The sequence below is a fragment of the Pinus tabuliformis genome, chromosome 6 (genome assembly GCF_031772625.1).
Source record: "Pinus tabuliformis cultivar Carrire ecotype Pingquan chromosome 6, CPIR1, whole genome shotgun sequence".
Lineage (NCBI taxonomy): Eukaryota > Viridiplantae > Streptophyta > Pinopsida > Pinales > Pinaceae > Pinus > Pinus tabuliformis.
The window spans coordinates 950,136,156-950,280,334 of NC_142292.1; the positions used below are offsets into that span (position 1 = coordinate 950,136,156).

The 144,179-nt window shown below is 38.1% G+C and overlaps 1 protein-coding gene and 1 pseudogene across 1 annotated transcript; one reads left to right on the forward strand and one right to left on the reverse strand.

The window, feature by feature from the left end:
* Nucleotides 1–7,180: 7,180 nt before the first annotated feature.
* On the forward strand, nucleotides 7,181–53,087 carry LOC149262099 (eukaryotic initiation factor 4A-6-like; annotated as a pseudogene).
* A 39,862-nt stretch (nucleotides 53,088–92,949) lies between these two features.
* Nucleotides 92,950–94,696, reverse strand: LOC149262100 (uncharacterized). The gene is made up of 2 exons (XM_089423338.1): nucleotides 93,733–94,696; nucleotides 92,950–93,516 (listed from the first exon to the last, which is right to left on the reverse strand). Exons 1-2 carry the CDS (start codon nucleotides 94,688–94,690, stop codon nucleotides 93,029–93,031), a joined length of 1,446 nt encoding a protein of 481 aa, XP_089279464.1. The 5' UTR covers nucleotides 94,691–94,696; the 3' UTR covers nucleotides 92,950–93,028.
* Between the last annotated feature and the right edge of the window lie 49,483 nt (nucleotides 94,697–144,179).

Consider the following 144,179-nt stretch of genomic DNA (forward strand, 5'->3'; position numbering starts at 1 on the left):
CAATAGGCATCTCTTCTTTAGAAAAGGATTTAATCTTTGCCTTTTCTCCCCTTGTTGACTTGCTGATGTAGTGAGGGGAGTTTCTTGCTGTCTGTCCCTCTTCCTAGTTCGTTCTTCATTCAACGGGGTTTGGAGCACCGAGGTATCCACTACGGTTTCCTGCCTTGGAGGCACACTTTCTTGAGCCTGTTTCTCTGTAGATACAGGGGCCTTAGTCATTTCTTCTTGCTGTTCTGTATGTTCCTTCTGCTGTTCTGTTGTTGGGAGTGGCTGCTCCTGCTCCATCTCTTTTCCCTTTTCTGTGCTAGCTACTTGAGGAATAGTTTGAGCTGCTTGGTGGGGAGCTGTAGAAGATGAGGCAGCTGCTCCAAGTTGAATATGAGGAAGAGAAAAAACCTGCCCACAATATTCCAAGTCAGCTTCCTTCTCAAGTTTCTTGGCTTCTTTTAGTGCTATTTCCTCTTTAGTACTTGCCTCTTCTAGAGTGCCCTCTTTCCATCTTAATAGATTTGCATATTTTTCAATATGAGGCAACCTGACATGATCATAGCTAGCCAACTTATATTTGACCCTTCTAAGACTAATGAAATGATTGGGATCATAGGGTATCGAGAGGAAACTGGTTTGCAACTCGAGGCACTTTAGGATTTTATCTGCTTCTTGCCATGCCTCTTCTCTTTTATTATAAATAAATGGGCCTAGCTGATTTTTGACTTTGAGTTGTACCTTCTTATTTTTGCTGTGGAAATGGACCATGTCTGCATTCCCAAATTGTCTGAAATACTCTAAAGCAAAAAGTCTCATAGGGACATATCGTGGTAGCATGTATGGGGCTAACTCACAACCATATATTCTGATTACTGTATGGTGTTGGTAAAAGTACCAATCCCCAATGCTGTAGGCCTTTGAGAGCTGGAGGATTCTTTGCATCTCATCTGTCAATCTTGGAGGAGGGGCGCTCAACAGCAAGGACATGGCTGGATGGATAAAAAGGTCTATGAATTCACAGTAGCTGTATGGTGAATAGGATGTATGATGAAAGATTGAAGACCAAAATACCACAGACCTTGGGTTTCCCTGAGCATCAAGCTTCTTGAGAGTAATAGGGAAGCTGTCAGGCTGGTAAAATAGGAACAAGTGATAGATGTAAGAAGTGTATCTAAATATCCTTTCCCTCTCTAAGTTCATCAATTGCTCATGAATTTTATTGGCAATGTATGCAACATAATCATAGTGAACAGAAGGAGGCTTTCCAGGGGAGAAGATAGACATCATTGCCAGAATGGTTTCATCAGCATCCTCAGTTGACCTGTAACCCAGGACATAACTGATCATATCCACAAGCATCCTGCCCAACTCATTGAAATATACATTTCCTATAGGAGGGGTCCTCACAGTTTGAGAGCCTCGTTCAATGAATAGCTGATTGATCTTTATGATTTGGGCACTGGACAACTTGCCTCCTTGGTCTATTAAGTGCATCATGGACAGAGGAGTCAATGGCTTTGTAGTGTGAAAGTGCAACATTTGATTTATAGCCTCAGGGGTGACATGGAACAAAACTGAACCTGAGGGACTGAGGACAGCTCTTTGACATGGATCATAGTTGGCACTGCATCTATGAATCAAATCTGGGAGGACATTGACCTGAGGAAGATTGAAAATGGGCAAATTGGAGTCCCAAATCCCTAGAATATCAGTTCCACTGAGATGTTTGGCTTTCAGCTCATTGAGTACATGAATATGATACTTGCTGTACATCGGGATTACTTCTGCCATCTGGTAGTCTCTGTCAGCCAGGGCCTGCCATTCTAGCTCTCTTTGTGGGGCATTTAAGGGTGCAATGTTCAATGCTACTGTAGTTTCCATGGTCAATTGATAGTTTGATTTATATTTGAACTAGTTTTCCTGGGCACAGCAACACAGAGTAATGAATTTTGCAGGACCAGGGCAATTTGTAGAGGAAACAGGGTGAATTAGGGTGAAAACAAGTTGAAATGTTCTTGAAAAAGGTTTGATGAGCAAATATCGGGATTTAAGAGTCGTTTTCCCGGTGGACTTGTGTAGCAGAGGTTTTAGTTTGCGAATGCGCAAACAGACTGTAAATTTGTGGGAATTGGACACAATAGGGACTTCTGCAGGTAAAATTGGGCTCACAGTGTGTAAGAGCACTAGTAGTTCATGAAGATTTCTTGAACTTACAGCGTTTTTCTTTTCTTAGTTTCCTTAGAGAATTATGGAAAAAACCAGGCGCGAAGGGGAAACTTTGATAAATACCTGGTAAACTTGGGCAATGGTGGCAATGCAGGTGAATTCAGGGCGCTGGCAGCACGGGAGCAATCTTCAAAGTTGGTGGAGAACGACGTTCTAACTCATGCAAGAGCACAGTGCATGGATATTGCAAATAATGCGAAAAACTGACTTTTTCGGGCAAAATAGAAAATTTTGGCTTTTTGCGCATTTTTTGTATGACGTCAGCATGACGTCATATGTGGGGTCATGGTACGGAGTGATGACGTGGCGGCCAGTGAGTGGTCCGCGTGGATGGGGGACGTGGCGGACAGCTCAGGGCGATGGCGAATGGAGCGGTGATGCGACGCTGAGGTGGCAGTGACGTAGGCGTGACATGGTGGGCGGTAAACAAAGACGGTAAGCGGTAATATCGGACCGCTTGTTGTACGAGAACGGTTTTGGCAGGCGGCCTCCCGATACAACTCAGGAGTGACGCATGTCCGAGCCCAGACATCATCCTCTGACAGTTTTCGGGTGCTAACGTCCGGGCATCGGAGGCGGTCCGAAATCATTGTGAGCCGTCGGATGGGAGGGCCCAGATCCGACGGACGACAGGATGGCAAATTGCCAACACGATACGACAGGACCCGGTGCATTATTTTAATAATTTCCTTTTGTTTTTTGTGAAATGCGCATTGTAACAAGAACTTTGGATAAGCGGAAAAAGTGGGTTTTGTGATGTTTAATAAGCCAAATGGATTAATTAACGTTTGTTTGCAAAGCGGGGTTAGGGCTATTAACCAAGCAGATCTTGGATTAATCCCTAAACTTTGTTTTTGGCGTTATTTTGCCTATTGCGCCTAAATATCTTAGCGCTCCAACCTTTGAAGTTATAAGGCTATATTGCCTAGGGAAGGGGAATATATACTTTGGGGCTTTTTATATACAACGGTGATATAGTAGTAGGGAAAAGGGGAATATAGGGAATTAAGTAATAATGGAGTTAGTAGTTAGTATGGGAGGGGGATATGAATGAGAGGTGATAGACACTAAGTTTTTAGGGAACAAACTTAGTTTTGAGAGTAGATCAAAATGAAAAGGTTTTTACACAAGAAATGTGGCTCTTTATGAAACAAGAATCAACAAAAGAGTTTGACTTCACTTATTAACAAAGGTGGTATTGGGATGTCAGCAAGGAGTTTGATGGGGGATGATTGGGGAGTTAGACATGCTTCACTTTGTTGCCACAAAACTGCCGAATAGGAAGATATGCACTGGACACCATGTGTTTCCTTTGCTTAGGCTAGTGATATGAAAGAAATCATGCTTCTGCAACCCCATCTACCTACCCATTCTATTGCCTAGCATTTTTTGTTACTTCAAGGAGGGTGCACTTAGACTAGCAAACCCTCAATTGCTCTTTTTCTTTTCTTTTTGCATTTTCTTTTGACTTTCTATCTAAGGCTAGCCTTATTACTTCCAAGGCCCCAGATTAAGCAGTTGGGAACCTTCATTCTCTACCTAACTACTGATCTGCCAAGATTGAACAGTTTGGACAGATTTTTTTCTCTAATCTACAACAAAAATTGAAATATGGCATGACCCAGTTTAGATTGTTGGATCACCCATTCAGAAGTAGGACAGCATCAAACAACTGCAAATAGGTGTTTTCCACACAATTATGAGATCTTTGCACCATCAAAGTAGGGCATATTTGGAACTTTCCCTGTCAATCATGAAAAATGAAACCTATTGGTATAGGTAGCTAACACCCCCCATCTAAATTTCGTTATGTACATTTTTTTATGAGAAAATATGTGAAAATGTAAAATAATTACTGGGTTGGAGGAGTGGACACATATTAAGAGACTGAGGAAGAGGAGTTGCTTGTGATGAGTGTAAACACAAGCCACTCCATTTATTCCTCTACCTATCCCCCTGAACAATTTATGGCCCTATTGGTGCAAGAATTGAAGTTGTCACTAGTACAAAATGAGAGATTAGTGACCATGTGACTAAAAATGTTACATGTGTATGGGTCACCTAAGTGAAGGACAAGCTCATATTATCCCAGTCATCATGGGATGTGTTGAGGAAGTCAACATGAAAGGGAGGGGATGTGAAGAAAAGAGTGGGTGGGAAGAGAACATCGGGCGAGACAGAGAAAGGAGGTGCATAGGAGAACATAAGAAAAGTGTATGTGTAGAAGCAAGAGCACTCAGGAATAACAGGGTCGTAGAAATATTTTGTGGTGTGATTAGTAAATCATTATCTGCATTCTAGTGTGATACAATTCATGTATCGGTGTTGGATTTGGTTGAGAAGACTCAGTGGAGATATCAAATCCATTAGTGCTTGCCTTGGATTGAAAAATCATCCCTAAAGTGAGATAATTTTTCTAGAATGAGTATAATTTCACTATTCCTTAGATGAATCTTTGTGATACTTCACAGAGTGGTATTAGTCATTTTGGTGCTTACTGTGTGAGGCAATTGATAAACCACATGGACCATGCACTCCCTCTCTAGTCTAGTTGACTTGTTATCAATGTGAAATTCCTTTGAGAAAATAACTCCTCAAATTCTGAATCTGGATCTAGGGTGGTCAGCTACAAGAAAAATTGCAATGTAGCTAGCCTATGGTTGGGTGGAGAGTTGAAGTACCTCCATTAGTTTCTTGTCATTCAAGTTAATCAGATACGTTTTTTTCTCTTGTATGTACTTGTTCCATGGATGACTAATGATGTATAATATGTAATATGAAAGTGTGTGGTTTTACACTCACAATAAAGCAATGTTATATATTTTTCCACCCGTTTTAATGTTATCTAGTTAAAAAACATGAGTACCACAATTAACCTAGAAAAGATTGATTTTGATATAATTAAATGGGTCCCCAAACCTCTTTGGTGAGTCAATGGTTCATAAAATTTAATGTTATATACTTGGGTGTATGCCAGCTCAGCCCAAAATATAAGTCTCGATGTTTACCCTTTTGTTCATCCACTCATATACATCCTCGTTGGCTTAGACTGAGGTTACATAATGACTGTCTTGTGGGATATTTGTTACATGTTTATATAACCCCATCGAAATAGGACATGATTTTCTAAAGTGCGTGGGACATATCCATTGTTGTTGACCTAGACTAAGGTTATGAGGGCAATGATTGATTATGTCTGTTAACTTTATCATCTGTCGACATAGACACACTAAATTGTTTTCGCCACTAAATCCCTGTCAACCCTGAAAAAGGTCTCGATTGGTTGTGTCATGCTGACTCTTGTCACATTGATAATCATCGGCCCTGGCGCACTAAAACATTAACTCACCGTTGGCTATAGGGAAAGTAGAATTAAGTGAAGTTACTTGGGACCCGTGAAGGGAAGTGAGGTGGTGGATGACACGGTAGCTAGTATATCTATGTGGACGCTCCATAGCCTCCACACTACACCTCATGGAAAGGGAGGATCGAAGATCAAGACGATCTGTGGGTGTGAAAGATATTGCACTATGGAAAAAGTCGTGTGGCCTAGATTTTCCTTCAAAACAGGATATAAAGAGTAGCGACGCAAGCATTGTCAGGTCGAGTATGGTGGGGATGATGGACCTAATTCTACGTGGACTCCATGTGGTAGTGTGATGCTAATGTGGTGCCATGTGATTGGTCGAACATTGAGCGAGTATATCTTTCAATCTAGGAGTTGAATCTAGATCAAGTTTATATCACCACTACCACTTTAATAATTATCACTACCACTTTACACCAACTTTGATAGCATGAATTTTTAAATTCCTTTGCATAGCCTCTGTAATACCCTTAGTACCATGAATATTTATGTAGACCAGGCTCCATTATCATAATGTAGCACTTCTTGGTTACTCCACTAGGTATAATTTTATCATTCAAGTACCGTTGGTACCATAACTCAACTATACATATGCATGACTAATGCATACTATATGACATGCCAAGCGTGAAATGGGCAGAACAACATACTAAATGTGAACCATAAACAACATGTATATTAACATAATTAGAAAAAGCATAGAAATGAAAATAAGAACACTTGTCTTTTATGAATGTCACCATTTGGCTATGAACCTAAAATGTTCCACCCATTCATAAATCACACTGCTCCAATACTCTTAGCAATGAGTCATCCCTAAGCTAGGTTTATGACTCAGCTAAGGAAAAAGACTCCCCAAAGATAGCTTTGGTCCATAGTTAGCACAAAGAAAGTTTAGGAAAAGGTGCCAAACTCTAGTAGCACTCCAACTTGTGTTATGAAGTTGATTGAGTTTGGACACCATGTGAAACACTTTTTTATCATACAGAAGTACCTCCAAAAATAAACCCCTCCTCATGTACTTTAAACCATGTTATCTGTACATTTATTGGCAATTCACATTTGTTTATTTATGCATTATTTTTTTTCCTTTTCTCAATAATAAGTTAAGTTTTATCTAGGTGACATTTTAGGTAAAGTCCAAGCTTAATGTTTAATAAATTTATTGTTTTAATGTTAATAAAATGATTCACATAAACATGAGATATTATCACCAATATTATAGGAGTATAACACTCTTTAAATAATGTAATTCCAAAAATAACTGTCATCTTCAATTTCTTTTTTAAAATTTAAACTTAAAATTTGATTTAATACTATGTCACTTAGTGACATATAGGATCACCTATGAGATATTATTTTGGATCAAACATAAATTATTTTGCAAATTTTTAAGTTTGTCCAAAATTAAGTTTAGGTTTAATTTTTTAGGATAGCTTACATCGGGAGGGCATCCGTTGTGCTGCTGCATTAGGACTCCAGGGCCTAATGCAGGTGGCGCAACACGACTCCAAAGCTTGAAGCTTGTGTTTGAGCCAAAGATTTTCCATATCTCACGGTAAATCTCAAAGCTTCAGGTAAATAATTATGCTCTGGTACATGCTTTCAATAGAAGGAGACAAGCTCTTTGCAAGCTATAACAAATTTCATGAGAGCTTCGATGAAATGGGCCTTAACATACATCTATGACAATGGGTTTAAGTCATCGACGATTCAATAGGGTGGAATAGTTTCATTCTGCAAGGGCCTTGATGTGATACAGCAAGAAACTCAACTATGGCTTGGTGGAATTCCAGGCTTTGGTTCTCACCCCCACCTAAGAGCTTGCACAACAAATCGAAAAGGTCATGTGCGTTCTCGGGGATTACTTGTAGGTTAAAATTCATGCTTGTGTAGGTGAAACTAGTGTCTATGATGATCAATGTATACTAATAAGTGGAATTCATGTTTTTTTTGGAACCCCAAGTTGTGTGTTTGACATTTTACGCATGTAACCTCCTCCTCCCACACTGATGCAAACTTACTAGTCTACCAGGGAAAATATGTGATGAAGAGTTACTATGATATCACTCAACCTCATGGGTATGGTTAAGGAAGTTGAATCGATGAACCAAAACCAAACTGACCTTCCTAAGGAGCTACAACTCCAGGTGCCCAACCCTTGAGTTAACTTGCCTTTTCACTGACCTGGGCTCTCAATTGCTCCCATGACAAGGAAATCCAATGAAAATAAGCCTCTAGTCACTCCCATAAGCCTGCTTCCATTGACTGTAAACTAATTTACTTAGTTGTGTGACGGCGACCCCGAGATATTAGCCACTTTTTCAGGGCTAGGACCCAGGAATCTGCCTAGAACTTAATGAAACATTTACAAATGATAAATAACACAAGTAAAAATAATTTAATCTAAAAATTGAACAAGAACTTAACTTGACCCCTCTAAACCATGACAAACATTTTGTCAAACACATCATGAACAAGCAATGTAAATGTCAGAAATACACATCTAAACATAGGGGTCCATACTTATCTGAGAATCATCAAGATGATCTGATGCCCTCTCACAATATCTGCATTATCATATATTAGGTCATACATTCATTAACATTTCATTCACTAACCAAAACATGATGAGAGCCATAACTTAATTCTGCCATAAAACTATGCTTATAACCAGCGTATAACCAGAGAAATATCAATGATAGAACAACCATCAAAGACACATTATAAAAAGTACATTTACTCATGAAATACAAGAGGAAATGAGCTCTTATTAACATATGCAAAACCAACCAAGTCAGGGACTTCCACATACCACCTGATCATAGATTGGGCTGAACCAAATATCTCTTTCATTCAATCACCCCCATGCCATATTCTAAGTGTGAATGTGGGATCTGATGGAATAAACCAACCAAAACTATAATAGGGCTTCCAGAGGAAAAAACACCTCATCCCTATATTAGTGATTCCACCTCACAGTTGGACATCACTAACCATCACCAGATTGGTCTCTACCTAAGTTTTCCAGGGCTCCAGAGTGTTTGTTCCAACTTGACTCCAAGACTAGTAAAACAACCCACATCTGCCACATGGTGCCAAAGCATTTATCCAACCAAGGGTCTAGGACTAGTAACTCGACCCACCAAGGGTTCCAAAGAATTTGTCCAACCAAGGATTTTATGACTAGTAACTCAAACCACATTGTTTCAGGGCTTCTAGGGTGTTTGTCCAACCAAGGCTCCAGGAACTAATAACTCAACAAATAGCCATAAGGAACATGAACACCAATAAGAAAATAAAATGGAAAATCCACAACACTGGCTATCCAGGAAATGGCAAGGATAGGAAAAACCACTGTCAATCTAGGCAATCCTCCATGTAAATGACAAATCATAACCAAACAAATACATGCATACACCATGCATACTAAAACTAGAAATGAAATAATACATGAAAATAGGTACCTACAAAGAAAACTCATTTTAGCCCAAAATTGTTGTTCCCTTATGCTTTTCTTATTTTCCTTTTCCTTCTTGCTCCAAATCCAAAGTGTGCCCAAAATCCTCCGAGAGTGCTGATGAGCCTCGGTATTGAAAAAAGAATGTTGCAACTCCCAAAACTACCAAATTTAATTATCAACTCAGGGTTCGTAAAAAATTAAGATGTATCAGCATTATATGTGCAGCATACAATGTGTCCTTCCTTTTCTTTCATGATGTAATGGAGTGCATGTAATGAAATCAAATCCTAAACTAATTGTAGAAAATGAAATGCTCGAAATGGAAACCTTAACCTATTGCAAGAAAGAAAATACAAGGAAATAAACCTATTCTAATTGCATAAATTAAACATCATGAACTAAATGTAAACAATTACATTTCAAAGAGTATATCCATTAACAAAGTTCATTGGATGTGGCAAACAAGAAAATCATCATTGTATTATCCAATTCATAAATTTGTCCATTAACCCAAATCGTTGAAATGTTTTGCATGGGTAAAGAGGAAAGTCCTAAGCAGTCTTTAGTCTTCCCTAATAATTTATTTAGAGCCTAGGGGTATTTATTCAACCCTAAGGGACAATAACCAAGCTTCTTGAGCGAATCTGGGCAAGTATATACATGTTGGAAGGTTGCTACAGGGTTTCCTGTAGTTTACTACAGGAAACAATAGATTTTCTATAGGGAGTTATAATTCACTGAATGACCAACCAAATCAAATCCAAATTGGATGGGACAATTTTTTTTATTGATTGTGATGTCTTAGGTCTCCATTCCAAGTTGAATCACTCAAAAAGACCTCTGTTAATCCATGCTAAAAGAACCAGAAAATTACTAATCTAAAATCTAGAAATTCCAAGTAGCTCAATGATTACTATGACCTTCCAAAGTTGTTCCAATGATGAAATGATGCTTGTGATCCTGAAAAATAACTTCAACCATTTAACCCAATCCTACAACAAGAAATTATTAATACTAAATGCAGAAATAGAAAAAAGACAAGAACAAGAAATGCATGTGAATAAGAAGTGAAAGGAAGAAAAGTAAATGATACAAAAGGGCTCTGTGTAGGAATTTATAGGGTAAGTTCTTTAAATAGAACACCAAATGATACCGCTCACAAACAGATCACAGATTAGTACACTTGTATTCTTGACGTGGTTAAAACCCTAAAAGAGGGAAACAGTCCATGGCCTGAACCAACGTGGCCACTTCAAGAAATTTATTAATGTAAAAGAAAGTAAATTTACATAAGCTTCTTTCATAAACGGTCACCTAACAAATGACCCTCACGCTCTTTAAATAGAGATCATGGACCAATCAGGTGTTAAGCCACATATCAAGTGTTGGTAATACTGATGAGAGAATGAACTGTCGGATCACTTCATGTCTAGAACATATCATGACCGTCGTATTGTAAATTACAAAAAGTACATACTAAAGAAACACACTTTACCTAACTATACACTAGACTAAGTTATACTTAATTATTTCCTATGTGTTGGAATATCCTAACATCCTCCCTTCATAACAACTTGGGATAGAATTGAAGGATGTAGAAAGATAACACAATAGGAGAAGGAAGGAGGCATTAGAGCCTATCCCCCCTTAGTGACAACTTCTTGAACTCCAACCATAAATCGAAGTTTAGTAAACTTTGCCTCTGTGAGAGCCTTTGTAAATATGTCTACAACTTGATCATCGGTTGAACAATATTGCACTTCAAGAACATGGTCATGAATGAGCTTTCTGATGAAGTGCATGTGTATTTCAATGTGTTTGTTGTGTGGATGTTGGACTGGATCTTTGCATAGTTGAATGGAACTTTGATTATCACACCAAAGTGTATTCGGATGCTGCTTCTAAAAACCAAACTATGACAAGATCTGATGAAGCCACGGGGATTCCTTACTAGCTTCAATGGTGCCACGATACTTTGCTTCTATTGAAGAAAGATAAATGGCACTTTGTTTCTTTCAAGACCATGTAATAGGTCCAGAACGAAGAGTGAAGACATAACCTACAGTAGATTTCCGATCATCAGGGTCACCAGTCCAATTAGAATCAGTGAAACCAACCAATAGTGGAGATGCTTATGCACTATAATGAATCCCACACTGAACTGTACCTCGAACATAACAAAGTATTCTTTTAGCTATTTTCCAATGAATTTCATGTGGGTTTTGCATAAACCGAGCAACAAGGCTAACACCAAAGGAAAGGTCAGGACAAGTATGGGTCAGATACAAAAGTTCTCCAACAAGCTAACGGTATAAGGTAGCATCAACTTCACGAGAAGTACAAGTGATTGAAAGTTTGACACCAGACTGAAAGGGAGAAGGGGTTGACTTACAGTCTTCCATGTGAAAGTGGCGTAGAAGATCACATGCATACTTGGATTGGGAAAGGGAAATACCTTCTTTGGATTGCAAGACTTGAATACCAAGAAAATAATGCAAGTGTCCTAAGTCTATCATTTCAAACTGTTTTTTAAGGCTAGACTTCACATGGTTTATAAGGTTGGGATCACTACGAGTTTTAAAGGATAATATCATCAACATAAATAACAAGAATGATAAGATATGTACCCACTTTCTTGGTGTAGACAATATTGTTAGAATGACACCTATAAAAGCCAATATATAAAAGAAAGCTATCCATTTTGGCATAGCAAGCCCGAGGGGCTTGCTTGAGACCATAAAGGGATTTCTTAAGACGACATACAAGGCTAGATTCTGTTTGTATAAAGATAGGAGGTTGTTCCATATAGATTTATTCATGCAAGTCCCCATGCAAGAAGAAGGATTTAACATCTATCTGATGGACTTCCCATTTGAAAGAGGCAACAAGGGAGATAATAAGGCAAATAGAGTTCATTTTGGCAATAGGGGTGAAGGTTTCAATATAGTCAATGCCTTCAACTTGTGAAAAACCCTTAGCAACAAGACGAGCTTTATGTTTATCAACTTTTCCATCTAGTCCAATCTTGGTTCTGTAAACCCATTTTCATCTGACAAGTTTTCATCTCTTTGGAAGAGGAACAAGGTCTCATGTATCATTTGCCAATAGTGAACGATATTCTTCATTCATAGTTGCATCCCAATTTGGATGGCCTAAAGCTTTTGTAAAGGTGTCAAGATCATAATTCAATGAAGCATGAGCCAGTAAAGAAGAGGCTATATCGAACTGAAAACGTGTACAATGTTGATCTATAGGATCACCTGCTACATCCCGAGTAGTGCAGACCCATTTTGGAAGTTGAGGAGTTGAAGAAGGATCCCGAGAAGGTGGGGGACGATTTTCATCCTCGCTATAATCATCTAAAGAAGGAATATTTTCAGAAGTAGAAGGGATAGTGAGAGGTGGCACATCCGTTAAACTAGGCTCATACGCTGATATATTTTCAGCAAACTATACATCTCTTCTAATGATAACATTTTTGGATTTAGGTTGAAGAAGTCTATATCCTTTGACATCTTCAGAATATCTAATAAAAATACATTTTTCACTCTTAGGTTCTAAGGATTTATGTTTCTCATCTAGAATATGGGTTCATGCTTCACTTCCAAAAACACGAAAGTGACTTACATCTAGTTTAATTGAGCTCCATGCTTCTTCTGAAGTGATATTCTTTAAAATCTTAGCAGGAGTGTGATTTAATATGTAATTTGCACAATTAATTGCTTGTGCCAAAAAATTAAGACTAAGTCCTTTAGATTTAAACATATAATTAGCCATATCCTTTAAGGTGCAATTTTTTCTTTCAGCCACACCATTTTGTTGTGGAGTATATGGAAAAGTATGTTGCAATTGAATTCCATTCTCAATGCAAAAGTTGATGAACTTGTTGTTAACAATGTTCACTGCCATTATCAAATCTTAGCTTAATAATTTGATGTCCAAATTGTTTCTCAACAAAGGCCTTAAAGGCCAAGAACATGTTAAAGACTTCACTCTTGAGTCTTAAGAAGTATACCCAAGTGCGTCTGGAGTAATCATTAATGAAAGTTAAGAAATAGCTGTAGCCAGAGAATGAAACAACTAGAAGTGAACCACATAAATCACTATGCACAAGCTGTAAAGGGGTTGAGGCGTGCCAAGAGGCACGTTTTTCAAAACTATCCCGATGATGTTTTCTAAGTACACATCCGAAACAAACACCATCTCTGCAAGATACCATAGGAAGATATGTCACCATATTTTCTTTACATAGATTTTGAAGAGAGCGATAGTTTAAGTGACCAAATCGCTCATGCCAAAGTTTGTTCACTTCATCATTATGAGCAAAAAATATCGAAGGAAGGGTTGATGACCCAAAGTTGTTAAAATTATACAACCTTATAGAATCATCAGTAATGTCAGTAGCTAAAATCTGTCTAGGATCTCTTAGGTCCTTAATTACAACATCATGAGGTGAAAATTCAACAGTTTTACCTTCACCTGAATGAGTTATTTGATATACAGATAAAAGGTTGCAAGATAAGGTAGGACACGTAATACATCATTAAATTGACCATTGTATAGATGAATAGTTCGAGTCCCTACAACACTAAGACATCTATCATCACTAACATATATATTTTTGGTGTTACAATCATTTAAAGAAGAAAACGTGCCTTTGTTTTTGGAAATGTGATAAGAAGCTCCAGAATCAATGAGCCACTCATGAGAATGAGAAGAAAAAGATACATTTAGTGCATAACCAGACCGAGATGCTTGACAACCACATGCAGAATGTGTTATTCCTGAAGATGAAGTTGAAGTTGAAGAGTGCTCCAAATGGATGTTATGCTTCTTTAGTGTTGCTTCCAAGGCTTCCATCTTCTTAAAGAATTTGGATTCTAAGTGGCCATCATGATTATAAAAGTTGCAATGTCTATCAGTCTTTCCTCCCTTTTTTTTAATTTCCTTATCATTTTTTTAAGTTGATTTTTCATTGTGAAACTGAAATTGCTTAGGACCCTTGTTTGGTTTAGGACCATTCTTTTTAGGATGCTGCTTCTAAGGATTCTTTGAACTTGGTTGTTGTTGGGATGCTAAGGCTTTCTTAGAAGAGTTTCCAGTATTAATAAGACCAAGATGTAAGAGTTTTTATTTCTATCTTATTAAAGAATCACAAAAGGCATCAAAAGAGGGGGACTTGTAGTCTTGTCCTTGAGAAATAAAGGTTTCTCTAGTAGAATGGAAGGTGGAAACAAACACATAGTAAGTCGGTCCTAACTTAGTAAGAATAGAATAGATAAGGCTACCATCTTCTTTCTTAACCTTAACACCTTCCAAGAGAAGTATAAGGGTCTTGAACTTGGACAAAAAATATTCAATGGAAGAAAAATTATTGGGGTCCAACGTAAGAAACTCATTTTTTATTTAATGGACTATAATTTCATTTTTAATTCCAAAAACTTTATTGAGTTGTTTCATTGCTTCATCAGGGGTATCAATTTATGCGATATGGAATCTAAGGTATGGAGAAATAGACATCCCTATCAACCCACATGCTTGATCTTGTTTATTTTTCCATTTGAATTTCGTATCTTCATATTGAGGTTTAGACTCTTGGCCTGAGGCTATTCTATAAATACATTTACTTTTAAGTAAATCCACAATGTAGGATAGTCATTGGAAGTAGTTGGTGTTGTCAAGAATAACTAGGCATGGACTTTCCATTTTAAAAGAAATTGAAGTTTTAAATGATGAAACTAAGTGTTTCAATAGAAAGGTCTTGAAAAAATAGGCAGATTAAAAAAAACGACTCTGAAAACGGCATCCGGATGAAGAAGTTATGGATTTTTGAAGAAATGTTGTTGAAGATGCCGAAGAACCACTTGAATGTTGGGAAGTGAATGATAATGTTATATTTAAAAAAAAAATCCCCCCCTTTCCAAACTTAATCTAATTAGCTCATTTTTTAAAAAAGATTACTTTATGTGACTCACTTTTATAAATAAGTGAAAGTCACTTTTACAATGGTATTTTATGAACTATCCACTAAATTGTAAAATAAAAGATAAAGTGACTTTAGAATTATAGGTGACTCACTTTTTATAATGGGTGAGAACACTTTTACCTAAAGTAACTTTAAAACATAAATTACATGTGCTTTTTGAAAAAGTAACTCAACAAAAAGAAAGACATGAACATGTTGGGTTGTGTTATATTCTTTCCATGACTAGCCCACATAGTTAACCGGGAGGTTAGAAGGGGGGCAGAGCCCCCCCTTTGTTGCACCGATTGTGTAGTGGGGGGAGTCATGGGGGGTTTGAGGGGTGTAGGTAACCCCACTCTATGGGGTCTGGGGTAGCGCCCTAGAAAATTTTGGCTTTGGACCCTATATTAGGTTGGGCGGACCTACTTACAGTTTTGTGCATGTTTTTTGCACATGGTTTTGGACGTGATGGTTTTTCGGTCCATGGTTTGGACGCGATGGTTTTCGGTCCATGGTATTGGATGCTTCGGCATGTATAAATATGTATTGTAACATTGAAAGGAACATAATGAAAAATCAAGCTGGTAGTCTCGGTTTTGGGATCCAGGGGAAAATCTCATTTTTTATGTGTTATGCTCTCGCATTTTTTATTTTCTGTGTTTTAGAATTCGTATGCAGGTAATTTCTGTACAGGGTTAAAACTTACATTTGGTATCAGAGTTGTTTTGGCTTCAAGGGGATGCCTTTGCTACTAAGGGGTTTCGTTCGGGCTTGTGGTAGACCCTGTTCAGTGGGAGATTTGCGGGATCGATTCTGGTGGTGAAAGAAGATGGGGAGTAGTGGAAAGATAAAGATCGAGAAAATTAATGGTCAGAGTTTTGAGTTATGGAAACTCAAGATGGAGGATCTGTTGGTGGATAAAGATTAGTGGATTGCGGTAGATCCAAGTACTAAACCAACGGGAGTGTCCGATGAAGAATGGAAGAAGTTGGATCGGAAGGTAAAAAGCACAATACGATTGTGTTTCTAAGATTCAGTATTGTTGAATGTATCAGGGGAAGCTACGACGAAGACTTTGTGGGACAAGTTAGGGACTTTATACGAATATAAGTCTCTGGTGAATAAACTATTCCTACAGAAAAAACTGTATAACCTGAGGATGAAAGATGGAGACTCCATGACAGAGCATCTGAACGCATTTAATACTGTGGTAAGTCAGTTATCATCTGTTGATATTAAAATTTCAGATGAAGATAAGTGAATTAGTTTTTTGTGTTCTCTACCAGATTCATGGGATGGTCTGGTTATTGCAATAGGTAGCAATGCAACTGCCTTGCAGTTTGATGAAATAATCTCATCCTTACTGACGGAAGAAATGAGACGGAAAAATATGGAGAGCCAGAATGGTGATGCCTTGTTTGTACGAGGATGGTCCCAGAATAGAAACAAAATTTAGTCATCGAGTGGGAGGTCTAAATCTAGAGGGAGATCTAAATCTCCAGGAAAACCTGTAAAGGTGGTGTGCTGGAAATGCGGAAAGGAAGGGCACTACAAAAGGGACTGTAAATCTAAAGCTCCTGACAAAGGAAAGGGATCTGATGATTCTCCTTTTGCAAAGGCGAAAACCACCTTAGATGAAGGTGGGGATGTGTACTTGGCTTCTTCAAGTACACATGTAGATCACGAGGCATGGTTGATTGACTCAGGTGCATCTTTTCACTTCACTCCCCATAGAGAGTGATGTTGCGAGTATGAGAAATATGATGGTGGTGATGTATTCTTTGGGGATGACAGGAAGGCTAGAATCGTTGATCGTGGAAAAGTAAAGTTGAAGTTGCAAGGTGGAAGGGTTAGAACACTTCTGGGTGTTCTGCATATTCCTGCATTAGCCAGAAATATGATTTCTCTAAGCAAGCTAGATGATGTAGGTGTAAAAACAGAGTTCGAGAAGGATACCTGCAAGATGGTTAGGGGGGCACTGGTATTCATGTGGGGAGTTCGAATTGGAACTCTGTACAAGCTGCAATGTAGCACTGTTGTTGATGGGTGCAATAGTTTTGTTGTTCCTGAAAGTGGAGCAGAAAATCTAGTGGTCTCTGGAGAGAAGACCATGCTGTGGCATCAAAGGCTTGGACATATTCAAGAGAAGGGCCTTCCAATATTTCATGGTAAAGGTATGGTAGAAGGTATGAGTAATAGCTCTCTGGATTTTGATTTATGTGAAAATTGTGTATATGGGAAGCAGAATCGGGTGAGTTTCCCCTCTGGTGGTAAGAGGGTGAAACAGATATTAGAGCTTGTGCATAGTGATGTGTTTGGACCTGTGAAGGTTCCATCACTGGGTAAGTCTGTGTACTGTGTATCCTTTATAGATGACTTCTTAAGGAATACATGGATATATTTCCTTAAGTAGAAATCTGAAGTCTTTGATAGGTTTAAAGAATTTAAGGCGCTGGTGGAAAACCAGACAGAGAAGAAGATAAAGGTGCTGAGGACAGATAACGGTGGAGAGTTTTTCAATAAGGAAGTTGAAGAATTCTATAAGAAGTGTGGTATAGCACAACAAAAGACTACTCCATACACACTTGAGCAAAATGGAGTTGCAGAAAGAATGAACAAGACGTTGATGGAAAGGGCAAGAAGCATGCTCAGTGGTGCCAGGTTAGGACAATAATTTTGGGCAGAGGCGGTGGAGACAACATGTTACCTGGTCAACATTTCACCTTCATCAACGTTGGAGGATAAGACTCCACAAGAGGTATGGACTGGTAAGAAACCCTCTCTTTCACATATGAGGATATTTGGATGTGATGCATATGTACATGTTCCAAAGGAGAAACGAACCAACTTGGATAGTAAATTTGAAAAGTGCATCTTTATTGCGTATAATGATGGTTTAAAGGGTTATAAGCTTTGGAACCCAGTAATAAGCAAGGTTGTGTACAACTGAGATGTGGTGTTCAGAGAGGTAAAATATGTTATTAAACATGAAGTCCGATCAAAGGAACATGAGAAGATAGAGTTTGAGCTAAAGGAGAAAGAATCAGAGTCTACAGCAGAGGAGGAATCAGAAGATGAAGAGCCACAAACTCTGGGTGTGAGAAGATTAGTTCGAGAAAGAAAGCAGCCATAAAGATATAGTCCATTTGCTTTCTGTTCAAATTTTGCTTTATCTATTACTGATGATGATCCCAGAACTGTGAAGGAAGAAGTAGATTCAAAGGATGGAAAACTCTGGAAAGAGGCCATGGTTGATGAAATGGCATCTTTGCACAAAAAGGAGGCTTGGGATCTGGTGGAGTTGTCGGCTGGAAGGAAACCCATTGGTAGCAAATGGGTGTTCAAGAAGAAGACAAATGTAGAAGGAAAGTTGGAGAAATACAAAGCTCGGTTGGTAGCAAAAGGTTATTCCCAGGTGCCGGGAATTGATTTTGGTGATATTTTTTCTCCTGTTACCAAGGTAACATCTATTAGATTACTTTTATCTGTTGCTACTGCTTTTGATTTTGAGGTAGAACAGATGGATGTGAAGACAACATTTCTTCACAGCGGTTTGGAAGAGGATATCTACATGAAGCAACCTAAAGGCTTTGCGGTGAAGGGTAAGAAAGAACGAGTATGCAAGTTAAAGAAGTCTTTGTATGGGTTAAAACATTCACCAAGGATGTGGTATCATAAATTTGATACATTTATACGGGGACTTGGCTTCACCAGAAGAAAAGCAGATCACTGTGTGTATTTTAAATTAATTGGTGACCATGTTAATTATCTGGTCTTGTATGTGGATGATATGTTGCTGGTTGGAAATGACAAAGAAATTATCCAGGATTTGAAGACCCATTTGTCCTCCAAATTCGACATGAAAGATCTTGGTGCTGCAAACTATATTTTTGGCATGGAATTTAAAAGAGATCGGACAAAGAGGAAGCTCTGGTTAAACCAAAGGAAGTATGTCGAGACAATATTGCAAAGGTTTAATATGCAGGATAGTAAACCGGTGAAGGTTCCTATTCCTGTAGGTGTAAAGTTATTTTCTGAACAGTGTCCCAAGACACAAGAAGGGGAAGAGGACATGTCCCATGTTCCATATGCAAGTGCAGTCGGTAGCCTGATGTATGCAATGGTTTGTACTAGACCAGACATTGCGCATGTAGTGGGAGTATTCAGCAGGTTTATGTCAAAACCAGGGAAGGAGCATTGGACAGTAGTGAAGCGGGTTTTCAAGTATTTGCGTGGCACTAGTGATTATGGTTTGTGCTACCAAGGAAGACCAAGATTGGACAGAGTATTGGATATTCGTGGCTTTGTTGATGCAGACTGGGCTGGAGATCTGGATCAGAGAATATCTACAAGTGGGTATGTGTTTAACCTATTTGGAGGTGCAGTCAGTTGGATGAGTAAGAAACAATTTGTAGTGGCACTATCAACTACAGAGGCAAAATACATGGTAGCCACTCATGCAAGCAAGGAAGCAATTTGGTTGCAGAGATTGTGTTCAAGTATGGGGTTAGTACAGGGAGCTATAAAGATAGACTGTGACAGCCAAAGTGCAGTTTTCTTGGCAAAGAACCCTGCATATCATTCAAAGACAAAGCACATTGATGTTTAGTATCACTTTGTGAGGGATATGATAGAAGACAAAAAGGTGTTGCTGGTAAAGGTGGACACTTTGAAGAATACTGCAGATGCATTGACAAAATCTGTGAGCTCTGAGAAATTCTCTTGGTGTAGAGAAACAATGGGCGTTGTAGGGCTGGATAAATGACTAAGCTCTCTTGCGGCCCCCTGTGGAAAGAAAACAAGTGGGAGAATGTTGGGTTGTGTTACATTCTTTCCACGACTAGCCCACGCAGTTAACCGGGGGGTTAGAAGGTGGGCGGAGACCCCCCTCCGTTGCGCCAATTGCATAGTGGGGGTAGTCACAGGGGGCTGGACGCGATGGTTTTTCGGTCCATGGTTTTGGATGCGATGGTTTTCGATCCATGGTATTGGATGCTTCGGCATGTATAAAGATGTATTGTAACATTGAAAGGAACATAATGAAAAATCAAGCTGGTAGTCCTGGTTTTGGGGTCCAGGGGAAAATCTCTGTGTATATGTGTTTTATGTGTTATGCTCTCGCATTGTTTATTTTCTGTGTTTTAGAATTCGTATGTAGGTAATTTTTGTATGGAGTTAAAACCTACAAAACCCAAGACCTTTATTCTCATAAAGTAACTTTACACAAAGTGAGTTAGTTTAAAAAGTTAGTAATTTTTGTAAATGAGAAAGAGTTTTTTTTTTCACTGAAACTTTTGGGTGCGTGCTTACTTCAAAAACCCGTTTTTGCCTAAAAAATTAAAAAAAAACAACCACACAAACCAAAAAAACAAGCAAAAGTATTTAGGCCTTATGGCTTAAAGTTAGATTTGGCTGAAAAATATACATTTTTCCCAATGACTGATTTTCCGAGATCACACGAAGGCACATCGAAAAAGAGCATATGCATGAGAAAAATCATTTCTTTTTGTTTCGGGTTTGTCCAAATCACACAAAGTCGCAGGGAAAAGAGCATACATAGAAATGAAAGTTATAGATCCAATAATAAAAAAAAAATTGATGGCTGTAAACCGAAATAAACAGAGAGATAAATAACTATAACTGAAAATAAAGATTGTATACCTCCAAATCTTAAAAATGACGTAGCTAGGGCTACCAGAAACCTTTTCGTGTAAAACGAAAGGGGTTCCTCACTGAAACAGATGCTCCTAACACAATAGAGTAGTCCCGTCGACCCGAAAGTAGTCAGAAATAGTAGATCTAGGAAACGACAGTCGAATGTAGTTGTACTAGCGTCAGATTTGGATTGCCAATGGATGCAGACCTCGAATAGCTCTGATACCATGTATGAATTTATAGGGTAAGTTACTCAGATAGAAAACCAAATGATACTGCTCACAAACAGATCACAGATCACTACACCAGTATTCTTGATGTGGTTAAAACCCTCAAAGTAGGAAATAGTCCATGGCGTGAGCCAACACGGCCACTTCACTCAATTTATTAATGTAAAAGAAAGAAAATTTACATAAGCTTCTCTGATAAATGGTCACCTAAAAAATGACCCTCCATGCTCTTTAAATAGAGATCATGGACCAATCAAGTGTTAAGCCATGGGTCATTTTGGTAATACCGAGGAGAGAATGAACCGTTCGATCACTTCATGTCTAGAACATATCGTGACTGTGAGATTATAAGTTACAAAAAGTAGATACTAAAGAAACACACTTTACCTAACTATACACTAGACCAAGTTATACTTAATTATTTCTTATGTGTCAGAATATCGTAACACTCTAAGGCTCCTGGGATGGCCAAGCCTAAGGAAAATCATAGTCCTATGAAGGAGACCAATATTTAGAAGTTGAACATGTCACCAATCTTCATTATTTCCATCAATACAATTACATCCTTGCAAGAAATGAAAGTGGAGCTGCAAAAATACAAGTTTTCTCCACAAGAAGACTAAGAAAAATCAACCCCTAGAGGAAAATTCGACTTGGTACTTATACAAAATGATTAGGAATCATTCCCCATGAAAGGAGGAAACTTTCCCCACCAAAATCCCTTGATTAGTGGATCTGGTTCCAATTACTAGAAATCTACATTAAATGGCAGGGAAAACATTCCTAGATTTTCCCAATCATTAGAGATCCACAATCTGTGCCATAATTCCATAATATCTTGTTGATTTATTATTTAATATTGATCCTCCTATAAAAGGGAGCAGGTCCCTAGATTATCTCCTCCTCCAAATCTCCATAATATGCCCAATATTCTCACAATATTCTACAAAAATAGATAATATTAGGCACAAATATGCCATTATCCATAAACCTTCCTAATGAACATATTCAAGTTAAAAATATATTATTTAATGCAAAAAGAGAGGTTTAATGTGTTGAAGGATGGTCAGATGGGCCTTAATTTATGTCTAATTTAGAGTCGCGGCCTTAATTTATGTCTAATTTAGAGGCCTATCATACCCTCCTGCTGAAAGTGTTGCTCATTTCTGAGCAGCTTAGTGACCTCATTGTGCCTCATTCATGGCCCTGGCATTCTCTCTCTTGTGCATTCCTCAATCCTTTCTCTTAAGAATCTTGGTTCTAAGTTTTGCAAGGACAAGCACAGAAATGTAGTTGTCTTTTTCATGATTGTTTAATAGTACTTTAATAAATAAAAAAACATAATTTTCATCTTTGTAAGTGAACTTTGTTGGTTTGTAGATCCATTTCATTCATATCCTCTCCCTTGAAATCTTCATTCCATTTTCACTCATTTTTCCAAAACTGTTTGTGTATAGAAAAAAAATCACAGTGTTTCTTGAGACCATTAGCCTGCCTTATTCCCCTTATTCAAGATGGGTTCTTGAATATTTTTCAGTTTGGAAAGGTATTCCACATCCTTTTCCAACCTCCTGCTACCTTTTCCACCATTTGGACGTCTTTGAAACCTTCAAAACACTTTTAGATGAGAACCAGGACATCTTGTAGTCATTCTTGTACTAACTACATGAAACCCTGTAGTAGTTCTTGTAGTACTACAGGAAACCTTGTTTAAACCTATTTTGAGCAGAAATGATATTCTGAGCTTAAGGTAGGCCCTCAAATTGATTTCCATGACTTTATCTCCTTTATGTAACATCTTTTAGGCCTTCGAAAAAAGCTAGAAAGAGATTAGAGACCTCTTGAAAAGCCTCTTTTCATCACTACAATTTGAGTTCTGTTTTGATGGTGAATGTCTTCTTGACTTTTGTTGCCTTCTTATTTTTTTGTGGCCTAGATGATTTCCTAATGTCCTTGGAGTTCTCTATTGTGATTAGGTCTCTCTTAGGCACTGCCATTTTGGGTTTTAGCACAATTTGTTCCTTTCTTCCTTCTTGTAGCAACATTCTGTCTTCATGTAGCAGTCATTCCTTCTCTTTCGGGGTCTTCTAATTGTATGGGAGTGATGATAAATGATGTAGAGGGTTTGGAGGATGATGCTAGGGCTCAAAGAGAGTAGTGTAGGTTTGTGAAAATGGAGAAGATGTTCTCTATGTATTATTTTCAAGAAATTTTCAGGGTGAGACAAAGTGTAGGGTTTGTTCTTGAAAAATATTATTTTTTTCCTATGAAATGTGATGGATGAATATGGATAGATAGTGGATATGAAGCGGATGGAGAACTTGGAGTGCTTTGGTGACTTGGCCTTTGCACAAATTTCATCTTTTAACTATTTTCCACATTTTTTGAAATCATCATCCTTCTTAATTTGGCTTTTCCACATTACATGAGTGAAGGAGTGAGTTGCAATTAACTGGTTGAAGGTGACCGAGACTGCTGACCCATCCTTAGATTAAAAAAACTCATCTCTCATGCATTGACAACAAATTTATAACTATAATATGCTCAAGAGAAGAGGTCAAGAATATTTCATACTTGTACCTACCTGATGGTTGTTGGAGAGGCATGCATGCTGATGTTGAGTTGATGATCAATCCATGGTCCTCTGGAGGTGATAATTTCCTTTGTTTTCTTTTGCACAGGTTTTCATAGCTTGGTGATTCTAAACCTCTATCTTCCAGTTACCATGAGCAAGCTAATATTCAAATATGGCCTTCTTAGTGAGTTGGGCTTGGCCATGGGTGATGTTCGCCTTCCCTTTACATTATTCCACCATTACACACCTTTGCCACACTTTATTTCACCTTTTGTACCTTCTTATAGCTTTCAACATGTTTCTTGTAGTAAATTAGGACATAGTATTACAAGAAACCCTATAGCAGCTTGTTTAAACCCATATCTCCCAAATGACATACTAGATTGACTTGAAATTTTCTGAGCATGTTGTCATCATCCTTATGCACCTCCCCATAAAAAAAATTTGGCCAATGGATGCACGAATCACGAGAAAATTTAAAAATGGCTGAAGTTGATGGAGGTCAATTTCTTGGAAACTGTGCACTAGAATTTTCTGAAATTGCTTGGGCATGTTACCATCATCCATATTCATCTCTCCATTAAACAACTTTTTAAATGGATGCACGAATATCAAGAAAATTCAAAATTGGTTATAGCTGATGGAGGTTGATTTCTCGAAAACTGTGCACTAGAATTTGTTGAAATCGCTTGAGCATGTTACCATCATTCATATGCATCTCCACCTAAAACAACTTGGCAAATGGATGCATGGTTTTCAAGATATGAAAAAAATAAATTTATGCTCTATGTATTTATGTTTCCTATAGTAAAATGGAGTCTTCCTGTAGTATTTTAGGACAACAAGGAAAATGAATGGGAAAAGTTTGGGAATAATGGGTGGATGATGGAAATAGATGAGGATGATGGATTGACATGGCCTTGGTCCTATTGGAGCATTTGAGAAAATGAGGAGAAAGTCAAAATTTAACTTCTTTTGACAAGGCTTGTGATCAACTTTTCTTTTGGTGGCTAACTTGTTTTTGTTGCTTCCAGAGGTTGGAGAGCATCTGCATTCATGACAGAGAGATACATGGAGAAAATATTTTTAATTTTTCTTCTTTTTTTCTTCTAGGCCTACTAGCCGCCTCAATGAGGTTTTCAACTAGTAGGTCTACCTAGGCGCCTCAAAGGAGGTTTTCACCTAGAATCTTTTATTTTTCTCATTTTTTTTCTTTTTTCTTTCCAACCCATTGACTGTCTCATGGAGGATTTCAATCAATGAACCAATCGCAAGCGCCTCAAAGGAGGTTTTCGTCCAATATTTTATTTTTTCTCTTATTTTTCATTTTTTATTTATTTTCCTATCCTACTTTACTTGAAAAAACAAAATCATTTTCAAGTGTAGGAATACCTCCAATGGAGCCACTTGCATAACTGGATGACAAATAAAATCATATGTAGGCTCGAAACACATTCTTTGACATGTACCTGAATGTAAGAGACCAAATTCTTTGACTTTGATGATATCAAACATAGTTGAAGAAGAGAGTATTGTTGCAACTTAGTGACTGTTTGGAACCAAACCTTAATATAACTTTGATGCTCTTAGTTTGATTTCTTATCTTGATCATTCTTCATGTCTTCTTCTACCATGACCTTCAAATCTTCCTCTTTTTGTTGATTGTTCTCTTGAATACATGGAGGATTTAACGGTAACCATGAGGGAGCTTTCTCAATATCTGATTTTGATGTCTTCTCTTCATCAAGTGAAACCCATGATTCTTTGATCTTCTCTTTTGAATCTTCTTTTTCTGCATGTTGTCCTTCAATGGCATCAAAAGAATCTCTTTTTTGTAATATTCTTCATGAGCTGAGATGAATACCATTGAGATCAGGAGGAGATATTTGGAAGTGTTGTACCTTAGCATTGTATGTGGGCTAAGCTACTTCATTGGGTGGGTTTGGAAATGGTGGTATAGGTAGTTGAGTGGGAGTGGATATTTGAGATGGATGTGGTTGGGGTTGTGGTTGTGGTGGAAGTGGATGGTAGGGATAACATGGAGTTGTGTATGGAGGATACTGAGGAAACTATTGAGGATATTGTGGATGGCTCCCATAAGTTCCTTGCCAACCTTGTTGCCAAGATTGGTTTTGGGGTTGATATGGCCAAGGTTGCCAAGGAAATTGTGTGTTACAATTACTATGAGGTGGATGTGCATTAGCTTGAAATTGTGAATTAGGCTCTTGCATCATATCAGGTTGAATAGGTTTTCATGGTCCACTTGAAGCTACATAACATAACTGCATTTGAAATTGACTTTCTCCATTGTCCTTTTGGTAAACTTCCTTCAACCTTGGTAATGAGGGGCAATATTTAACATCATGTGATTCTGCATAGACAACACAAATATCAACATCTTCTTTTTCTCATTTTGTATTCTTAACATTTCTACTTGTTCACTTAGATTGCTAAGAATTTTTTTTTTTAAGTTATCAAGCAAATTTCCAAGTTTAGCTTGAGTTAGCAATCTTGATGTTGATGGACTTACTCTTGCCCTTCCTCTTGATATGTGTTTTCATGTTTAACAAATTTCTTCAAATGATAATTGGTATACATCACCTCTACTCATGAGGTCAAGGAGATTAATCCATTCATCCCTAATTGTTCTAAATAAGAGGGTTTTTAGTGTGTTAGGTCCTAAATGATGTAATTTTTCCCTCTTAACATTATACATGAACCTGTTTATTAGATCCCCAAGGCTCTCATCTTCTTTTTTATTCAATCTAAAGATTTCTTTTTTAAGATCATGATCTTTATATTTTTCTAGAAATATCTTTTGCCTCTCACTCCATGATCTTATTGAATTAGTCCCTAAACTCATGAACCATTTAAGATCTCTGTACTCCAATGTTGCCAAAAAACATCTCAATTTTTGAGTGTTTAGTAAGTAACCATAAGATCTAGAAAATATTTCAAATTCAAAGAGGAAGGTTTCTGGATCTTCTGACCTTAGACCATGAAATTTTGGAAGAAAAAATGGAGGGATGTTCTTCATGTGCACACTTGTTATGTGGAATTTTTCATCTATGGATAAACACAAGTTCCCTAGGTGGGTAGCTACACCTAGAACAATAGATTTAAAGAGTTTAACCTTTTCCTATAGAAGATAAATAAGACAAGGGACCTACTTGTTATCCTTCGCTTCCACTTGTCTCCTTTGAATAGCTCCCATTGCTCATTCTCGAATTGAATCCGCTCGATAAGTACCTGCAATCATAAACAAAGGAAAAAAACTAATCAAAGCAAGAGATCTATCTACTATAAGAAAATGGAATCGAAAGCATTTACACATATAATCATCATACATAAAGACAAGAATATGGGAAAAGGTGTAAACAACTTTATTAAATAGAAGGAAGAGTTACAACCAAATAAGTCTGATACCATGTCACTCATCCAGCTTGAGTTCCATCCTTCATCACACCAAAAGCACAACACTCTGGCAGCGTAACAATACTTGCTATAATCTCAAACCTAAAACAAATAGTATCTCCTTACAAATTCTCAAAGTCCAGCCCCTGATCGCTATGATGAGTGCTTAATTTATAGGGAAATGGAGGTGGTTTTGTCATAAATTGGGCATTGAATGGCTTTCCAATTTGGGAGTTAGTTTCCATGGAGGAAGGGATGAGAGGATAGGAGGTTATTTGATTCATTACTTATCCAATTTCGAGTTCATAGGAAAATATAAGATGTGGGAATCTTCTAGAATGGTCTAGAATGTAGGAATATTCCTAGAACCCTATGAATATTTTGCTCAATCTCGCCTAGCGTAGGTCAAAGTAGGCCTAGGTTCTCTGCAGAGCAAGCTTGAATGGGCCTAAGTGCTCTGCATCACAATTACCCCTAACTAAGGCTGCACTGGTCCCTCAAGGAGTCATTTCAGGATGTCTTTAGGCCAGGAAACTCCCAGGAATGATGGCATTCAATGTTATGACTTGTCTAGGGAATGTAGCAACTGAATTAGGGTTTGATGAGACCTAAAAGTATTGATCTGAATGATGGGAGTGATATGCCCAAATAGACCTATAATAGTTGGCCCCTAAAGCATGAAGTTGAAAATGATAATGTTGATTGATATGCTTTACGATGTGATAAGGAGGTTCTAAAGCAGATGGTGACATGCATCAATTACAATACATAATATCATGATATTTTGGATTTTTCATGAATCGTTGAGGGAAGGCATACCCATGCTCAGCATATAAAATTTCATTACATGTACATATATAGTCGTTTATAGATATAGACCCATAATGGGATAACCATTAGTGTAAAGCCATCGTACAAATGATTTAGTACTCTCCTAAAATCGCAGCCCGGATGGATGAAACTAGATTTGAGGTCTTCTACCTCATTCAATCATTCTCTCAAGTATAAGTCTAACCATGTGAATATGTGATATGAAGTCGAAAATGGGAAGATACTGTCTACTTACCAGCCAATGATGTAAGTCGTTAACAAACACGAGAGAAATCACTGATAATGATAATGTTTCTCAAGGAACTGCAGTACATTCTGCACGGTGTGAATGAATGTTTTGATGTCGAACACCATACAAAGTATTTTGGTCGAAGGCCAGTGATGTAAACCCATCGCCGGAAGTGAGAAACTTGCCATTGATGTATGCAAGCCCTAAGGTACTGAAGGGGTGTTTCTAGGCCAACTTCTTGGATAATGTACCGATGTCGACAAGATGCAACTCATCGCAGGAGGGCCTTGATGTATCCCACATCAATGACATGAAACGAGTGTAATGATTTTGGAGATGGAATGTGACTGACAACACAAGGTTCAGGAATGGTGGTCATGAAAATGAAGGTTTATGAGTATTGCAAAGGATGAATTTCACTGAGTGACTTCTCTTGAACATGTCAGTAACACTGAATGAATTGGCAGCATTGACCCAAAACCAAAGTAATGGATTGTATGATAGACCATAGGTATGATAAAAATCAAGCAGATAACCCAACCCAAGTAATCATAGAGATGAAGTGAAAGTGTCATGTTCAAGAGCGACCTGCTACCATAAAGTGGTTTACCCCTTTTCCCATTTTCCCTAATCATTACTGACTAGTACCTCTTTATTTTTTATCAAGCTTGAGGAGGATAACATATGCTTGTGGTATAATTCTACCCTTCGAGGAATCCATCGCTATGTGATGTTTTAACGAGTCTAGCGAAGGTGAAACTTGGTCTTGTCATGATGGACAAGTTTGTCGCTATTTGATGTTTTAACGAGTTTAACGACAATGATAACTCAGTCCTTTTCATGTTTAGAGAGTTTGAAAAGGGACAAAAAGAAAACTCCACAAGTTATTTTTCGTAGATTTGTCTCTCAAGTCCGAAAAAGCATAAAATAATACAAGAGAGAACCTATTGACCATGTTCGATCAACATATTCCTTTTTCATAAATAATCTATCTCAGTCTGGAAAAGGGTTAAACTTATAATGAGTAGATTTCGTTTCCAATCCATTAACGAGATGAAAAGGACAAGCGCTCAGCAATCTTTTCATATTTCGAGTCTGAAAAGATATTAAAGAGGACTCCAATTAGAGGAACGAGTGGTGTCTAGGATAGCAACTGGTTCCGGTGATGTTGGAACTTCTCAAAACTTGTTGATTTATGTGAAGAGGCTGGCTAATAAGACCACTCATTGCAACTGTTCCTCAAAAAGGGTAAAAAAACCAAGTGAAAGCATATGATCGGCCAAGCAGATAGTGACGATGGAAGGAGAAAAACCAAGGCTCATCTAAAGGAAGAGGCTGATAGAATGGAAATCACGAGGGTTAAAGTGGAGATGGGTTCATTTTTACCCAAGATTGAACCATAGGGAACCATGCTTGGATTCAGTTTCATGTTTACACAAGCTTGAAACGAAAAACTATGCTTAGATTCAGTTTCATTTTTACATAAACTTGAACCAAAAAACTATGCTTGAAATTGGTTTACATGCCCCCAACATGATGACTCGATTCTAGGTGCATGCCACCCAAGCTTCATTACATTTAACTAAGTAGACTACTTGTGGCTATGAGGTGGATGGAATGAAGGTTCATATACAAGATCAAGTGAAAGCCTCGACTGGGATTTTACGAGATCTAATCAAAGTCTCGAATTGGAACTTTGTTCCAGGGGACCTTGTTTCATTTTTTAATGAGCTTGACACAAGACAAGGAACTCTGCTCAGATTCCTTGTTTCATTTTTTAACGAGCTTGACACAAGACAAGGAATTATCCTCATATTCCTTGTTTCATTTTTTAACGAGGTTGACACAAGACAAGGAACTATCCTCATATCCTTGATCACGACCCATAAGAGGTCATGGCTTCCAAGAGGTTCTCATCAGATGGGAGAAAAATGCTCTGGAAGGAGAGATATGGTTCTAATGCCCCCAGTACATGATGTACAACATCACGAAATTGATCGTCCGTTGATGTAGGCATGGAACGGGTTGCCACATAATTAACCCGTGGTGGGGAAGATACCATTGGGACAAAAGGACCATTTAGGGAAGATGGTTGATTGGAAGCCATATTTGGACCACGAAATGAAAGCTGGTCAATGGTGACAATTCTGCCTTCATGTGGGAAACACATCACTCAAAAGAGTGCTGAAACAACAGCTCCCATGTCATAAACATAGTCACGCCCAAGAAGTAAATTGTAATCTAAAGGGCTTGGGACTACCATCACATTAAGATAAACAATTTTTCCTCCCAAAGTAATAGGCAACTGAGGGAGGATCCCTAATGGTTCACTGGTTCCTCTGTTAAAAGCCAACAAATTTTGGGTAATAGGCACAAGTGGTGGAAAACCGAGCACTTGCCAAGAAGTGGAGGAAAGGATACTCACAGATGCACCTTCATCTATAATAGTGCTAGGTACAATCATATTACAAACCTTTACTATGATATGGAAAGGCACATACAAAGGAAGACGACATCTTGCCAGTTGATTCCAATCATAGGAAGTGACTAGTCTACTTGAAGGGGGTATCATAAGAACGAGAATATTATCCCTTTGGGTTACGAGAGCAGGAGGATTTTCCTCCTGTCTTGATGGAACAGGAGGATTTCCCCCAAGCTCACTGGAATATAAAGAAACGAAAACAACCTGAGTGGTATCATTTTCACTCTCTTCAGGAAAGGTACGATTAACTGAAGGTGAAATCAAGTCAACTGTTTCCTCGACCTATGATTGGTCATGTATAGACTCATGGGATTCACATTCAGAGAGAGTGGGTTTGACCGACGGTTGATTTGGGTCAGTGAATTCATCAACTAGTGAAGGATTAAGGGAGAGTCTCTTGTAACCAGATGGAAGTCATTGCGGAGAAGCAGGATGGTTATCCAACACTTTTTGGGATTCATCCAAATAGGGACAAAGGTGAATTGGGTGATTCCCTTCACATAATTTACAGGAAAACTTAACGTTACCCTTCTTTCCATGAACTTTACTACCACTAGTTGATGGTGTGTCACCAGCATGATCTCCAGAAGTTGATGACATAGGAAAATGTGAATAAGAAGACCATTCTTCTAAGATCTGAGGAATATCAGGACAATTTCGAAGAAGATGGTCTCCCATACAAAGTTTGCATGGATATCAAACTTTGTGAGGCTTATCAGACAGTTTATCATCAGAAGTTGCATTCAAAGCAATGGTTGCTTGGTTACCCCCTGCTAAATTTTATTATTCTTCTTATTCTTCCCTTTATTCTTCTTCTTAGCCACCTTCTTACTAGTGTCAATACTTTCACCAAGCGAAGAGGAAGAAGGGGAGGAAGAGAAAACCGAGGAAGAAGGCAAAGGGTCAACTTTAGGATCAACTGGAGGTTGATTTTGTCCAGTTGGAGGAGTACTCAATTGCAGAGAAATCACGACATTTTGAACCAAGGAGGTTGAAAAAAACCATACTGGCAAGCCAATGGTAAATCCCGAAAGGGACAATGTAGCCATATAAGGAGCACTAATATTTCTGAAAGGAGGAAAAGGACTAGGATTCCCATCAAAAGGAATTCCTTGATCGGTGGACTCTGGAGTTGTTTCCATATGTCTCAACCTAAGATCAACTAAGGAGTGAGCATGGAGGATGTTATCCATGGTCAATTAATTTTATTTTAATAAAAAGAACATAACAAAACAAAAGAGGGATAATCCAGGCAAAAGGATTACCAAGTAACTATGAACTGCAGAATACCTCCCGGCGAACTGAGAAGTACAAGCAGGAAATCTCCTCGGATGTTGTGTTTGGTGTATCACAGTGTATAAGGCGGCCGACTCGGTTACCTAAGGATGGATAGAAACCTAATGTAGTCCTCCCATATATACCCAAAAGTACGTGGAGGCCCAATCCGTGTTAGCGTTGTCTAATGTGAAACCGCACAGTGAGAGCATTCCTTTATACTTTATGTACTATAACACCGCTCTATATACCCGAAAGTATGTGGACGAGCTACGATATACTTATGTACGTGGACTGAGGTATCACACTCGGAATGTATCGCAGAAAAGTTAGCGACAGCTGCTATGTTTAACGACGCCAGAACACGTCTCTAGAATAGACCTCTAAATGTTATGCATTAAATTACAATGATCCATTAGGTTAATTGAGATAACTTTTAAGTTGATCTTCTTAAGAAATTTCCTTTCAAGGTTCACCACGTGATGTATGTTTGCAATTCCTAGACATGAGAAACATTCTTTCATTTCGTTAACAATGAAAACCGTAGCTAGTAAGGGATAGACCAATCAGATCTTTGACAAAGAGCAAAGAGCGTACCTAATACAATTTCCCTGGCTATTCCTATCAAGCATTCACAAACTACAATATGCAAAATGCAAGTTTTTCTTTTCAGTCCCTTTAGTGTTTAGATGAACAAGAAGGAACTAAATGCACATACAATAAATCAATACTTTTCACAAGAAATGAAGACTTTACGACAGTTTATTTTTCAAAGAAATGAAGACTTTATGACACTTCCTTTTCAGAAAAGACTAATCGATATAAACTAACTTTGACAATGAATTGATAATGATAAAGAAAAATATTAAGAAACATTAAAAAATCAAGGTCAAAGTAGGGCTAGGAGAAGAGATATAAGTTGATTTCAGAACCATAGAAACATTGATCTTTAAACAAACAACTTCATAAGCAAAATTGGAAAAATCCAAGCCAAAGATGGGTTTTTAAGCTTAAGGAGGATTAGCACAGGTCAAAGTGGGAGTAATTGCACTGCAGAGCACTATCTCTAAGCCAAGGGTGGTCTACAGAGCACTGTCCCCTGACCAAGCCTGTGCTGGTGCCAGAGAGGCCAATCAAAAGACATCTAACCTCAAATTTTTGACCAAAAACACTTCAAAAAGACTGAAATAAGATCAATGAAAGCAAGTAAAGTCTACTAGGGTGTACTATGATGAGGATAAACTACCCGGAACAATGGTCGATCCCCAGTGGAGTCGCTAATTTGTTATGTGGAATTTTTCATCTACGAATAAACACAACTTCCCTAGGTGGGTAGCTACACCTAGAACAACAGATTTAAAGAGTTTAACCTTTTCCTATATAAGATAAATAAGACAAGGGACCTACTTTTTATCTTTCGCTTCCCTTTGTCTCCTTTGAATAGCTCTCATCGCTCCTTCTGGAACTGAATCCACTCAATAAGTACCTGCAATCATAAACAGAGGACAAAAACTAATCAAAGCAAGAGATCTATCTACTATAAGAAAATGGAATCGAAAGCATTTGCACATATAATCATCATACATAAAGACAAGAATATGGGAAAAGGTGTAAACAACTTTATTAAGTAGAAGGAAGAGTTACAACCAAAGAAGTCTGATCCCATGTCACTCATCCAGCTTGAGTTCCATCCTTCATCACACTAAAAGCACAACACTCTGGCAGCATAACAATACTTGCTATAATATAAAACCTCAAACCAATAGTATCTCCTTACAAATTCTCAAATTCCAGCCACTGATCACTATGATGAGTGCTCAATTTATAGGGAAATGGAGGTGGTTTGTCATAAATTGGGCATTGAATGGCTTTCCAATTTGGGAGTTTGTTTCCATGGAGGAAGGGATGAGAGGATAGGAGGTTATTTGATTCATTCCTTATCCAATTTAGAGCTCATAGGAGAATATAAGAGGTGGGAATATTCTAGAATGGTCTAGAATGTAGGAATATTCCTAGAACCCTATGAATATTTCGCTCAATCTCGCCCAATGCAGGTCAAAGTGGGCCTAGGTTCTCTACAAAGCAGGCTTGAATGGGCCTAAGTGCTCTGCAGTGTAGTTACCCCTGACCAAGGCTGCGCTGGACCCTCAAGGAGTCATTTCAGGATGTATTCAAGCCAGGAAACTCTCACAAATGATGGCATTCAATGTGATGACTTGTCTAGGGCATGTAGCAACTGAATTAGGGTTTGATGAGCCCTAAAAGTACTGATTTGAATGATGGGAGTGATGTGCCCAAATAGACCTGTAACAACACTACCATCAATATCTTGAAAGGGAAATCCGAGAGGATCTTCCTCGTTATCATCATCTCCATCCATTTCTTCAACATTATTTTCCATCTCTTATTCTTCTACCTTAAAAAGTGGATGGTGGTGTGGCTCTTACTGCACCACATGATAAAATGGGAGGGTTGGTGTTGGAGATTTGTTTTGAATAAGAATGCTAATACAATGAAATTTTCTATTTTTAAAATGAAATATGCCTAATGCAAATATTTTTTTTGTTTTTGCAAAAAGTAAAAAGAAATGAATCAACTAGGGAATAAAACAATGCATACTTTAACACTTCCCTCACAATGGCGCCAAAAGGTGATGAGCCTCAGTATTGCAACAAGAATGTTGCAACTCCCAAGGCTACTGCCTTTAATTATCAACCAGAGGTTCATACAAAATTAAGAGGTATCGACACTATATGTGCAACATACAATGTGTCCTTCCTTTGATGTCATGATGTAATGGAGTGCATGTAATAAAATCAAATCCTAAACTAATTGCAGAAAATGAAATGCTCAAAATGGAAACTTTAACCTATTGCAAGAAATAAAATACAAGGAAAGAAACCTATTCTAATTGCATAAAGTAAAGATCATGAAATCAATTTCAATTGTTACATTTCAAAGAGTTTAGATCCATTAACGGAGTTCACTGGATGTGGCAATCAAGAAAATCATCATTGTATTATCTAATTCATAAATTTGTCCATTAACCCAAATGGTTGAAATGTTTTTCATGGGTAAAGAGGAAAGTCCTAAGTGGTCTTTAGCCTTCCCTAATAATTGATTTAGAGCCCAGGGGTCTTGATTCAAACATAAGACACAATAACCAAGCTTCTTCAAAGAATATAGGCAAGTATATACATGTTGGACGGCTGCTACAGGGTTTCCTGTAGTTTACTACAACAAACAACAAATTTGTTATTGAGAGTTATAATTCATCGAATGACCAACCAAATCAAATCCAAATTGGATGGGACAATTTTTTTTATTGATTTCGATGTCTTAGGTCTCCATTCCAATTGGAATCACTCAAAAATACCTTTGTTAACCCATGCTAAAAAAATAGTAAAACATTACTAGTCTAAAATCTAGAAATTCGAGAACAAGTGAACTAGTAAATCTATCAAATGTGTGACCTAATCAAGTGAAAATGCAATGGGGTAATTTTTTTTATTAACTATAATGTTTTTGGTATCTAATGGAAGTGGAATCAACTTGATTGAAGCTCGTTAGCATGCTCTAAAAAATAACAGAAATTTGTTGTTATTTGCCACAAAGGACTTCCAAAAATCTAGATTTGGAAATAAGAAAACTAATCCAAGTTTCTCAATGATTACTGTGACCTTCCAAATCTGTTCCAATGATGAAATTATGTTTGTGATCCTACAAAATAACTTAATTCAACCATTTAACCCAATTCTACAACAACAAATCATTAATACTAAATGCAGAAATAGAAAAAAGACAAGAACAAGAGATGCATGTGAATAAGAAGTGAAAAGAAGAAAAGTAAATGATACAAAAGGGCTCTAAGGCTCCTAGGATGTCAAAGCGCAAGGAAACTCATATTCCTATGAAGGAGACCAAGATTTAGAAGCTAAACATGTCACCAATATTCATTATTTCCATTAATACAATTACATTTGTGCAGGAAATGAAAGTGAAGTTGTAAAAATATGAGTTCTCTCCAAAAGAAGGCTAATAAAAATCAACCCCTAGAGGAAAATTCGACTTTATACTTATAAAAAATGATTAGGGATCATTCCCCATGAAAGGAGGAAGATTTCCCCACCAAAATCCCTTGATTAGTGGATCTGGTTCCCAATAATAGGAATCTACATTAAATGGCAGGGAACACATTCCTAGATTTTTTCAATCATTGGAGCTCCACAATCTGTGTCATAATTCCATAATATCTTGTTGATTTATTATTTAATATTGATTCTCCTGTAGTAGGGAGAAGGTCCCTAGATTATCTCCTCCTCCAAATCTCCACAATCTGCCCAATATTCTCACAACATTCCACAAAAATAAATAATATTAGGCACAAATACGCAATTATCCATAAACGTTCATAATGAACATATTAAAGTTAAAAATATATTATCTAATGCAAAAATAGACGTTTAATGTGTTGAAGGATGGTTAGATGAGCCTTAATTTATGTCTAATTTAGAGGAATGGGCCTTAATTTACGTTTAATTTAGAGGCCCATCAAGTACTCCAAGAAATCTCTAAGTGTGCAAGAGTATTAGAGAGAATAGAGAGAGAGCTCCAAGCTAAAACTGACATAAAGCTATGAACAGATCATCATAAGCCTTTTTATCATTGAGTCCTCTATTTTCTTCATTTTCCTTTATTTTTCCTTCAATTTCCCTCATATGCAATACTATGACCTTTCACCTTCCTTTTCTCTTATTTTCAATTATTTTCATAAATAAATTGTCAATTAATGACACTTTGTCTTTTCCCTTGCCTTTTCCAATTTCCATAGCCATTAATTAGTCACAATTGATTCCAATCGCTATATTTTGTCCAACATTCAACTTGGAATACTTGTCCCATGATCTTGGTTATTATTTTTCCTTCATTAACTTTATTACATGGATTTTTAACCAGGGTTGTTACAAAACCCTCTCCCTTAGGGGAACATCGTCCTCGGTGTTCAATAACACCTATAAACCAAAAAAACACATGTTTCCCATGGAGCTTTATAACACAGATTGATGCAACATTTACATCATATCCATATGCTGAAAACATAACCAACATATCATGAACACTATACAACTTATTGGAGCTTTATAATACAACTCAATATGGTATTTACAACATATGCAGATATGGACATAACCAAAGCATAACATCAAAACATATACCAAAATAAATTTGTTCAACCAGCGAATAGAGAAGGGTACATAGCTCGCATATGATCATCCATTAGCCATGTAGTTTCATCAGGCCCAAAGTGTTTACACTGCACTTTAACTTTCTCAATTGCTCGGTTCTAGAGCATGAACATCTTTCACTACAAAATGCACTGAGGTTCTGGGTGGAATTCTCCTTCTGGTTCCACCTGCAATACAGAACAGTCAGTCAATGATCAACATATTTCACATACTTCTTAAGCAATGACACATGGAAAACATCATGGACTTTCAGTGTCAGAGGTAGTGCAAGTCAATAGGCTACTCGTTCAATCCCCTCAAGAATCTTGAAAGGCCCTGAATACTATGGTGCCAACTTGGAAAATGATCCAATCCTCAAGGAGCTCTTTTTGGGCTTGAGGCACAAGTACACATGTTCCCTAACTTGAAACTCCTTAAACGCTTAGTGTTGATCTGCATAACTCTTCTATCTATCATGTACTACCTTTAGATTCCTCTTGATAACATGAATTTCATGTTTGATATCTGCCAGTAAGCGTGGTCCAATCAATACCATGTTCACTAGATCAATCCAACTAATAGGAGTATCACAACTTGGCCCATAAAGTTTCTGAATCATACTCATCTTCAAAGATTCTTGATATCCATTGTTGTAAGTAAACTCCACCAGTTGAAGATACTATTCCGACTTTCGGTGCTAGTGCATAACTTACATTCTCAACATGTCCTCCAAAATCTTGTTGACCCTCTTTGTTCTTCCATCTGTTTGCAGATGATAAGCATTGCTCAAGTCCAATTCTGTACCTAAACCTACAAATAATTATTTCCAGAACCTAGAAGTGAACTTAGCATCCCTATCTAATACAATCTTCTTTGGTACACCATGCAACCTCACTATATCTATGATGAAGACATGTCCTACCTCACTAGCTGAATTCTTAGACTTCACTGGAATGAAGTGAGCTACCTTTGTCAACTTGTCAACCACAACCATGATGGAGTCATGATGTATAGATGTCTTCGGAAAACCTGTAATAAAATCCATGGAAATGACCTCCCATTTCCACTCTTGAATCAAAATCAGTTGTAGTGAACCATGTGGATGATTGTACTTTGCTTTTACCCGCTCACTATCCAAACACCTAGCCACAAACTCTGCCACTTCCTTCTTCAAATTCTACCAATAGTAAAACTTCTTCACAACTGTCAACATCTTCTGATATCCTAGGTGACCCTAATGTGGCTTGACATGAAACTCCCTCAAGATAAGCTTCTTGAGCTCACTGTCATCCAATACATAGATCTTGTCCCTAAAACTCACCAAGCCATCTACTATGAAATGATAATCCACATCTTGTTCACTTGTACCCTGTTGTTGTAACATGTGTCTAAGCTCCCTATACCTGTCATCCTATTTTCCTTCCTGCAAGACCTAATTCTGTAATTCTTTCCACATGAGTTCATAGTTGCTACGTGATTTACCTGTAATCTTCTTCTAAGAGCATCTGCAACCATATTCTCCTTTCCCTGATGTATCTGATATTGAATTCAAACTCATTGATCGCGGCCAACCATTTAGCTTAATTGGAATTCAGATTCATTTGGTCAAACAAATACCTCAGTCCACTATGATCACTCATCAGAATGAACCTCCTCTCAAGGATATAGTGCCTCCAAATCTTCAATGCATAAGTGATCGTTGCCAACTCAAGATCATGTATCACATAGTTCTTCTCATGCTCATTCAATTTCCTTGAATCATAGCATGCCATATGTCCTTCATGCATCAGAACCCCACCAAGTCCTCTCTTCCAAGAATCTATACACACCTCGAACTCTTTCTCCGGATATGCAATATTTAGAACCAGAGCATTTGTCAACAATTGCTTACTAAAAATTGGCTGCACATTCTTCTGTCCATTCAAATTTCTTATATTTTTGGTGCAATGATGTAATAGGATAGGAAATCCATGAGAATTTCCTCATGAACCTCCTATAATAGCTTGTTAATCCCATGAATGATATGAACTCATCCACATTCCTAGGAGTTTCCCATTCCATGATAACTCTTATCTTTTCTGAATTCACTTCTATGCCTTCCTTGGAAACCACATGCCCCGAGTAATGTACCTTTGTTGGAAAGAAACTTCACTTACTAAGATCAGCATACAATTGATGCTCTCTTAGCAATCTCCATACTGCTGCTAAGTTTTCGGCATGTTCTTCCTCATTCTTAGAATATATCAATATATCATTAATGAATACAATAAAAAACTTGTCCAGATAATAATGCAATACAATGTTCATCAAGCACATAAAAGTAGCTATAGCATTAGTCAAACCAAAAGGAACCACAACAAACTTATAATGCCCATACTTGGTACGGAAATTAGCCTTGTAGATGTCCTCTTCTTTAATGCCTACATGATGGTATCCTGATCTCAAATTGATATTCAAGAACACTGTTGCTACCTTCAACTGGTCAAACAAGTCATCGATCATCGGAAAAGGGTACCTATTCTTGATGGCTACCTTTTTCAAACGCCTGTAATGAATACACAACTTGATAGTGCCATATTTCTTATTCACAAACAATATTGGTGCACTCGAAGGTGACACACTTGGCCTAATGTATCCCTTATCAAGAATTTTCTTCAACTGCAACATCAATTCCACTAACTCTAGTGTGCTCATCCTGCATGGTGCCTTTGATACTGGTGTTGCCCTTAGTACCAACTCAATAGAAAATTCCACTTCCCTGTGAGGTGGTAACTCTGAAATATCTTCTGGGAATACATACTGTTGCAAGACTGGATACTTCTCCAAGACATCTGCATCCTTAACTTCCTTACCTTTGTCACTAGAAACATGCACTGCAAACAATACACGTCCTTTCTTAAGACTATGCTTGGCCTGCATATATTTAACCATCCTAACTGATGTTGCCTTATTCTTACCCTCAAAGATTATTTGTTCTCCATTATCATCCAAGCACTCAATAGCCTTTTCATAGAAATATAGTTTGGTCTTTTGGAGGTACAACTAATCCATATATAGGAGCATATTGTATGATCCCAATGGAAGCATATTCAGATGCACTGATGTAGGCATACCATTCAACTCAAATGCACAATCTCTTACTCAATCATGAAATATTTTTGTAGTACCTGTATCCAACTACACTAACTAAGACTCTGCATGCACTTCTTTATTCAAAACACACTTATCCACCAATTCAGGATTAATATAACTATATTTATATCCAAGTTCAATCAAAATAGAAACAAATTGATCACAAAAATTACTATCCATATCGATAATAGATGCTTGGCGATCTGCATGTCTATTATCCAACATTGTATAAATATGAGGAATACTCTGTCCAACATCCCCCACTATGTGTGCCTATTGAGCACTGTAGATATGCGGTCTACCACCCCGATGTTGTGGAAAATATCTCCCACGATACTCTCCACCACAAGTCCAACATTGTAGAGGTTTCCTGCCATCACCATTGTTTTTCTCCTCAAACTAAAACCCCTGTCTTATATCAGATGAATTGAACTTCTTAGGTGGTCTTGCATTCTCTTTGTTTACCTATGTTGTGAGGTCTTGTTCGTTTCTTAACCCATCTTCGTCTAGTATTGTCACTACCCTTCCAATCCTACTTAGTCTCAGACCTTTTCTTCCATTGCTCATAATAACTCTTTAGCTTTCTGATGGCTTCCTCCAACGATCTAGGCTCATCGAACTCAATCCTATGTTTGAACGCTATCGACAACCCACTGATGAATCTATAAATCTTAGATTTATCCTATTTAAGATAAGACACATACCTCAATAACTCCAAGAATTTTCAAGTATACTACTCATCAATCATAGATCCCATCTTCAACTCATAGAAATCCTTTTCCCTGTCATCATAATATCTCTCAGATAGATACTTCTTCCTGAAAAGTCTCTCTAACTCACTCCAAGTCAAATCCTCTTCCCGAATTCCTCTGACATTCTTTACATCTTCCCACCAAATGTCTACTTTACCTTTGAGACTGAACATAGCTATTTTGTCCTTCATGTTCTCTGAGTAATCATGAAACCATAAGAACTTATTCATCCCAAGAAACCACGCTTCTGCATCCCGTGACTTCATCATTTCCCCATCAAATGTAGGTGGCTTGGCTTTCTTGAACTCATCGAGAAAATATCCCCTATCACTCCTCCTATAAGGATGATAGAGATGATGAACATGATACCTGTCTGAACCAAAACTAGAGTAAATCCCATGTCCAGTGCCTCGTCTATTAGGTGTATCCAAGAACCCACCATTTATGATGGTATCCACTTTATCCGATCTGTGCCGACCATGAGACTTTCTACCATATGCTCCATTAGTCCTATCCTCCTGCCAATGACTTATCCTAAGTGGTCCTTATCTCTGCAAGTATGAAAAACTATGAAGGATAACTACATTACCTTCTACTTGTTTCTCCTATGCCCTATCAAGTCTCTTTTGTGACTGAATGATCTTATCATTGTCTTCTTTGCAACTTCTTATCTCTTCCTTCAAAATTTTCAAATTGTTTTCTATGTGAGGGGAGTACTCACCACCATGTTGCTCATATGCTCTGTAGGGGTAGTCACATAAACTGTATTCCACCATTTTTCTTTCCATGTTTAATCTTCTTCCTGCAAACATACCATGTCAAATAATCAAACATAAACATAATCAAATGTACCTCAGTGAAGTTCAGGGGAGGCATCAATCCATATTATAATACCATATATATAGACACACACACACACACACACACAATGAAATCATCATATTCATCATCTCAACATCAACCTATGCATGAGGACACAACTACAACAATGACCATAACCATGCATACTTGAGACACACATAGACCACAAACATAATGACCACATATGAAGTTGACATGTATTCATGATAAATACATCCAACAAAAACATCATAAAATTATAAATTACAACACAAATACCATAATCACCACCACTCTGCATACACATCAAGAAAATGTACAAATTTTGTGCATGCATGACAAACACAATTCGCCCATCGAGTCCAAGTGTTGAACATAGGAGTTCTGATAGCACTCTGTAATCCCCTCCTCCCATGCTTACCCAAGATTACCAGTCTACCAGGGTAAATATGTGATGAAGTGTTACTATGATATAACTCAACCTCCTAGGTATAGTTAAGGAAGTGGAATCGACGAACTGAAACCAAAATGACCTTCCTTAGGAGCTACAAGACCCTTAGGAGCTAACCAACCACTCCAAGTGCCCAACCCTTGATTTAACCTTATTTTTCATTGATCTGGGCTCTCAGTAGCTCCCATGACAAGGAAATCCAACAACTTCTATCCTCCAGTTTCTCCCATAATCCTACTTCCCACCGACTGTAGATTAATTTACTCAGTTGTGTGCCGACGACCCCAAGCTCTGAACCACTTTTTCAAGGCTAGGACCTAAGCCTCTGCCAAAAACTTATGAAACTCTCAGAAATGAAAAATAACACAGAGACAAAGCCTTTAATGCAAAAATTGAACAAGAACTTAACCTGAACCTTCTCAACTATGACAAACATTTCGTCAAAGACATCATGAACAAGCAATTTATAGGTCAGAAATACACATTTGAACATAGGGGTCTCATACTTATCTGAGAATCATCAAGAAGGTCTGATTCCCTCTCATAATAGTTGAATTATAATCTATTAGGTCATACATTCATTAAAATTTGTTTTACTAAACAAAACATGATGAGACCCATAACTCAAGTCTATCATAAAATCATGCTTATAACCAACATATAACCAAAGAAATATCAATGATAGAACAACCATCAAAGCCACATGATAGCAAGTAAATTTACTCATGAAATACAAGAGGAAAGGAGCTCTTATTAACATATGCAAAACCAACCAAGTCACGGACTTCCACGTACCACTCGACCATAGATTGGGCTGAACTAAATCTCTCTTTCAACTAATCATCCCCGCGCCATATTCCAAGAGTGAATGTGGGACCTCATGGAATAAAGCAACCAAAAGCAATCCAGGGCTTCTAAAGGCCAAACCACCTCAACCCTAAACCACTGATTCCACCTCACAGTTGAACATCACTAACCATCACTATATCGGTCTCTACCGAAGTTTTCCAGGGCTCCAGAGTGTTTATTCCAACCTAGCTTCAGGGCTAGTAACTCAACCAAGAGTTGTCGCAGGGCTCCATAGCATTGGTCCAACCAAGGTTACAGGACTAGTAACTCAACCTACAAAGGGATCCAGAGCATTTATCCAACCAAGGATCCAGGGACTAATAACTCAACCCACAACCATAAGGAACATGGCCACGAATTAGAAAACAAAAGGGAAAATACACAACACCATGGCTATCCTGGAAATGGAAAGGCTAGGAAAAACCACTGTCAATCCAAGCAATCTTCCATGCCAATGTCATATCATAACCAAAAAATCACATGCATACACCATGCATGCCAAAACTAGCAAGGAAATCATACATGGAACTTGATACCTACAAAGAAAACTCGTTATTCGCTTGTGCTTTCTTGATTTTCCTTTTCCTTCTTGCTCCAAATCCAAAGTGTGCCCAAAATCCTCCAAGATTTCTCCAAGAAAACTCTAAGTGTGCAAGAGTATGAGAGAGAGAATAAAGAGATCACTCCAATGTAAAACTGTCAAAAAAATATGAATTAATTGTCATAAGCCTTTTTATCATTAAGGCCTCTATTTTCTTCATTTTCCTTCAAATTCCCTCGTATGAAATTCTATTGCCTTTCACCTTCCTTTTCTCCTATTTTCCATTATTTTCATAAACAAAATTCCAATTAATGCCACTTTTCCTTTTTCATTTCCTTTTCCAATTTCCATAACCATTAATTAATCTTGAGTGATCCTCGACACTATTTTTTTTTTCCCAACATGCAACTTGGAATACATGCCCCATGATCTTGGTTATTATTTTTCCTTTATTGACTTTATTACATGGATTTTTAATCGGGGTTGTTACAACACCCTCCCCGTTGGGGGAACACCATCCTCGGTGTTCAATGACACTTATAAACCAATAAAACACATGTTTCCCATGGAGTTTTATAACACAACTCGATGCAACATTTACATTGTATCCATCTGCCGAAAACATAACCGACATATCCTGAACACCATACCACTTATTGGAGCTTTATGATACAACTCGATATGGTATTTAAAACATATGCATATATAGACATAACAAAAACATAACATGGAAACATATACCAAAAGAAATTTTCTCAACCAATGAATAGAGAAGGATACGTAGCCCACATCTAATCAACCATCTCCCAAGTAGCTTCATCGGGCCCAAAGTGCTTCTACTGCACTTTAACTTGCTCGATTGCTCGGTTCTGGAGCATGAGCATCTTTCACTGCAAAATGCACTAAGGTTCCGACTGAAATTTGCTTTCTGGTTCCACCTGCAATATAGACCATTCAATCACATGATTAACATCTTTCACATACTTCTTAAGCAATGACACATGGAAAACATCATGGAATTTCACTATCGAAGGTAGTGCATGTGGGTAGACTATTGGTACAATCCACTCAAGAATCTTGAAAGGCCCGCAATACCGAGGTGCCAACTTGGCACATGATCCAATCCTTAAGGAGGTCTTCTTGGGCTTGATGTGCAAATACACCTATTCCCCAACCTGAAACTCCTTAAACACCCTATGTTGATCTGCATAGCTCTTCTGTCTATCTTGTGCATCCTTTAGATTCCTTTTGATAACCTACATTTCTTGTTCCATCTCTGCCAACAAGTCCGATCCAATTAATATCATGTTCATTGATCACTATAGCTAATAGGAGTATTTAAATTGTTCTCATAAAGTGCCTCAACTAGACTCATATTCAAATATTCCCGATATCTATTGTTGTAAGAAAACTCCACTAATGGAAGATACTCTTCCCACTTTTGTTGTTGGTGCATAAAATACATTCTCAACATGCCCTCCAAAATCTTGCTGACCCTTTCTGCCTTCCCATCTGTCTGTAGATGATAAGTTGTGTTGAAGGCCAACAATCTGTAGTGGCACTATCAACTATAGAGGCAGAATACATGGCAGCCACTCATGCAAGCAAGGAAGCAGTTTGGTTGCAGAGACTGTATTCAAATATGGGGTTAGTACAGGGAGCTATAAGGATAGACTGTGACAGCCAAAATGCAATTTTCTTGGCAAAGAACCCTGCATATCATTCAAAAACAAGGCACGTTGATGTTTAGTATCACTTTGTGAGGGATATGATAGAAGACAAAAAGGTGTTACTAGTAAAGGTGGACACTTTGAAGAATACTGCAGATGCGTTGACAAAATCTGTGAGCTCTGAGAATTTCTCTTGGTGTAGAGAAACAATGGGCATTGCAGGGCTGGATAAATAACTAATCTCTCCTGTGGCCCCTTGTGGAAAGAAGACAACAAGTGGGAGAATGTTGGGTTGTGTTATATTCTTTCCACGACTAGCCCACGTAGTTAACCGGGGGGTTAGAAGGGGGGTGGGGCCCCCTCTTCGTTGCGCCGATTGCGTAGCGGGGGGAGTCATAGGGGGTTTGAGGGATGTAGGTAACCCCACTCTATGGGGTCTGGAAAATTTTGGTTTTGGACCCTATATTAGGTTGGGCAGACCTACCTATGGTTTTGTGCATGTTTTTCGCACATGGTTTTGGACGCAATGGTTTTCGGTCCATGGTTTTGGACGTGATGGTTTTCGATCCATGGTATTGGATGCTTCGGCATGTATAAATATGTATTGTAACATTGAAAGGAACATAATGAAAAATCAAGCTCGTAGTCCCGGTTTTGGGATCCAGGGGAAAATCTCTGTGTATATGTGTTTCATGTGTTATGCTCTCGTATTGTTTATTTTCTGTGTTTTAGAATTCGTATGCAGGTAATTTCTGTACGGGGTTAAAACCTACACTACAAACAATACACATCCTTTCCTATGAATATACTTGGTCTGCATTGTTGTAACCATCCTAATTCATGTCGACTTCTTCTTACCCTGCAAGATTCTTTGTTCTCCATTTTCATCCCAGAACTCAATAGCCTTTTCATATAAATATACTTTGGTCTTGTGTAGGTACAACCAATCCATACGCAGGAGCATACTATATGATCCCAATGGAAGCACATTTAGCTGTGTTGATGTAGGCATACCATTCAACTCAAATTCACAAGCTCTTACTTAGTGATGAACTCTTTTCGTAGTACATGTAGCCAACTGCACTAACCAAGACTCTGTATGCACTTTTTTATTCAAACCACACCTATCCACTAGTTGAGGATTAATATAACTATAATTAGATCTAGGTTCAATCAAAATAGGAACAAATTGATCACAAAGCTTACCATCCATCTTGATAATAGATGCTTGGTGATCCATCTTCTTGTTATCCAATGTTGTATAAATCTTAGGAATAATTTGTCTATCATACCCCACTGTTTGTGCCTCCTGAGCACTGTAGATCTGCGGTCTTGATCCAGATTTAAACATGAACGCAACAAATTACAGATATAACCATAAATACAAATATGCAACAAAAATAACACTTCATTTCATTAATATCAAAGACTAAAATATGCTTACAAACAGAATGGAAATAAGACTAGCTCGGGCGATGGTAGCTTATCTCTGAGAAGAGATGTGGTGGCTACATGCCTCTGAACTGAGTTATAATGAGGCTCAAGGGCCTTTTTATTATTGAACAATAAGGGAAAACCCTAAACAACCAAAAACCTAACCCGAGGAGATGTAACACCAAGAGTTTATGGGCCCTGTTGGGGTTAGTTGGGCAGCCAACTTCCCGGGGTCGTAACTTGGTCATATTATCTTCGTTTGACGCGTATGATACCTCGTTGGAAAGATATCTCCGAGGACTACAACTAGTGATGTAGTTTTTATAAATATCATCAAAGGAATTTTTCCAAAAAAAAATCGTTTAGGGCCTCAAAACGGCTCTGGAAGTTCAAGACCCGAAAAATGCCAAAAATAGTAAATTGTGTTATAATTAAGGAAACTGAAAAAAAAAAAAAAAAAAAAAAAAAAAAAAAAAAAAACAAACAAACAAACAAACAAACAAACAAACAAAAACAAACAAAAACAAAAACAAAAAAAAACAAAAAAAAAAACAAAACAAAACGAAACAAAACAAAAACAAAAACTGAAAGAACAAAGTGGAATAGGCGAGTGGCCACCAATATCCACCCGGATTAGGTCTACCACCCTGATGTTGTGGACAATCTCTCCCACGATGCTCTCCACCACAAGTCCAACATTGTAGAAGTTTCTTGCCATCACCCTTGTTCTTCTCCTCAAATTGAAACCCCTATCCTCTGTCAAATGCCTTGAACTTCTTAGGTGGTGCCACATTCCATTTGTTACCTGTGCCCTGAGGTCTTGTTCGTTTCTTATTCCATCTTCCTTTAGTCTTGTCACTACCCTTCCAATATTGCTTAGTCTCAAACCTACACTTCGATTGCTTATAATAATGCTTTAGCTTTCAATCAGATTCCTCCAACGATCTAGGCTCATCAAACTCAATCTTGTCTTTGAATGCTTCTGGCAACTTTTGGGTCTTGAAAATGTCATTCATTTCCATTACACTTTCACTATTATGTCCATTATATCACCTCCATTTCACCTCCATTTCACTACTATGTCACCACATTCATCCCACTTTCATTATCATTGGGCCACATTTATGTTTTTCCAAACTTTATTAATTCTAAGCCTTTTTAAGTGAATTTGTGGTTAAAAATTAGAAAATAATGTGCATATGCTTATACCTAACAAGTGGGTTGAGATTGTTGACATGTGTAGGTTAAAAGGAGGCTTCTAGAAGACCCTTATGTGGCACTCTAAGGCCAAATTCGAATTTGAGTGGAAAGAATCATGGGATCATGAGGATATGTGTCACATCTCCTAACTGTATTGAAACTCTAAGAAGACATGTGTCTTATCAGTTCCTATAGAGATTTATGGACTCTCATTAATGAGATGGCTTCTCATCTTTTTGTATAAATAGGAGATCTATCTCCTTCTTTTGTTAGCTTGTTAGCTTGTTAGTCTTAGCTTAGCTTGGCTTTGTACTTCTTCCTTGATGGCTTTGGAAAGCTTTGGAGAGCTTTGTTGTATTTTGTAATTTTGAAGAATTTGAATAAAGCTTTGATGTTCTCAACATGGAAGGAGATGTGAAGTAGATGTCATGGAGCACATTAGAATGTAAGGTAGAGTAGATTTTATTTTGTAATTTTGCTTTGATTTCATTATGTCATTTGATTGCTTTCAAGTTTGATAGATTAGAGTTTCCATTGATGCAATTTTAATTCATGCAAGTGTGTTCAACCAGTTGATTGTAGATTAGTTTTTCTTTACATGTTTTTGCATCAAATAGTGACATGAGATTTGCCTCTCTGCTGAACTTTTTCGTAAGCTTTTCAATTTCAGTTATGCTTTGATTTCAGTCTTATTTATTTGTTATTGTTAGTTAGTTTAGACATCAAATTCTTCATGTCATTTGACATTATCTCCAGAGCCATGGCTTAACCCCGAAAAGCTACTTGGCAAGCTATCGGATTATGAGTGAAGTGATTTGATTTTACTTTCATCTCTGCAATTAGATATCAGGTTATTCATGTCATTTGACATTATCTCCAGAGCCATGGCTTAACCCCAAAAAACTACTTGGCGAGCTATCGGATTATGAGTGAAGTAATTTGTTTTTGATTTCATTTAGATATCAATTCTTCATGTTATTTGACGTTATCTCTAGAGCCATGGCTTAACCCAGAAAAGCTACTTGGCGAGCTATCGGATTATAAGTGAAGTAAATTGATCTTGCTTTCGTTAGTCTACAATTTTTGGTTTGTTTGAGTGCAATAGTTTAGATTTTATTTCTGTAATTAGATGGGCAGCAGAGACAGTGATTTCATGATCAGTGTTTCATCTTTTATTTGATTTAAGTAGCTGCATATTTACATTCGTGTTCAAGTATTAATTTTATCAATAGCATGTTTTGAGATCTTTTGAAGTGCTAAGTTTTGGAAGTTACCATAAGGGACATAAACCTTGTCTTGAAATGTACATCCATACTTAACCTTTAAAAGTATTCTTAAGACCTTAGAATAGGATTTCCATTTGCATTAGACACTTTAGGAGATCAACAAGAACAAAACCCCAAAACAAGATAAAAACTATAAAACAACGAAGTAAGAAAAATGTTAACTAAGCACATATGGTGCACCACACTTCATCAGTTTACGATACCCGGATTGATAATTTATGTAGAGAAATTTAAGACGTTATATTGACTAGACAACAACCCACTGATGAATCTATCAATCTTAGATTTCTCCTCTTTAGGATAAGGCACATACCTCAACAAATCCAAGAATCTTCTAGTATACTCCTCATCAGTCATAGATCCCATCTTCAACTCATAGAAATCCTTTGTCCAGTCATCATAGTATATCTTATATAGATACTTCTTCCTGAAAGTATCTTGAACTCACTCCAAGTCAACTCCTCTTCCTAAATGCCTCTGCGATTCTTTACATATTCCCACCAAATGTACGCTTTACCTTTGAGACTGAACGTAGCTATTATGGCCTTCACGTTCTCTGAGTAACCATGAAACCAGAAGAACTTATTCATCCCAAGCAACCATGCTTTAACATCCTGTGAGCTCTTCATTTCCCCATCAAATGTAGGTGGCTTGTCTTTCTTGAACTCATTTGAAAAATATCCCCTATCACTCCTCCTATAAGGATGATAGCGATGATGACCATGATACCTGTCTGAGCCAAAACTAGAGTAAATCCCATGTCCACTGCCTAATCTATCATTTGTATCCAAGAACCTTCCATATTTGATGGTATACTCTCTATATGACCCATGCCCACCATGAGACCTACTACCATATGCTCCATTATTCCTATCCTCCTGCCCATGACTAATCCTAAGTGGTCTATATCTCTGCATGTATGAAAAACTCTAAAGGATAGCTACATTAATTTCTGCCTATTTCTCCTATGCCCTAGAAAGTCCCACTTGTGATTGAATGATCATATCATTATCTTATTTACAACTTATTATCTTTGCCTTCAAACTTCTCAAAGTGTTTTCTATGTGAGGGGAGTACCCATCACCATGTTGCTCATATGATCTGTAGGGAGAGTCGTGCGAACTGTATTCCACCATTTTTCATGTCATCTTTAATCTTCTTCCTGCAAACATACCATGTCAGATAACCAAACATAAACATAATCAAATGTACCTCAGTGAAGTTTAGGGGTGGCTATCTCATATGCGAGATCAATCCATATTAGCATAACAAATATGTATACACAATGAAATCATCATATTCATCATCTCAACATCAACCTATGCATGACGATACAATTGCAACAATGACCATCAACATGCATACTTGACACACACATAGACCATAAGCATAATGACCACATATGCAACTGGCATGCATTCATGACAAACACAACCAACAACAAAAACATCAACTTTTACATGAAAACACAACTACAAAAATGACCACCACTATGCATACACATCAAACACATGTACAACCTTCATCCATGCATGACACACACATTTGGCCCATCCAGTTTAAGTGTTGAACCTGGGAGCTCTGATACCATTCTGTAACCCCCTCCTCCCTCACTTACCCAAGCTTATTGGTATACCAGGACAAATATGTGATAAAGAGTTACTGTGATATGATTCAACCTCCTAGGTATAGTTAAGGAAGTGGAATCGACGAACGAAACCAAACTGACCTTCCTCAGGAGATACAAGACCCCCCAAGAGCTAACCAACCACTCCAGGAAATCAACCCCTGAGTTAACTTGTGTTTTCACTGACTTGGGCTCTTAGTTGCTCGTATGAAAATGCAAGTCAATGACTATAAGATTCCAGTCGCTCCCATAATCCTGCTTCGCAGCGACTATAGACTAATTTACTTTGATGCTCTACTTCTAGGGTCTCATACTTATCTGAGAATCATCAACAAGGTCTGGTTCCCTCTCATAATAGTTGCATTATCAACTATTAGGTCATACATTCATTTACTAACCAAAGCATGATGAGAGCCATAACTCAAGTTTCTCATAAAACCATGCTTATAACCAACATATGACCATAAAAATATCAATGATAGAACAACCATCAAAGCGACATGATAACAAGTAAATTTACTCATGAAATACAAGAGGAAATGAGCTCTTATTAACATATGCAAAACCAACCAAGTCAAAGACTTCCATATACCACCTGACCATAGATTAGGTTGAACCAAATCTCTCTTTCAACCAAACACCCCCATGGCATATTACAAGTGTGAATGTGGGATCTCATGGAATAAACCAACCAAAACCAAACCAAGGCTTCTAGAGGTCAAACCACCTCAACCCTCAACCGGTGATTCCACCTCACGGTTGGACATCACTAACCATCACTAGATCAATCTCTACCCAAGTTGTCCAGGGCTCCAGATCGTTTGTTCCAACTTGGCTCCAGGACTAGTAACTCAACCCAAGTTGTTCTAGGGTTTCAAGAGCATTTGTCCAAACAAGACTCTAGGAACCAATAACTCAACCCACAACCATAAGGAACATGAGCACCAATCAGAAAACAAAATGGAAAATCCACAACACCATGGTTGTCTAGGAAATTGAAAGGCTAGGAAAAACCAATGTCAATCCATGAAATCCTCCATCCTAATGACATATCATAACCAAACAACTACATGCATACACCATGCATGCTAAAACTAGCAAGGAAATCATACATACAACTTGGTACCTGCAAAGAAACCTATTGTAGCTACTAATCCCATTGTTCCATGATGTTTTTCTACTTTTCCTTTGCCTTCTTGCTCCAAATCCAAAATGTGCCCAAAATCATTCAAGAGTGCTCCAATAAAACTCTAAGTGTGTAAGAGTATGAGAGAGAGAATAGAGAGAGAGATCCAAGTTAAAACTAACAAAACGTTATGAACTGATCCTCATAAGCCTTTTTATCATTGAGGCCTCTATTTTCTTCATTTTCCTTCATTTTTCCTTCAATTTCCCTCACACGCAATTTTGTGACCTTTCACCTTCCTTTCCTCCTATTTTCCATTATTTTCATAAATAAAATGCCAATTATTGTCGCTTTTCCTTTGCCATTTCCTTTTTTGATTTCCATAACCATTAATAAATCACAAGTGATCCCAATCACTATGTTTTCCCAACATTTAGCTTGGAATACGTGTCCCATGACCTTGGTTATTAGTTTTTCTTTATTAACTTTATTACATTGATTTTTAACTGGGGTTATTACAACGTAGACACTCTCTTCGCCTCAATTACATCACGATGTTTGTGCTGGATGAAGCCGATGAAATGCTTTCCAGGGGTTTCAAAGACCAGATCTATGATATTTTTCAGCTACTCCCTTCAGCGATTCAGGTGGGTGTTTTCTCTGCTACAATGCCCCCTGAAGCACTTGAGATCACCAGGAAATTCATGAGTAAGCCTGTGAGGATTCTAGTGAAGAGGGACGAGTTGACACTCGAGGGTATCAAGCAGTTCTATGTCAATGTTGAAAAAGAGGATTGGAAACTTGATACACTGTGTGATCTGTATGAGACCCTGGCAATCACACAAAGCGTTATTTTTGTTAACACCAGGCGAAAGGTTGATTGGTTGACGGACAAGATGACAGCTCGTGACCACACTGTCTCCGCTACTCATGGGGACATGGATCAAAACACCAGGGATGTCATTATGAGGGAATTTCGATCTGGATCCTCACGTGTACTGATTACAATTGATCTGCTGGCATGCAGTATTGATGTGCAACAAGTTTCACTGGTCATCAGCTATGGCCTTCCTACCCGCCCAAAAAACTACCTCCATTGAATTGGTTGTTTTGGCAGGTTTGGAAGGGAGGGTGTTGCAATTAACTTTGTTACAAGAGATGATGAGAGAATGTTACAAGACGTTCAGAGGTTCTACAATGTCGTTGTTGAGGAGCTTCCTTCTAATGTTGCTGATCTTCTTTGAGGTCTTGTTAAAAAGTTCTTGTGCTAGATTCTCAAATTATCAATTTTATTTTAATTGTCAGACAATTCTTTATCTCGCCTCAAAACAAGCGACAGGTTTTGAGTAGTAAACTTTGAGGCCTATAAATTTGAGATTTCTTAGTATTGGAGTAGGTGTTGGGCGCTAAAAGCTTGCTGTTCATCCAGATAAGGACTATTCAAATTTTTGTATGTTTCTCATATTCGACATAAAAGATTCTCATGTGATATAGACAACAACATTTTTTTGACGTTTCTAAGTTGTCTATATTTTTTGATTTATTCCATTGATGAGCCTTTGATGTATGAGATGCACTCTTTGGAAATTTTGTACCACTTAGATTATTTGTGATACCAATTGTTACATGCAATTAGGCATTTGTGCAATTTATTATATGATGCAATATTTTTCTGGAAAAAAAAAGAAAAGAAAAGAGCTCAAAATTGTGAATGTAAACCTGTCTCTATCGAAAAACGTATCAGTTTGGGATATCAACAACAATTCTAGTTGTATTGTGTGAAACAAAAAGAATGATGATGGCGAGAGACCAAATCTTGGGAGACGAGAATTCAATGAAAACCATTCAATGATTTTGTTTTTCTTACGTATGCTCAGAGGGAAAAAACTTGTTTCATTCGATTAAATAATGCACTTCAATTATCTAGCTACATTATATTTATAGGATGCTATTAAAGATTGCATTTAGACATACACACTTGATGATGCGATCATTCATTTAATATTTTATTTTTAATTTAGATCGGATTTTTTGTAAGTTTGTTAACAATTGTCGACTACATCATGGTCATGTCTAAAAATAACACTTGAATAGGGCAATGAATTGAACCAATGACTTAACATTTAGGAGTGCCTTAACAACGCGCCCAATCACCGTTTATCCAAGACCACATGGACAATTTGGATTGAATATTAAGATTTAAACTTATTTTTAAATATTTTATTTTATTTAGATATTAAAATTAAAATTAATTTTTATTTTATTTAATTAATTTAAATAATAATATTTAAAATTACTTTTTATTAATTTTAATTTTATATTTATTATATATTTATATATTTAATATAAAATACTAATACTAATACTAATACTAATTCTTTTTTATTTTAATAAGCATAAATTTAATTTTGTTTTCGGGATCTTAGATAAATGGTGATCAGGTACTCTGTTAAAGGTCACCAGTGCAATTCCTTGCCCGATCGAGGTAATATATTAAACATGATAAAAATGTATTCTTATCTTACTTACTATATCTATAAATATTTTTTTATTAAAATATTATATTTTTAATTAAAAATATATTTATTTTAAAATCATATACAATATATTATTATTTTAGTTTCATATTTATTAAGTAAATATCTTTAAAAAAAAAAAAAAAAAAACAATATAAATCTGGTTAATCTTAAATTATAAATAATAACATGAATAAGATTATATTAATTTTTTAATAAAATATAATTGTTGATAGCCTAACTAAGATCATATTAAATTTTTAATAAAATATAATTTTTAATAGTTATTATTCTTTTTTAAATAATGATATGAACAAAAATGTATGTTTATTCAATAATTATATTATAAATGAGTTAATCAATAGAAAGTACATTAATGATATAAAAATAGGATATTGGTAATTTAAAAATAAGTTAGCAGCCTTGATTTTTTTAAATTATGAACCAATTTAATATAATAATTAAAAAATTGTTGTTTTTTAAAGAGTGTAAATTAATTATTTATATTTATATATATATAAAATACATATACTTTATATTTAAATTTGAAATGTGTATATATATACCTATACTTTATCATTATAAATTTATTCTATCTTATATATATGAAATTATTATAAATTATAATTATAAATATTTAATCATATTAAAATATAAGATAATAATTTTCCTGATCGGGATGAGGAAACGTGGAGGTGATAGGGGCAGGTGCATTTATCATAAGGACAGGACAGTTGGACGAGACCGTAGAGATCAGGTTACCTTCCCAACAAAATAAATGAGTAGTTGGTCAGATCAAGTTTCAAATGGCAGGAGTGGGAATGGAGGACTGCAGATGATTAGGAAAAATGGCGGTGATAATGGAAGGGAGAGAAGGATGAAGAGAAGGCATAATATGAAGGTGGCAGGGGGCAAAGGAAAGGATAATGCGGACAGAGTGAAGGAGGAACGGATCGAGGAGCAGGCTGGAAACATTACCAGGGAGATTTGCGAGCTTGGGTATGTGCATACTGCTTTCTCCACCTTACTTGTTTCCATTATTATAAGTAGAATGGACAACCGTCAGTCTTGGGAGGATCTGGAGGTAGAAAAGAGTCTGAGAAAGCTGGTCAGATCCCATGTTTCTCATTGCGAGGGTCACCCGGAGGGGTCCCAGGGTGGGTACCCTGAAGAGAAACGAAATTGCAGTCGGGGGCAAAGTCTTAGGAGCAATGAGGGAAACCAAAGTGCGACACCCATGGCTGAAACAAAGGGGAAGATAGGGAGTGGAGAGCCGACGATGGATCCTTTAACTCTGTATCTGACCCGCATGACCGAGGGAGTTCTTCACCTCTTGAATTCGGGGAAGGGTTATCAGGACCAGAGTAAAAAAATGGAAGGGGAGTGCAGTAGGAGTAGGGAAGTATCCAGAGGTCAAGTGGTTAGCGAAGATGGGGATGAAAATGTTGACAAACTAACACCTGTGATTGATACCTGTGAACAGGAAAAGATAGAAGACAGGATGGCTTGGCAGGGCCGGAGGCGTGGTTGCGGAGGCAGAGGTCGTCCGAGGCAAAGTAACCAGGGTGATAGGCCTGTGGAGGAACCAGGGAACCAACGCAGAGGGAGGCGGTCCACCCAGACTGCTGCCCAAGGAGCAGCCCGCGCTTATCAGGAAGATACTGATGAAGACATCCATCATATAATCCAAAATCTGGAGTCCAGAGTCTTGGAAGAACAGTCGGGTTCGGAAACTGAAGAGTGGGCTGCTATGTTAAGTGACCCAAGTTAGACAAGGGGTAGACAGACTCTCTATCAAAGGTCTCTGCATATTTATTGGACCCTGAAGAGTCTTTTGGCAAAGGCCCTGGAACAAGTTGCAAAAGAAATCGCTGACATTGCCAATGGTCTGCCAAACTTACAAAAGGAAATGAAAAATTTCCAAGTGATTATGATCAACCAGAACAATAAGCTGGAGGAGATGTCCCAGACTTTATCCAAGATGGCAGGCTTGCACCCAAGACAGGAAGATCATGCGAATTTCCCCATGGAGACAAACAAGGATAATGGAACCAGAAAGGCCTGATGCTGTGGATGAAATGCTGGAGGTTTTTTGTTTTTCTACTTTTACAGTCTTATGTTGAATAGAAGCTTAATGGGTATTTTTAGTTGTTCGGTATATATAGCCAGTATGGACAGAATTATCAAATTTTGGTTTTGGAATGCCTACAGTAAACTTAGGTGGCCAACAGACCTGGTTTCCCTTCGGGGCAGGTTGAGGCCACCATAACTGTGTATCTGGTCTTTATGTTTAGTTTGAATAGAAAGAATAGAACTACCTTACTTACAAAAAAAATATAAGATAATAATTATTAATTATCATATTGGTAATATTGAATATCACATACTTATATATTATAATTATGTTAAATTATGTTTATTAATTCATAACTATTTTAAAAAATTAAAATTAAATAATTATATAAAATTTCAAAAAAATAAAAGTTATCTAAATTTATATCTTAAAAATACAATTTAATATATTAAAAATTAATTTGAATGAAAATGTAAAAAAAAATATTATAATTATCTTAAATTATATTTATTTTAAATTTATTAAATTATAATTAAATAATTATATAAAATTTCAAAAAATAGAAGTTATCTAAATTATATCTTAAAAATAAAATTTAATATATTAAAAATTAATTTGAATAAAAATGTAAAAAAATGATATATTAATGAAAAAATAATGATAAAAATTAAAATAATAGTGAACCGATAGTGCACTTTAGGTATGTGATTAGCTTTGGACAAAATTAATAAATTTGTTCGAATAAATTAAGAAGTACTGCAAGTTTGAAATGTGTCCATGAGTTTGGGCTTCGCCTCACATGTCTTTGTGACGACTCTAGTGGGAATATGGAGTCTTACCACGAATCTGCCGGCAAAGTAAGAATTTCAAATCTAAAACTGTCTTCAAATTTATGTAATTTGTTTGTTTTCGATTATTTTAACCAAGAATGTTAATAAATATGGTTTTTTATATGATCACTAGTGTTATCCCAAATCTTCTCCATACTTCTCTATATGTTTTCGATAAAATATTTTTATATGCATCAGTAAATGACATTTTATAGTTATTTTATGTTCAAAATTATATAGACACAATTTCACCTCTAGAAAAATAATAACTTGCCTTATTTTCATAAATAATTAATTAATGTTATAATGGAAAATACAAATAATATTATATTATTGAGCATAGTAAATGTTATTATTATGATAATTACGGTTCACTCTTCACAAGCATGACCATAGAATGTGGGACGAGCAAGAGCTTATAAAAGCATAAGCGTCGCATTAGAATCTTATGAAAAGCAATGTCGGTTAACAGTGAGGAGGGGGATTTCACTCTTTAATGTAGATTTGCTTTTTAATTTTCCAAGTAATAGGGGAGAGATTCCTAATGTTGTGTAGGGACCAGTGATTAATATAGTCTTGGTCTCACCAAACTACCATAAATTGAGACTTTTGAAACCAATATTTAAACAAAAATAAATAACATTAAGTATAAATAGGTATCAATTTATGTCCAAAATTTCCCCATACATTGACTGGGCCCACAACTGTCCATAAATAGTATTTTACTAGTTAAAACTGCAAACAATATTGACCCAACTAGAAAACAGCGAAAACCATAAAGGCTTCCAAAATGGCCTATTCTAGAAGTACAAAGCAGCAGTCACTTCAACCCCCACTCATAAGAACTGCAGCTTTGCATCCCAAAGAAATATGCCTACCTGCACATAACAAAAGGGAATGTATGTCAGCCATAACTACTGTGTTGTTCAACAACTAAACACCCTATGTTCAATAAATGACACCCAACCCAATAACATTTAAACCCACTTTGTGCAATAAATGACACCCAAACGCAATAACTGCAATAAATGACACCCAACTCACTCTATTTCTCATTAAAACAGATCAAAGCACATGGATCAACAAATAACCAATTCCCAACCATTAGATCACATCAAATTAAATCAGACCACACATTCAAAATGAAGCCATTGCAATCCATGTGCATCCATGTCCACCAATTAAATTCAAGTGCCCAAAACTATAAAAGAAGTCCACCCATTGTTGAAGTTGCATCTTATGCTTTCAAACCATTCAACAAACTTGAAGACAACATCATAAAACAGTTGCCAATATATTCAGGTTAGTTATATGAATTACAACTCATTCTTCTTACAGTTCTGTTTTCATTGTTTTCATCTATCAGATTTCTTACATGATCTGTCTGGCCATAACTGCTAGAAGGATACCTGGATGGTTTCACAAACAACCATTGAAAATCATTGTTCTTACAATTCTGTTTTCATTGTTTTCATTTATCAAAGTTCTTACATGATCTGTCTGGTCATACTAAATACTCAGAGTAACTAAATATTCCGAGGGAGGTTTTTCTTGGTTTTCTTGAAGATAATAGGGACGCGGTTCAAAAGAGTTCCATGCTACTGTAGCAAAAATAAATTCAAAATTTTATTTAATAACCATGCGGCAACAATGATGAGAACAAGAGCAAACAATCTTGATTATAATTTATCATAAACTAGAGACACATCAACAGGGCTCTTTAGTGCCTTCATTACATAGGTAAGCCTATGTTTTTGGTAGTCATTACTTGATGCTGGATAGTGCACAGAAAAACTCTGTTCGGCTTTAACATTCAAATTCTCTTTGATCCAGGAGTCACCCTTGGATCTCATCATGAATTATTTTGGCGGCTGAAAGCATTTTAATTTAAATTGGCCGCATTGAGATCAAGATCAGAACAATCGAACAACAACGCATATGGAAATTTACAGAAACCAGAACAATCGAACAACAACGCATATGGAAATTTATAGAAACCAGAACAATCAAACAGCAACGCATATGGAAACCAAGATACGATTGCTTCCGAGTCAAAGTTCAATTCCAGTAATCAGAAATTATCCCAATACAGTTTAGCGTCAAAAGAGACTTCACTAATTTGAATGAGTATGGTATCAAAAATCATTGTGGTATTGGCATGGACCATTATCTTTGTTGTGTTTTATAGTGAGATATGGGCTCAAAGGAATCATGCTTTGAGATGGTCAAAGGAGGAAAACAAAACATTGATAAACTGCTTGACAGTTATCCTGGTTTTCATCACTTCTGAGATTTTGGCATTGCTTCTTTTTATTCTTCCTTGAGATTGTTGCTTGCAAATTTCCTCTTCAACTACTATTTCCAAATCAAACCTATGGTCTCTCCAATGAATGCAAAATTGAAGATTAAAAATATTCCATGCAAGTGGCATGTTTTACTTAATCAAAGTAACAAAATTTCTGTGGTGTGATCATGGGTCCTGGTTATTCATGTATTTCATGGACACCTTGATATGGTATTCCATTCTCACATCCTTCATTTTTTGTGGGAATATTCTCCCATCTTGGTGAGATAAGGAATATTAGACATTTGAGGTTGTGAGTGCTATCCAAAACCTAGAGAAAATATTAAAATGTAAATCCATCAATGTGAAAACTAATTTTTGCAGGTGGCCCTAGGAGGTGAATTTTGATTGCTAATTTCAAGAAAACGAAGCAAAATTTTGAAAATCCACGAGAAGTTGCAGTACTGAGACATTTTTGGCAATGCTAACTATCATAGAATCCTACTTGAATCCATATAAAAGTTGCTAAATTGATGAACTATGGATTTACTTGGAATGACATTTGAAAAATTTTGACACTGCCCTATGAAAGTTAAACATTTACTCTCATTATGAAAACATATGAATACATGGAAAAATAGCTTAATTGCAAAATTCCCTGGATCACTTTGGGTTTGGGTTATAAGAATTTATAAGCAAGTGTTACATTGTCGGTCATTTGGTGTCATTGTCAGCTTAACAACATATGTACTCCACAAAGATCATAAAGAGTTACAATTGGAACTAGTGGACTCTTCAAGGAATCTGGCACAAATAGATTTACAAGGGTTTAAAGTAAAAAACCTTAGGTTAGGTATTAATTGGTGGCATTGTCAACCTACACAACATACAGATTCCATGAAAACCATGAAGAGTTACGACACGGAATTATGGACTTTGCCAGGAATCTGGAAAAGATATATTTACAAGGGTTTAAAGCAAAAACACTTAGGCTATGTATCAAAACCCCTGATCCATTGTAAGGCTATTAATACATGCAAAAAATAGCATTTCAAATGAATCTAAGCCACATCAACAAGAAACAACATCAAAAACACAAAACAATTTCATCTCCATTACAAAAACAAAATCCCACTTCGCCACTGAACCCTTAATGGGATAGACATAGTATCAAGCCATCCCCAAGGGTTCCAATATCGTTCTGGTCTCCCCCACCAAATAAAGAAGAGAGGCAAGGGAAAAAATCCAGGTGATTTTGACAAAAAACCTCGCTCTCAGAAACCTACCTCTAAACCGAAATAAGTCCCCAGGGACAATCGGGTCTGCTTCTCCGAACAACATCCAACCAAACAAAAGATGAATGAATAAAACTCATTACTCAAAAAGATAAAACTTGATCATTTCTAAGCACTCATTCCATCGACTCTTGAAAATTCACATATCAAACTTCAAAGATATGAAGTAGATGACTTGACTCACCCTAATCAGGGTATAGATTGGTAATACCAACATCATATTTTTCAAAAAAACATCACAAAAAAACATAATGATTTACCAACATTGGAGCTACATGAAAACGAGTATAAAGGATCGAACCCATGACATACCTCTATAGAGAAGTTGCAGTACTGAGACATTTTTGGCAATGCCAAATAGCAAAAAAAATGGAAAATGATATTTGAAACAACTATCATAGAATCCTACTTGAACCCATATTAAAGTTGCTAAACTGATGAACAGGCAGGCAATTGAGAGACTACGAAGTAATTTGCAATGAGAGACTACGAAGTAATGCAATTCTATTTCCTGTAACATAAGTAATGCAATTCGATTTCCTGTAACATACATGTTGATAATTTCCTATAATAAAGGAAAAGTATTTTTGAAGAAGTAATAAAGCATAATTTACAAATATTATAATGTCTAAATGCATGCAATAATTTTACAGGTTGTTGCATCTGTGGCAAAAGGAAGTTACTCTGCTCGTACAAGGAGAAGTGGCAGGAGAGTGACAAGGGGTGCGCAGCTGCGATGCACATCGTCTGATGATGACAGGCCAGCTGATGTCAATGCCAACAATGCACCAGAAAACATTGTTGAGGATTACTATGTGACAACAGCTGATATTAACACACCATCAGCCACAGAACCACCATCAACAAAAGTCCAAGGGGCAAGCTCAACTAAAAGGATCAGTGCTATAAGAGGATGGACAAAAGAACAAATGTTAGTTGCAATTGACGACATAGAGTTTCATGGATACTCAGTTCGGGCATCTGCAAAAAAACATGGTATTCCTCCTTCATCAATACATTATTGGATAAATGGACTGACTCATATAAAATGTAGAGGGCCTCTTACAGTTATGACTGAGGAGGAGGAGGCCGAGGTGGTTGAGTGGTGTAAAGAGATGGCCCAACAGGGACATGGGCTAGAGTTGATACAACTCAAATCAACAGTTGCTCAAATCTGTCAAGGGAGGCAAAACCCATTCAAAGATGGGTTTCCTGGTAAATCATGGTGGTTTGGGTTTAAAAAAAGGCATCCAGAACTTGTATTGTGTACTGCTGAGGGCCTTGACAGAGACAGAGCATTAAATTTGCACCCTGTAGTTGTGAAAAAGTTCTATGACACACTTTCTAGTGCTTACGACAAACATTCTTATGGAGCAGACCATATATGGAACTGCGATGAAACATGTTTACAGGCAGGGAGGAATTGTGGCATGCGAGTAGTTGCCAAGAGAGGGAGCCGAAATGTGCCAAAGATTTTTCCCAATAGGAGGGAGTGGATAACTATTTTATGTTGTGTCAATGCAATTGGTACTTCAATCCCAGGATTTTATCTATTCAAAGGTAAAAATCAACTGAAAAACTATATACAGAACTGTGAACCAGGTGCATGCATGGCTGCACATCCCCATGCATGGATGACTAAAGAACTGTTTCTAAGTTGGATTTTTCACTTTGCTGCATCGGTACCAGGTGGCATCTCGCCTAATAACAGACACCATTTGATATTAGATGGCCATGGGAGCCACATGGTTGTACAAACAATTGGGGAAGCAAACAATTTAGGCATCGACCTGTTGACATTGCTAGCTCATACCACTTACAGACTGCAACCCCTTGATGTTAGTGTGTTTGGCCCTTTCAAGAACTATTTCAGGTTGGAGCACGTTGCATGGATGGCAAAGAATCCAGGGGTTGAGGTGAAAAGGTTTGAGCTAGCAGAGCTTGCAAGTAAAGCTTTTAAAAGGGCTTTGACACCATCAAATATCAAGGCTGGCTTTAGGAGGACAGGAATCTGGCCACTAAACTATGATGCTCTTATGCATGATACTGGTTGTAGCCAAGCATTTCATGTGGATGGTCGGGAAGAAGGGAATGCCCAAACAGGTGCTGAAGTGCAAGAAGTAGATGACCAAGATGATGTTGTTGCAGCTGGTAATATGATTTCCCTGTCTCAAGGACACTTATATGCTGAAGATGATGAAACTGTATGTGAAACACAATATAACAATGAACAAATTCACAGTAACATGGATATCGTTCCACCAACTCAAGAACATGAAATTCCTGTTGTTGATATTGTTAATGATATTGTTGAACATGCAGTTGACAATGACCAATTGACATTGCCAAGCCAAGTAACCCCACCTTCATGGCTAGCAGAAGCAATGATCAATATGAATGCACATAGTGTCTCAGCAACCAATGAAGAAAGCATGAACATGCCCTCACAACCAGCATAATTGAATGTGTGAAATCGTTCATTTTTTTGTGGACAATAGATCAATGGAAGAAGATGAAGGACATAATGAGGCATCAAATGAAGATAATGATATAGTTCAATCAGTTCCAACAGATACCGAAAGGGAAGTACCAAGCAATGGCATGTAGGTGGGAGGGGTGGAGAAGACACTTGGACGGTTCCTAAAGCTACCAGTATAGAGAGTATCAATGAAAAAAAAGCAAGGTGCACCGGGTAGTCTTTGTCTGGGCCGAAGCTCACAGTTACTCACCTCAGAGGACTATATAAACCTGTTAGTTGAGTCTGAAAAAAAATAAATTTGAAATGCAAGAATTAAAACAGAAAAAGAAGGATCTAATCAAGGAGAAGAAGGCAGCAAGGATTGTTGCAGCACAACATCGAGCAGATGAAAGGATTGAAAGAGATAAAGCAAGGCAAGTTAAGGACCAACAAAAGCAAATGGCAAGACAGGAAAAGGAAAAATGAAAGGCACAACAAATGCTTGAAAAGGAATAAGGGATGATCAATATGGTTGACAATGATACAAGAATAGCTGATGAAACCAGGATTATTTCAAACTCATTGGACTCCATTGCAGATAATACACCATTATTCCAAGATCTCATAAACATTCAAGTGCCTCACTATCAAACTGAGGGTTTACCCACTTGCCTTATTCCTACTAGAGTTGGTGTCAATTCTATGTATTCTCATTACACACCTCCACTTAATGCAGGGGTCAATAGTGAAAATGTGAGGTATGGATACTCAATACCTCCATGGTTGGAAGCTGCAAATTGGAGTCAATCATATGGTAGCAATCAACCCTTGATAGGTAGGCCAACCTACCTGGCTCAAGAAGGTAACTCGGGGAGTTTTGGCACTCAAGATTCTCAGGGCCATAAAGAATAGGGATGTCATATGTTTTTGGTTGTAACCACATTATGATGTGGATTTTGGATGGATTGTATCTTTTTCTTGTCACGAAAACATTTTGGCTTACAACCTAGGTTGTTTTATTTCATAATGTGTGATACATTGTAGCCAAAATCCATTTTAGAAGGAACATCTATAGTCTATTATAATGTAGAAATCTTACAAGATTCTCAGGGTCCTAAAGAATGGGGGTGTCATATGTTTTTGGTTGTAACCACATTATGATGTGGATTTTGGATGGATTGTGTCTTTTTCTTGTCACATAAACATTCTAGCTTACAACCTAGGTTGTTTTATTGCTTTGAAACGCTAACAACATTATGGTTCTATGCATTCACTACAATGAAAAGCCAACAGCAGTTTGGTTGGTTGTAAAGCAGTTTTATTTGCAAGCTAAGCACAAATGTTTATAAAAAATTGATTATTAACATTGAAAGACTATTTATTACAGTGGAAGAAATGCTAGTACCTAGAAAGACAAAAAGAGAAACCAATGAAATCTGCCACCCAATGGATGCAAACATAATAGTTAGACCTGAAACCAATGGCTCAAAAAATACACCAACCTCTGAAATATTTAAGAGAGATGATATCAGTCCACAAAAGATGCTACAATGATAACTTATATACTTATTCCCCTTTTGAAATTGTTATGTCAATTCATATTATGTCTTGGGGCTTCTTTTTCCACTGCAAAGATGAACAATATTCCACAAAATAAATCACTTAATACTTCACCATTAGCTTCAAAATGATGCTCCCAAGACTGATAAGTGATTTCTTATGGATATTAAACCTTAGAAAATTGATTTCTTCTTACTGAAACAAGTACACCAGATCTCGAAAAGCATATTTCAGATATCAGAAAACATATACCAGACCTTAGAAAAACACTTGGAAAGTCACCAACAGAAAAACATATGACTTTATTAGCCTCTTATGGTCAATGTGAAATGGTATTAGGCTTATTATTATTGTCTTATGGTATTTATTAAGTCACAGTAGCAATATGCTTCAGATCTAATCATTCATTGCAGTCAACAAGGATCATAGAAAGCAGGCCATTGTAAGCAGTTTTTCAACTTTGAAAGAATAACCTAGATCTAAGTAAGCTTACCTACAACATCTAGAGCTAAGAGAATGAGAGGGAGGATAAGTCGATGTGATCCTTCATACACCTTTATAGTGGCATGGTCCATTACAACAACATCAAGGGAAACTGAAAAGGAAGCTAGGGGTGACGATGCCTGAGAGTAGGACGATGCCTGAAATGCTTCGGATCTAGCAGTTCTTTTAGATGATGAGGAAGTAATCATCAACAAGAAGAAACCATCCAGTTAGGTTCCATGTCTCATATCCTACTAGGTCCCTTACTATAATTTGACCTCTGCCCCAACAAAAGACAGATTAAGGAGGACAAATACCTACTGAACTACTTGGGATCTATCAATTTTTTCAAATGATGAGGAAATCTGAAGCAATCATCCACATCCACACAATCTCAAAATCATTAATCGACATGCTTACTAAGTTCATTCACATCCACAAGCCTATCTCCAAGACGATGGTGTGGAAGGAAAAGTAAATGTTAGCAACCCTCAACTGAAAGTAGCTAATTTAGAAACTAAAAGCCATGCACAAAAGTCACCTTTATGTTAATTTTAGATCTTACTTCTATAAGATTCCTTCTATACTTTAATAATGCAACAATTTTGGAACGATGATACGATGATAAGTATAGGAAGGATATATTATGCAAGAGTTAATATTCTCGAAGAGTAGCTAGAACATGTTGTGTTATATGAAAAATACAAATCAGAATGTCAATGTAATGTTTTGCAATGAGATGAGATGCAAACATGCAACGCTCAAATAAGAAAGACAAAAATAGAAACCAATGAAGTCTGCCACCCAATGGATGCAAACATAATAGTTAGACCTGAAACCAATGTGTTATAGACATTTTTGTGCCTTGCAGCTCCAAGCATGAAATGTCCATAAACCAAGGGCTCCTAAGTCCCTAAAAGTGTTGTTCCAACCCCTAAAGGAACAAGGTCAACAAATTACAGCTTCTCCCAGAAGTTCTCCACCAGAAACTGCTCAGAATCAGTCAAATCAGGATCATTTCAGCTGCTCCACTGGCTAGCTGTGTTGCATAGCACCTAAATACACTAGCTGGGTGCGTTGCAACGCACCTAAATGCACTATCAGGGTGCATTGAGCGGGAAATGACAAATGGCAGTGCCATTCCGCGAGGTGGAAAGACAATGGAAGCTTCCAGAATCTTCTCCTATGACACTTGCCTCACTGAATTTGACCAAGGATGAGTAAGAGGCTTTTAGTCTCCAAGTGGAAGCAAGAACTGACAGAGAGAAGACACTAATCAAATCATAAGCTGACTCATCCTCCTTGCATACATCTATATATGGATCCCTCATCCCAGAGATCCAGAGGCTGGAATTTTGTACATTGCAAGGAATTGTTGTTGGTTTTGAGATAGATATCAGAGTATTGGGTGATTTATGCTTTGTTGGAGGTGAAGAAGGGGCTTCTTTGCTGGGAGGTTGATGCTGGGGCAGGAATCATCGGTTGTAACTCCTCCTGGATCTTCTTGTATATCAATAAAAACTATTTGAGTTTCTCCTACATGCTTGTGTATCATTGATGCTTGTTACATTTGTATGTTTAGCTTAAATCTGATCCTAAGCTGTTTATGAATATAGATCCATGTCTTTGTATAGTTTTCTTCTTCTGTGATCTTACAGGAACTTGGTGAAGCTGGGCAATTAAGGGAGCAGTTAGCTGGAAGCTATCAAAGAAGAGAGGGATTGGATCAAAGGATTAGCGCAAGACACAGGTCGGTTCTTTCTATCCCCCTCTATCTTTAATTCATAAAGGAAATACAAAAGTAATTTTCTCTGTTTGTTTCTAAGGCAGCTGTCACACCTTAGTGGGATAGAGCAGTTCTAAATAGACACTTTTCTCGGTAACAAAATGGCGACTCCACTGGGGACGATTGTCTAGTTAGTTTGTTTGTGTATCTTTTGTTGTTTGTTTCATAAACTTATAAGTAGCATTCGAACTGCATTTGCCATAACAAATGCAAAGTAGACATCTGCTACTTCAATCCATTCACTGGATCTGTTTATGATTTGAACAGCTGATTCAAAAATGATCTGATTGCCCTTTGTGATAGCTCTTAGACCCTCCTTAGATCTACCCCCTGATTGTGCATTACTGATTGCTTTTACTCGGCCAAAAACCAAAGACTAAACTGCAAACCGTGACCCAGAACCCAGATAGAATTCTCGTTTCTGCCCCAGCGCAGGTACTGTGAAGAGATCCTGCATTTCAACGCACTTCCCGAAAGGGCAACCTACGCTGCAATCCAGTTTCTCTGTGTTACAGGTGCGCTGATCAGACTAGCCCTGTGCAGCTGAGGTTCTTGTGCTTCATTCTTTCCAGTTTTGTCTCTGATTTTTGCAGCCTGTGATCAGTGTATGTGTCTGTTTAAAAACCCCTTTTCCTTGCTGTTATTCCGCCTCCTTTGTACAAAAGAACTGTAGATGTTTTTGTGTGTTTGTTGAGTCGTTTACAGTTTTCCATTGCAAAAGTAGAATAGTCGTACTGTCGTCCTTTGATTTAGATCTATCGCAAGTGTCGATTTTCGATCATAGGAGAAAGTTTGATTGCTGTTGATGGTTGATTATACTTGTACTATTGCCTTTGGTCTGAATTTGTGACTTTCTAGTGTCAAAAACAAGTATTTATTTCAAAATTGTAAAGCGTCGTAATCGTCTTTATCTTTTGATTTTGAAAAGAAGCTTGTTTGTGTTTGTCACTTGAAAGCAAATTCAGATTTGTACATCAACTTTCTTTTTAGCATCAATATTAAGAAAGTCGAAAACAAATACATGCACATGTGCATTTGCATATTGACAGTCTGTTTGGCTTGATTTAGGAAAGTGCATTTACAGTGTGCTCTTTGCTCTTTGTGAAAAGATTGTGTCTTTCTTTTCCCCTAGTAGCTAGGATTTTCATTGCAGAAAAGAGATAAAAAGTTTGTTTATCATCTTTAGATTGCATTTTAGGAATTACATCTACATCTCGTGGTGAACCCAAAAGGCAAACTTCATAAGAAAGATCAACTTAAAATAAATTCAATGAATCTAACAACGCTTTGGAACTTAACGCACAACATTTAGAGGTCTAGGCTAGAGACGTATTCCGGCGTCGTAAAGCCTAGTAACTGTTGTCCTCACTGATGGTTGGGTGATTCCTCCACTTTGAGACGATAAGTGCCAGTACGGACTTGTGCTCCCACGTACCGTCGAGTATATTTTGGGAGACCCCTATAGGCTTAAATCCTTTATCCATAGGAAGCCGTGTCTGCCACCCTATCGATCGCAATGCACTGAACACAACATTTGGGAAGATTGACTGTCGTACCGTAAAAAGTATTCTGCAGTTTTGCGATTGGTTTGGTGCTCCCTCTACCTAGATCTCCAGAGCAGTCCCTTTCGTTCCTTTTCAGACTCCTTAACGGAAAAGGTCCATCTGAGCACTTGTCACTTCAGGCTCATTAAAAATCGAAGGAGACTAGAGTCATCTTTTGTTTTTTTCTCGACTCTTAAAAATTGAAAAAACAAGTTGTGTCAAAGCGTCTAAAATTCATCTAATTCGGAAACATTTTTCCCCTTTATTTTTAGTTGATCGAGTAATCCGCGATGGTGGAAGAAAGTCAATCGAAATCGCTAGGAAATCTTTTGGATAGACTAGATAGGTCTGAACAACCGTCGACATCCAGGACTATGTCATCTGACGTAGCAGCGGCAGAGCCTCCTGCTGCTACTCCAACGATGTTCGATGGTATACCAACTGTCCCGGCAAGTTATCAACAACAAGCCGGAGTCCAATCGGGGACTGTTTCGACGACATGGTCAGTTCCTATTTCTTCATCCGGATTATCACCTGGTATTTCTTATGTTGAAACTCAACAAGTTGATCCAATGTGTCTTCAAAGTCCAATCTACCCTTTAAGTACTGGATTTCCACCATATGGAGGGCAATATGCCTTTTCATTGTTCCCTCCCGGAGAACAACCATATGGGAGTTTACAACAAAGTTCAGGTCAAACTGGAATTACATCCAGCGGTTGGGTACCAATACTGCCTCAGCAACCAAGGGTTGTATATTCAATGCAACCAGTCCACCCTGTGTCGAATATTCCCACTATACCTGCTATGGTGACTGCATCGCAAGTACAAGCGTTACCTGTTGTATGTCAACCCCATGTTTCTCAGGTTGCAATACAACAGCCTCTTGTCTCAACAACTCAATCACAACCTCAGGTTAGTGCCTCCTTATCTGGAGCGACTCAGGCTCAAACAAGTACTATGACTCCTCATCTTGGTCAATCATCCAGTATTGGACAACAGCAAATGGTCCAACAACCAAGGCTGGTTCAATCTCAACAATCGCCATTCCAGCAATCATATCAAGGACCTGAGCAACAAGTCTTTGTAAGTAATGGGCAACCGCATTTCCAAAGCGGTTATCAACAACCATATTATAATGGTTATGCCCATCAACCTTGTCAAAGTTGCCAGCATCAAATACATTATGCTGGTATGCAAAGACCCATTGCTCAGGCGATTCCATCTTATCCTGGGTATGCTTCGCCTAACCTGAATCAACAGTTGCCCTTTGTAGCAACTTTAGAATTACCAGATCTAAACCGACTGACGAATGATCCAATTGCTTATGCCCCTTGGTGGCCAGCGATTCCGCATAAACTTCCGTCAGATATTCCTAAATATAATGGAAATCCGGGTGAAGATTCGTCGAATCATGTGATGACATTTCATCTGTGGTGTTCATCAAACACCCTAAACGATGATTTGATTAGGCTTCGCCTTTTTCAGAGTACGTTAACTGGTCCGGCAGCAAAATGGTATATCGAATTGCCTAGAGCTTCATTCGACAACTTCAGTACCCTAGCCACAACCTTTTTAACCCATTTTCAGTTACCGATAAGGTACGAAACGGGAACCGAACTTCTTACCAACTTCAAACAAACGACGGCCACTCACATATCTGATCATATACATGAATGGCAACGTCGTCGTAGAATGGTGAAAACGTATGTTCCCGATCAGCTTTTAGCTGAATGGTTTATTAAGTCATTACTGCCTTCCATCACGGAAGATGTGGCAAAAGGGGGAGTCGTCACAGAAGAGCAAGTTATCGCTCGTGCGCAATATTTGGACTTGATTTACACTCAGTCTGGCATGCTCTACGATAAAATACCTGACGCCCCTAGACCGGAATTCTCAGTTCCTCCTCCTCCTAAATCAAACAATGACTCTCATGTCGGCGATGGCGTGATTGGCGCAATAGACACGAAATCGACAAAGGCTACATCTAAAAAGGCCTGTAAGATTTCTAGTCATAATGCAAGTGAGGAACTTCTTGCCTCGGAAGTAAATGTCGTGTCGGCCGACAAGGGCAAACAACTGAAGCAACCAGGGGGCAAGAAGAAAAAGAAAGGGAGAAAAAGGAAACAGGATGAGTCATCTCCTGAAAAACCTTCTACAAACCCTTCTGGGCAAAGGAAACCCCCTACGGGGTGTCATATATGCGATGAGGATCATTGGACGAGAGATAGTCCACATAAAGCTGAAGTTAAGAAACTCTTTAAGAGTTCAAAAACCTCAGCAGTATTGATTGATCCGTTTCCAAACCCGGGAACCAAACTGGTTGCTAATCAAAATGCTTCCCGATCCCAAGTGCTTATGTTGTCTATCTCAAAGCAGCAAAATAATGCTTTGACAAATAATAAAGATTACGGGAATCCACAGCTATCGAATAACAAGGCTAATGAACAACCTAGTAGTTCAACAACAACTTTGACCGAAGTTGTGCCACCCATCATTCCTGAACCAATGATAAAGCCGCCAAAGGGAGTAGTACACAAATCGACATTTAATCCTCATGCCAAAGTAGCACAAAATTATAATATAGTAGAGGACCTGGCCCAATCGCCGTCCGCTATGTCGACACTTGAGGTACCGCAAAATTTCCCCTCCCAAGAGCAAGCTTTATTATCAGCAATAGGTGGGATTGACCCAATGGATTCCAATCTTGTGGCCTTTGATCATAAAGGATATGACCCTCAGTTACCAGATCAACTAGCTTTCCTTATTCAAGTGAAAGCCCTCAACAAAACTGTTCATCGAACAATTATTGATGAGGGGGCATCTACATGTATTATGTCGATGAGTTGCTGGAAAAATTTAGGCTCACCACCTTTGTCGCGATCATCAACAATGTTAAAAGCATTTGATGGACGATCATACACTCCATACGGGATTTTAAGTAACTTGCAAGTTGAACTGGGGGGTAAAACAGTAGAAATTGATGTTGAAGTAATCGACGGAAACCTCGATTACAACATCCTACTGGGAAGACCCTGGATATATGCCATGGCCGCAGTTGTGTCGACCTACTTCAGGAAGATTGCATTTCCATTCCAAGGAGGAATTACAATCGTCGACCAACAAACATTTCTCCCCAACAGTTCACAAGTTACGGGAAGCATTCCAATGATCCATGGAAGCAATCATTCGCTCCAAAATATCGGAGTAGGTCTCCTAAAAGACCCTGCCTTAATGGGGACTTTTTCCCTACCGCCTCCGAGTAATCTGGCGGAAGTGGCCACAGTGGAATATGAAATCTTCTATATCTAATGGATTTGGATTTCGAGGATGGTTCTCATCTCGTGTCGACCTCGTTAAAAAATGAAACAAGGAGTCATGAGGATAGTTCTTTTACTGCGTCAACCTCATTAAAAAATGAAACAAATCCCCTTTCCAAATCTCAAAGGTAAACCTTCATTCCAACCACCAAGTTGAATGCAATGAAGCTTGGGGGGCATGCACCTCGATTTGCATTATTATGCTGGGGGCATGCAAACTTATCGAGCAGTGTTACCACGAGGTTCAAGCTCGTTAAAAAATAAACCCGGACCGAGCAAATGTTTCCACCCGCGTTTAAGCTCGTTAAAAAATGAACTATTCCCCGGTAAATAACCACCGTGAATGTAGTACTTCAGCCATTAAAGCCTTGGTCGTGTTTGCACCGTCACCTCCACTTTTACATTGGCCTATCATTCACCTCCATTTGATTGTTTACCCATTTTGAGGAACAGCTGCGAAGAGTGATTTCACTAGCCATCCTTGTGACATTGCCGTGATTGGAAAATTCCAAACCTTACCTGGAATCAGCTGCTACCCATTTTATCACTCTTTCCTCAAAAGACGAGTCTCCTTTAAGCTCGTTTCAATTGACTCGTAAAATATGAAAAGATTGCCGAGTCCTTGGCCTTCCAGCTCGTTAAAGGGACAGGAAGTGCTATCCCTCCTCTAGATTTTAATCTTTTTGGACCTGAGGGATTATTACACAAAACGATCGAGCGCTTGTTTTGTTCGGCTCGTTAAAACTATCGAAAATTCATCCCTTCTGTATTGTTTTATACTTTTTCGGACGTAAGGGATTAGATGATGAAAAAGGAATTTTGGAGTTACCTTTACGTACCTTTTCAGACTCTCTAAAAATGAAAAGGACCGAGTTATCTTTGTCGTTAAACTCGTTAAAAAGATTAATAGCGACAAACTTGTCTTTAGACGAGAACGAGTTTCACTATCGCTAGGCTCGTTAAAACATAGCGATGGGTTTGCCTGAAGGCCAAATTATAGAACAAGCATATGTTATCCTCCTCAAGCTTGACAAAAATAAAGAGGTACTGGTCAGCAATGACTGGGGAAAAATTGGGAAGAAAACTCAAAGAATCTTTTTTGGTAGCAAGTCGCTCTTGAACATGACACTTCCACTCCGTGTCCGAGTCGGGTTGGGTTGTTTCATTCACCGGTCACATCACCATGGTCACGCCATACCATCCACATTTGGGGTTAATGCTACCAATCCATCACATAAGTGTCGCCGACATGTTCAAGAGAAGTCATCCAGAGAAGTCACCTGTGTCCCACCCACTACCATACATTATACTTCATTCTTTCATGACTGTCGTCCTGAACCGTATATCATCAGATTGTTTTCACCTCCATCAAAATCATTTGCTCCGTTCCGTGTCATTGATGTGGGATTCATTAAGGCCCTCCTTTGACGGATCACTTCTTGTCGACATCAGCTCATTATCCAAGAAGTTGGTCTAGGAACACCCCATTTAGTACTTTGAAGCTTGCATGCCTCAATGGCAAGTTTCTCACTTCCGGCGACAGGTTTACATCAATGGCCTTCGACCGAAAGATTTTACGTGGTGTTCGATGCCAAGTCCTTTATTCACACCACGTGAATTGTACTGTAGTACCTTGAGGGTCATTATCATTATCGGTGATTCCTCTCGCGCTTGTTAACAGTTTACATCAATGACTGGTAATCAAGCGATGTCTTTCCATGTTCGACTTCAGAACATTTCTCACATGGATCGACTTGTACTTCGAGTGAAGATCGGACGAGATTGAAGACCCCGGATCTAGTTTCATCCATCCGGGCTGCGATATATATTCAGGAAAATAAAGACATTAAATGTACAGCATTGCAGCACAGATAATCATCCTACCAAAAGGATGATGGCTCTATCAGAATCATCAGTCTACACTCAGACGATTGTCTGTCCTATGTACATGAAAATGAATTTATAAAGCTGAGCATGGGAATGCCCGCCTCAGCTAGATCATGAAAAACAGTATGAAGATAATGTATTGTATTGTATCTTATTACAGGTCTCCTCCCAACATTGAAAGAACTTCGGATCCTCATAATAAAGCATTTCACCCGATTAACAGCCTCATACTTTAGGGGGCAACTGTTATAGACATTTTTGTGCCTCGCAGCTCCAAGCATGAAATTTCCATAAACCAAGGGCTCCTAAGTCCCTAAAAGTGTTGTTCCAACCCCTAAAGGAACAAGGTCAACAAATTACAGCTTCTCCCAGAAGTTCTCCACCAGAAATTGCTCAGAATCAGTCAAATCAGGATCATTTCAGCTGCTCCACTGGCTAGCTGCGTTGCATAGCACCTAAATACACTAGCTGGGTGCATTACAACGCACCTAAATGCACTATCAGGGTGCGTTGAGCGGAAAATGACAAATGGCAGTGCCATTCCGCGAGGTGGAAAGACAATGGAAGCTTCCAGAATCTTCTCCTATGACACTTGCCTCACTGAATTCGACCAAGGATGAGTAAGAGGCCTTCAGTCTCCAAGTGGAAGCAAGAACTGACAGAGAGAAGACACTAATCAAATCATAAGCTGACTCATCCTCCTTGCATACATCTATATATGGATCCCTCATCCCAGAGATCCAGAGGCTGGAATTTTGGACAATGCAAGGAATTGTTGTTGGTTTTGAGATAGATATCATAGTATTGGGTGATTTATGCTTTGTTGGAGGTGAAGAGGGGCTTCTTTGCTAGGAGGTTGATGCTGGGTCAGGAATCATCGGTTGTAACTCCTCTTGGATCTTCTTGTATATCAATAAAAACTATTTGAGTTTTTCCTACATGCTTGTGTATCATTGATGCTTGTTACATTTGTATGGTTAGCTTAAATCTGATCCTAAGCTGTTTATGAATATAGATCCATGTCTTTGTATAGTTTTCTTCTTCTGTGATCTTACAGGTACTTGGTGAAGCTGGGCAAGTAAGGGAGCAGGTAGCTGGAAGCTGTCAAAGAAGAGAGGGATTGGATCAAAGGATTAGTGCAAGACACAGGTCGGTTCTTTCTATCCCCCTCTATCTTTAATTCATAAAGGAAATACAAAAGTAGTTTTCTCTGTTTGTTTCTAAGGCAGCTGTCACACCTTAGTGGGATAAAGCAGTTCTAAATAGACACTTTTCCCGGTAACACAATGGCTCAAAAAATACACCAACCTCTGAAATATTTAAGAGAGATGATATCAGTCCACAAAAGATGCTACAATGATAACTTAGATACTTATTCCCCTTTTGAAATTGTTATGTCAATTCATATTATGTCTTGGGGCTTCTTTTTCCACTGCAAAGATGAACAATATTTCACAAAATAAATCACTTAATACTTCACCATTAGCTTCAAAATGATGCTCCCAAGACTGATAAGTGATTTATTATGGATATTAAACCTTAGCAAATTGATTTCTTCTTACTGAAACAAGTACACCAGATCTCGAAAAGCATATTTCAGATATCAAAAAACATATACTAGACCTTAGAAAAACACTTGGAAAGTCACCAACAGAAAAACATATGACTTTATTAGCCTCTTATGGTCAATGTGCAATGGTCTTGGGCTTATTATTATTGTCTTATGGTATTTATTAATTCACAGTAGCAATATGCTTCAGATCTAATTATTCATTGCAGTCAACAAGGATCATAGAAAGCAGGCCACTGTAAGCAGTTTTTCAACTTTGAAAGAATAACCTAGATCTAAGTAAGCTTACCTACAAGCACATACTTCTGTAAAATATCTTAACTCTCAAACACATCCATCTTCTATTGAATACAGAAAGAAGTTAATACACAACAATAACTCAAAACCGAAACTCACTAACCAACACAGTGGCGCACCCTACATTTCCTTTCTCAGATAACAGAATAAGGTAAAATAATGTCTCTAAACACGTGCAATAAGAACTTGGTTTCATTGTGTCAAACCCTAACCCTACTTAGAACACCTAGTACACCCTAGCTCCATGGATAACTACACATCAGGAAAATCTGCTGGTGCCTCCTATAGAACTAAGCTCTCATCCAGAAATAGACAACTCCCATAAAAGAACCTTGGACAGCCTAAGGATGTACACTATTTGAAAAACGGACCATGCATGCACCCTCAAAACTGAACTAAAATTAAAGCCAAACTGAACAGTGACAAAAGACAAAACGGAATTGCTAAATCTGAACAACCTGCAGAATGGAATTAACTGAAGGTGGAAACACATGAAAGATACTAAGATTCACATATGCATGTTAACACAAGTATGCACCCTCTACACAATGTTCAACCCAAAAATAACAGTAAGGAAATGGTTAAGAAACCAGTGCACTTTCCAACAATAAATTTCTTCATTATGCTCAGTCCATTGTTGTGAGATGGCTATCAATCAATACGAACAGTCACAATATCCTTATGATGCCTAGGGAAGGTCATTATTTTATAGTTGACCACGCATATCCTAGTTTGTGTGCTAAGCAGGTATTATCAGATGACATAATTCATCACATTACTGAGAGATAAGCTTTAACTCTTGATGTTGTAAAGAGCGAAACATATTGAACTCCAATTTTGCAAGTTCTAAAACCTTTTGAGTCTTCATATTTGGCGTCGTGGAAACAAACAAATCTCAAAAATATTAATTGAAAAATTTACAGGGAGCTAAATTATTAAGACAGATTTTTAGTGATACAGGTAAGAAAAGCAACAACATCCCATGGCTTAATTGACAAAACCGATTTTTAGTGATACAGGTAAGAAAAGCAACAACATCCCATGGCTTAATTGACAAAACCCAAAACCTGTATGCAAATTTAACAAAAATTCCAATAAACAAGGTGAGGTGTTGAAAAACACAAGGTGAGGTGTTGAAAAACACATCAGAAAAATGGCTGGTAGGATTAAAATCCTACTGGATAGAAGCCATGTCCAAGTCCATAGCTCGCCACACCTTCGGCGGACCTTCTCCAGCGCTCGCCACACTTGCCACACCTGCAACAAGTGGGAAATTAGCAAATGGAGAAAAAAAAACCACACAAAAACCACCAAAACCTGCAATTACCTGTAAATGCCACCTTCGACCTTGAACTGGCTGAAATTGGTACTGGCTCCTCCCCAAACAACAAATAGCATGAATTAAACAACCACCCAGGAAACCCTAAACCACTAGCAGTCCAGACTGAACAACAATTGCAGGCGGAAAACCACAAGAACAACAGAAACCTTGTTCCAACCATGGATTCATGCAAGCAAACAATGGGGGACATCAACTCAACCATGGCGGACATCATGCGTAGGTAATGGAGGCCTCCCGCGCCATCGTCGACGGAGGGCTTCGAACAAACACTGGACCCGAACAGAAAACCCAGAGGCAAACCACACATCGCGGAAAAAAGGCGGAAACGAGCGGGCAGAAGGTCGGTAGTTGCAGTTTTATGGCCTGACACACTGCACAACATGTGGCAGTCCAAGCTAGATGTGTGTCGTACAACGTCACGTGGTGTCCACGTGCTCGTAGGCCAGGTGGAGGGGAGGGCACACAGGTAATGGCGTCCCTCCCCTAGGGCAAGAGAGTATTTGATCTCTAATTTTTCAAGTAATATAGCGAGAGAGTCCAGCTGTAAAAGAATACAATTCAATACCATCTATATCACTGAACCAAAAATATTTTATTGTAACTCCATCCCATCACTCATTAATATATTAAATATTCATTCTCACTTTTGTTATTCCATCCCATCACTCATTAATATATTAAATATTCAATCGCGCTTTTGTAAGGAAAACATTAATCGATATGCAACTTTGATAATTTATTTAGTATCTATAAGGAAAACGTTAATCTATATGTAACTTTGACAATTTACTTAGTAAATGTAATTGTCAAAATAATTTGTTTATTTATTTAAATATATATTAATAATGAAAAAGAGAAAGGAAATGTATATATAAAGATTTTTTTCCCTATGAGAACAGTTAAAATAGTGATATAATTTAAATAAGAATGTGGATTTAATAATTTAATATTTTAAATTAACAATGTTTATTTGTGTAGGCATTGTATATGTATCTCATTATGCTATAATTAATAAAAAACATCCTAAAAACTAATTTTATTATCAAAAACACACTTGAAATGTTGTTTCCAAAGTATATAAATAAAATACTCTTAAGCAATGCTAAATACTAGACAAAAAGTCCCTATGGAATCTCCCAACAAAACTATTCAACTTAGATTGAACTTAAGGCCAACAAGATTTTGCAAAAAAAACATTCTTATAAAATATGCTTCACTTTTTATTATCCCAAAAAAAAATGGCATAGTTACTTTTAGATAATTAAACTTTAAAAAAAGATTTTGATAAATTATCAGCCAAACAAAAAAATTAAATTTTAGAGAAAACTCTAATTGACCAAAAACTCAATAACTGCATCCCTAAAAAAAAAAAACCACATAACATTAAAAACTCTGATAGAGATGCAAAATGAAATCAACCTTATGAAAATTGACCGGAATCGATAGGGTGGCTTTGAACAATGAAGAGCTAGGGTTTCAAGCTTCTGCAAGCGTTGAACTCCATGGAGGGGCGCAAAGGGGGGAGCTCCACTCCCTCCTACAGTCAGGCCGTAGCCAATCGAGGTAAGAAACCGATAGAAACTGCCAGAGGTCCTTCAGGAGAAGGGAAAAGGAACATTGAAGAGGAACAGGATTTGACCAATACAAGGGAGGACAATAGAACAAAAGAAAATGAGGAAGAAGACAAGAAACAGGAAGCAGAAAACAAAATGCAAAAGGGGCCATGTAAACCTAAGGCTGAGGTCACACCCAGAGTAGTTTTAAATGATCCTGCTCTACAGGCGCACAGGGACCACATGCGGACCTATGCTATCATTTGTAAATTCATGGGATTATGGCCCACAGAAAAGGTGCTACAAGCGTGGATTAAATACCACTGGAAACCGAAAGGAGGCATAGACCTACATCTTGGGTCAAAGGGTTTCTTCACTGTGGTCTTTACAAATATTGAGGACAAAGACAGGGTGTTTGAAGGAGGGCCCTACTTCTATGCAACTACAGGCCTCTACATGCAGCCTTGGATGATGAATTTTGTCCCGGAGCGAGAGACTTTCACTTCGGTCTCGGTCTGGGTAAGACTCTATTCCCTACCTCTAGATTACTGGCAAACTGAATCTTTATCTGCCATAGGAAACAAATTAGGGCGTTTTGTCAAAGCATCTGAGGCCACCAGAAGGGGAAAATATACTTCCTTCACACGAATATGTGTGGAGATGGATCTCTCTGGAGCTCTACCGGATGAGGTCATCTTGGAAGTTTTTTATGAAGAATGGGTGCAAACAGTAGATTATGAACATATTCCTTTCAGATGTCGCAGATGCCATGAGCATGGGAACCTATTTAGAGACTACCCTCTCAGTAAAATAGAGAACAAAAGTAAAGCTACCATAGTGAAAGACACTGAAAACTTTCACAAAGTGGGATATAGAGGAAAAGGGGGAAAAAGGGGGCCAAAGAAACATCAAACAGAAGGGCAACAGGCCAGTCTGAACAGGTTCCAAGTACTAGAAGAAGAGGAAGAGACAATAAAGATAGATCAGGTAATGGAAGGTAGCTCAGGGGAGAAGGAGAAAGAAGAAAATAATGGGCAAACACAGGATATTAATAAATAGAAAGAGACTACGCTGAGCAATGGAGAACTGGAAATGGACCAAGAAATGACCCAGAGTGAGATGGAAATGGAGGATCATGAACTGTAGGATATTCTTGATAGAGAACACCTAGATCTGGAAGGGTTCTTGAAACAAGGGACCATGGGAGGGGTAGACTCACTACCTCAAGAAGAGTTCAACAGAGTACAACAACTGTTCCTATGGAAAACTCAGGCTAAAGGGCTGGAAAGGCAAAGAAACAATGAAAGGCAGGGCAACGAAGGTGTGAAAACTATGAAAACCACACCAGGATTAGCTCCTAGAAATCTAGGAAGGAAAAGAGGCAGAAAAAAGTAGAATGAGTTATTGATGGAATGTGGAAAGCTAATGATAGATTCAGGTAAGATGAAAGATCTAACCAGCTACTCCTTTACAAATCTTTCATAATGAAGTTCACATCTTGGAATATCAGAGGTCTAGGAAGTAAAAGAAAACAAAGAATACTTAGCAATAGAATGAAACAAGAAGCTCCGGATATGATCTTTATCCAGGAAACTAAATGTTCCATTCAAAAAATAAAAGAAATACACAGTAAATGGCTCAATAAATATGAGTTTCTAGAAGTCAAAGTAGATAAAACAACAGGAGGTATACTTACTCTTTGGAACCCCCAAAAGATTGGCATAATAGATGTTGAGGCATCTAGGAATTATTTATCAGTGGTTATTCAGCCTATGGGAGATAGGGAGACTTATTTGATTACAAATGTTTATGGCCCCCAAAGACCGGATGATAAACTCAGGCTTCTAGATTCTCTTGTGGAACTAAGAGATAGACATGCAGGAGTACCATGGATCATGGGTGGGGACTTCAACATGATCAAATCACTATCGGAGAAAAAAGGTGGAACCAGAACTTTAAGCAAAGACTCTATAGCATTTCAAACTTTTATAGACAATATGAAGCTAGTTGACACTGATATGAGTAATGGCCTCTTTACATGGAACAATAAGAGAGGAGGAGAGTCTCAAGTAGCCTCAAAGTTAGACAAATTCATAATCTCATAGGACCTTATGCTCACAGATAAGGAAATGACAGTGAGAATTCTCCCCTTTGGAGGCTCGGACCATTGGCTTGTACAACTTGAGGTTCAGGGCATTGGCACCCCCAAGAACAGACCTTTTAGATTTGAGAATATCTGGCTCACCCACCCAGATTTTATCAGCAACATTGCAAAATGGTGGACAGAAGATCTGCATATTCAGGGTACAAGAATGTTTCTGCTACACAAAAGACTAAAACACATCAAGCTCAGACTCAAAGATTGGAACAAGAATGAATTTGGTAATATTTTTGAAGCGAAAAAAGATGTTGAAGGTAAAATGCAGGAACTCAATCAAGCCCTTATCACGGATGGCTTTGATAGAGTAAAAAATGATCAAGTCACCAAGCATCATCCAGATTGGGAGAACTTATGTAAACAAGAGGAGATATTTTGGAGACAAAAATCAAGAGTTCAATGGCTAAAAGAAGGGGAGCGAAACACTAGGATTTTCCACAGATCCACCATGGCGAACATATCTCATAACAGGATCTCATCGATCAAGGACACCGGAGATCAACTACTCAATACGCATGAAGATATAGAAGTTGCGTTGGTTCAACACTTTCGAAGTATCGCAGAGGAGACTATTTTAGACAAAGCTCATTTTATCAGGGACTTAACAAGGCACATACCTAAGCTAGTAACAAGAGAGGATAATTTCAATCTCAATAGGCTAGTGACTGAAGAGGAGGTTAGTGAGGTCATCAAAGAAATGCAGAATGGTAAAGCACCAGGCCCAAATGGTTTCAATGTGGATTTCTTTAAAGCTTGCTGGAACATTGTCAAGCAAGATATTCTGAATGTCGTGGAGGACTCCAGGATGAATAGAACCATTTTGAAGGTGCTCAATACATCCTTCATCTCTTTGATCCCCAAACAGGACATTGCTCAGACTCCAGATAGATTTAGACCCATAGCTTTGTGTAATGTGGTATACAAGATAATATCCAAAGTTATTGCCAATAGACTCAAACCCCTTCTTCCTACTCTAGTTTTTGGGGAGCAATCAGGATATGTGGAGGGTAGACAAATTCTCAATAACATCATTCAAGCGCATGAGGTGGTTCATTCATTGTTAAGCAATAGGAAGGTGGGAATGATTATGCAATTGGACCTAGCCAAAGCTTATGATAAGTTGAATTGGACCTATATCAGGAAGGTCCTTCTAGCCTTTGGATTTGACCATAACTGGGTAAGATGGGTTATGGCCCTGGTAACTTCTTCTAGCTTTTCAATTCTGGTTAATGGTTCTCCATCCAAGACTTTTACTCCTTCAAGAGGCCTCAGGCAGGGAGATCCGCTCTCCCCCTTTCTCTTTATCCTCATGATGGAAGGACTTGGTCGATCTATCAAGCATGCTAAAGAAGTGGGTAACATCAAGGGTCTCCAACTCTCTGAGACTGGACAAGCTTTGACCCATCAACAATTTGTTGATGACACCATGCTGCAGGGCATCCCCACGGTCAAAGAAGCACTAGCTTATAAACAAATCCTGAGTGACTTTGCCATGGCTACAGGTATGGAGGTAAATCTCTCCAAATCTAAGATTTTATTCTTTAACACTAATATTGCTATCCAGAGGAATATCTCCAAAATTCTGGGCTTTCAAAGGGATGTCCTTCCTTCCAAATACTTGGGAGTTCCTCTAACTGACAAACCTTTGCACAAGAGCATTTGGGAGCCGGTGATTAAAAAGATGCAGGATAAAACCCGGAAATGGACTATTAGATCTTTAAACTTGGTAGGCCAGTTGGTGCTTACAAAAGCTGTACTTCAATCTATCCCCGTCTTCATGCTTTCAGCCCTTCCAGCTCCAAAAGGAGTTTTGCAACAATTTAGAACCATTCAAAGAGACTTTCTTTGGGGTAAGGGGGAGAAGAGAGAAATGGGCCTTAGTAGCTTGGGATAATATTTGCAAACCTAAAAACCATGGAGGTCTTGGACTGGATGATCCGGAAGTGCTAAGCAAATTTTTAAGGGCAAAATTATGGTGGTGTTGGGTAAAATATCCAAAGGCTCAGTGGGCTCGTATTTGGAAAGAAAAATACACTAGCAATTGGCAAGATAATGATCACATAAGGATGACCGGCATTATAAAAGGCTCATACATCTGGAATAAAGCCTGGGAGAATAGAGGCTTAGTGCAAAAAAATAGCTTCTGGGAAATCAGAGAGGGAGATATTGCTTTGTTTTGGGAGGATAAATGGCAACAAGAACCTACACTGCTAAGAGAGGACTTTGTGGACCTCAAGAAAGAAACTGATACCAACGGGTTAATTAAGGTAAAAGATTTTTGGGATCAAACCAATAGTGAAAGAAAATGGAGAACCTGGAAGAATATGGAATACAGAGATGATATCCCCTTGAAAGAAAAAGATGATGCACTTCTGACAATGTTGGACCAAAGGAAAATTCTGGTTTCAGAGGGGCATGACCAACTTAGATGGGGCAACAATAATGAAGGCACCTTCAATCTTAAGGACGCAAAGCGCATAATCCTGGAGCTGGATTCCAATGAACCGGACAGGGTTTGGCAGAACCTATGGAAGCATCAAGGATGGATGAAAATCAAACTCTTCACGTGGCTGGTACATCATAAGAAAAGTTTGACCTGGGAAAATATTTGAAAAAGGGGTGTTCTGGGACCTTCTAGATGCCAGCTTTGTGAATCCCAAGAGGAAATGATGGAGCACCTTCTTAATAATTGTACTTTTACCTCCAAGTTGTGGGATACTTTTGCCACAATTTTCAAACAGACAGACAGGGACAAAGGAAGCATTATCAATACCCTTAATAATTGGAGAAGAAACTTCTCTGATTATGAAATTCTTCGCTCAGCTTGGGCTTTAACTCCAAGCTTCATAATATGGAATGTCTGGAAAGAAAGGAACTATAGAATCTTCAAAAATGAAAAAAGTTCCTCCCAGCGCATTATTGCGCAGATCTTAAGACAGCTTAAGGAGACGGTGGGAACTTTAGTGCAAACTTCCCCAAAGAATCCACCTTCAGAAGCTGAAATGCAGATACTTCTTCAGTTGGGTATGTAGGGGCTTATACCACAGGGCATGGACAGGAAGGTGAAGAAATTGGTCAATAAGCCAGAAACTGGCATCCTCCCCCTCAGGGTTTTTTGAAATGCAACATTGATGGGGCCTCAAAAGGCAACCCGGGTATTGCTGGTTTTGGAGGGGTGTTAAGGGATGAAAATGGATGCATCCTTTTTATTTTTCATTGCCATTTGGGAAGAGCTACAAACAATATGGCGAATTAATGGCACTTGAGCAATGTTTAGAAATCCTAAAGCAGGACAATCTCCAGAATATAATAATTGAAGCTGATTCTGAGTTAATCATTAACTCAGTCAAGAGAATCTGCTGTGGCACGGAGCCGGAAAAAGTCTCAAGACATTGGAGGCTGCTTCAAGTCTTTCAAAGGATTTAGTTTCACCTTCTGTGCTTGCGAACCGTGAGTTTTACTCATGTGCGAAGGACGACAAATAAATTGGCAGACATTCTAGCCAATCAAGGGGTGCTCTGCACCAAAAGTAGGGTCAAGTTGAGTTGGCAAGAGATGCCTCAGAATAGATTGAGGGAGCATTGTCTCAATCAGGCAGATGAGGACAGAATGTTATTTCGAAACAGAGTTGCAGAGATGGGGTCTAGTTGATTCGGATTCTATATGAAGTGTTATTTCAGAAGTGATGTTACAATTGGGATGTAGGTCTCTGTCTGCCTCCTCAGCCCAGGTAAGCGCAAACCCAGAAGTCTCAGGTGGAAGTTGCTCGACAGACTGTGGTTCTCAGATGACTGGATGGAGAACATCAAGAATGGTAAGAAGATTTTCATCTTCCTTTGGTTCAAGCACCTGAGGAGTTGGGATGGTGCGAGGGACTGGAGGCCTGGCTTTCTCAGTAGACTCAAAACCCCACGCATTACTTCCAGTGGTGTCAATACTGCCCTTGGGGTGGTTTCCCATTTATCGCATGCCCTTAAAGCTGGGAGCGGTTTTTTGGAGTTGGGAGCGATTCCACTCACCACACAACACGCGGCAAAGGTTGGGGAGAGAATACTGCCCTCACCACGTGGTAATTCTCTGTGATTTTGGTTCATGCGATATGATCCTTCGCCGTTGGATCAGGCGAGGAGAATCAACGGTAAGGGAATAGCGTGCATGTTGGTGGGTCTGGGTCTTTTATCGCGTGGTGGGTCACAAGGTGATTGCATGGTAATTCTCTATGCTTTTAGTTCATGCGATATGATCCTCCGCCGTTGGATCAGGTAAGGGGAATCAATGGTTAGGGAACAACGTGCATGTTGTTGGGTCTGGGTCTTTTGGCCTTTTACGCATTGTTTATTTTGGATTTGAGTTGCTTCGGGTCTGTTGTTTGGGTCTTTAAGACCTAGTTGTCGGTTTTTTATTTTGGTGAGGCTTTTACCCAGGGCTAAAAGGTTTGGCCTATGGTCGTTTGTATTATATATAATTTTACCCTTTGAACATTTTGAATAGAAGGCACGACTCTTGCATTAGCAAAAAAGAAATAAACCTTATGAAAATCACACTAAGTCAAATAAACACTCAAAACTGGAAAATATCATCCATTTAAAAATTCATCTTAAAAAATACTCTAAATAATAAATTCAATAATTTCCATATAAACAACCCAATTTAATTTAATTAAAAAAAACAAAACAAAACTCACAAACCCCGAAACACAAGTCTTCGCAAAAGAAACTAAAATCCCAAATATCTGTCCAATTCTATTGCAACAAAAGGACAAAAGGAATGCATAATTATTAATATTTACAGCAAAAAGTGCATAATTATTAATATTTATAGACTCACATTGTTACATGTATTCATGCTCAGCTCTTTGAGTCGACATTCAATATATGAATTGAGATGGATTTGATTGCTTTAGCATTTATTGTTGCATGTTTGCCTATTAACTATATATAAAAGTGAAATAAAATTGATTAAATCTGATATCGGTAAGAATATTATAGTCTATTAATCAATTATAATTTATTTATCTAAAATTAAACTAACTTAAATTTAGTTCATGGACACATTATTAATAGCTTCTTAATTTATTGACGCATCTCTTGATGATGGACTCACTTGGTAGTCTGAAATGTTGGGTTCATAAAACTCTATAACAGACGTTTCTCCTCTATCTAAATTTCTCATCACCTGTATGGATTCATTATTTACTAATATCAAGTCCTACCATAGAAGGGACATGATGGACAACACATCAGAATTTGAGAAATTAAGATTATCCAGAGCTAAACTGACTCAAATTTAGCTTCTGGAGACATCATTAATATCTTCTTAATCTATTGACGCATCCCCTGATGATGGACCCACTTGGTAGTCCGAAACATTGGGTTCATAAAACTCTATAACAAGTCATTCCTCCTCTATCTAAATTTCTCCTCACCTGTATGGATTCATTATTTAATAATATCAGGTCCTACCATGGAAGGGACATGATGGACAACGCATCAGAATTTGAGAAATTAAGATTATACAGAGCTAAACTGACTCAAATTTAGCTCTTGGACACATCATTAATATCTTCTTAATCTATTGACACATCCCCTGATGATGGACTCATTTGGTAGTCCTAAACGTTGGGTTCATAAAACTCTATCACAAGTCATTTCTCCTCTATCTAAATTTATTAATCTTCAATATTTTTGTACATAACTTTAATATTTGCATTAATAAGTAAGCTAAATCATAATTTTAACTGTTTATACTAGTGAGAGAAAAAACAATTATCTATAAACATATTAAAAATAAAAAATCAACATAAAAAATTATCATTTAAAAATTGACATTAAATATATGCGTGGTATTATTTTAATATACTTTAATACACCATATGTAATGACCCCATGAAATAACCTACATGATAATATATATTTTTTTTAATATCTACACATACTTTATACCACCTTGCATGATTCTGTACGCAAACGTTTCAATTTTAACGCCACCTACAGGCGGCAACACCATAGAAAAGGGCTATGTGTAGAATTATCTGGTCATCTATGAACGTATTTGGAAATATCCCGTGGAGGGTAGGGAATTGTCAGCCGGATTTAATGCTGGCATGCTGTTTCCTTACACCTGGCCTATGGCATTTATGTTTGCTGGCTCGTTCACGTGATGAGGGCGTGGTCTATGAACCCTTTGCCTCTGCGCCCTCGGACTCCTCCCCGCATCGACGGTGGGAAGGTGAGATAGCCCATCCGAGGGTGAGACTGGCTCGATACACATCAACTCAGTTTATTGCTCCATTAAGGCTTCAAAAAAAAACACTTGGCTTCGGCTCTGCACTACTCCATTTTCTTCCTGGTGCTGAACATGCTCAGAACCTCTGCTTGATGAGGAATGGTTATGGCCCTGATGCTTAGCCACGTTCCGGATTGACTTGGACCTATTTTCGTTTAACGACGGTCGCCTTGTGGTAAGTGTTAACACTACGCTGTCTGTCTGTAAGTTTTATTTTCCTTTTGATTTTTGTTCGGCCCGAATTTCTAACACATTACAGGCTTGTCTTTGTTTCTCTATGGACGAGGGTTACAGTTCTTGCTCCAGTGAGTGATGCATGGGTACTGGTGTTGCTGCCCAGCTTCCAGGTTCTATTCTCTCAAAGTTTGGCAGACGGGTATGTTCTCATGCTTTCTCTGTGTTCTATTTATTACTTAGCTACAGCAAGAAATGAAAGGCCTCTTAGTATGTTAAGAAGAGCTCCTTATCTCTGTCAACTAGTGATGGCCCTCTGACCCATCCCTTACAGCTTCTCTCTTTTGCTTAATGTACAGAGTGTTGGCAGGATTTGAGCCTGACAGGTCCGCCCAGCTCATGTAAGGGTTGGGAATCCATCCTTCGAAAGGGTTTTTAAACTGTTAACTATGTTTTGATGAGCCCTCGAGCTCTGTTATACATTTGCTCATGTAATGGATACTCTGTTAAGTAATTTTATTCAGGTTCTTACCCTTGGAGAACATTTTGTGGCTCCTACGTTTTTAAGACTGTTCATGCACACAATGTATTTATGTATACCTCCAGTTTTTCTGCTATTGGTCTGGTCTCTACGACCCGAGTTCTGTCGGTTAAGGGGTAAATGCCTACCCTGTGGCGCATTACCTTTTGCCTTGAAATTCTCTGTATCTACAAACCCTCGTTAAGTTTCATAAGTTATGGAATTATGATGTATTTATCACTGTAACAGTGCATCCTTGCAAATATATATATATATATATATATATTTTGTTCTGTACACTCCTCCGTTGCCAGCGGGGTTTTCATTTCGTATTATATGGTGCACGACATTTCATAACGTATGATGTATGGCATAATGCACACCGCATGATGGCAAAGGGTTTGTGCTACACAGGTTTATGTTTTTGCTTGACATTGAATAAGAATCTGGCTCTGCACACTACTAGATTCTTGTTGTATAACCTACAGGATTATTACCTGAATTCGCCCTCAGAGTCTGGTTTATTCTTTTATGCATTCTCTCTGAGTTATTCGTTTTTGTTTGAGGCCGAGACTTACAAGATTTGCTTTGCGGTCATTTTGTATATATATATTTGAGTGCTTACCTCACTGTCTCATAGATTTATTTGCATGCGAGAAGGAGCAACTAAACCCTAGTTATGAAGTCTGCATCCCTCGCAGTTGCGACTATGCTACTCAGAATCTTTTTTTTTAATATATCGTTATTCCACAAATGCTTCAGGGTTCTAATTTGAAACATTATATTTTTCTACATTTCCTCTGTGATAAAGCTTGTGAAGAGAATTAAAGAAAGAGCTCTGTTGGTCCTTCTGTTGTTAATAGAATGCATTTCGTTTTACTACAATGGCAATCTTTGGAAGATTCTGAATCTATGGTGAACCTGTGGTTTTCTTGTTCTGTTTTGCTATTTTTCTTCTATAATCTCTGAAAGAATTTCCCAGTAGACTACTCTCGCATTTGACTCTCAGAATTTTAAAAAAGAAGAAGGAAAAAACAAGATTCAAATTCTTCACAAGCTACAAACACTATTGTCAGTAAAGGTTTCCCCAGGAGGACAGTCAATCCTCTGCTCAGTTATCTCTCCTGATTTCCTGTAAGAAAATTCCTCCCATTCCCCTTGCACAATATAAAGAGGAAAACAAGGAGGGAAAACAAGAATAACATTATACAACTTTCTAAACAGTCCCAACACATAGTTTTCCTACATACCTGGAGTCCTCCGGCTGAAGAGTTGTTCCTGACAGTCACCCGAATCAGGGTCTGTTGTCTTTCAATCCACCTGACCATGAGATTCGTCCTTCAGGACCAGAATCTCCCCCCTTGCTTCTTGCTAGACCGCAGTCTTCTGCAAGTGCTCGTGCAACAAGCAGGGCTATCTGGTCATCACCAGACTTAGCCACATTCCTTTCCTTTTGGATTCTTTTTTTTCCTTTTCCTCTGCCTGTCCCTACAACGTAGATTTTTCCCTCCTCCCCTCCTTTTCTTTGGAAACTTTTCCAGTTAGGGGAGGTAGTTAGGGTTGCTTTCACAGCAACTGTCTTTCCACCAAGGCATCACACCATATTACTCGAACAAAACAAAACAATATAAAATAATATAAAAAGAAAAAATAATATATTATAAAATTTTAAAAATAATTAACACATATAAATATCAATAATTAAAACATAATTAAATTTAGCAAAACATAACTAATATAAATTCAACTTGAAACCATTGCTCTAACTTTAATACCATCCTTTATACTTTAACAGAAATTAAAAAATTAATGATAATACCTTATAAAATTTTAAAAATAATTAACAAATATAAATATCAATAATTAAAACATAATTAAATTTAAGAAAACATAACTAATACAAATTCAACTTGAAACCATTGCTCTAATATACTTTAATACCATCCCTTATACTTTAATAGAAATTAAAAAATTAATAATAATACCTTATAGAGGTATTTTAACAAAAGTTAAAAAAATTAATAATAAACATTTATTAATATACCTTAAAATTGAAAATTCACCATATATTCCAATAATCAAGTTCAAAGTGATTTTACAATTTTGGGACATTGATAACTTGTTGGAACAAGAGTATTGAAGTGGCAACAGAAACAAAGCTAATATCATTAACTATAATGATATCCGGTAGAATGATAATGCTTAAAAATTTGAGTTTTCGATTTATGATTAAAAACATTGTAGTTTAATTTTTGCTTTACTTTATTGTTGAGCTGAGAGACTTATTCTATCATAAGTGTGAAGAAGGTGATAAGTGTGAAGAAGGCGATATGCAAATATGTCTGTACTTTTTAAAATAAAAATAAAATATTTTCTAGTTAGAAAAGTATATTTAGTTAATTGTCTATATGCCTAATATAATTTCATGAAAAACAATTAGGAGTAAAAAATAATGTAAGTAAAATGTTTAAACCTTATATTGTTCAAAAATATTTTAACAAGTGATATTAATTTCATATATATGTTAAAATAAAATATTTTTATGTTGTATAAAATAAAATATCTAATGTAAATTATGAATAAAATATTTTAATGTGAATTAATATTGATTTATACTTAAAAATATATTGATATAAAAAAATCAATTTAATGTGGGCTATTAAAATGGCTCAATACACATATTATGTAATCTCTATAACATTCAAAAATACAATATAAACAATAAAAATATTATACAAATTTAAATAATAAAAAATTATACATTTTTTGTAATCTAAAATAAGTTTGCACCTAAAAAAATTTGATCCCTTTCTATTCATACTAGATTTGTACTTAAAAGAGATCTATATTGATTTTAATAAAAAAGTATAATGCATTTCTTCATCAATTTGTTGTTGGAAGATAATTCTTTCATATATTATTTAGAATTAATTATAGATTTGTAGATGAATGTTGAGAGAATATCTCAACTTCCCTATTTATATTTAGAATTAGCACAAACACCATAAATATATGATATATTCATATGATTTAAATTGTATAATATACAAATTATTTATGTATAATCTTTCCACCATCGCTGCTCTTCTGTTTTTACGCCGTAAGGCGTCTCCTTTTGAAATGAATTGCCCTGGCCGTCGCGGTGTCCTATTGTTCACCGTAGATTTATGGTGTTAGACGATTGAACTGATTTTGATCGTTGATCTAAAACTGTTATGGTGTAAGGTTGTTTGCGGTCCGCTGAGTACCTCAATCGGCCCGAAAAACTGCAAGATCGCCAGGTGCAAGAAACGCTATAATCCCCGACCTTTGTAATGCCCAAACCTCTTCTTTCATGAATCTGTGTGGGTACAACAGGCGTTGTTGATTTTGTTGGGCTGGCGGGCCAAGCGGACCCTTCTTCCAGATTCTTTAGAACAAACCATTAATTCTTGTTGAACGTTTCCAGTACGATCCACCGAGTTATGAGCTCAATTTTGACGACGGGATTCGGCAGGCCGAGGATCAACAGTTCCAGGGTTTGTCTTTGTCTACAGTGAAGCTCGAGGAGTTCACAGGCGCAAGAAATTCCAGAAGAGCTGTAAAGGATATACAGAACCTGCAAGTAATTGAACCCTGCATGTCATAAGTAACCGGAATTTACTTTGAGCGTGGGCGTCAGTGGGTTGTGTTTTTGTGGGCTCGTATGAATTTTCGTTTTGGGTTCAGCGCCTTATATATTGATCTGTAATTCCATATTAAAGTAATGATGTAATTCCATATTAAAGTAACGATGATCTTGTGCTAGTATTATAACTTTGGTGTCTGAATGCTTATACATATTGTTTCTGCTCAATGTCTTTAAAAAAAATCGAGTTAAAGAAACAGGGTCATCATGGCGTTCATGGCATTAGCTTGAGCTCCATTACGAGCGACTGGTCTTGCCAAATAAGTTGTGCATTCTTGATTTTATTTCCTCATGTGTTAGAACAAAAAAATGAAGTAATATTGAAGCAGCTGTTATCAAATAAATATTATTTAATTGATTAAAGTTTATGTGTAGTAGGGAGAAAATTTCGCATAATGAAAACAAAAATCTCTTCATACAAAATTCTCAAAGTTTTCTTCAGAATAATTTTTTTCCACACAACCACTTCTTTATAGGCGTACCCTAATAACTTTCTCTATAGCTTCCTCCATACAACCGAATTTACTTTGAGCGTGGGCGTCAGTGGGTTGTGTTTTTGTGGGCTCGTATGAATTTTCGTTTTGGGTTCAGCGCCTTATATATCGATCTGTAATTCCATATTAAAGTAATGATGTAATTCCATATTAAAGTAACGATGATCTTGTGCTAGTATTTCCCCTGTAGTTTTACTCTGTACAGACTGGTCTATTCACAATATTGATCTTTCATTATAGAATATCTTGTCTATTTCAAAGTTCTGTGCAACCCCCTGCCCCCAGGTGACAGTTTCTTCTATTAGAGAAATACACAGAATAATCATGAAAGAAGTTTATATTTTGCGGTGACAACCTCCTGGATTTCTGAAAGTGCTTCCTTTAAACTCAAGAGAAACATTAAAACTGGCCCAAAGAGCATGCTGCAATTTTTCCAGGGGACTTTTGTTTATACATTGCATGAAATACAATTTCACAAGCATGAGAACTTCAAACATTATATCAGCCTCTATGTAAACTTGAATCACATAGATGTCTACATACCAAACTGATAAATGGAGCATGGGATATCTGGCACTCAAAGTACCCCACTTTTCCGGCTAATTTTCACTCTAAATCTCGTTGAAACTTGAAACTATCCTGGAACTCCGAGTACTACCTCTGCAAGGGGAGTTTTGTCCATGAAACTAGGCCCTAGGTATTTTGGCCAATTTTAAGACAACCCAGAACGTCGGATTTCTGAAAACATGATCAGAATGTGCAGAAATGAGACTCACCAGAAAAACAGGGCTAACCAAAAATAGGGCAAACTAAGTGCCCCATGTCAAATGCTGATAAATGGATGTGGATGGCACGGACTTATTTTAATATTCTTCGGAAGCCCAAGTTCATGTATCTCGTTCTTTAAAGTGCCTAAGCGTGCAACATTAGTTACAATTCCCTTCTGGAATCATTAAACCACTTTCTTTTTTTTCAACAATATTCAAGCACTTTCCTTCTGTGTTGGAAACACCATTCAGAAAATTCCAGAGAGGCATCCCAAGCTATTGGACCTCAAATATTTTACTCAAAAGAGGTCATAGAGCCTTAATGTTACATATCAAAATAGCATACTGGAAGTGGAAGCTTGTGCAATAGTTTTCACTTTCTGAGCAACACTTTTCACAGCTAAGCCTCTCTCTATCATCCCATTCCAGAACACCTCAGGTCTGCCATCCATCTCTAGAGAATACTTATCAAATACATAAAATGTTTTAAGATTGATCAGAATCCTTTTTGAAGCCATTTCTTCGCAAAGTTCTGAAGCTTTATTTAGCTCACCTGCTCCCAAGTATGCATAAATAAGAGTAGTATAAACAAGGGCATCACCAACAAGACCCCTCCTAGACATTTTATTGAATGCTTTTTCGGCACTTCTCAGCTTGGCTTTCCTGCACAAACCTCGAATGATGCTACTATAGAGAAAAACATCTTCAGATAAACCTCTTTTGACAAATTCATCAGGCAGCTTCAGGGCTTCCTCTTCATTGTGTTGGACACAATAACCATCAATTAGCCATGAGTACACACTAAAATTAGGCATAAAACCTGCACTCAACAGACAACAAACTGATTTATTAATATACAATGTTCAGTATTGCAACAGGCCCATTTCTCACAAACGGAAATGGATACAACAAATCCTATTGGTGAAGTTGGTCACTGTACATGAAAAAAACCCAGACCTATAGTTGCGGGTAAAAATCAGGATTATAAGAGGAAGTAAAATTCTTTAATTATAAAATCTTGTTGGAAATTACAAACCTGCAATAATCATTTCAAACAGGACATCCTTTGCTTCATCTATTTTCCCAGACTTGCAAAAGCCATGAATAAGAGCCTTGTAAGTATACACATCAAAAACTAGCCCGGTTTGTAACATCTTGTTGCGAAGTTTCCAGGCATCAGCCATGTTACCTCTCTTGCACTGCGAATTGATCAAGGTATTGCATGTAAAGTGATCAGGTTCAAGACCCTTTTCCGCCATTTCATTCAAGAGATCATTTGCTTCTTCCAATTTCCCTTCCTCGCAGAGCTTATGGAGGAGGACATTGTATGTCACCGTTCCTGGCACCAGCCCTTTCCTTATCATTTCATCCCGCAGTCTGAAAGCCTCAGTCAGATTATTTTCTCTGCAATAACCATCAATCAGGGTAGTATATGTTACATTATTTGGAACCAGATCACCCATTTCGTTCAAAATCTTCAATGCATCCCTCAATCTGCCCTCTTTGCAAAACCCGTGTATTAGAGTGTTATATGTTACAATATCGGGTTGAATGCCCTTCTCTAACATCGTGTCTTGGATGCTTAAAGCTTCATAATGCATTCCTTTCTTGGAAAGAAGGGAAATAAGACTATTATATGTGAACAAATCTGGATTGAATCCATGCTTCTTCATCTGATTTACAAGTTCTTCGGCATTTTGCAGATCACCTTGTTTGCAGCAGGCATGGATCATGACATTGAAAGTCCGAGAATCAGCCTCGATCCCTCTACACAACATTTCCCTATAGATTTTCCAGGCCATAGTTGGCAATTTGGCCTTGACTAGACTGTTTAGAAGGATATTACAAGAGTGTACGGTGGGGTTGATTCCATAAGAACCCAACTGATAAAATACTTGGATTGCATCTTGGGTCATTCTGGATTGCGCATATGAATTGATCAGCATACTCAGAACTGCAGAATTGGTGCCCAAATTGCTATAATCATTTATCATAACATCTAAGACTACTTGTGGGAAAGATAGATATTCTTGCAGATTTTTAGCAGAGATAACATCGAAAATTGTCTGCTCTATCTGCAAATTTCTTATGGGGAGGGCGTTCCCATTATTCAAAACTTCACTTGGCAAATTTGGATTTAATCTCCAATACGAAAAAATCAGGCGGTTGGGGTCTTCTGCATCAGCGGTCTTTTGGCAGAGCCCTTCTCTGTATCTCCCTTCACAGAGGCGTTTTCGGCATCAGCAAATGGAGTGACATTATTAAACAAAAATATATGAGGGGACGCTCTATAGTTTACTGGTTCAGGAATAACTCTTTTGGATCAAAAAAGGGGTCTGCTATCTGGCTTGGTTTCAGGAAGATAAAGGCTTTCTTTTTTACCTTTCTCAGATGGCGTTTCTCCTCTGGATCAAACATCTTCATCGGCATTGATCCTACTGTACAGGGCATGGAAAAATCCCTTTCCCCCGATTTGCTTGCTTTTCTTCACTCCCGGGGCCTGTTCACTTGGGACAAACTGATCTCGTCTTGGTCTTCTTCCTTGCCAATCTGGAAGGACGCTGATTCCCTTGGCATGCCTCATGCACTTCGACAGAATTGGGAACTGGCAACCAAGCACTATTCTGACATCGGAATCACGAAGACAGGAACTTGTGATGAATTGATTTGGTCTAAACAGAACTCATCTATTCCCATAAGAGTCAAGGATCTATATGAAGCCGCTTCATCATCTCTTCAGGTACAACCCTCTCCAACCTTCCCTTACAAATTCTGGAAAGTATCTTGCCCATTAAAGGCAATCCTTTTCTCCTGGCTGGTCTTTTTCAACCGGAACCTTACTTGGGAGGTCCTCCAAAGAAAGGGTTGGTCTGGACCGAGCAGATGCGTTATGTGTGGGCTTGCATCTGAATCAAATACCCACATATTTTTCCAGTGTCCTGCATCTGCTCTCATCTGGCACGATCTATCTACAGCTCACGGGTTTCCTCCACAGGTTTTCCTTTCAGTTCAAGAGGCTTTTCGGTGGTGGGGCGCTCAGCGTCCTCTTTGGCGATCCTTATTTATTTCCACATGTTGGTGCCTCTGGAAATGGAGAAATGCCTGTATTTTTCAGGACTCCAAGGTCCCTATAAGCTCCACTATGATGCATATCACTGCTATGCTCGAGCCCGCCTGTCAATGATGGCTCTTAACTCCCTCTTTTTGCTTCTTTCCTCTCTCAGCCTCTTTTATGATCTATGCCGATCCATTTAACTGTCTCTCTTTTTCATCTGTTTTGTATCCTTTTTTCTGTCTCTCCTTTCCATCTGTTTCGGTGCGTGAATGGTTTTTTGTGAAGAAAGTATCAACCACACTAAGATGATTCATGGAGCAAAGCGAATAGAATTATCGAGCCACCGTAGAGACAGGGTAGAGCGAATATGAAGCCGATCATTGAGGAGTCTAAGCAGGGTTACATCTGAGGGTGCGTCAACAGAACTCTGGACGTGAGAATGTTCAAGCAGGAGTCGACTGTGGAAATCACAGTTTCTACCCAGTTTTTGGTCTGTTCTTCACAATTTATCTTGGAAAGCATAGCCTCCTCACAACAGAGATGTCTTATGCTCTTTTGACGACATGCTGAAGGTTTTTTTTAGGTCTACTCTATGATTTCATCTTTGGTCTCCCCTCGGTTTTTTTTTTCCTGTATAAAGCTTGAACAGGCACAGCTTATGTTACTGGCAGCTGCTATACATTTGGTTCATATGTAACGCCCATTATATTTGCTCAATATAATACCATGCTGATTTTTTTCGTCTGAAAAAAAAAAAAACATCTAAGACTACTGGAGAAGATAGGAAGCCTTTATGGGAAATGGATTGTAACAATGACTGAGCAGACTACTGGAGAAGATAGGAAGCCTTTATGGGAAATGGATTGTAACAATGACTGAGCAGTTTTGAACTTATTGTTCTTAGTGAGAATATGGATTATGGTCCAGTAAGGGCGGGTGGCGTGCTGGTAGTGTGGCAAGTAGGCAACCCACTTGAAGAATCTCCATGCCAGGTTTCCATCATGCCTGCCAATCTGCAGAAGGATCTCGCTCATAATGCAGGGATTTAGCCTGGAGGTGATTTGGGCTTTGGACAAACAGTTCCATGTCCCCTCCATAACCACTTTGAAGACATTTTGAATGAATTCTGAATCTGGAATGTTGCCCATGTCCACTTGGGATTCATTTTTAGATAGGGTTTCACTTACTGCACTTGTGGAGTAAAATTTGTTGTTGAGGTGGGTGTTGTAATAAATACTGTGCGGAAGTCTTGTATGGAGTTTTAATTGAATTGCTTTCATTGGTTTCTATGCACCAGGGAACTCCGAACTTGGAAATGTTTAAAAAGTGGAGAAAAACTCATACCCGGTTGGAAGTGTCGTGTACAAACATAAAAAAACACTGGCGTCCAACATCTCAGAGTTCATTTGATTGGTAATGTATACCATACGGCCATCTATGATCATGTTCGTTATACACGCAGTGAAATCGATTTGCCCTACTCGGCTCCACCCTCATTTGATGGTCATCAAGAAGGATGGCTCAAATAAAAATTTTCAATCCTCTCAGCGCTCGTAGATCCGTTCTTGTAAACGGAAAGGGTACTCACTTTATCAACTCCAAATCCACTCCCCCTTACATGTATAAATGCCAGTAAGCGCTGGAACAGTATCTTGGATCCAAAGATATATTTTGAAAAACCCCTGTTCATCTGGTTATCACCACCATATAACTCGATACCAGGGTTGATTTTGTGGTAAAATAATTTAAACTTTTAGACGTTATAAAAAGTACCCGATATATTTTATTAGGTATTTTCAAAGGGAAGTACGGGAAAGAATTGCATTGGAGTAATTTTCAGAAATATTCATCTCAGAGTTAATGAATCAAAACAAATAAGTATTATTTACCTCAAAGTTAATGAATCAAAATAAGCATGTTTATTTCACACTAACCTTTTGAGGCACATGAATTATTAGTTTTATCTCTTCCTAACATTATTCCCTTTTTCTAGCACTATTCCATATAATTGAGTTTTTTATCGAAAGTTTGAAGAAGAATTGAAAAACAAATTAATCCTATCTGAGAATTTGGGGATTGAGAAACAAATTAATCTTATCTGAGAATTTGGAGTCTGAGGTAACATTGAGAGATAAGTCCAAATTTATTTTAGAATTTAGGGTTGTAATGAATTTTGAGTCTTTTTATTAGATAAATTGATTAAATAATGAAATAATTAATTTTTTTGTGTTACACATTTTTATGCCTTTCTCTCTGAAATCAACTCCCCCAATTGCCACCGTGTCCTTGTTTGAGCCATCAGATTAGATGTTAGATGATTGAAACGTTCCAGACCGTTGGATGTAGTTTAGGTTAGTTTTTTATATTTTTTCGGCACAGTTTTTCTCGCAGCTTCAAATCGCCGCACAGTTTTTTTCGCTACTTCAAATCTCCCTGAGCAGGCAGCGTCTCTGGGCATCCGACTCTAGGAGCTTGGAGCTTGATGAGCTTTTATCTCCAGTGAGGGTTTTGCAGGCAAAGTTTTCAATGGATCTTCAGGGCTTCAAATTTCCTCCATCGGAAGAGAAATCCTGCATCGATCACAAGAAATTTCCCACGTTTTATGAAGGAAAATCCCCTTACAGACAGAGGACGGACTGGATTATGAACGAAGATGCCAGATTCAGATCCTCCAACTGTGGAGAGAATGACTTCATTTGTTTTGCATTCCACCCGCGAAGTTTGCTCTGATGCGGCCATTTTCCGCAGTGCTGTTTCGGTGGTCGGTAACTCTGTTTGGGTCATGTTTGATGGTCTGGCGGTAGATCATAAATGTTTACAGGTAAAAAGCTTTAGTTTTATCTTTCAGCTGGTTCTCCGCTCTTATTTCTTTGTTCTTTGTGACTGCAGGCGTTTAAGCCCTATCAGATACCCTAATCAGTTTTCCTGTATTTGAAATGCAACACAGGACGTTGGGACCCCGAGCTGGCTCAACATGCTTGGTAGGGCGACGTGTCTACAGTGGCGGAGTTTCCTTACGGGTAAGAACTTGCCATAGTTTGAGGGGAAATTTAAAGCGTGGCTCCAATGCGACCCAATGGTGGAGCTTTTGCCAGAGTTTCCTCATCTCCAACTGTGGAGAGAATGACTTCATTTGTTTTGCATTCCACCCGCGAAGGTTGCTCTGATGCGGCCATTTTCCGCAGTGCTGTTTCGGTGGTCGGTAACTCTGTTTGGGTCCTGTTTGATGGTCTGGCGGTGGATCAGAAATGTTTACAGGTAAAAGCTTTGGTTTTATCTTTCAGCTGGTTCTCTGCTCTTATTTCCTTGTTCTGCTCTTATTTCCTTGTTCTTCGTGACTGTAGGCGTTCAAGCCCTATCAGATACCCTAATCAGTTTTCCTGTATTTGAAATGCAACGCAGGACGTTGGGACCCGGAGCTGGCTCAACTTGCTTGGTAGGGCGACGTGTCTACAGTGGCGGAGTTTCCAGTTATGGGTAAGAACTTGCCCTGGTTGGAGGGGAAACTTAAAGCGTGGCTATGGCTCTCTGCATCTATGGGATGCCTGTTTCGTAGCCAAAAAGCTCAATTTAGAAGAGGGTTAGAGCTTTTAATGGGTTTTTTCCCAAATGTAAATAAATTTTGCTATGACAATGTGATTATCATTTCAGATATTACCCAGAGCTTATTCTGCTCTGAAATTATGTAGTTTCCTGTTATTCTCTTTTGTGACGATGAAGGTTTATAGAGCTGTGCCGGTTAATTATTCTGCGGTTTGATATGGCTACCATGGCCAGCAGTCGACGGCACATTTGCTTAAATTTGTTTTTGAATCTTTGCTAAATATGTATACCCAGTTCGGGGTTTGCGTCTTCGGTTATATCTTCAGAAAATAATGTGATGTATACTCAATTCCTTGCTTACTCGTGTTTGCCCGTATGTTATATCGTTTACATATTTCAAGGAGTTGTCTACGTTATAAAGAGTTATAAATCTTCGATTTGGATATGTGGTATCGGCCAACCTGATCTCCGTTTAATAATTGCAGCTTGTTTACCAGTTACATACGTTTAACATTACCTACTGTATGTTCTTTTCCTTTGTAATTGCGGGGTCTGCTACCCAGTGTCATTATAGCCTGGCCTCCTCAGTTTCCAAGTTTCTTCCGGGAGCTTATGATCCATTCCCAACCTCCAGGGTTCATCATTTTGTGCTGTTATTGCCACCTATGGAAGATTGGGTCGAGCTGCAGAGGCAGAGAAGATGTTTGAAAAGATGGTTAACGCAGGTGTGGAGCTAGATGTTTTTGTTTATGGTGCCTTGATAAATGCATTTGCTGAAGCTGGATGTGTGGAAGAAGCTGTACGTTACTTTCAAATAATGCAAAACGCTGGTTTTGCAGGGAACTCTGTGGTGTATAGTTCTTTGATTAAGGTTTATAGTAAACGTGGTTTTTTGAAGGAAGCACAAGAAACGTACAAACGCATACAGAAATTGGGTGTTGAACCAGATGCCTTTTTATCAGGCTGTATGCTTGACCTTTATGCTCGCACTGATATGGTGACTGAAGCACAAGAAGTATTCAAAGTCTTGAAGGAAAAGCAGCAGGCAAATGAATTTTCTTTTTCCATGATGTTGTCCTTATACAAAAAGAATGGAAGGCTTAATGAAGCCACTGAAATTGCAAAGGAAATGTTAGAATCGGGATTTCTTACTAACGTTCTTTCTTTTAATAGCGTCATTAGCCTGTTCATTGCAGATGGAAGATTGAGAGAGGCTGCTGAAGTTTTTCATCAAATGTTAAAACTAAAGGCTTCACCCAATGAGAATACATATAAAACACTGGGCATTCTTCTGAAGAGAGGAGACATTCCAAGGGATAGAGTAGAGTAGCTCGATGTTGCACGTAAAAGTGGGCTTCCACATGGTATTCAGGCCTTGAGAATGATAATCTTTTCTGCAGTGGGGATGCATGCTGAAGCTTTGGAAGCTTGTGATGAACTGAGAGCTTCTGGGTTGGATTTTGATGTGTCTTCTTACAATGTTGTTATATATGCACTTGGTAGTACTGGGAGGATTAATGAAGCTTACAACATGTTCATGATCATGCAAGCCAAAGGTCTTGAACCAGATACAATTACTTATGCAAGTATGACAATTAGCTATGGGAAGCTAGGGTTGGTAGACGGTGTTAGGAGAATGTTTTACAAAATGAAACAGAAGGGTTTTCAGCCAAACGAATTCATGTTCAAGGCAGTTATAGATGCCTATAAAAGTGCTGGGAAGTTTGCTTTAGCCAGATTTGTTACCCAGGAGAGGGAGTTCATGCATCAGTTGCAAGATCATGGTCACATTATATAAGATTATGCAGATCTGGTTTCGAGCTCGATTTCATGTGCACAGCTTTTAAAAGGACGTTGGCATACCCTGTATTCATGTTGTTGTGTCTTTTAACATTTTGTAAAATTGTAACAGGTTATTTTTTTTTTGGGAAATTTAAATCTATGCTCCTTGTATAGCTTCCACATGGTATTCAGGCCTTGAGAATGACAATCTTTTCTGCAGTGGGGATGCATGCTGAAGCTTTGGAAGCTTGTGATGAACTGAGAGCTTCTGGGTTGGATTTTGATGTGTCTTCTTACAATGTTGTTATATATGCACTTGGTAGTGCTGGGAGGATTAATGAAGCTTACAACATGTTCATGATCATGCAAGCCAAAGGTCTTGAACCAGATACAATTACTTATGCAAGTATGACAATTAGCTATGGGAAGCTAGGGTTGGTAGACGGTGTTAGGAGAATGTTTTACAAAATGAAACAGAAGGGTTTTCAGCCAAACAAATTCATGTTCAAGGCAGTTATAGATGCCTATAAAAGTGCTGGGAAGTTTGCTTTAGCCAGATTTGTTACCCAGGAGAGGGAGTTCATGCATCAGTTGCAAGATCATGGTCACATTATATAAGATTATGCAGATCTGGTTTCGAGCTCGATTTCATGTGCACAGCTTTTAAAAGGACGCTGGCATACCCTGTATTCATGTTGTTGTGTCTTTTAACATTTTGTAAAATTGTAACAGGTTATTTTTTTTTGGGAAATTTAAATCTATGCTTCTTGTATAGCTTCCACATGGTATTCAGGCCTTGAGAATGACAATCTTTTCTGCAGTGGGGATGCATGCTGAAGCTTTGGAAGCTTGTGATGAACTGAGAGCTTCTGGGTTGGATTTTGATGTGTCTTCTTACAATGCTGTTATATATGCACTTGGTAGTGCTGGGAGGATTAATGAAGCTTACAACATGTTCATGATCATGCAAGCCAAAGGTCTTGAACCAGATACAATTACTTATGCAAGTATGACAATTAGCTATGGGAAGCTAGGGTTGGTAGACGGTGTTAGGAGAATGTTTTACAAAATGAAACATAGGGGTTTTCAGTCAAACGAATTCATGTTCAAGGTAGTTATAGATACCTATAAAAGTGCTGGGAAGTTTGCTTTAGCCAGATTTGTTACCCAGGAGAGGGAGTTCATGCATCAGTTGCAAGATCATGGTCACATTATATAAGATTATGCAGATCTGGTTTCGAGCTCGATTTCATGTGCAAAGCTTTTAAAAGGAAGCTGGCATACCCTGTATTCATGCTGTTGTGTCTTTTAACATTTTGTAAAATTGTAACAGGTTATTTTTTTTTGGGAAATTTAAATCTATGCTCCTTGTATAGAGAAATTGTGGATAAAAGGGTACTAGTAGTTCTTTTAGTGTATAGCAAAAATGAAAATTAAAAGACATTGGTCATTCCCTTCTCCAATATAAATTAAGACTTTGAAAACAGAGGAGGGCACCCCAAAACCCTGAATCTTGAGAGTGGTATCCGAGATTCTCAAAAAATTCTGTGAAATTTTCTCAAAATCATATTAGAATTTCTATTTTTTTTTCGAGCAAAATTGTGATTTGTTTAGACTACGCGATTGAGGAGATGCATTATCTATTGAAACTACAATTTTGCCCCAATGGCCCAGTTCTCATCGGAATATGGTGAAAAAAATTAATGTGTTTAAATTGTTTTTTCGTTTCAGAAATAAAATAGTGATTTCAAATTCTCATTAATTTTCTACACAATTTCAATTATAAACTGGCTAAACATCCTAACACCCAAATTAATCTCCTGAGTGGATCATTCAACACAGAGAAGCAATCTAACTTTCGCTTGTAACACAAACGATACTTAAAGAAGTGGTGGATGTGAATGCTCAGAAAATGGGAAAACGACATATGAGATCACTAGCCGATCATCCCTTTAAGTCAAGAACATATGCCTTTTCTATTACGTTACCAGACTGAACTTTTGTTCAAGGCTCTGTCTCACTGTTGCACCAATGGAAAGTAGAGCAGACTACTGGTCGACCAGGGCCCAGCATAGATCCATGCAAACGAAAGGCAGAGACATGTGACTGTGACACTAGCCACAACCTCACATAAATAAATACATGCCCAGGCAAGCCTGACAGAGGGCAACTCCATTGAATTAATATATGAATTAAGGGTATCATGGTTCAGAACAACATAATGTTCAAATGTGAAGCCAATGAAATTATATAAGATTACCCTGCTCCTTTCTTACTAATTTTCTCTTTATAAACTAGCCATTTGGAACTTTGATGTTACACATTCAAATTCTAGTATCATCCACCTGTTTAATTCTCATGTTGGGGCATCTGCAATATTTGACGACATAATGCCTTTAGAAGCACATAGTTTGTTTGACTCCCTGTCCACTAATTAGTTTGTCTATGCTCATTATGGTAAATTCGATCTTACACCTTGAACAGGCTTTACTTGTAGTTTACTAAATCCAATGGCTGGTTTTTTGGGTATCCGACACTTGATTAATTCTCACCTCGGGCAATCTTTGACAACATAATGGCCTCTAGAAGCTCATAGAATCCAATTTTTAACATATTTTCACTCTTTTTATCACTAGGAGTGCTTAATTCAAACAATGGTGAGACCATTTGGATGTTAGAAACCTAATGCTAGTTTTCTATTTGTCCCCAACCTAATGAATATTAATATTGGTGATAGCATATCTTTAAAATGAACATATTGAGTTAATTTCCCTTATATAAAGGTCTTCCTTATTTATTCATAATCTTTGAATTTCAATTACATCATTGTTCTCATCCTTTGTCAAATGTTCAGCAAGCAATGTCAGAAGACAGTTTTGGCATCCATCAAGGACCTTAGGATAAACCTTATGAACTGAAAGCACTTGGTAATATGAATAGATGATCTAGCCATTTGTTGATGATAACAAATAAACACCGGTAAAGAAACAAAATTGCATAAAAATTTGACTTCTTTCTTCTATGTTGTTGTTTCTTATGTCATTTGCATAAAATTTTGACTTCTTTCTTCTATGCTATTGTTTTTTATATCATTGCCTTACGGCGTTTCCTTTGCAACATGTGGTGCAAATGCTAGTTTAACACTTATTAAATCTCACACCCACGGTGCCTCCAAAAACCTCTTTCTTCCTTTATTTCATTTGGCCATCCAGCCTTACGAATTAGCACTTCTTATGATGCAATGGAATAACAATGGTATTTGAGATTCGAGTTGCTTATATTTGTATCAGGGATCAAATTCCGGCACATTAATGCGAGGTTGCTAAGAAATCTTTAAAGATATGAAGTCCTCGTCTTGGTAAATGTGAAAGCACATACTAAACCAAACCTTGTATATCCCGCGTGAAACTTTACAAAAAGGTTTTACTTAATATAAACGAAACAGAAAGTAATCACTTAACACATCATGTCCAACACAAAAACCATTATCCCTAACAAACGTCATGTTTGACATAGAATGATACAAATGTGACACAGAACCATTATCTACCAGAAACATCATGCCAAAATATAATCATACAAAATGGCCTGGAATTTGACATTATGTTTGTTTGTTTTTATTTTTATTTTTTATTTTAAAAACTATTTAAGGTTGAATGAAAATTTTGGAACTTTACATTATCTTTTTCTACTAAATTATGGATTATAAATTTTAATGAGTAATTTAGATAGAGGTTGAGTTTGATAATGGTTTAGTTGTAATATTTATTTCTTGTCATTAATTTTTGGTTGACTTGTAAAAATGAGATTTTGTTTTATATAGAGAAAAATTAGAATAGTTATATTTTCTAGTTGCATATTATTGATATACATTTCATAAAGTAGTGAATTTGTACTTTTTTTTTTTAATAATTACTTTAAAGTTTACTTCCTTATTGTTATAAAAAAAATTGCATATAACAACACACAAAAATTTGACACTAACAAATTTACATAAAATGTAAAACATAAAGTGATAAACATGAAAAAAATGACCGTCATCAAATTTCACTAGAAATAGAAAATACATTTTGAAATTCCAAGTCTAATTGGAGTTGTCACAAACTCTCCAATTATTCACAAACAGACCAACCAGAGAGAAAGCACGAATTAATGACCCGGAAAATGAAAAGACAACAAATCCTTATTTGGATGGCTGATTTTTGTAATATTTTGAAATTAGATGGACAAGAGTGAAGTTAATACATTAAAAAAAATTAATTCCACTTTAATTTATTAAATTCGAAAATATTTTTAAAAGTGATAATCTAGTTAATTAAACACTAACTAACGTACTTTTAGCAAGTAGAAAATATGATTATAGTGTAAATTTTCAATCCAATTCGTAACTCCATAATCGGGCATCAGGGAATCACCAGGGTTCATGCATATTTCTTTACATATGGACCATATCATTTATGAGGTTGGGTTTATGGCTGGTTTTGTTTTTGTTTTTGTTTTTGTTTTTTTTTTAATGTTAGGTTTATGGCTGGTCTTTTTTTGTTTGTTTTGCAGTGTTTTCTTGTTTTTTAAATACACAGGTACAAAATTTTTCTGAGATTTTCTCATCATATACTTGCCAAATCACGTGTTGCATGTACATAGAGGATAATGATAATTCTGTAAAATCATCAATTTAACTATCATGTAAGACTCTTATATATTTGTCTTTTATCCCTAGATAATAATAACTTACATATGATTTCTGGATACCAGGTTGAATAGATTTACATGTACTAATTTTAATATATAATACAAATCAACAATTTTTTTCTTCTTGGAAAAAAAATCATCGCTAAATATTTTCCTAAATTAAACAAACCAAAACACAATTTACAAACGTAATTTTTTTCTTCTTGGAAAAAAAATCATCGCTAAATATTTTCCTAAATTAAACAAACCAAAACACAATTTACAAACGTTAAAAAAATAGTGAACAAAGCACCAGTAATGTGCCCAAGAACTCCAATGTACAGAGGAGAGATGGCTGGAGGTAGCATATTTTGTTTTTTTCAGAGCAGAGAGGGCAGTAGTCAATGAGGGAAGTCCTTTTATGTGGGACAGCCGAGTCCATGATATGTTACTCATGTACAATAAAATTTAATCAACGAGGATATGATATTAAAGAATTTGAAGTAGCCACGTCCCTAGGAAAATTGCGACACCAATTTAGAACAGATACACCAAAACCGAAAACACTAAGTAAAATCATATATATGGAAGTTTCATTTCCGTGCATTGAAAATTATGATAAAGAATTGTGAAAATTAAACTGCACAATATTACGAAAAATGAAATACATATTATAAAAAAAAATCATATTTAAGACGAAATGAAACTAAAACGAAATTCATAAATGATAATAAAATCAGAAAAAACAATTACATTAATGAACTTAATTAAACTTTATCAGTTTTAATTAGTGACATCATTTTGGAAAAGTTATTGCCAAAAGCAGTGTTAGCAAATTTTATAGGTGACCTGGGATAGATGGCACCAAATCTGAAATAACAGATTTAATTTTTTGTCCAATTAAATATTAACAAATTGTTTTTTAATAATAATGAAAAATACTTTATTCATTTTTAAAGCTAAAATTTATAATTTGCATTGTTCAACCTAAAATAATAGTGGTCAACATGAAAATTGATGCTAATTAGTCTATTGCAAATTGATATATGAAGTGGAAAAAATAATTACAAGGACTTGTATAAATTTTGGTGGGTGGTAACCACTAGTAAATCTGCATATTTACATTTTTACTCCTACTTGCTAAAGAATACATAAATAATTGTGGGTGATAACTCCTAGTAAATATATTTATTTACATCTTGTTCCTATGCATTTTTATGCAAATGTTTGTTTAAATTATGTTGAGCATAGTAAATATGTTATTTATGTGACTATGAATTATTTTCAAGAAATTTAATTCTAGTTGGTTTTACTATGAAGCTTAACAATGAAAAAATCACTACACAAATATCTAAAAATCATGGCATAAATATTGCAATTGTGTCCAAGAATTATGGCAGAATAATATTAGGCAGTTATCCACATGGAATTATATTGTGCAAAGGTTGCAATAAGACCTTCAATTTATGGTTCAATCAAATGTTTGAAAAATATTTTTCAATAATATTGAAAAATAAATATTTGTTATCCAAACTTAAGCATTATAAATTGCATTGGCCAATATTAAACTAATAGTGATCAAGAAGTAAATCGATTGCTAGAGTCGTATTGTGACAAAAACTAATACAACTAATAAACATGAATAGTCATTGCTAAAATCCTGCCCTAACATACACTAATAAACATGTGTTATTTCCTTTTGTCATCGTCATGTGGGAAGGGTGCAGTTCTCTATAACCTCTCCAACATTAAAAATTTCTTATTTTATTTGAATTATCTAAGCATTAAAGTTGAATGACCCCGTGTGAGAACCTTTTAGAAGCATCATATTCCTTTTATTCTTTAATTATAAATTATGCAATGCCGGCTTATAATTAGATAATAAAATGTTAGATTTGGGTTTATAATTTACCACCAGATTCAATATTTCACATTTAATTAATGATCTAAGAGAAATATAATATCACTCTAAATTGTAAAATATTATAATGGTGTTAGGATATTGAAACAATGGTTAGGATATAGAAAAGTGAACCATGTGTACTTGGTAAAGGAATACCAATAAATGTTAATATGGGATATTTGGTATCTAATCTCCCTAATCTTTATCTTGTGCTTTAATTCTCTAGGAATAAAGATAATCAAGTTTGATTACAGAAAGGAGAGGGTGGTCATATGTCGATCGTAGAGGTGGTAGTGAACAACCTCTGGTTGGGCTCTAGGACATTTTATTCCTTATTTTTGGATTTTGGAGTTGTATTTTCTTACTCTAGAGGCGGGTTGTTGGTCTAAATAAAGGACTCTTAAGTACTTTATTTGGTCTCTTCGGTTGATATGAATACACTACAAATTACACAACCTTTTCAAAGCTTTGGTTAGCGTTGTTTAGCTAGTGGTAGTGTCTTGGTTGCTGGTGTTGGTAGTGTTGCTCGTGTTGGTAACACAAAGTTTTTATTTTATTTTATTTGTTTGTCATTAGTTCACCTAGTTGATTTCCGCTTCTTGTGAGTGGCATTCAACATTGGTTGTGATAGATTGATGGAAATGCATTTGAAAGTGGGAGGATTTTCTTTTTCTCTGGGTTTGTGTTTTAATTGATATTTTCTGTGACTACCTTCAACTCTAGCCTGAGCCTCTGGATATTTCATTTTTGTGGTTTCTTGGACCTTTTCCTTGTTTGTGATCCATACTTGGAATGTTACAGTTGTGACGAAGCCATCTGTGCTTAGGCACACTTTTGCATTTCAAACTCTATTGTTAATAGTATGGTTATATCATTGATTGCAGGTAAGTAATGCAATTTAATATGTTCATTTACTATCCCATCCATACAATCCACTTTGGATTTCCTTATCTTACTGTGAGTACGGACATTGGGCTGGATACATTAGATATCCGTATTTCTTTTCCACTTATGTCTATTTGTATCATTGTTATTTACTAGCCCGTACATGTTTGGTAGTTGGTGGAGATCACGGGGGCTTCACCCAATGAACCTCTGACATATCACGTGTGTTCATGGAATACTAAACAATACCCATAATTTGACTACATATTGGAAAAAATCTCTAAAATCACATTATTTAACCCCCTACCAACACGAACCCAATACACCTTCCCAATTTTAAAAACCCATACTTTCACTAGATGTTGTAAGTATCCATTTTTTCATTAACATTTTTTATACCCCTTTATATTTTTTCATTAACTTTGAATTCCATTTTTTATACTTGCCAATATAAAAACCCTTTACCCCCTATATATCCCCCAATATATTATGTTATTTTTTCCTCAATATATATTCCCCAATATAACCCACGTGGTATGGTATTTTTCCCCTAGTGAAACCCCTGTGATGGAGATTTGGGTATATGGTCCTTCATTATTCCCTTAATTATTGTAATAAATTCATAGTCTTGGTGTGTATCCATTATTGTTTTTGGTGACATGGGTGACAGTCCACATTGGCGACTGAGTCCCTAGATCTGGATGAGCTCATTAGTGTCACCACAGCATCCGAGTTGTCATATGTGAAATATCAACAATGGATAGCATATGGACTTCTCCTTTGCTAGTCACTGACTGGGAATAATTAAACAATATTGCAAAGGTTTATCACAACTTGCGATTAAAAAAAAAAATAGGATTATGGTGAAGGAAGTTTAGTTATGGGAAAACAATATCAATTTTGAGAGGACGACCAATAATTAGTTTGTTACAGAAAGGAGAGGGTAGCCAAACGTCGTTTATGGAGGTGGTAGTGAACAACATCTGGTTGGGGCTCTGGGAAATTTTACTCCTTATTTTTGGACTTTGGAGTTGTAATTTCCTACTCTATAGGCAAGTTGCTGGTATAAATAAAGGATTCTCAAGTACTTTCTTTGATCTCTTCGGTTGATATGAATACACTAAAATTTACATAACCTTGTCAAAGCTTTGGTTGGCATTGTTGGTTTTAGTTGGTGACGGTGTCCCGGTTGCTAGTGTTACTGGTGTTGGTAACACAATCGAGTTTTTGTTTTATTTTATATGTTTGTCATTAGCTCATCTAGTTGATTGGTGCCTATTCTGAGTGACATTCAACATTGGTTATGATAGATTGATGGCAATGCATTTGAAAGCAGGAGAATTTTCTCTCTTTCTGACTTTTTCCTATCGATTTTTATGGTGATTACCTTCGGCTCTAGCCCGAGCCTCTGTATATTTCATATGTGTGGTTTTCTGGATCTCTGCTAGGTCTGTGATCCATAATTGGAACATTTCATTTGTGAGGAAGGCATATGTGCTTAGGCATGCTTTTTCATTTCAAACTTTGGTGTTGATAGTATTGTCATATCACTGATTGGGGGTAAGTAATGCAATTTAATATGCTCGTTTACTATCACATCCATATAATCCACTTTGGATTTCCTTATCTTACTATGATCGCAGACATCAGGTTGGATACATTAGATATTTGTAGTTCTTTTCCACTTATGTCCAATTGTACCATTGTTATTTACTAGCCCCATACATGTTTGATGGTTGGTGGAGATTTAGGTATCTGGTCCTCTATTATTCCCTTTGATTGTAAAAAAAATGTAATCTTGGTGTGTATCCATTATTATTTTTGGTTACATAGGTGAGCAGTCCACATCGGGGACTGATTCATTGGAACTTGACGAGCTCATCACAACCACCATGGCAGCTGAGTTGTCATATGTGAAATCTCAAGGGGTTCCACTGGATGAAAAGGGCACACAACCCAACTTTGGTCATATGCTCGAGGACTCTTTCCCAACTAGATATGCATTGCATGGCTTTGATACCCAACAACCTATTATCGCAGAGTGTGGTAAAGATAGATCGAAGAAAAACACGAAGGCTATAAAAACTAGCTTGTAGAATACTATATTATGTTTTGAACATGATGTTCTTTGGGACCAAGTGACTATCCTACAGAAACGGGCCCTGGTTGGGTGCTAGGAATTCGCAGACATAGATGGCCCTAAAATGCATGAGTGGGTGAAGAAATAGTGGGAACCTATCCCAAAATACAATCCTAAAACTATCATTTTGATGAACAGGTGGTTCGGGATTCATTTCCTCCATTCAGACGATGTTGATAGGATCCTAAAGACTCCATAGGTAAATGGTAGAATCTTTCTCTAGTTACACCATTGGTATGTCAGATTCAACCCTTTGTTGGAGGTTCCTCACAGGTGGCTTATTTGGGAAAAATTACCTAGCCTTCCGCTGGAGTTATGGATAAAAAGAGCGATTATGGAAATTAGTGATGCAATTGGAAAGTTTGTATACTTGGATCCAAAAAGTCTTGGAGCGATGGACAAGAAACTTCCCTGGTTCCTTGTGGAAGTAAATTTTTCTGGTGGACTCCCTACTGAAATCAATGTGATGAGGGGCTCTATCCAGTATACGCAATGCATATATTGTTGGGGTATCCCTTTCTGTTTCTTGATTTGTCATCACACTAGTCATGTAATGGCGAGATTCCCTCGACAGTTTCAGAAGCAATCAACACATGATACACAACGACATTAGTCGCAATCTCAATTGGTGACGTTAAGACGATGAATTCTCCAGTAACAAATATAATCCACTTATTTCTTTTCATGGTCGTGAATCACCCCATATTCATCCATCTTCCTCTGCTTATCCATCGTTGTCTGAAGGTGTTGGTGAGGTCATGGAATCCTGTAGGTCCAGTATTGAAAACCTGTTGATACAACTAGAGTCTTTGAATCGCCCCATTGGCCTTTCTAGATACCATACTCCTTGTCTGGATAGTATTTCTATTAGGGATGTCCCGATTTCTGACCTTCCCATCAATTATGGGGTGCCTCTCTTCCTCCCTCTCAAAATGATGGTCTGTCTACTAATAGAGATGAGGCACAATATGCGAATCTTTCTGTGGACTATGGACCACCTTTGTCAGGTTCTTTCCCCAGGAATTTGATCGTGAGTGATATTGAATTCCTTATGTGTAATCCGGATATGTACCTGGTCCCCATCACCATTCATAAACAATATTTAAAGTGATCCATATAACTCTTGATCAATCATGCATCGAGAGGGATCAAATCCCTATTGGAAAAAAAGTTTTCATTGATGTCAAAGGTGGTGGTTCCACGCTGGTTTCATTGATGTCAGGTTCAGGGGGAGTCCTCTCGTAGTTGCACTTTTTAGTAGAGAACCATCTTAGTAGCAGGATAAGTGAGAAAGCTAAAAATATTATAACTATGATGGTTGGCTGACCCAATATTTGAAGGCACTTCCGCCTTAGGGGATCTGCTCATTTGCTTATATAATGCTCTTAGATGGATAAATATTGGCAAGAAATTTCTAATGGTATAAGGTAGTTTGAAAAACTTCAAAGGATGATGGGGTTATGGCCAAGTGAAATTTTGGTAGAGATCCAAGCCTCAAGGTTCCACAGAGACCTTGTGTTTTTGCAAGAAATTTATTTGTTAAAGAAATTTTGGACTTAGGCAGATTTTTGAAGAAGCCGGGTGAGTCGGGCCTTTGGCCTAGTTAGTAGGTAATTCCAGTCGAGAGGTAGTCTTTTCTTGGAAAAGTGCTAGAACATGGCGCAAGACAACGTTGACTAACAATGACATGCCACATGGTGCACTTTAATTTGCTAATGATGATAAGTAGGATGATGATGTGGCAGCTACAATGGTAAGATGTTGTTAGGACATGCTAATGTGGAACCCCAGGCATGCAACATGTGGCATGAAAATTTGGACCTTTTAGGTTCTTAAGTGGCCTATTGTGAGTGACACATGGCATCACATAGGCATTGATGATGTCAAGATGATGTAGGTATGATGTCAATAAGATGATGTGGAAGATACTTTGAAGATCATGTCAGGAGGTCATTCTATTGAAGTGTTATTGTGTATTTAATTTTCTTGGGCTTCGACATTGAACAAGTTGCACGCTCAAAAGCAATGGAAAAAAAGGCCTATAATCGATCCGTTTGGCCTAGTTGGGGCCTTCGAGCTAGTAGGAGGAAAAAGTGTTGGTTCATAGCATAAATGGGTCGACCCCCCAACCTCCCATTTAGTTTGGGACCCAATGCAGGAAAGACTCAAGTGCATGATAAGATGGCTAGTCGACGATCGGGAAGCCATATTACTTGCACACTAAAATACCTCATGACTCCCATGCTATTATTTTAAGTGTGCATCTGTTATGGGTTTCGTTATAGCCCCTTGGGTTTATGATGCCAAGTCATTAAGAGTGAAAAATTCCATATTTGGTGGAATTCGTTGAATCTAGTAGCTAGCTAATTTTCGAGATATAGAATGCTGCTAAAAACTTGTGATATATTGGAATTGTTAAATCAAACATGGTGTATCATAATCTGATGCCAGAAGAACAAACATGATGCATAATTGAATTGCACTAGTTGAATGCAAGAAATCACAATTAATGCGAATGGTGTAGCACATTTGTTTCAGTAATGAACTTTCTCTATTCTTGAACAAATAATAATGGAGGACAAGATTCATACACTTCAAATTAATAAAGTAGTCTTAGTTGAAAAAATATGATCATGTAATGTGATCAACTAATTCAAAAAGAAAGCTGTTCTAAGAATTTAAGGATCTTAGGATCATTGCTATCATGCAAGAAACCATTATGTATATTTATGATTACTAGTTTTGTGCTCCATTGTTTACCTCCCTACAAACTCTGATTCATTTAATGTAGAACCTTCTCAAACTACGTGATAGAAGAATATGTATGGCTTTGTACCAATGCTCAGTATGCTGAGTGAAGCTCAAGGAGTACAATAGACCAGAAGGAGAATATACAATGGCAACTAAATGTACTTGTGTAGAACAAAGGAGAGAGAGATGTAGAAAGACATCATATCAAGTCACTATGTAATTTGTAATACTGAGGTAGGCCATTATTCTCAATTTAAAAATTGTATCAAAAGTAGAATAGTTGGTTGAAGCACGTAGGAGCCTGTATTTATAAGAGGTTGGTGCCTCTAGGAAATTTATGGCTTTATGATTTGGAGGGGGTTGCGGTCTCCTATGAGTAGGTGCTCACAAATTAGTGATCTAATCTGAGTAGGTGTTGTAGATTCACATCATAATACAAAAGCAAGCTTTAGTGAATTTTCTCCTAGAAGGGTTTCCATGTAAATAATTATGTTCAAATGTATGTGAATGTTCATATCTCATTTGTTGTTTGATTGTATGCAATTAAACTTTTAAGTGCTCAACATAAAATAAGGAAAAATTGTTAATTACTGATTTACCCACCTAGTAATTCTTGATTCCCAACAATTGGTATCAGAGCTTGGTTCCTTTAGGAACAACTTAACTACTGGAAGATAGATCAATAGGAAATCATGGCCACACAAGAAAATAAAGATGCTTATTCAAGTAAGATACTAGTATTTGATGGTATAAGTTATGTGTTCTATAAAGTCAGGATGGAAGCCTACATCATGTCCTTAGGTGTAGATGTTGGGAGCTATGTATTAGTTGTTGAAAATTGCAGCAAGAAATTCTTAATTTGATTTTTCCTTGGTCAAATTGAGAAAATTCAAAATTCCACATTAGCAAACAGCTTGGACTAGTTAACTTAGGTGGCATGGAACTTTTCACTTAGTTAATTCAAGTTAGGGGAATAAATTTCAGTTGTAAGTGGTGATTCCTAAACTTTAGGAGCCTAGGTTGAGTTAATTTCAGTGGTAATCAGTTCAACTAGTTCTAACTGTTAATAGAACTAGTGGGCGATTAGTTAAGTAGTGAGACATCAGTCTAACTTAGAGATCATCTAGATAACTGATCAATCAACTAATTATTATCTCATGCATGCAAAGAATACGAGTTTCCAAGTTGTGGTGGATTTTCCAAGGCAGTTAACCAGGAGTTATAAACTAGTTGAGTGTATAGGTGTTGCATGAGGTCAGGTGGACCATCCTTGGGAATTGTGCTATCAATTAGACAAATTACCTAAATAATAGGGGCCCAATTACTCAGTAATTGGACAAGGAAGTAGGGGCATGGTGAGCTGAATTGGTTAAGTACTAGCCAGATTATTCATTTAGTATGAGAGAAAAGAATTGTTTTTGCAGGTTGAGCTCTAGCATTGAGCTGACAATTGTAATAGCTTATCTTACTCACTTGATAAATGAACACAAGGTCGAAGAGATTTTGATTAATTTCTTTCCCCTAGATAAATATTTGTGAATTTTTGTTAATTCTTCTTGCATGTTTATGATTTGTGTTCTAGATTGTGAATTGAATTCCGTGCAGTAGAGTAGGTTTGTGTCTTGTGATTTAGAAAATTTCATAATCAAATGTGAATCTACACATAATGAACACAAGGTCGAAGAGATTTTGATTAGTTTCTTTCCCCTAGATAAATATTTGTGAATTTTTGTTAATTCTTCTTGCATGTTTATGATTTGTGTTCTAGATTGTGAATTGAATTCCGTGCAGTAGAGTAGGTTTGTGTCTTGCGATTTAGAAAATTTCATAATCAAATGCGAATCTACACATAATTTCTACTTGGTATCAGAGAAGGATTCACAATAGAGCATAAATTTTGAATTTGTTTTTTAGTAGAATCGAATTTTCAGTTCATTGTTGCAAGATCTCTTTAGAGTTGGGAAGATGAGCTTCAACGGGTTGAGGCTAGAGTATGCCTTGGAAGGCGGCTCTAATTTCATCGCTTGGAGGGATCACATGGAGGTGGTATTGGATGATAACGAATTTTTAGAATATGTCAAGATAGACATTCCATAACCACCATCTGTTGATGTCTAGAACCTTGCTCAGTGGAAGAAAGATGTGGCTAAGGCGAGGAGAATAATCATGGAGGGAGTACGAGATCACATATTCTCAAATATCCACGGAAAAGAAACTTCATTCGCAATGTCGAAATAACTAACATAAATTTTCAAGAATATTAGTGACCACAGGAAGCTGGCACTCAAGGACAAACTTTGAAATATCAAAATGCAGAAGAATGACTCCATACCTTAGTATCTGAGTAGGTTCACACAATGTCATGATGAACTTGGTGGGGTTGGTGTTACTGTAGCATAGGATGATTTGGTGAGCCTAACCCTTCTATGCCTTCCCAAGAGTTGGTACAACTACCAAGATTTAGTGAACGGGAGGGAGAAGCTACCAAATTGGGAACGCTTATGGTCTGATTTGGTATAGGAGGAAATAAGGTGGAATACCAGAGATGGAACCTCATCCATAGAGCAGGAAGAGGACTTTGCTCTAGTCAGAAAAGGAATGAAGACCAAGGGAAAGAAGTCCCAAGGTGAGTCTAAATCCATCCAAGAGGGCAAGAAGAAAGACTTCTCCAAAATTAAATACTTCAATTGTCATGAATTTTGGTGATATGTTACAAAGTGTCCAAAGAAAACATCTAACAAGAAGGAGGTTGTAGGAGGAGCAACAGGTGAAGATATAGCTTCACAGTTTGATCTTGACTTCACCCTTATCTCATGCATGGCCAACACCATGATGGGAAGTGCGGTACTTGGACTCTGGTGCCTCGTTCCACATGACAAGGAATATATTTTTTTTCAGTGTCCTGGAGGAGAAAGATCTCTAGATTAATATTGATTTTGGGGGCGACGAAAGGTACAATGTGACCAAGATTGGTACAGTCACCTTTAAGAGGGAGTCGGGATCCCCTCTCAGACTCAATGATGTTATGTTCATTCTAGGACTAAAGAAAAATCTCATCTTTGTAGCAGTTTTGGAATACCATGGTTATGATGTGATCTTCAGTAAAGGTGAAGCTTTTCTGAGGCACTACATAGCTATTGGACAGGTGAAGTAGATAGGCGATTGAGTCAAGAACCAGTATGCACTTGAGGTAAAGATGCATGCACAACCTTGAGGAGAAAGGTGGAGATTAAAGATATGGTGGTTGATAGGGAGCATGTTAGACCCCTTAACATGCAACCTCAGAAGGAGCCTCAAGAAGTTGTGGAGTAGCCACAAATGGAGAGGAAGAGAGGAGGAAGAGTGGAGACATCCAATAAAGTAGAGACCTCCAATAGGGGGACATTTTGATATAAGTGGTTAGAGAGAGCACATACAACCATACCTCCAGGTGTGAGGTGGGGTGATGTGAAGCCTTAGTCCAAGAGGTGTAGAAATTTGGGCAGAGTCCATTGAGGTGTTCTCCTCATGGATCATTACCTTGCTACAGGGGGCCCACAATATTCAGTACCAGGAGGATCAATGTTAGTTGGATACTGAGGAGTGCAGAGGAGTGTTGACACCAGAGCAAGAGGCGCAGTAGCAGAGTCAACAACAGCACAATTTTTCCCAGTAGATAGCTACAGACATAATTGATTTAGTTTGTTTTTTGGATGCTTCTCAGTTGCAAATGTTGCAGTAGCAACATAAAAAATCAGATTTGCAAGAAGTACATTCCAGAGGCTCATGATAGGGGTGGCTGATAATCCCTTTCTTGTTGAGAGGGGTTGTTGAAAATGCAGCAAGAAATTCTTAATTTGATTTTGCCTTAGTCAAAGTAGTTAATTGAGGTGACATGGAACTTGTAATTTAGTTAATTTGAGTTAAGAACATGGATTTAAGGGCATGGATTTCATTTGTATGTAGTGATTCCTAAATTTTAGGAGCCTAGGTTGATTTAATTTCATTTGTAATAAGTTAAACTAGTTATAATTGTTAATAGAAGTAGTGGGTGGTCAGTTAAGTAGTGGGGAAACTATCTAACTTAGAGATCATCTAGTTAACTGATCAATTAGATAATAATTAGCTCATGCATTTAAATAATATGAGTTGGATAATTGTGGTGGAGTTTCCAAGGTAGTTAACCAACAATTGTAAACTAGCTGAGTGTACATGTGTTGCATGAGATCAAGTGGACCACCCTTGGGAATTGCATAATCAATTAAAGGAATTCCCCAAATAATAGGGTCCAAATTAATCAGGAATTGTGCAAGGAAATAGGGGCATGGTGGGCTAAATTGGTTAAGTACTAGCCAGATCAGTCATTCAATAGAGAGAATAGAATTTCTTTTGTAGGTTGAGCTCTAGCATTGAGTTGCCAATTGTAATTTCTTCTCTTACTTACTTGATTAATGAAAACAAGGCTGAAGGGGTTTTGAGAAATTTCTTTCCCCTAGATAAATTTATGTGCATGTGTGTTAATTCTTCTTGCATGTTTATGATTTGTGTTCTATATTGTGAATTGAATTTCGTAGTGCAGTAGAGTAGGTTTGTGTCTTGTGATTTAGAAAATTCCAAAAGCAGTTGCAAATCTACATATAATTTCTACATTAGTTTATTATATTGTCCCAACAACCCCTCCTTTAGATGCAAATGGTAAAAAGGTTTATGGGAACAATGCAAAGGCCAAGAATTCCATTCTCTTTGGTCTTAATAAATTTGGACTAGTAAAAGTAATGCAATGTAAGTCACCCAAGGAAGTACGGGACAAGCTTAAGAATAGTTATGAAGGAGATGAGAAATTTAAACAAGAGAATCTTCAAGACTTCAGAATTAGGCTCGAGAGCTTAAGAATGAATGAAGAAGAAAATATAGTAGAATATTTTCTTAGAGTTGATGAGGTAGAAAACATGATTAGAGGACTCGGTGAAGAAATAAAAGATGAATTGTTGTTCAGAAGGTCTTTAGATCTCTGTCTATGAGATTCAATGCTAAGTTCTAAGCTATATAAGAGATGTCAAACTCGAATTCTCTTAAATGGAGCAGATATAAGGATGGCCCCACATCCTATGAGATGAGAATAGGAAAAGAGAAGGATGAGCAAAAGGAGGTAGCATTTAAAGTGTCAAAGAAGAATAAGGAACAAAAATATCACCAAAAACATTCCAGCTGTGAATGTGTCTAGGAGCTGGCTCAATTTGCCAGAAAATTAAAATATGTTCAAGTAAGTATAAGGGAAAGATACGCTTCAAATGCTTTGAATGTGGAAGAGTTGGGAATTGTGACTCCAAGTGTCCTTATAGAGAGAAGGCATAAAATGAAAAGGATCACAATCCCAAAGAGAAAGCTAAAAAATCTCAGAAGAAAAAAAAAATCAAGAAAAAGGGGCTCTACTCCAAAGACGAAATTTTTTCATCAAAATCAAACAAAGAAGAGTCTTCAGAAGATGATATTAATGAATTATTACTCACGACATTTGAATTTGAATCTAAATCCAAGAACGATTCATACCTTGATGAAGAAGAAGAAGGCATAATGGATCTTGAAGGGAAGCTCATCATTTCTCTTAATGAATTAAAGAAGGTCAGAAGGAAGATAAGAAACTAAAAGAGTAGTTTTTGTGAACTAAATAAGGTATTTGAAACTATTATAATAAAGAGTTTGTTTATCAAAGAGAAAAACTTGAAGAAGCTATTAATATTAAAGAAAATTTATCGGAACAATTAGAAGAAAAACAAGAGAACTGTAATAAGCTAGAGGATGAGAATAAACCCTTGAAATAAGAGATGACCAAGAAATAGGAGAAAATGATTCCAGAAGCATATAAAGAGGAAATTCTTTATCTGAAACTCAATCTTGAGGAATTGAAAAGGAAAGATGAGGTTTTGAATGAATTAATCATCGAATGGGAAAAGTATTGTCACATTTTAGAGGCAAAGATTGTATCCCTGAGAAAATACCTTGGGAAGTCCAAAAATGAGATGGATTTTGACAAAAAAATTGTTGAAGGAACAAAGAAACTAAACTAAATTATGGGAAGTCAAAGATCTCCAGCAAATAAGGTAGGTCTAGGATATTATGAACCCTAAACATCCTTTTAAAGGAAAGGATAGTATCAAGTCCACGTGATTCAAAGATCTCCAAAGCTATGCAAAGGAATTAAAAGGAAAAGCCAAAGAAGATAAACTAAAGATAAGTTAGAGAAGCACTTGTAACAACCTTGGTAAAAAATCCATGTAATAAAGTTGATCAAGGAAAAATAATAACCATGGTCACGGGACACGTATTCCAATTTAAACTTTGGGAAAAAACATAGTGATTGTGATCACTTGTGATTAATTAATGGCTATGGAAATTGGAAATTGAAATGGAAAAGGCTTTGGAAAGGAAAAGCAACATTAATTGGCATTTTATTTATGAAAATAATGGAAATTAGGAGAAAATGAAGGTGAAAGGTCACAGGTTGCATGTGAGGAGGAAAATGAAGAAAATAGAGGCCTCATTAATACAAAGGTTTATGAGGACCAGTTCATGGATTTTGCAGTTCAATTTTGGAGCTTTCATTTTCTACTCTCTCTCTCTCTCTCTCTCATACTCTTGGATACTTCGATTTTTCTTGGAGCATTCTTGGAGGACTGTGGCATACTTGGGAGTTGGAGCAAGAAGGAAAAGGAAGAGCAGGAAAGCACAAGAGGACATCGAGATCAGTAACTACAATGGGTTTTTCTTGTAGGTACTGAGTTGCATGTATGATTTCCTTGATAGTTTTGGCATGTGTGGCACATGCATGTGGTTTCTTGGTTATGACATGTCATTAGCATGGAGGATTTCGTGGATTGACGGTGTATTTGCCTAGCCTTGCCATTTCCTGGATATACATGTTGTTGTGGGTGTATTTCCTTTTGTTTTCTGGTTGGTTCTCATGTTCCTTATGGCTATTGGTTGAGTTACTAGTTCCTGGAAGCCTTGGTTGGATAAACGCTTTGGAAGCCCTGCAACAACTTGGGCTGAGTTATTAGTCCTAAAAGAGTTGGTTTGAAAAATGCTCTAGAAGCCCTTGGTGGGTTGAATTAATAGTCTTGAAAGCCCTGGTTGGACAAACGCTCTAGAAGCCCGAGAACAACTGTGGGTTGAGTTACTAGTCTTGGAAGTCCTCATTGGAAAAAATGCTCTAGAGCCCCAGATAGCTTGGGTAGAGACCAATATGGTGATGGTTAGTGATTTATGACCATGAGGTGGAATAACTGGTTGAGGGTTGAGGTGGTTTGGCCTCTAGAAGCCCTGGTTTGGTTTTGATTGAGTTGTTTTATGAGATCCCACATTCATGCTTGGAATATGACATGGGGGTGATTGGATGAAGGAAATATTTGGTTCATCCAATCTATGGTCGGGTGGTACATGGAAGTCCTAATCCTGGTTGCATTTTGGATATGTTAATAATATCTTCTTTCCTCTTTTATTTGATGGGTAAATATACTTGTTCATATGTGGTTTTTATGATTGTCATATCTTTGTCATTTATGTTGAATACATGTTGGTTATGAGGATGTTTTATGGAAGTCTTGATGTATGTCTCTCATCATGTTTGATTAGAAAATGAATGAACAATGAATATATGACCTAATACATGATAATGAAACTATTGTGATAAGGCATCAATGTTTCCTTACGAATATCTGACAAGTATGAGACCCATATGCTCAGATATGTTGTTATCACTTATAGATTACATATTTGTGACATGTTTGATGAAATGTATGCAATGGATAGTAGTGGTTAGATAAATTACTTGTACCAATTATTGCATTAGTGGCCTTATTCCATTGTTTTTTATCATTTTTGAAAGTTTCATGAAGTTTTGGGCAGTGGCCTGAGACCTGGCCCTGAAAAAGTGGCACAAAATTTGGGGTCATTGGCTCAGAACTAGCTAGAAAAGTCCATAGTTATTGGCATGCCTTGCTGTGGGAGCAACTGGAAGGTCTCAGTTGCATGCATGGCTTGTCATGGAAGCAGCTGAGGGTCCAAATCAATGAAATTTTAAGTTGTCTCAGGGGTTGGTGTTATGTGGAATTTTGCATCTATGGATAAATACAATTTCCCTAGGTGCGTAGCTACACCTAGAACAACATATTTAAAGAGTTTAAGCTTTTTCTATAGAAGATAAATAAGACAAGGGACCTACTTGTTATCTTTCACTTCCCTTTTTCTCCTTTGAATAACTCCCATCGCTCCTTCTCGAACCAAATCTACTCGATAAGTACCTGCGATCATAAACAGTGGACAAAAACCAATCAAAGCAAGAGATATATCTACTATAAGCAAATGGAATCGAAAGAATTTACACATATAATCATCATACATAAAGAAAATAATATGGGAAAAGGTGTAAACAACTTTATTAAGTAGAAGGAAGAGTTACAACCAAGAAGTCTGATCCCATGTCACTCATCCAACTTGAGTTCCATCCTTTATCACACCAAAAGCACAACACTCTGGCAGCATAACAATACTTGCTCACAATCTCAAACCTCACACCAACAGTATCTCCTTACAAATTCTCAAATTCCATCCCTTGATCACTATGATGAGTGCTCAATTTATAGGGAAATGGAGGTAGTTTTGTCATAAATTGGTCATTGAATGGCTTTCCAATTTGGGAGTTAGTTTCCATGGAGGAAGGGATGAGAGGATAGGAGGTTATTTGATTCATTCCCTATCCAATTTCAAGCTCATAGAAGAGGATAAGAGGTGGGAATCTTCTAGAATGATCTAGAATGAAAGAACATTCCCAGAATCCTATGTAGATTTCGCTCAATCTCGCCCAGTGCAAGTCAAAGTGGGCCTAGGTGCTCTGTAGAGCAGGCTTGAATGGGCCTAAGTGCTCTGCAGCACACTTACCCCTGACCAAGGCTACGCTGGTCCCTCAAGGAGTCATTTCAAGATGTCTTCAAGCCAGGAAACTCTCAGGAATGATGGCATTCAATGTGATGATTTGTCTAGGGCATGTAGCAACAGAATTAGGGTATGATGAGCCCTAAAAGTATTGATCTGAATGATGGGAGAGATATGATCAAATAGACCTATAACATTTTCCCCCTAAAGCATGAAGTCGAAAATGATAATGTTGAGGATATGCTTTACTATGTGATGAGGAGGTTCTGAAGCGGATGGTAACCTCCATCAATTACAATACATAATATCATGATATTTTGGAATTTTAATGAATTGTTGAGGGAAGGCATACCCATGCTCAACATATAAATTTTTAATTACATGTACATAGGTAGTCATCTATAGATATAGACCCATGGTGGGATGACCATAAGTGTAAAGCCATCATACAGATGATTTGGTACTTTCCTGAAATCGCAGCCTGGATGGATGAAACTAGATCCGGGGTCTTCTATCTCATTCAATTGTTCTCTCAAGTATGAGTCTAACCATGTGAATATGTGTGCTATAGACATTTTTGTGCCTCGCAACATGGAGCATGAAATGTCAATAATTACAGGGATCCTCAGTCCCTAAACATGTTGTTCTTACCCCTAAAAGAACAAGGTCATCAAACAACAGCACTTCCAATCAGTTCTCCACCTGAAAACACTTCAAAACAGGCTAATTTTGGATCATGTCAGCTGCTCCACTGAGCATCTGCGTTGGAATGCAACTGCTCCTCCTTGTACCTGCGCTGGAAGTCAAATCTAATGAAGGCTACCTGCGCTGGGTGAGATTGGCCAAGTGGCACAGTCATTCTGCAAGGTGTCAACTGCCCAGGAAGCTTCCAAACTGACACTTGGTTCCTAAGATTCGCCCTGTGATGAGTAAGAGGTACTTGATCACCATGTGTAAGCAAGGATCTCCAAGTGGACTCAAGAACTGAAGATTAACTGAAGAGGGAGAGGACACAAGGCAGCTTCATGTCAGTCTCAAGCTGACTCATCCTCTCTTCTTCTCTCCTATATATAGAGCTCTTCTATGAGGTCTAAAGAGGGCTGGAATTTTGTGTAAAGCAAGGAGGTGCTGTTGGTTTACAGTTAGAGCTATTGGGTGATTGTTTTACTAGAGGTGAAGAGGAGAGTTCTTGCTGCTGGATTGGAGCCATCAATGGTTGTAACCTTCTCAGAACCCTGTTACTTCTATCAATAAAGTTTTGCATGTTCTCCTATATACTTGTATTGCATTGATGTGTTGTATTTACTTGTATATTTGATTCACTCTAATCCATGCATCAGTTATGAGTACATGTATCTTGTAGTTTCCTCTCTTGTTTTGTGCAGGATCTGTGTGTAGCTGGACCGGCAAAGAGAGCAAGGAGCTGGGAGCAAGAGACAAAGAGAGAGGATTAGGATCGACTAAGCGAAAGACACCAGGTTGGTTAATCTTTTCTTCTTTCTCTCTGTACTTTCATAAAGGAAAATATCAAAGCTTTACTTTCAGTTGTTGCTAAAGACTGTCACCTTTAGAGTAGGGATAGGGTCATCCGCATCGGATACTTTTCCCCACAACAAACTGGCGACTCCGCTGGGGAGCCTAGTATCTTATTGGTGTTTGTAGTATTTTGCTATTCATTTCTTGAAGAAAAGAGTACCAAATCGAAAAGCTTTTGACTATATCAAAAGCGAAGTAGAGGGACTGCTACTCTTGCTCATTTGCTGAGCAAATTCAAGATTTGAAGAGCTTATCTACAAAAGACTCTTTACTCTTTGTGATAGCTTTTCATCCTCTTGATCATCCCTTAGCCTGTACTTGACCTATAGCTTTTTATTTCAGCAAAAACAGTGCATTTTTGAGCTTTTTATGACCCGGAATTCTTTGTAGACGAAACTCTCGTGTGTCAGTGCAGGCTGTCCACAGGCAGTCTGCATTACAGCGCAGGTACTCCCTTCGGGAACTGCGCTGAGAGTCAAACTGGCAGACTAGAACCTGCGCTGGTCCAGTTAGCCATTGTCTTGCTCAGCTTTCCCTTTGTGTCTTGGCCTTGTTTTCACTGATTTTTGCTGATTGCTCGCTGGTCATTGTACTTGCTGTAAACCATTCTCCTTGACATTATTCCGCCTCAGTTGTGTGATGAAACTGTGAATGTTCTTTCAGTATTTCTTGTTTCAGTTACAGTTTCCCATTGTGAAAAGCGAACCAGTATAGCTGTGGCCTCTTAGATCCTGAACTGTAAAAGTGTCTTTGTGATCTGAAGAGCTAGTTTTATTACTGTTCATAGCTGTTTGAGTTTGTTTGTTTTTCATATTATGGTTTGAATTCATATATTTTTAGTGTTGAAACAAGTACCTGTAAGGTGTCTTTTCATTTTAGACAAAGCTTGTTTGTTTACGCTTCAAATTGAATTCGAAAGTCATACAACAATTTTCCTTTTGTCTACATCAACATTAAAGGAAAAGAAAAGAAATACATGCATCTTGCATTTGCATTTTTGATAAGTTTGCGTGTCTGATCTAGGAGAAAGTGCATTAGTTTGTGCTTTGTGCTCTATGTGGAAAGATATTGTTTTTCTCTCCCCTCAGTAGCTAGGATTTTCAAAGCTAAAAAGATTGTAAAAGCTTGCTTATCATTTTAGCCGCATTTAGGAATTTGTACCAATACAACTCGTGGTGATCCTGAAAGACAAACTGTTAAGCAAGATCAACATTAAAATAAACCCAATTTACATAACAACGCTTTGTAACATAACGCAAACATCTAGAGGTCTAGGTAGAGACGTGTTCCGGCGTCGTTAAACATAGTGACTGTCGTTCTCTACGAAGGTGGGTGATTCCTCCTGAGGGACGATAGCACTAATACGGACTTGAGCTCCCGCGTACCGTCGCGTATATTGGGAGACCCCTATAGGCATTTATCCTTTATCCTTAGGAAGCCGTGTCGACCGCCCTACTGATCGTGATGCAGTGAACACAGCATTCACGAAGATCGACCACCCGTACCGTAAAACGTATTCTGTGGTTTCGCGAAAGGTTTGGCACACCCTCTGCCTAGATCTCCAGAGCAGTTTCTTTTGGCCCTTTTCAAACTCTATAACTGAAAAGGTCCAACCGAGCATTTGTCACTTCGGGCTCGTTAATACATCGAAGGCGACTAGAGTCATCTTTAGCTTTTTCTCGACTCTTAAAACATGAAAAAGCAAAGTTATGTCTAAAAGCGTCTAATAAAATTCATTCAATACGGAAACATAATTCCCCTTTTTGTATTTTAGTTGATCAAGTAATCCGCAACCGTGGAGGAAAGTCAATTAAAACTCCGTCGTTCGGGGAGACTTGCGAGTCAACCACCTTTGTCTCCGGAATCGAGAGTAGTACGGACGAAGCAAACTCGCTTGACCGGGTCAAAATCTCCCATTAAAGTTAGAACAACAGTTCCAACTACATCTGAGATTCTGTCACTCCTAATATTTCTGGAATCCCTGCCTCTATTGAAGAAGTTCAACAGCGACAGAGGGACAGTAGTACTGATCCTAGTCTGAGAACAAGTACTTGCATAACTGAACCAGTTCCATCTGAAACCGGTCCACAGAGTCTTGTTGCTCAAACAACTGTCGCTGTCGAAGCAACCCCTTCTTCGGCACCAGAAATCTTTTACGGACCTGACGGTCTTCCTCTTCCTCCTGGTCTGATTGCAATAGAGGAAATCGTAGAGGAGCAGCAAGCAAATACTCCAATGCATTTTGGAGTAGGTACCACTCTTTTTTCTTCTGCATCAGAAGTTTGTCCATCGCCACTGGAAGTTCCTAAAGAATCGTTAGGAAGTTTATTGGATAGACTTAAAATGTCTGAACAACCGTCGACATCTAGAACTGTGCCAAACGACACAGCGACAGCAGAAGCTCCTGCTACCAACTCAACGATGTTTGCCGGCATACCAGCCGTCCCGACTAGCTCTCATCAGTTAGAAGGAGTCCACCCAGGGACTATTATGACAACTTGGTCTGTTCCAGTTTGTTCTTCCGGTATAATACCCGGTAATTCTTATGTTGAAACTAGACAAATTGATCCCTTTGGGAATCAGTTTGGGCCATCCAGTCCTCAAAGGCCATCTATACCCTTGAGCTCTGGATTGTTACCGTATGGGGGGCAATATGCCCTTTCACTTCCCCTTTCGGGGGGATACCCATACGGCAGTTTTCAACCACATTCAGGTTTGACTGAAGTAACGACGAGTAGTTGGGTACCTATGTTACCCCAACAACCAAGAGTTGTATATTCCATGCAACAATGTGTACCTATGTCTAGTATCCCGACGACGCCAGCAATTGTAACCATGTCGCAAGTTCAATCGATGCCTGTTGTATGTCAACCCCAAGTTGTAATGCAACAGCCTATTGACCCTGCAACACAACCACAATCGCCAACTGCCGGGACGACACAGATACAAACGGGAACCATAACCCCGCATCTTGGTCCGTCGGTTAGTGTCGCACAGCAAAACATGGCTTCACAACCATGGATGGTGCAATACCAACAACCTCAGTTTCAACAGGTGTACCAGGGATCTGAGCAACAGATCTTTGCGAATAGTGGGCAACCCTATATTCAGAACGGGTTAAATCAACCACTTTACAGTGGCCAAGCCCACCAGCCATATCAGTCCTATCAACATCAGTTGCATTATGCTGGTATGCAAAGGCCTACTGCTCAGGCGATTCCATCATATCCTGGGTACGCCTCGCCAAACCTGAATCAGCAGTTGCCATTCGTGGCGACTCTAGAATTACCAGATTTACATCGATTGACGAATGATCCAATCGCCTATGCCCATTGGTGGCCAGCGATTCCTCACAAACTTCCTTCAGACATTCCTAAATTCAATGGAAATCCTGGCGAAGACCCGTCGAATCATGTGATGACTTTCCATCTGTGGTGTTCGTCGAACACCTTGAATGATGATTCGATAAGGCTTCGCCTTTTTCAGAGGACATTGACAGGTCCGGCGGCTAAATGGTATATTGAATTACCTAGAGCCTCTTTCGACAATTTCAGTTCCCTAGCCACGACTTTCTTAACCCACTTTCAGTTACCTATAAGGTACGAAACTGGAACAGAGATCTTAACCAATTTCAAACAGACAACGGCCACACATATATCTGATCATATACATGAGTGGCGTCGTCGTCGCAGAATGGTGAAGACCTATGTTCCAGATCAGCTATTAGCTGAGTGGTTTATAAAGTCGCTTCTTCCTGCTATAACAGAAGATGTGGCCAAGGGAGGCGTCGTAACAGAGGAGCAAGTTATTGCTCGTGCCCAGTATTTAGACTTAGTATATACTCAGTCTGGCACGCTCTATGACAAGATACCTGACGCCCCTAGACCGGAATTTTCAATTCCTCCCCCTCCTGGATCAAATAGTGACTATCATGCCGGCGATGGTGTGATGGGCACTGCAAACGCAAAGTCAACACGGGATTCGTCTAAGAAAAGCCGTAAGACTTCGAATCAAAATGCAAATGAAGAACTTCCTGCCTCGGAAGTGAGTGCCGTGTCGGACGACAAGGGCAAACAACTGAAGCAACCAGGAAACAAGAAGAAAAAGAAAGGGAGAAAAGGGAAACCCCCTTCGGGGTGTCATATATGCGATGAGGATCATTGGACAGCAGATTGTCCATGCAAAGCTGAGCTTAAAAGATTCTTTAAGAGTCCGAAAACCTCAGCTGTGTTGACTGATCTGTTTCCTAATCCTGGTCCAAATCTGGTTGCTAATCAAAATGCTTCCCGATCCCAAGTGCTTATGTTGTCTACCTCAAAGCAGCAGAATAATGCTTTGACAAGGAATATAGATTACGGGAATCCATGGCTGTCGAATAACAAGGCTAATGAACAACCTAGTAGTTCGACGACAGCTTTGACCAAAGTTGTGCCACCCATCATTCCTGAACCAATGATAAAGTCGCCAAAGGGAGTAGTACACAAATCGACATTTAATCCTCGTGCCAAAGGAGCACAGAATTATAATATAGTAAAGGACCTGGCCCAATCGCCGTCCACTATGTCGACACTTGAAGTACCACAAAATTGCCCCTCCCAAGAGAAAGCTTTATTATCAACGATAGGTGGGATTGGCCCAATGGATTCCAATCTTGTGGCCTTTGATCATAAAGGATATGACCCTCAGTTACCAGCTCAACTAGCTTTCCTTATTCAAGTGAAAGCCCTCAACAAAACTGTTCATCGAACAATTATTGATGAGGGGGCATCTACATGTCTTATGTCGATGAGTTGCTGGAAAGATTTAGGCTCACCACCCTTGTCAAAATCGTCAACGACGTTAAAAGCATTTGATGGACGATCATACACTCCATACGGGATTTTAAGTAACTTGCAAGTTGAACTGGGGGGCAAAACAGTAGGAATTGATGTTGAAGTAATTGATGGGAACCTCGATTACAACATCCTACTAGGAAGGCCCTGGATCTATGCCATGGCCGCGGTTGTGTCGACCTACTTCAGGAAGATTGCATTTCCCTTCCAAGAAGGAATTACAATCGTTGACCAACAAACTTTTCTCCCCAACAGTTCACAAGTTACAGGAAGCATTCCAATGATCCATGGAAGGAATCATTTGCTTCAAAATATCGGAATAGGTCTCCTAAAAGACCCTGCCTTAATGGGTACTTTCGCCCTACCGCCTCCAAGTAATCTGGCGGGAGTGGCAACGGTGGAAACCTACAAAATGAAATCTAATCCAATCTTCTGGTTGGATTCGGAAGATTCCTAAATATTTTGTCGGCTTCGAGGATAGTTCCTAACTCATGTCAACCTCATTAAAAAATGAAATAAGGAGTCCTGAGGACGGTTCTAAACTTGTGTCAACCTCATTAAAAAATGAAACAAATCCCCGAGGTAAACCTTCATTCCAACCACCAAGATGAATGCAATGAAGCTTGGGGGGCACCCTCCTTTGACATGCGTCATTATGATGCTGGGGGCATGCAAAATCATCGAGCAGTTTTTGTGCAGAAGTTCATGCTCGTTAAAAAATAAACGTAAATTGTGAGCAATCTTTCCCTAGCAGTTCAAGCTCATCCAGAAAAAATGAACCGGTAAACAACCTCGAGAAATGTAACCTTTGAAAGCCATATTAAAAACCCTTGGTCGTGTTTATATGCCATCGCCTCCATCTGTTCATTTGGCCAATCGTTCACCTCCATATGTTTGTTTACCCATTTTGAGGAACAGCTGCGAAGAGTGATTTCACTTAGCCATCCTTGTGACACTGCCGTGATTGGAGAATTCCAACCTGTACCTGGAATCTGCTGCTATCCCTGTTCATCACTCGTTCCTCAAAAGACGAGTCTTCTTTGAGCTCTTTTCACTGACTCGTAAAATATGAAAAGTTTGCCGAGTTTTGGCCTTCCAGCTCGTTAAAGCGACCGGAAAGCTATCCCTCCTCTAGATTTTAATCTTTTTTGGACCTGAGGGATTATTGCACAAAAAGATCGAGCGCTTGTTTTGTTCGGCTCGTTAAAGCAACCGAAAATTCATCCCTTCTGTATTATTTTAAACTTTTTCGGACTTAAGGGATTAGATGACGAAAAAGGAATTTCGGAGTTAACTTTTCGTACCTTTTCAGACTCTCTAAAAATGAAAAGGACCGAGTTTTCCTTGTCGTTAGACTCGTTAAAATGATTAAATAGCGACAAACTTGTCTTTAGACGAGAACGAGTTTCCCTATCGCTAGGCTCGTTAAAACATAGCGATGGGCTTGCCCGAAGGGCAGGTTATAGAACAAGCATATGTTATCCTCCTCAAGCTTGACAAAAATAAAGAGGTACTGGTCAGAAATGACTGGGGAAAAATTGGGAGAACGTCAAAGTTTAATGGTAGCAAGTCACTCTTGAACATGACACTTTTCCTCCGTACCACATCGGGTTGGGTTGTTTCATTCACCGGTCTCATCGCCATGGTCCTCGCCAAACCATCCACATTTGGGGTAATGCTACCGATCCATCGCATCAGTGTCATTATATGTTCAAGAGGGGTCATTCTGAAAGTGTCAACCGTGTCCCATCGACTGCCATACATTATCCTTCATCCATTCATGATCGCCACCCTGAATCATATGTCACAGTTTGTTTTCACCTCCACTAAAATCATTAGCTCCGTTCCGTGTCATTGATGTGGGATTCATTAAGGCCCTCCTTTGACGGATCGCTTCTTGTCGACTTCAGCTCATTATCCAAGAAGTTGATCTAGGAACACCCCCCTCAGTACTTTGAAGGTTGCATGCCTCAATGGCAAGTTTCTCACTTCCGGCGACAGGTATACATCAATGACCTTCGACCAGAAGATTTTGCGTGGCGTTCGACGCCAAGTCCTCTATTCACGCCACGTGAATTGTACTGCAGTACCTTGAGGATCATCGTCATTATTGGTGATTCCTCTCGCGCTTGTTAACGGTTTTCATTATTGACCGGTAATCAAGCGATGTCTTTCCATGTTCGACTTCAGTGAAATTCTCACATGGATCGACTTGTACTTAGAGTGAAGATCGAACGAGTTTGAAGACCCCGGATCTAGTTTCATCCATCCGGGCTGCGATATATATTCAGGAAATATAAAAGCATTTGCCATGTACATCATTGCAGCAGATGATCATCCTATTCAAAGGATGATAATTTCATCAGAAAATTATCAGTCTACCTTCAGACGATCGTCTGTCATATGTACCAAAATGTATTTATAAAAGTTGAGCATGGGAATGCCCGCCTCAGCTAGATCATGAAAATATGAAAAATAATGTATTGTATTGTATTGTATTACAGGGCGCCTCCTCAGCACTGGAATGAACTTCGGACCCTCTAGATAAAGCATTTCACCCGATAAACGGCCTCATACTTTAGGGGGCAACTGTTATAGACATTTTTGTGCCTCGCAACATGGAGCATGAAATGTCAATAATTACAGGGATCCTCAGTCCCTAAACATGTTGTTCTTACCCCTAAAAGAACAAGGTCATCAAACAACAACACTTCCAATCAGTTCTCCACCTGAAAACACTTCAAAACAGGCTAATTTTGGATCATGTCAGCTGCTCCACTGAGCATCTGCGCTGGAATGCAACTGCTCCTCCTTGTACCTGCGCTGGAAGTCAAATCTAATGAAGGCTACCTGCGCTGGGTGAGATTGGCCAAGTGGCACAGTCATTCTGCAAGGTGTCAACTGCCCAGGAAGCTTCCAAACTGACACTTGGTTCCTAAGATTCGCCCTGTGATGAGTAAGAGGTACTTGATCACCATGTGTAAGCAAGGATCTCCAAGTGGACTCAAGAACTGAAGATTAACTGAAGAGGGAGAGGACACAAGGCAGCTTCATGTCAGTCTCAAGCTGACTCATCCTCTCTTCTTCTCTCCTATATATAGAGCTCTTCTATGAGGTCTAAAGAGGGCTGGAATTTTGTGTAAAGTAAGGAGGTGCTGTTGGTTTACAGTTAGAGCTATTGGGTGATTGTTTTACTAGAGGTGAAGAGGAGAGTTCTTGCTGCTGGGGAGGTGCTGCTGGATTGGAGCCATCAATGGTTGTAACCTTCTCAGAACCCTGTTACTTCTATCAATAAAGTTTTGCATGTTCTCCTATATACTTGTATTGCATTGATGTGTTGTATTTACTTGTATATTTGATTCACTCTAATCCATGCATCAGTTATGAGTACATGTATCTTGTAGTTTCCTCTCTTGTTTTGTGCAGGATCTGTGTGTAGCTGGACCGGCAAAGAGAGCAAGGAGCTGGGAGCAAGAGACAAAGAGAGAGGATTAGGATCGACTAAGCGAAAGACACTAGGTTGGTTAATCTTTTCTTCTTTCTCTCTGTACTTTCATAAAGGAAAATATCAAAGCTTTACTTTCAGTTGTTGCTAAAGACTGTCACCTTTAGAGTAGGGATAGGGTCATCCGCATCGGATACTTTTCCCCACAACAATGTGATCTGAAGCCGAACATGGGAAGACATTATCTGATTACCAGCTAATGATGTAAGTCGTTAACAGACGCGAGAGAAATCACTGATAATGATAATGATTCTCAAGGTATTGTAGTACATTTTGCATGGTGTAAATGGATTTTTTGATGTCAAACACCATACAAAGTCTTTCAGTCGAAGGTCAGTGATGTCAACCTATCGCCGGAAGTGAGAAACTTGCCATTGATGTATGCAAGCCTCAAGGTACTGAAAGGGTGTTTCTAAGTTAACTTCTTGGATAATGTGCTGTTGTCGACAAGAAGTGACTCGTCGTAGGAGGGCCTTGATGTATCCCACATCAACGACACAAAACGAGTGTAATGATTTTTTGAGACGGAATATGACTGATGACACAAGGTTCAGGAATGGCGGTCATGAAAATGAAGGCTTATGCGTATTGCAAAGGATGAATTTAACTGAGTGACTTCTCTTGAACATGTCGGAGACACCTAATGAATTGGCAGCATTGACCCAAACCAAAGTAATGGATGGTATGATAGACCATAGGTATGATAACCATCAAGAGAATAACCCAACCCAAATAGTCACAGAGATTAAGTGAAAGTGTCATGTTCAAGAGCGACCTGCTACCATAAAGTGGTTTACCCCTTTTCCCATTTTCCCCAGTCATTGCTGACCAGTACCTCTTTATTTTTTATCAAGCTTGAGGAGGATAACATATGCTTGTTGTATAATTCCACCCTTCAGGTGAATCCATCACTATGTGATGTTTTAACGAGTCTAGCGAAGGTGAAACTCGGCCTTGTCATGATAGACAAGTTTGTCACTATTTGATGTTTTAATGAGTTTAACGACAATGATAACTCGGTCCTTTTCATGTTTAGAGAGTTTGAAATGGGACAAAAAGAAAACTGAACAAGTTATTTTTCGTAAGTTTGTCTCTCAAGTTTGAAAAAGCATAAAATAATATGAGAGAGAACCTATTGACCATGTTCAATCAACGTATTCCTTTTCCGTAAATAATCTATCTCAGTCTAGAAAAGGGTTAAACCTGTATTGAGTAGATGTCGTTTCCAATCCGTTAACGAGCTGAAAAGGAAAAGCGCTCGACAATCTTTTCATATTTTGAGAGTCTGAAAAGAGCTTAAAGAGGACTCCACTTAGAGGAACGAGTGGTGTCTAGGATAACAACTGGTTTTGGTGATGTTGGAACTTCTTAAAACATGTTGATTTATGTGAAGAGGCTGGATAATAAGACCACTCATTGCAATTGTTCCTCCAAAAGGGTAAAACAACCAAGTGAAAGCGTATGATCGGCCAAGCAGATAGTGACGATGGAAGGAAAAAAACCAAGGCTCGTCTGACAGAAGAGGCTGAATGGCAATCACAAGGGTTAAAATGGATATGGGTTCATTTTTACATAATCTTGAACCATAGGGAACTATGCTTGGATTTAGTTTCATGTTTACACAAGCTTGGAATGAAAAACTATGCTTGGATTCAGTTTCTTTTTTACACAAGCTTGAAACAAAAAATTATGCTTGATACTGGTTTACATGCTCCCAGCATGATGACTCGATTCTAGGCGCATGCCCCCCAAGCTTCATTGCATTCACCTAAGTAGACTACTCGTGGCTATAAGGTGGATGGAATGAAGGTTCATATATGAGATCAAGTGAAAGACTCGACTGGGATTTTGACGAGATCTAATCAAGGACTCTAATTGGAAATTTTCTCGAGGGGACCTTGTTTCATTTTTTAATGAGCTTGACACAAGACAAGGAACTCTGCTCAGATTCCTTGTTTCATTTTTTAACGAGCTTGACACAAGACAAGGAACTATGCCCTAGGACATGTTTCATTTTTTAATGAGGTTGACACAGTAAAAGAACTATCCTCATATTTTTTGCTTCATTTTTTAACGAGCTTGACACAAGATAAGGAACTCTGCTCGGGGACCTATTTCATTTTTTTAATGAGTTGACATATTAAAAGAACTATCTTCATATTCCTTGTTTCATTTTTTAATGAGCTTGACACAAGACAAGGAACTCTACTCATATTCCTTGTTTCATTTTTTAACGATCTTGACACAAGACAAGGAACTATGCTCTAGGACCTGTTTCATTTTTTAATGAGGTTGACATATTAAAAGAACTATCCTTATATTCCTTTGTTCACGACCCATAAGAGGTCATGACTTCCAAGAGGTTCCCATCATATGGGAGAACAATGCTCTGGAAGTGATATGTAGCAAGGAATCCATTAGAGAGATCTGGTTCCAATGCCCCCAGTACATACTGCACAACATCACAGAATTGATCGTCAGTTGTTGTAGGCATGGAATGGGTTGCCACATAATTGACCCGTGGTGGGGAAGATACCATTGAGACAAAAGGACCATTTAGTGAAGATGGTTGACTGGAAGCCATATTTGGACCGGGAAATGAAAATTGGTCAACGATGACAATTATTCCTTCATGCGGGAAACACATCACTCGAAAGAGTGTTGAAACAATAACTCCCATGTCATAAACATAGTCACGCCCAAGAAGTAAATTGTAATCTAAAGGGCCTGGGACTACCATTTCATTTAGATAAACAATTTTTCCTCCCAAAGTAATAGGCAATCGAGGGAGGATCCCTAATGGTTGCCTAGTTCCTCTGTTAAAAGCCAACAGATTCTAGGTAATAGGCACAAGTGGCGGAAAACCAAGCACTTACCAAGCAGTGGAGGAAAGGATACTCACAGATGCACCTTCATCTATAATAGTGCCAGGTACAATCATATTATAAACCTGTACTATGATCTGGAAAGGCACATAAGAAGGAAGAAGACATCCTACCAGTTGATTCCAATCAAAGGAAGTGGCCAGAATACTTGGAGGTGGTATCGTAAGAACGGGAGAATTACCCCCTTGAGTTATGAGAGTGGGAGGATTTTCCTCCTGCTTGATGGAATAGGAGGATTGCCCCCAAGCTCATTGGAATCTAAAGAAACGAAAAGAACTTGAGTGTTATCATATTCACTCTCTTCGGGAGAGGTATGATTAACTGAAGGTGAAATCGGGTCAAGTGTTTCCTCGACCTGTGATTGGTCAGGTATAGACTCATGGGATTCACATTCAGAGAGAGTGGGTTTGACCGACGGTTGATTTGGGTTAGTCAATTCATCAACTAGTGAAGGATTAAGGGAGAGTCTCCTGTAACCAAATGGAAGTCACTACGGAGAATTAGGACGGTTATCCAACAATTTTTTGGCTTCATCTAGATAGGGGCAAAGGTGAATGGGGTGATTCCCTTCACATAACCTACAAGGAAACTTAACTTTACCCTTCTTTCCATGAACTTTACTACCACTAGTTGATGGTGTGTCACCAGCATGATCTCCAGAAGTTAATGAAAAAGGATGATGTGAACGAGAAGACCATTCATCTAAGATTTGAGGAATACCAGAACAATTTCGAAGAAGATGGTCTCTTGTACAAAGTTTGCAAGGATATCGAAGTTTGTGAGGCTTATCGGATAGTTTCTCATCAGAAGTTGCATTCAAAGCAATGGTTGCTTGGTTTCCCCCCTGTTGGATTTTATTCTTCTTCTTCTTCCCTTTCTTCTTCTTCTTAGCCACCTGGTTACTAGTGTTAATACTTTCACCAAGCGAAAAGGAAGAAGGGGAGGAAGAAAAAACCGAGGAATAAGTCAAAGGGTCAACTTTAGGATCAACTGGAGGTTGATTTTGTCCAGTTGGAGGAGTACTCGATTGAGGAGAAATCACAACATTTTGAACCAAGGAGGTTGAAAACAAACATACTGGAAAGCCAATGGTACATCCCAGAAGGGATAATGTAGCCATATAAGGAACATGAATATTTCCGAAAGGAGGAAAAGGACTAGGATTCCCATCAAAAGGAATTCCTTGATCGGTGGTCTCCGGAGTTGTTGCCATATGTCTCAACCTAATATCAACTAAGGAGTGATGTGGAGGATGTTATCCGCAGTCAGTTAATTTTATTTTAATCAAAATAACATATCAAAACAAAAGAGGGATAATCTAGGCAAAAAGATTACCAAGCAACTGTGAACTGCAGAATACCTCTTGGTGAACCGAGAAGTACGGGCAGGGAATCTCCCCTAATGCTGTGTTCGGTGTATCACAGTGTACAAGGCGGTCAAATCGGTTACCCAAGGATGGATAGCAACCTAATTTAGTCCTCCCATATATACCCAAAAGTACGTGGAGGCCCAGTCCATGCTAGCACTATCTAATGCGAAACTGCATAGTGAGAGCATTCCTTTATACTTTACGTATTGTAACACCGCCCTATATACCCAAAGGTACATGGACGAGCTACGATATACTTATGTACATGGAATGAGGTATCACACTCGTAATGTAACGTAGACAAGTTAGTGACAGATTCTATGTTTTACGATGCCAGAACACGTCTCTAGCCTAGACCTCTAAATGTTATGCGTTAAGTTACAATGCTCCATTAGGTTGATTGAGATAACTTTTAAGTTGATCTTCTTAAGAATTTTCCTTTCAAGTTTCACCACGTGATGTATGTTTTCAATTCCTAGAATGAAACTAACATGAGAAACATTCTTTCATTCAATTAACAATGAAAACCATAGCTAGTAAGGGATAGAGCAATCAGTTCTTTGACAAAGAGCAAAGAGCACACCTAATGCAATTTCCCTAGCTATTCCTATCAAGCATGCAAAAACTATAATATGCAAAATGAAAGTTTCTCTTTTCAGTCCCTTTAGTGTTTAAATGAACAAAAAGGAACTAGATGCACAGACAACCAATCAATACTTTTCACAAGAAACAAAGACATTATGGCAATTTCTTTTTCAAAGAAATGAAGACTTTACGACACTTCCTTTTTAGAAAATACTAATCGATATAAACTAACTTTGACAATGAATTGATAATGATAAATAAAACTCTTAAGAAACATTAAAAAATCAAGGGCAAAGTAGGGCTAGGAGAAAAGATACAAGTTGATTTCAGAATCATAGAAACATTGATCTTTAAACAAACAACTTCAGAAGCAAAATTGGAAAAATCGAAGCCAAAGATGGGTTTTTAAGCTTAAGGAGGATCAGCGCAGGTTAAAGTGGGAATAAATGCACTGTAGAGCACTGTCTCTAAGCCAAGGGTGCTCTACAAAGCACTGTCCCATGACCAAGCCTATGCTGGTGCCAGAGAGGCCAATCAAAAGACATCTAACCTCAATTTTTTGACCAAAAACACTTCAAAAAGACTGAAATAAGATCAATGAAAGCAAGTAAAGTCTACTAGGGTGTACTATGATGAGGATAAACTACCATGAATGATGGTCCTTCCCCAGTGTGGTCATCAATTTTTTATGTGGAATTTTGCATCTACGGATAAATACAATTTCCCTAGGTGGGTAGCTACACCTAGAACAACAGATTTAAATAGTTTAACCTTTTTCTATTGAAGATAAATAAGATAAGGGACCTACTTGTTATCTTTCGCTTCCCTTTATCTCCTTTGAATATCTCCTGTCACTCCTTCTCGAACTGAATCCGCTCGATAAGTACCTGCAATCATAAACAGAGGACAAAAACCAATCAAAGGAAGAGATCTATCTACTATAAGCAAATGGAATCGAAAGCATTTACACATATAATCATCATAAATAAAGACAAGAATATGGGAAAAGTTGTAAACAACTTTATTAAGTAGAAGGAAGAGTGACAACCAAGAATTCTGATCCCATGTCACTCATCCATCTTGAGTTCCATCCTTCATCACCCCAAAAGCACAACACTCCGCAACTTGTCCTGACGATGAACCACACTGGTTGGTTCGAAACGCGTCGACAAATGATCTCTCATGTGATTTTCGCCGAAAAATCTATCATTAAGCATAAAAATACTTGCTCACAATCTCAAACCTCACACCAACAGTATCTCCTTACAAATTCTCAAAGTCTAGCCCCTGATCACTATCATGAGTGCTCAATTTATAGGATAATGGAGGTAGTTTTGTCATAAATTGGTCATTGAATGAATTTCCAATTTGGGATTTAGTTTCCATGGAGGAAGGGATGAGAGCATAAGAGGTTATTTGATTCATTCCCTATCCAATTTCGAGCTCATAGGGGAGGATAAGAGGTGGGAATATTCTAGAATGATCTAGAATGAAAGAATATTCCCAGAACCCTATGAAGATTTCACTCAATCTCACCCAGTGCAGGTCAAAGTCGGCCTAGGTGCTCTGTAAAGCAGGCTTGAATGGGCCTAAGTGCTATGTAGTGCACTTACCCCTAACCAAGGCTACGCTGGTCCCTCAAGGAGTCATTTCAGGATGTCTTCAAGCCATGAAACTCTCACGAATGATGGAATTCAATGTGATGACTTGTCTAGGGCATGTAGCAATAGAATTAGGGTTTGATGAGCCCTAAAATTACTAATCTGAATGATGGGAGTGATGTGCCCAAATAGACCTGTAACTGTTGGTCACCTGGAAGGGTTGGTTGACTCCTAAAGGTTCTGTAGCATGTGTGGAAGGTCATAATGGTTTTGTTTTTTTGGTTCCACTTCCTTAACTTTACATGGGGAATTGAATCACATCATCGTAGCATCTCATCACATGTTTACCCTGATGGACTGGTTAACTTGGGTAAATGTGGGAGGAGGGTGTTACAACACTCAACAATGGAGCAAGTCTATTAAATTTTCAAATACTCCTCCTTAGCCAACAAGAAAACTAAGGTATAATAAATCCACTCAAGCTCATAAATTATCAAATATCATGTACCCATAGTTGTTATATGGACATTACTATTAATATAAAAATTTTCAACATAAAGCCATTAATTGTAGAAATGTCAAATTTGAAAGAGATGAAAATTTTAGATCTATATACTATCAGAATCCTAGGTCTAAAAATTCATTTTTTGGGAGTAGAAATCCATTCTCCCCTCTACTGAATGAATTTGACTATTTCATATATATTAACTTTAGCCACAAGGAAAAATAATGCAAAAGCAAGTTTGTATATCCATCTAGAAAGAAGATCTCTGAATAGTCAGTACATCAAAGAGACATGAGGTGGAAGTACAAGACTGAGAAATCTGAGGAGTGTGGACTTGCTTTATATGCACATGAATAGGAAGGAAAATGGTATGTAGATAGTGGTTTCTCCAAGAAGACGATTGGAGATAAGAGTATATTCTTGTTTCTAAAAGAGAAAAGTAAAGGAAATGTCACATTCAAAAATAATGCTCCTACAAAAATTAAAGGAAAGGTCATAGTCATTCCAGATGAAAAGGCCAAATCACAAAATGTATTATATGTGGATGGTCTCAACAACAACCTACTAAGCATAAGTAAAATTTGTGATAATGCCTATGATGTGACTTTTCTCTCTAAGGAATGTGAGATACAAAAATCACAGAATGTAAAATTAGTAGGGAAGGCAATCGAGATTCACAATAACATGTATGTGTTTGATGATTCCAAAATGAATTGCTACTTGAGAAAAACATATCAATATGGCTATGGCACAAAATATTAGGGAAAGTAAATTTCTATAGCCTAGACAATATTAGTAAGTTAAGGGCAGTGTTGTAGCAGCTACAATCACCCTCCAAAATTTTTCCTTAGCCTCGTTTCCACCCTTCATAGTAGCTTGCCTTGCTTCGCCAAGTTCACAAGCTTCAGTGTCTTTCTTGCACAAAGGCAGCGTGTTGGCAACAGTTTGATCCATTCCCCTCACAGGCTGTTCACCCAGACTTAGTCCAGATGCAGGCTGAGAAGCTTCCCCTTGAAAATTGTGCATTTCTGGAGGGCAACCAGCCTTCCCTCTAGAAATTGGGCAATCCTCTATGGTAGCCTGCTAGGCTCCAGGATTGCACAATCTTGCCTGCCAACACTCCCAGCAAGATTTGCGCAAATTTCCTCAGTAAGGCTGATCAACCCATAATTTGCGCAAATCTGGGTAGAAGTCAACTGCTTTGCCCAGAAATTGCGCAAACCTCCTGGGAAGTCAGCCCAGCTCCCAGCCAGAAATGTGCATTTCCTTCAAGCAATTGAACAACCTCTTGCATGTGCAGCTGAGTTAACCGGTTCCCTCCGGTACCAAGAAAAGAAAACTTGCATGCATACGCTGCTTATCCTAAGGCAGAATGCAAAGGCATCCCTTGTACCAAGGATCTATGTTTAGCAGTTAGAGGTTACATGCAAGAATCCATTCAGAAACCTCCCGCGAAGTGTCACTTCCCGTAGATTTGTGGCATGTGCGTCACAACCATGATGTTATCAAAACACATCAACCGGACACTGCATATCTCATTCCTCACATCAACCTTGCAGCTCTGAAATCCCACATCACATCTAGGGGCAGTCGTCACATTCAGCTCAATTGTTCTGGGGTAAGCCCGCTTCCCATGCCTTGTGCTGCATTTTTGTTTCTTTTTGTGTTTTCACTTGTGGGAGTAATGTTTGCTTGTTTTCTTTGAATGCTTGTCGTCATTTACATGTATACTAGCTTGTCCTAGCTTTGTTTTAGTTTTTGTTTCTATCTCACTACTGTCGCATGCATGAAACTGTTTTGCACGGACGTTCGACCAACCGGCGAACTGCCTCACCCACATGCATGTTGATCTATTTTCTGAATCTTTCATTCATGTTTTGCATGCACTTTCAATCACTTCTGCTATCACTTAGTATCACCATGAATTCACTGTCTTATTTTCTTTTAGTTGCCCGTTGGCGAGTCGGGTCAACCTTGGCCCGGCTCTGCCTTCACCAACGCTGCATTGCACAATCTGGGAAAGGAAGGCTCACCTTCCTATCCAAAAATGTGCATTCCTGCCCAACACTGACCTCCAGGATTGTTTTGCGCATTTCTAGAGGAAAGTGGCTGCTTGGCCTAAGAAATTGCGCAAATCTGTCCCTGGGCCAACAGTCCTTTCCAGCTGGAATTTCACATTGCACAATCCCAACAGCCAACTGCCTTACTAGATTGTGCATTTCACAGATATAGCAGCTAGTCCTGCCTCCTAGACAGCTAAGACTACCTTTTGCGCAGTTCTGGTAGCCAGTCACCTAGCCTCACAGTGAAATTTGTGCAATCTTGCTCATCATTTTCCCAGGTATGTGTTGTGTCCTTCCCGGATTTGCTTTGTTTCCACTGACATATTTCTTGCCATGCATGCTTCTTGTTTCCATATCTTTCAGGTGTTCATCTGTCTCAATGGCTTCCAAGAGAATAGGATCACAGGACACTAATGGAGTTACAGTTGGAGCAACAATTGAGCAAGTGTCCTCTAGTCTATCGGTTTATGAAGATACGGAGTTATATCTAGACAAGGACATCAAACTGAAGTGGCAAGAGGTTAATGAAACATTTGCAGGAACTTTTGGGGAATACCTCGAAGACCATCAAGTGTATGTGAACATTCACAAGTCCGGCCTGTACCGGATTACATGTAGATACCCGACGTTCCCATGCGCAAACATGATACACTGGATCATCTCTCACATTGATCCCAAGAATTTGACCTTGAGAATTTTTAGTGGGAGGAAGCTTGCAACTTTTTGGGCACGAGATTATGATGAGATGTATCAGATTTCAGAGCCCACGACTGTCATTAGTCCTCCATTCAGCTTGCCTAGCAGTAGAGGTAACTCCAGAGACATTATGAAGGATTGGGTAAAGGAGCCAGCTTTTTTCAGGATGACACCCAACCAGATCTAGAAGACAAAGATATTGAGGAAGGTGTACCAATACTTGGTCATATTCTCATGTCGACTGAGTGGCCAAGCAACCACTGAAACCTTTTCGCAGAGTTGGGTGATCGCATTAGACCAACTGGCTAGAGAAGGAAGACCATGCAACTAGTCTGGCATACTAGCTCATTAGCTGAAGGAACAAGTCATGAAGACTTGACAGTCACTCGAGGGTATGCATGTATAGATTTACATGTCTGCCTACATCCTAGATGCAGTCTATGCCCAACATGAGTTCCTAGGCTTGGAGTGGGCATGGTCACCAATGGAGACTATTGTGAACACATATTTCAAGTTGTTGTCCAAATGCAGCTTTAGGGGAGTAATAATACGGTTGTCCGACCATTTTGTCACCCCAATGTACAAGTTGATATTCGAACAGGATCCACCCTGCATGTCAAAGGAAGCAATGGAGGCATTGTTAGGCATTGCAGATTGGTATGCCTCACTATCCGACACTTTCATCTGAATTTTTAGTGCGGAAGCCTCCGCATGTTTTGCCAAAGTTTTCCTTGGATGTACTTGTCATGCAGGAAGTAGCGTATCACATCTCAGCAACATTGACAGCTAGACTGCAGCGGAAGAAGAAGGCACGTTGGGCCACTCTTCCATTGTGGATTGGGTTATATGAGATTCGAAGTATCAAGCAAGCAGATGTCGAAGCTGAATAGATGAGGAATTACTCGTTTGACCTTCGAAGCTTCAACCTGTATGACCCACACTGCATTGTGAAGGATCATTGCATGAGAGTTTAGTTCAACTGGATCCATGAGGCATTTCATTAGGCTGAGGAAGATTCATGGAGGTATTGCTACAATTCCTCTCAACCCAATGAACAAGTTGACTTTGCCGTAGAGTGGTTAGCAAAGCAGCATGATGCAGCATCACAGAGAGCACCAGTAGTAGCAGCAGAGCCAAGCATACCTATGCGCAACAAAGGGAAGAGGAATATTGTCGACCGCATGGAGGAGGAGAAAAACTGCAAGTGTCGAGCAGATCATTTGTAGAATAAGTAGCTATGGCTATTCAGGCAAAGAGGCAGTAGCGCGACAAGCGACTCATAAAAGGTAGAGTGATAAGAAGAGAATGGAAGAAGTAGAGAAGCAGTTGCATGAGCTGAGGGAGCAACTCCAGAAAGAACAAGAGTTGCACAAACGGGAGAAGGAAGCACAACAACAACAGATACAACAGGGGGCACATCATGTGCAGACAGACGAAGAAGTGCCCGTACAAGTAGTTGATTCATCTAAATAGCTGGCATCGGGCGAACAGGGTGAACCATCATAGGGGAAAGACTTTGCTCATGAAATAGAACAGGCACTTGAATAGTTGGATGCAGACATGGAGCAGCAGGAGTTGGAACTGGACACTAAACTCATGCCTCACCACAAAGAGGTCAACTCACCCGCTTCAATGCATCCAGAAGATGAGCAAGTCTCGAATGACCAAGGAGGCATTGAGATCCTTTGTGGTCAGCTGGAAGCTGAGGTTCACAACATCTCCTTTCTCTTACCACAGAGTTGTGTAGTCTCATAGAGTACCACCTCTAGAGGACCAAACATCCCCTGCACAAGTTGAAGAACAAGTGATCGTGACTGATGTGCACAAGCATCTAGCTGCTTTGGCCGATGAAACTAGAGTGTATGTCGAAGCCACTAGCTCAAGTGTTCATTTCCTCATAGCTGAGAATGAGCGAATGGCGAAGGAACTACAGGTGGCCAAGCAAGGGGGAGACTTGGTGACAATGTCCGCCCGAGCTGAACTAAAGAAGGCAATACTAGATGAAGTATTTTCCCTTGATACAATTATGCGAGCATTGTACTCCAAGTTTGGTACTGTGCACCAAGTAGTCATCCATCTCCATGGATGGCAGCAACAATGTGCGATAAGAGCACGCATCTTGAAGAACATACATACTGTAGTTGATAAAATGCAAGCATGGATGATGAGGTACAAGGGAGCCCCACTTCACTTGCCAAAGAGGATGAGGGCTAATGCGGTCGAGCTGCGAGCATGTATTCGGAGTTAGATCCAGAACTATGAGGAC

Bases quoted from the DNA above. Each gene is read 5' to 3' on its own strand.
- LOC149262100 (XM_089423338.1), bottom strand. From the start codon at position 94,690: ATGATAAATGATTATAGCAATTTGGGCACCAATTCTGCAGTTCTGAGT. The intron at 93,517-93,732 runs GTTTGTAATTTC...TGTTGAGTGCAG, and splicing joins GTTTGAAATGATTATTGCAG to GTTTTATGCCTAATTTTAGT.